The sequence below is a fragment of the Solanum dulcamara genome, chromosome 11, assembly GCF_947179165.1.
Source record: "Solanum dulcamara chromosome 11, daSolDulc1.2, whole genome shotgun sequence".
Classification (NCBI taxonomy): Eukaryota; Viridiplantae; Streptophyta; class Magnoliopsida; order Solanales; family Solanaceae; genus Solanum; species Solanum dulcamara.
Genome location: NC_077247.1, coordinates 38,673,393 through 38,817,571, shown reverse-complemented (window position 1 = coordinate 38,817,571; position 144,179 = coordinate 38,673,393). Strand labels below are relative to the sequence as shown.

Genomic DNA, 144,179 nt, shown 5'->3' with positions numbered 1-144,179 from the left:
GAAATGTTAGAAGTCATGCCACTAAGTCAATCAAACACAGAAGGCTTCTTGTTGAACATCATCGGTTCTTCCACAAGGGTAATATAGTTGATGTTCATCCTTTCTATAGAGATTCGGACTGGTGATGGTTGTTTGTAACTCAAGCCTTCGCATGATTTCTTGACATCATACCCTCTCTCTATCATCATCCTTTGAGTTGGATTTAGGCCATGATTTGCCCTTTCAATAACTTCATTTGGAAGCTTCCCTATTTTAGCAGCTTCATTGGGATTGTATTCCGCTTTCACCAACAACTTATATGCATTCGGATCAAAACCCTCATTTGTATGCTTTTTAGGAAGTGATTCATGTGAATCATGATTCGATGGTCTAACAAATCCTTGTATCATTTTTGAAGGTGATTTGATTGCATCAATTTTCTTGATAGGGAATGTCAACTTGCTACTCTGCAACTCAGAGGGTAGGATCTTGACTTTGTTTGTGTTTGGGACATAGTGAGAAATAAGAATCATTCTCTTACTTGAAGATGCCTCACTTATCTTAAGTACTTTACTCATGTCTGAAAGTGTTTTACTCTTTTCAATTATGACCCTCACATTATCAGGTGCTACATCAACCTTTTTTGTAATGTCAGCAGGTATCGCATTATCAACTTTGACTTCTTTTGAAGCATGATTCTTTAAGTAGAATTTTGCATCAGCAAAGTGTGCTTTTGTCTCGGTGAAAGGTTCATCATCAGCAACTACCTTCTTTTGAACCCCATATTCAAATTATTTGAAACATTGATGGTAGGTGGACGGTACCACTTTGTTCTCACGTATCCATGGCCTTCGTAACAAGATATTATACGAGGTCTTTGAGTCAATAACATGCATCCATACACTCGAACGCATATCTCCCATCGTTATATCTAATTTGACAGCACCAATGGTTCTCTGCCCCCTTTGGTAAATCCTTGAATCATTAGATGACTTTCAGATAGTTCATTTATTGGGATTCCAAGTTCTTTCACAGTATGAATAGGGAGAATATTGACCCTAGATCCATCATCCTCCATGATCCTATTTACTTTATGTCCACGCACAAAACCTACCATATATAAAGGACGATTATGAAACACTTCACCCAATAAAAAATCATCATTAGTGAATGTAAACTTCACATCACAAGTGTCCACTTCTTCAAAGCGAGGCTTTATAGGGCCTTCATGTGATAGAGGTAATGATGGTGATGAGCTTTCTCCCATTGTCTCTTCTCTATCAATGTTACAACACGAGGCCTTGGTGTCACGATGATAAATATTTTCACGAAACCAACTTGGCAAGAATTCCTCTAATGTCACTAGAGGACGTTGCTTTTGATTGTAATTTCCCCCAACTCTTGACTTCTTCACATTCTTCTTTACCCTTTAAGTTTTAGGTAGTTTCTTCATCTTTGCTCTAGTCACTTGTTTACTTGGTTCTCTTTGCAAGCTCGTTTAACAACGTCTTCGTCGTGTCACTAAAATCCATCCTTCATCATCAGTATAAGCACCACAAGATTGGTTTTCCTCTAGAGGTTTATCTTCCCTTATTACTTCATTTATCAAAGGAACAAGCGATGATGCGTTAACATCTATTGGTTTGAAGTCACCAAATTTAATCATCTTTGGTGGTGATGTGGCTAGGTCATTACCACTATCATGTATTTCGATAAAGTTGCAAATAACTATGGGGTCGAGTGAACCAAAAGTGACAGAGACTTGATTTGAACTCTCCTTCTCATCTTCAAGCAATATCTTTCCTTCACGAGCTAAGTCCATGATCATTTCCTTAAAGATAAAACACTTTTCGATAGGATAGCCCATTAAACAGTGATATTTGTAGTAATTTTGATCATTAGTCCTCCCAGCCTCATCTGGACGCTTTATTTCACATAGCTCAAAGAGTTTTAACGCCAGAAGCTCTTCAAAAATTGATGGAACATCTGAGTCCAAGAAAGGATACTCTTTTGCCTGCATTTCCTTCAAAGTCAGCTTTCTACCAACGTTATTCTGAAAAGTCGTGGTCTTTACCCTTTGATTCTTACTTAGATTTGTAGCCACTTTCAAAGGTACGACATTAACATTCATCGACTCCTTATTTCCAAACTTAGGTACCGATTTTCCTCTTTTCTTTACCTCCATTTTGCTTTTTCCCTTGCAAAGCCCATAAATAAGTGGTCCTTCAATTCCTCTTGCAGACATGCTCAAATCCATATCATGAGCATGTGTGGCTAGTTTCTCAAATGATTTGGGTTTAATACCCTGTAGGATATAATGAAGTCCCCAACGCATTCCTTGAATACACATTTCTATTTCAGAAGTTTCACTAAGCCTATTCTTACAATTGAGGCTTGTATTTCTCCATCGATTGATGAACTCAATGACGGGTTCATCTTCCCATTGACGTGTATTTGTGAGTTCAACCATGATCACAGTACGCCTTGTGCTATAGAAACGATTGAGAAATTCATGCTCAAGTTGTTCCCAACTATCAATAGAGTCTGCCTCGAGATCCGTATACCAGTCAAAGGCATTTCCTTGTAAGGAGCACACAAATTGCTTGACCAGATAATCTCCATATGTTCCAGCATTATTGCAAGTTTCAACAAAATGGGCAATATGTTGCTTTGGATTTCCCTTTCCGTTAAATTATTGAAATTTTGGAGGTTGATAACCTGCAGGCATCTTTAAAACATCGATTCTTGAAGTGTATGGCTTTGCATACGTAAATGATGAATTTAAAGACACGTCATACTTATCTTTGATTGTTCCCATAATGAAGTCCTTCAGATGATGAATGGGAATTCCTCTTTCAGCAGATACTTGCAGCTCATCACCCACATTTATTTGCTTTGTAACTAAATCTCCCTTTTCTTGTATCATCAGACGTTTTCCAGGTGCATGACTTGAGTCCCCCTCCATAACGTTCTCAACTCTGTCCGTCAACTTGACAATTCAATTATCTTGATCTTGCACATATTTTTTTAGACCTTTAATTGCCTTTGTCAAACTTGTCAATTGTTCTTCAACAGTTGAGGTATTAGTCATCATTGCTTGGATGGCCGTTATGGATGATGGAGCAAAGCATGGACTTTCCCTCAAATTGAAATTTGTCTGAAACAAGTTACGTGGAGTGACTGGGCAGATCTAGTGATCAGGATATCATCTTCATCTTGAATAGTGCAATTCCTTGTGTTAAAAGGACTAAGTCGAGCCAAGATTCTTTCCGAATGAATTAGAAGAAGGAGAGAATATAGCTGATATTATTGAAAGGACTAAGTCGAGACAATGTCCTTTCAACAATATCAGCTCTATTCGCTCCTTCTTCTAATTCATTCGGAAAGAATCTTGCCTCCTTTGAAGATGAAGGATTAAAAATAGGAACCGATGCAGACGACACTTGGAGTGCTTGTTGTCCTAGCAAGTTTGCTCTGTTCCTAGTGATGGGTCCCAAACTTTCCATAGTCGCATCCAGTATGTTCTCCACTTCAGAGGAGAACTTGGAATCAGTAGCCTTAGCAATAATAGCCCTGGAGTCAAACTTCTTAGATGCCATTTTAAGTATTCTTGAAGTTTGATGATCGATGTAAAGAGATGAGAGGTAGAGATTGTCCCACTGGGCGTGCCAAAATTTGTAAACAATAAATTTTTGAGCCGAGAAATATAAATAATCAAGACCGGAAAATTAGAATAAGAAAGTGTAATATTTGATTTAAAAAATGTAGTGCATGTTGCAATCTCTATGATAATCCTCTGATTCTTTAAATAATATGAAACACGTTGAATTTGAATTTGATTTAGAGTCAAGGGCTTGAATAGCTTGACCTTGAATCTTCGTCTTCAAATTTGGATTTGAATTATTCGTTACGAACACTTGTATGGTTATGACGAACATTAAATATGAACAAGTAACTTGATCTTGAACTTCTTGATATTCTTCTTCGTTCTTGATCTTGAACTTGAACTTGAACTTGAATTTGATTACTTGAAATTTATAGCTTTATAGAGAATTTGCGGTCTTTGATCCACGAGCTCTCTTATTGTTTCTTGTTCTTGAAAAAAAAAACTTTCAGAATAATGAGGACCTCTATTTATAGTTGTAGGGAGTGGTATGAGGGTGTAATTTGATTGGTTGGTTTGAACTGACCAATCAGATTTTTTTGGTGAAGAGTTTTAATTTGATTGGTCAGAACATGTCACATATACACATGGCATTATTCTAGTGGGTCATTTAATTTGACTTAGATTGCCATATAACTTCGACACGTGGCATGGTTTTAGTGGCTTATTTAATTTGACTTAGATTGTCACATAATTTCGACACGTGGCATGATTTTAGTGGCTTATTTAATTTGACTTAGATTGCCACATAACTTCAACACGTGGCATGATTCTAATGACTCATTTAATTTGACTTGGATTGCCATATAAATTTGACACGCGGTGTGATTTTAGTGGCTCATTTAATTTGACTTGGATTGCCACATCATTTGGACTATTTTCTTGAATTTATATAGTCTAAATTAATTTATGGATTTAAATCCAATATAATTCTAATGTTTATAGATGAAATAAAAGAGGACGAAGGTCAAACGATAAAAGAATTTTTTACCTTGTGTTGAACAGCCGACTAAGGAACTTTTCGCCAAGAATTTCACTTCAAACTCCTTTCCGAACTTGAATTCAAAGCAAAAAATAAAAGACAAAGTGATTTTTGAAGTTTCAAATGGATTCTTAGATGTCGATTTTTTCTCTGGGATCTGTGTGTTCTCCCCTTTTGAGGTGAAAACTTTGTTATTTATAGACAAATCCGGACTTGAAAATCCGGATTTGAACAAAAAATCAAAACCTTTTTTGAGGCAAAACAGGGAGGAGGTGGGGGAAATTTTTCACTAATCTCACCTTTTCTTGATTTGAGCCGAAAGTTTGTGAAAATTTCAGCGGATTTTCTGAAAATTGAATAAAGAAGAAAGAGGTGGGGAAGGGGAGATCTTCATCTTTTCTGAGAAAAGGGGCAATGGGATAGGAGAAGAGGAGGGAGCATGGGGTCTGGGAGATGAAGAATGGAGCGTGTACGTGTGGGAAAAAGAAAGAAAAAGGAGCGTAGTTAAGAGAAAAAAAATAAAATAAATTATAATATATATATATATATATATATATATATATATATATATAAAGGCTAAAGTAATAGTTAAAAAGGCTAAATTATGAGGATCATTAGATCAAATTGAAGGGATGAGATTAAACTGAATAAACACATAATTCATGTGCATCCTACTTGGCATACAAGGATTGTCTAATTTTAGGAGACTTGGATTGCCAAGTTTTTTGCTTAAATTAGATTATTTAAATTATAAACCACTTCTTTATTAAATAATCAAAATTAACTAAATATTTTGCAAGACTAACTTATTTGACCAAATCGGTCCTTCTTAAAAAAATAATAATAGAATTGGTTTGAATTAATAACTAATTAATTAATTAATTAAGATTCCTAATTTTGAATAATATACGAAAAATATTTATTTAACAATATAAAAAAGTATTTAATAATAATAAAAAAATGATTTACCCTAAAGAATGATATTTACTTGGTATAAGTTTTCTCAAAATGATGAAACAGGTAGTAAATATTTTCATATTTATTATTATTATTTTTTATATAAGAAATAATATTTATGAAATATATTTGCCGAATGAAATGAGAAAGTTTAAAAAATATTTTCATATTTTATAAAAGCTTTATTATTATTTATTATTATTATTATATGAAATCAAAATTGAGTGTCAACAACTAACACCTCTATTTATAAGTGAGCTGTATAACAAACTTTCTAACAATCCTTAACAAACTTACTATGCTAACTTAACAGATTAACTAACTAACTGATCCAGCCGTCACATTAACAGTCCACTAACTAACTAACTTTCTCAATATTGGTGTGTAATGGATCGCCTCAATAGTTAAAGTGTATAATTGACTTTTCGATACAATTTTTAAAATATTTATGTCTTTTCCCTTTAAAATAAGGGAATACTTGCACTAATAATTCATAGGAAAAGGAAGTAGACAAGAAATCACACCGATATTTCCAGACCGAACTTATGTGAAGACAAAAATAAATGAAAACCTTGGCCACCGTATATAACTTTCTAAGGCTATGGCTTCATTGCCTCCAAGAACCAATATATTTCCTAGTTCATAAGCCAAAAAACTATAGAGAAAAATGGACTACGTTAACATTTTGCTAGGACTGTTATTCGTTTGGATTTTGGTCCGTGGAGTTGTCCTTTCACTTAGAAGAACCAAAAGAGTTGCACCAGGTCCATTCCCTTTGCCTATTATCGGAAATCTTCACTTGCTTGGTGATAAACCCCACATATCACTTACCCAACTCGCAAAAAAACATGGTCCAATTATGAATCTGAAATTGGGGCAAATAAACACAATCGTCATTTCCTCGTCCGTCTTGGCAAAAGAAGTGATGCAAAAGCAAGATTTAGCCTTTTCCAATAGGTTCGTTCTTGACTTTATCCATGCCTGCAATCACAATGATTTCTCAGTTATATGGCTACCTGTCAACAGCTCTCAGTGGAGAACGCTTCGCAAGATTTTGAGCTCTCACATCTTCTCAGGTAACAAATAACTTGCAGTTGAGTTAAATTTGAGTCCTAACCCAATTTGTTTAAATTTAAGGCTTCCGATTCATTTTTGTCTTTGGACCATTAATATGCTTGAGCCGCTCTAGTTGAGCATATGCTAAAACAAAAAATAGATTGATTTCATCTCCTCTATTATATTAATTCTCAGGAAACAAGCTAGACGCTAATGAACATCTGAGGACGAAAAAGATTCAGGAACTAATTGATTATTGTCACATGAGTTCCAAAGTTGGTGAAGCAGTAGATGTTGGCCGAGCAGCTTTTAGAACTACCTTAAATTTGTTGTCCAACACCATTTTCTCTAAAGATTTGACTGACCCATTCTCTGATTCTGCAAAGGAATTTAAGGAATTGGTATGGAACATCATGGTTGAGGGTGGTAAACCCAATTTGGTGGACTATTTCCCCTTTCTTAAAAAGATTGATCCACAAGGTATAAGGCGACGCTCGACTGATTATTTTAATAAGATTCTTCTCCTTATGAGTGATTTGATCGATGAGAGGCTAAAGGAAAGGGAAATGGGAAATCGTGAAAATGTTGACGTCTTAGATGCCCTTCTCAACATTAGTCCTGATGAAATTGACAGGAATCAAATCGAGCAACTGTGTCTGGTTAGTTTTTATATTCTCTACTCCAATTGAAAGAAATATTCTCTTCATTTCTTTTATTTTATTTGTTTCTCTGCAAATGTGTAGGAGGTTGCCATAAATTGAACGATGCCACCACCTTATCTAAAAAGAATAAATAAAATTAAAGTATAAGTTATGAATTTTTCTATGAAAAAAAGAGGTTTATCTAAGAATTTATTTTCAAGAAATAGGCTGAATTAAATGTAGAAAACATAAGATTACAAAGTAAGAGGCAAATTTATCCATTTAAAGTTAAAATATAGTTATGTTATGTTATAAGTGGAAGAAGAAAGATTTGTCATATTTAAAATCATCAGAAAAACATGTGTTATAAAGTTAAACCGAAACTATCGCCATTTATTAAGTACTAATTTCTAGTGAATATAAATTGAGCAATTGTGTCTGGTTTATTCTCACCCCTCTTTCTCCAATCCTCTGCAAATGGTTGCCATAAATTGCTGACGACTTTTTTTGAAAGTTGTTAGGGTAGAGGGAACATTTTATCAAATATTTTCTCGATTTTAATTTGGTTATCTTATTTTTCTTTTTAGTTTATATAAAAAAATGGTTTTTATTCTTGTTTAATTATAAATTTCCGCCTAACATTTTTAGGATTTAAAAAAGGATGGGAGTATTTAATTGTTTGTTTCAACAAGTTGTTTGTTAGGTAGCTTGGTTAAATGCTTGTGGCAATAATGCCACGCCTTATCAACAGTGTTCGGTCCCCTTTCTTCCGTGACAACATTTCAGTTTGACTAACATGTTTTGGAATCTTTCACTTGATTTTACATATATGGCATCTACTTCATAGCATCTTAAATTAGTAAGTTTTGCAGGACTTGTTTGCAGCAGGAACAGATACTACATCAAATACATTGGAGTGGGCTATGGCTGAACTACTCAAGAATCCACATACTTTGGAGAAAGCAAAGGAAGAACTTGCACAAGTGATTGGCAGAGGCAAACAAATAGATGAAGCTGATGTTGCTAAATTACCTTACTTGAGGTGCATCGTGAAAGAAACCTTTCGAATACACCCACAAGTTCCTTTCTTAATTCCGCGCAAAGTTGTGAAAGATGTTGAGCTTTATGGCTATACTATTCCAAAAGACTCACAAGTTCTTGTGAACGTATGGGCTATAGGGAGGGACTCTAGCATATGGGAAGACCCTTTGGAATTTAAGCCGGAGAGGTTTTGGGAGTCGGATATAGATGTTAGAGGTCAGGATTTTGAGCTGATTCCATTTGGCGCTGGTCGAAGAATTTGCCCTGGATTGCCTTTGTCTATCAGGATGGTTCCAGTCGCGCTAGGTTCATTGCTAAATACATTTAATTGGAAGCTACATGGTGGAATTGCACCTAAAGATTTGGACATGGAGGAAAAATTTGGTATTACCCTTGCAAAAGCTCAACCTCTGCTGGCTATCCCTTTTCCGCTGTAAATGTAAAGAAACTAGAATGAATTATATATATATATATATTGCATAAAAATATTCTAGTGTATAATATGTTTATAATGAGCAAGAAGCATTGGATGCTGAAGGAAGGTAAAAAGAATACTTTCAGTGCTGCTTTGATGGAAGAACACATCAGTCATTTGTGAAAGGTATTGTCTCGGTTGCGGCCTTGTGGAAGTACCAACTCCATGTGAAAATGGAGAGGCACTTGGTGAGTCAGAATCAAGTGCCGATGGGTTCAAAGAAAGCTGCTGATTTTGATAGACCGTGTGAAGTGGTCCAGGCTGCTACTTTGACAGCTGTTAATTTACTTCATATTGTGAACTCAGCTTTGTAATTATTCTGTCCACTCTCTTTGGTCATTTTAGTTGAACAAGCCGAAAAGGATTCATTAGTCCAAGTGAATATTCACAAAGCCCAAAATTGACATGACCCAACACTTACAATTTGACCTTCTGGTCCCTATTACTCCTTCCATTTCTATTTACTTATCAAATATTTTCTAATTTGATTTTTTTTTAACTGGTTAATTTTGACAAATCAAGAAAGGATAATTTTTTTCTTCCTATTATACCCTCATTTTTTTAACATTGAGTTAATGTCTTTGAAAAATGTAGTGAATAAATATGTTTAAAACTCTATCAATTAATATGAGTAAAATGATAAACTTACTATACCAATAATTATTTTCTTAATAGGTGTGTCAAATCAAAATTTGATAAGTAAAAAAGAATGGAGGGAGTATATATTTTGGGATTGTTTGCATAATTGCCCACTGAAAGCATACGAATTACCCATGCATGCTCCTTTACTTTGATATCCACTAAACTAATTAATCCAAAATGTCCATTCCTTACGTGTTTGAAGATTTTGCACAATTTGCTCATATTTTGAGTGGTCTTTAATTTTTGTCTAAAAGAATTGTGGGTCAAAATGTACTTATTTATAACCTAATTTTGCAAGACATAAGTTTAGAGAACTTTTGTCTTATGTAAGAATAAGTTATGTCCCTTACAATATAATTTTGTGAGTTTTGAAAATGAACGTATGCCTCTATCAGCATAAGTTCTATAGGAACTAATTTATGTCTGGTACGAAATTATTTGTGGGTTCTAAACTGAATTTATGCCCTGAACGATATAAATTTTGTAGAATTAAGAGGCATTACTTTGTAAACTTTAGCTACCAAGGATTACACCATGGATTTAGAGGTGGAAACTTGGGCTCAATTAAGAGAAAGATCAGCTTAGAGAGAAGAACGAATCCAATCCATTTCATCAGAAAAACTAATTGTACAACAATCAGCTATAACTCTTTATATAGATGCTAAATCTGTTACTGCTACTCTAGCTAACTGACTACTGCTAATTCCTAACTAACTAATTATAAGTTAGTTATAACCTCCTAACTAACAACCACGTCACTAGGCTCAATACTCCCCCTCAAGCTGAGTGGTAAGAATACATTCTTCATTCCAAGCTTGATAAGCAAATGATAATGTTGTGCTTTTCCCAATCCTTTGGTAAACAAATCAGCAGGTTGTTCCTTTGTTCCTATATGATGAGTCTTGATCAATCCTTGTTGTAGTTTCTCCCTCACAAAGTGATAGTCAATGTCTATGTATTTAGTGCGTTTATGAAATATTGAATTTGATGCTATTTGGATGGAAGCTTTGCTATCACAATATAGATCAATAGGTTGTGCAACTGAAATTCCTAATAAGCATGTCAACAAGATAATTCTGCTACTGTTAATGCCATGCTCCTGAATTCAACTTATGTTGAACTTCTTGATATTGTCTCCTGTTTTTTTGACTTCCATGAGATCAATGAAGATCCAAACTTAACCATGTATTTTGTGACTGATTTTTTGGTATGTGGACAAGTGGCCCAGTTTGAGTCACAATAGGCAAATAGCAGATGAGATGTAGTTGAGGACATGAGAAGGCCAAGACCTGGAGCACTCTTGTTATACCTAATGACCCTGCTAGCAGCAAGCATGTGAGACTCTTTTGGTTTGTGCATGAACCGACTCAGAACTTGAACTGTATAAGCAATGTTAGGTCTGGTCATGGTGAGATATAGTACTCCCTATTAACCTTTGATAGCCTCATAGATCTGGCAATAACTTGTCATCAGTAATGCTTCTTGTAGCTACATAAACTCGTGGGATGAGAGTCTTTGATTGAAATCAAAAGGTGTAGAAGCAGGTTTAGCTCCCCCTTGCCCTGAATCAACAATCAATTCAAGGGCATATTTCCTCTGATTCATCAAGATCCGAGAAGCACCTCTGAAAAATTCAATGCCAAGAAAGAACCTTAAATCACCAAGATCTTTCATCTTAAATCTATGCTGAAGATTAAGTCTGGTAGACTGAATGAGAGCATGGTTGGAACCATAACCAAAAGATCATCAACATACACCAAAATTATGATCACATCAGATTCAGAAGTAAAGGTAAAAAGAGAATAATCAAAATGTCTCTGAACAAATCCCAAATCTTGGAGAGCAGCAGTGAGCTTCAAATTCCATTGCCTAAAGGCTTGCTTCAAGCCGTATAAGGACTTTTTAAGCTTGCATACCTTGCTGGCAGATCCCTTGTGAAAACCAAATGGAATCTGCATATAAACTTCCTCTACTAAATCACCTTGAAGGAATGCATTGTATACATCCATTTGATAGATACACCAGTGCTTAAAGGCAGCAGCAGCAAGAACAGACCTTACAGTCACTATCTTGGCAACTGGTGAAAAGGTTTCTTTGTAATCCAGACCCTCATTTTGACTAAAATATTTGGCAACCAATAGCTTTAAATCGTCCAACCTGACCATCAACTTTATATTTGATATTAAACATCCATTTACATCCTATGTCATGTTTACCAGGATATAGATCAACTATGTCCCAAGTACCATTCTCTTCAAAAGCAACTATATCTTGTTGCATAGCAAGAATCCATCTGTCATCTTTGATGGCTTCATGATAATTATGAGGCTCAATATCAGATGTGGCAGCAGCTAGGCATTTGGCATAAGCAGGGAATAAAGAATCATAACTCAAATAGTTAGACATAGGATAAGCACAATAGTTGACCATATAGTTAGTGAATCATTTTGGAAAGGCTCTAGGTCAATAAGATCGTCTCAATGGAGCTGTTAGTGGTTGTGAGTCTGGAACTATTAGAGGAATCTCAGCTATGGGGGCAGGAGCTTGAGTGAGATCTGAAGGAGGTGTGGAAACATGAGGAGTAAAGTCCATAGATTCAATGGGGAGGTCATCAGTGACATCCATGACAGGAAACATAGGGTCTGTACTAGAGGACATCTATTTGAAAGGATAAACACACTCATGAAAAATGACATCTCTACTAAAGAAAAATCTTTTAGAATGAAGGTCATATAGGTTGTATCTCTTCTTGGTGGCTGAGTAGCCTATGAATACAGCTGGCAATGCTCTAGTTGCAAATCTATCCCTTCTTTGGACATTAACTGCAAATGCTAAACAACTAAACACTTTAAGATGGTCAAGTGAAAGTGGCTGGTGAGAGATTATCTCAAAGGGTGATTTATTCCCTAGTACTGAAGAAGGGATCCTATTAATGATGTGCACAACTGTGAGAACATATTCACCCTAAAAAGAGATAAGTATAGCTGCTTCAAACCTTAGGGCCTTAATTATTTCTATATGTATTTGTGTCTCCTTTCCACAACTCTATTTTGTTGAGGTATGTAAACACATGTAGTTTGATAAATTGTCCCTTGTGCAGAAAGAAAATCATGAACAGAAGAATTAACGAACTCTGAGCTATTATCAGTTCTAAGAACCTTAATAGGAAAACTATATTGAGTTTGAATCATGGAAAAAATATTTTGAGTATCCAACAAGTTTTGTCTTTAGAATTCATTAGAAACAACGAAGTCAATCTGGAGAAGTCATCTACAATAGTCAGAAAGAATCTTTTCTTATCAATAGTTGGCATTCTATATGACCCCATACATCAGCATGTAACAAATCAAAAATAGCATTGGAATGAATAGTACTAACAGGAAATAGTAGCTTGGTTTGTCTAGCTAAGGGACACAGGACATAGACCACAAGACATATCTACTCTATGATGAAGGAACTTGTCCATCTTCAGTATAGCTGCAATAGGCTTGTGTCCAAGTCTTCTATGTCATGTACTGAGAGTAGTATTGTCTTTAACAACATATGAAGTTGAAGGAAAAGGTTTTATTAACTAAGCTACATCACCAAACAGATAAAGTCCACCTAATTCTTTACCGATCGCCAATACCTTGCCACTACAAAGGTCCTAAAATACACATTTCCTTAGTGAGTTTGGAGATAGACAACAAGTTAAACTTGAAGTTAGGAATATAAAGAACATAACTAAGTTGATGTGTTTTCAATATATTTACAGATCCTTTGCGTGTGATATCTGAGTTCTCACCATTTGGCATATGCACTTGTCCAACTTTACATAGTTGTTAAGAATCATTCAGTAAATCTAATTTTGATACCATATGATTATTTGCTCCTGTATCTACCACCCACTGAACTTGTTCCAATTTAGACAATAGAGACAGAATAGTACCTGGACTTGAGTCAGTAGTAGTAGAGGAACCAACAAGATTGGTTGTGGCTACATTAGCCTTAGGTGTGACATCTAACTCATGTCCTCTGTTAATCATCTGTGTTGGTGTTTCCTCAGCCACATAGTTTACAACAGGCTTTTGATAATACTGGTTCTTCATCCTTAATGTGTTATCATGTGAAGCTCTATCATCTCTATCATGTTGATAATTTCTATTGTTCTGAAAATTCCTATCATTTGATTGACCAAGCAATTTCCTTTATACTTCTTTAGTGTAACCTAGCCTTTTGCAGTAATCACAATATAAGTCAGTTGTTTTAGATCTGTAATTTGATACTGGTTTATTTGCCATTGATGCAGTGGTTTCATTAATCTCCAAATCTGGCATTGCAGTAGTGAGTGATCTCTGACTTTCTTCTTACATGATTAGTTCATGGATTTGATTCAAGCTAGACAAGGCCTGCACCCTGAGAATCTGAATTTTTGCTCTGGAATAGGAGGCATTCAATTATGTGTGGAACCGAAATATTCTGTGTTTCTGAATGTTCTCAGTGAATGTTTTGAAGTCTCACAATTACACATTGAAGGGGGGATCAAGGCATCAAATTCATCCCAAATATCAGTAAGTCTGGAGAAGTAAACAGATAACTATTCGAGAATCTGGCACATACGCTATTTCTGTCATCAACTCCTTCGAGACTACATTCATAATCCAGAAAAATACGATGGCATTTCATCTCTCCCAACGTTTCAGTAATGCTCCAGTGTATGAAGATTTCAGACAACTTCCATCAACAAACCCTAATTTGTGTTGGGTTTAATTGATAGGTTGAATGGGAAATTGAGGGAAAAAGAAGTGGAGAGGAAATGATATGTTCTCTCTTGCTTTATTAAATAAGCTTTGGTCCCATATAGGTGGTGGAAATGAAAAGTCCTACTTAAAAGTAGAAGCACTCCTTCATGTTGCTAAAGGGTCAAGAAGAGGGTCTCTCCTCACGCCGTTGTCGTCGTCGCTCGCTCGGCTTCGGCTTTGGATTTGGTCATTTGATTGATAATCTTTTTGGACCAAATTTTCTTTAAATTTTTTAATTAATTAATATTATTTATTTATTTAATTAATTAAGTGAAAAAATCCTGACCCGCGACCCATTTCTTTCCTGGATTAATTTAAATTTCCCTCCGTTTTTCCAACGGATTTTTGAAAGGTTGCAACCTGTCCGAAAAGTTGCAAACCTTTTCTCAACAGGCAAACCTTTTCCCAACAGGTGCCTTTTCTTAAAAGGTGAAAACAGTCTATATATATCTGTTAATCCTCAGAATGTTTCATACGAAAATTCTGAAATAACATCTTCTTCTTCTTCTTTCTGCACTTTCTAAAATCGTGTGATATACATCCTTCAAGTGGTTCACAGTCATCAAAGATTTGCAGTACCTCTACTTTGGTGAGTAAATCGTTTTATCCTGGGAGGAAAGATTCCAAAACCTCGGGTACTTTGAGGAGAATAATTTCCTTAAGGACACACTGTGCATTCAGTGGGCTCGATTTTATTTCTGCATTAATTTTCAGATTCTGTGTTTTATGACCTTTAGTTGTTGTTACTGTTTTTACTATTTTCTAATACAGTTTACTAACAATTTGTTCTTACCAAGTAGTGCAATCTTCATGTATCTGCTCCATAATGCATAATTTTCAGTTCCAGTTAACTGAATTGCAATCAAGGTTACTCCTGGTGTATCCGTAGGCTGTAAGAACAATGGATCATTGTGATCTATAGTTGGTTCACTCTGATTAGCTGGTGGTTCACTCATCGTAGATTACTGCACACAAATTGGAGACGAAACAGAGAGAATATGCGAAAGTAAATGCTAGATCATATGCTCTGATACCATGTAAACTTCAGCTATCACACCATGGATTTAGAGCTGGAAACTTGGACTCAATTAAGAGAAAGATCAGCTTAGAGAGAAGAAGGAAACCAATCCATTTCATCAGAAAAACTAATTGTACAACAATCAACTACCACTCTTTATATAGATGCTAAATCTGTTACTGCTACTCTAACTACTGACTACTGTTAATTCCTAACTAACTAATTATAAGTTAGTTATAACCTCCTAACTAACACCCACGTCACTAGGCTCAATAAACTTGTTATACTTTGAAAACATAACTTGTATGGGGCGGGGCGGGCAGGTTTAAACCAACATGGGGTGGGGTGGATTTCAATCAATACAGGTGTGAGGCGGGTTGAATCAGTTTTTTAAAAGTTTGGCGGGGGTGGGTGAGGGTGAAATTGCTGCTTATACCTTTGTTTCTATACTTCCTTTTCAATTCACTTTTTATTTTTGGTACAATTTCTTCCATTTTCAATGTTATTTGTAACTCTGTTTCTTTACCATTTTGCTTTTTAAGTTTACAGTTAATTACATTTAACTGTTTTTGGTCATTTATTGAAGAACATTGAGTTGGTACTTTCTGCACTAAGAAAAAAGCCTCATTACGAGAAATGTGTTTTTTCTAAAGATATCTTCTTCTTTTTTATGTATCTTCAAATAAAAATTATTTGATTATTTATTTAAGTTGATAACTGAGTTAGTTGATTGAATTTTGTACATTTTTCTTATAAGTAGCTTTCTTACTCTTTTAAGGGAGAGTTCTTGGAATGGTCAGGTTACTAAGACCCGATATGCGATATTCACATTAAAACTCGATTAAATTCAAATTCATATTGAAAAGCCTCAGAAGAGTAGTATAAAGTCTTCCTTTATAAAAGTAATGAAATTGAATATGTGTTAGCAAAGTAAAAAAATGAAGAAAAACTTTAAGTGGGGCCGGGCAGGATGGGTCTATGCAGATGTGGAGCGGGGCGGATAAAAATAGAAAAAATTACTAAGTGGAGCGGGGCGGGGCGGATTGAATATTTTGCGAGTTGAGTTTCAACTCGCCCCACTCCGCTCCACCCCGTCATCTTTAATAACAATTGTCTCGGTTGAAAAAAATAATCTTAAATAAACATGGATAAAATCTTACATAAGATCAACCACATCACAAGAGAAATTGAATGAATTAGGTATATTATTAATTGAAATGCAATTATAGGAAGAAATCAATCATAAAACAAATTTATTCGTAACTTTGCATCTGAAAAAAATATAAAAATATATTTAAAAATCTTTTTTCTTGAAAACAAAAATTAAAGCCTCATTTTGAAATTTTAATTTGGACCACCAATTATATCTGAGAATCACACTGATGTTTCTAGACCTTTCTTTTGAACTTATTTAAAGACAAAAAGTAAATATAAAATATACATGTATTTTTATTATTAAATAAAATCTAATAAAGAAGAAAAATAATTTTGTTCAGTATCTTTATTTACATACTAGACACAGAAATTAGTGTCAACATGTGCCAAATATATGTAATTTTTTGTATCTCAATTTATATAACATAGATAATTTTTTGAGAGACAGTAATTTTTTTTATTGTAATTTATTTTTCTTTTTTTAAAAATTATTAATTATTGTGATTTATAATACTTTTTACGTAATTTGTAAATATATAAATTATTGAAAATATATTTACCCCTCTATCCCAATTTATGTGACACATTTGAAATATGGAGAGTCAATCAAATTTTCTTTAATTATAATATTGCTATATACTTTTTAAAAATATTTTAAGTTGTTAATTCTTGTGATTTATATAAAAATTTTAAATTCTTTTTAAAATATCAACGTTTCAATAAAGATCAGAGCAATTTATTTTATCAACTGCAAACATATTTAATTGATTTGATCACAAAATTACAATTAGTCATGTTACCCTCTCTGGCCCATGAGAATTTGATAACTCTAGATTCATTAGTATCGGCTTTAGTGTAATGATCCTGAAGATCATTTTTGATTTTTTTTGTAAAATGATTATTTTATTTTTTCTTTAGTTGCCCCGAGTCGTTTCTAATTAGTACTAGGTGGTTGGTTTTAGAAAAACTTATGAAAAGTTGAGTCTTTGAAAATTTTGAGTTTTCATAAGCTTTAAGTGTTCAAAAGGGGTATTTGGGGTCAACCGGAGCTACGGACCTCGGAACGGAATTTCGTCAATTCCAACACCTCTAGAATGTGGAAATTGGTCATGGAGAGTTTACAGAATCAATTTTGGAGTTGCAACGAAGATTCGAGGTCTTGAGTTGGGAATTTGAGGAATTTTAGGTCAAGATTTGACTTTGGTCAACTTTCGGAGTTTCGATGCTCGAAATGGAATTCCAATGACTTTGTTGGATTCGGAGGAAGGTTTTTAGTCTAGACAAATTGTCGTTTGAATTTTTAGAGGTCCCGATCCCGTTTTGGTATTTTGAAGGCCTAAGTTGGGTTAGTTGCGACTTTTCGAGTTTTGGGTCAAGGAGACCTCAAATTCAAATTCTGACAGTTCCATCAGCTCCGAAATGTCCAAATTAGGCTAGTAGCATTGTCAGAACGGGTATCGAGGCAATCAATACGAGTTTGGGATTATTTGACGATTTTGACTTTGAAAGTTAGCTCATCGTTAACTTTGGTTAATATTCTTGGAAAACGCGCTCAGATGAAAATTTTGATAGTGCGGTTAGTGCTAAAATTTTGAGTTTGGTCTTGAACGACCCTTCATTCGCTTTTCGAGGCTTTCGGTCTAATCCCGAGGCCCGCTGTGGAATTTGGCTTAAATGACATTTGGGTATGAGATCCACTTTTTGTTAAAATGACCTCGTATGAGAATTTTGAATGCGTTATTGAGTGCGGAACATCAAATTTGATGGGGTAGCATATATCGTCTACGCACACAGGTTTTGAACGAATCCCGAACACACCGTCGAAGATTTTGGACTGTGCCAAAAAGAGGGTGCAGCAGTGCACTGCTTGTGCAAGTTAAAAATCCGTTTTTGTGTATTTTCTCCAACTCAAAACCTCATAACTTGACTTATAGAGCTCCAAATTGGGTGATTCAAAAGGCAAACTTGTAATATTTTTCAAGGAGAACGTGTTGGAGAGATTGGAAACTAATTTGGGGAATTTGTTTGAGGTACAATCTTGATTTTAGATGTTGCACTGAGTTTTTTTGAAGTGAAATCTTTAAGAACTTTGGGAATTAATTTCTTGGTTTATATAAGCTCGATTTTGGCGATTCAAAGGTCTAACTTCAATATAATTTTGAGGGAAATGCATTGATGAGCTTGGGGAGTGCATTAGAAGTTTCGTTGGAGGTAAAATTTGATGTTTAAGCTGCTGTCTTTTAGTATTTTCAAGTTGGTATTTTGATGAATTTTGGGGGTTTGCTTCTTGAGCATTTTAGCTCCGTTTATAGTGTTTCTTGAGGCTAAATTCTGGGTTTTTCCGCAAAAAACGTCGTGGTGTAATTAGTTTCATCCGTTGAAGCATCGTTTGAGGAAATTTCATCCCTAAGGGACTGCCCTCCTTTTTGAATTATCATTTAATGGTGAAATTATGCATGAGCTGATTTTTGTACTTTTCAAGCGTCAAATTGTGCTATAAGTTGGAACACAAGTTCTCTAAGCTCAAATGTACCTTTTTATGGAGTCGAATTTGGAATTCCCATTGCGGGTCCCACAATCTCGTTTTAGACCCGATTTTGGGTCTGTCTCCAAAAAATGTAAATTGGTATCAAAATATCCGTATTGATGAGGTAATTACAATTTTGTTAGTGTGGCGGCGATTGGAGGTGATTCGGAGGTCGAGAGCACTATTTTGATGGATTCGGAGCATACGTGTTCGGCTTCGAGGTAGGCTACGATCTCCCTATTTTGATTGAACTCTAATAGATATCGTGTAGTATATTTTACATATAACTTAAAGGGTGTTTTTCGAGATTAGCATTCTCCTCATCCTAATCCGTTTTCTTGTTTTCGGGTGAGCTGTAAGCTAGATTAGTCTCGTAAAATTCTTAAATTAGGATTGTTATTGATGGACTTAGGCTAGGTTTGAGCCTTAGGTGCTTTATAAGGTGTTTATTTCCCTCTTAGATAGGCGTAGCTTTTGGCAGGGCTTATCATGGATATGATACCCTTTATGCTAGTGCTTGAGACCTCTAGGGCTCGTCGTAGCCGTAGGTTGGGCTTAGCTGTGCTCGTTGGGAGCTGAGGTGGCATATTTTGGGGTAAGGCATCTATCCTAGAGATATTTATCCCCCTATCTAGTTTTGAGCCATGTCTCGATTGTTTTGCTTTTGTTTAGTGGTAGGCTTATGATGCCATCTTACCTGTTATCTATTGTTGGGCCCGAAGCTGTATCAGAGGAGCGATTGGATCCCAGGTTTGTCCCTTGACTTGTTGGTGTGCTAGGACTTGGTATTTTCTTTATGGCTGTGTGCATCTTGTTTGGATGTTGGTGATGGCACGCTTGCATTTGATTGAGCATATTCACTCGTTTTGTGGTATGATTATGATATTGACATTGGAATTTTCACTACTACTTTTGAGAAGGCTTTCTCATACTTTTACTACTTTTAAACTGGTTTTAATAGAAGTCGTACCACCTGGATTACTTGGTCACTAATTTTGAAACTTATGAGGCGTCAGGGACGTACTCCTTTTTCTACTTGATGCATTAGAGGCATCTGGGGTGTGCTCAGTTTTACTTGGTTATTCGGCGCATCGACGTCCTTTCTTGACTCATTGATGCCCTCGAGTTTACTCTTGCTAGTTGGGCCATGCCCCTAGGAGTTTATTGGCTGACTAGGTGGCCCCTTTCTAGGGTGTTCACGGTTTGAGGGTACTTGTTTACTAATATTCCGCGTGGCATCACCCTTTCTACATCGGCTTGGCTGCTCACTCTTTGGTACCACTATAGGGATACTATATATCTATGTAAGACCTGGTTCAGGCCTAGGTAGTGTATACGGGCTTCCCGCATCACCTATGGGCCCATTTGGCTTGTGCACCACGAAACTAGATGAGGGAGTTGCATGGGTTCCACCTGGCAGGCCGAGGATCAGTATGGATCTATACACTTATTGTTGTTATTGATCTCTGAGAGAAACAAATGATGTTACTAATTTTTACTACAAACTTGTATTCATTAGCATCGACTATCACCAATATACTTGTATGGTGTGCTCTCCAATTTTATGGGGGCTGGAGGTATATTTGTTATTGTTTTTACCTTCTAGGGGTATAGGCGTTCGGTCGGTTATTATCTGATTTTACCTATTCTTATCTCTTGTTGTACTTGTAGTTGGGTTGCAAGGTGTCTTAGTCTGGGTTGTTGTTGTTGGGGCTTCCTTGTTAGACTCAGTTGGTTTGGTTCTTAGTTGATATGTGATTAGCCGCGATAGACAATATTCCTTAATTGATTAGTTGGCTCCTTTATTGCTCCTTTCTGTAAATAGTTGTGGCTTGCGCGTGGAGGTGCGTTCTTTGATTCGGTCATCTATAGGTATATATATCCTCTCTCCTTACTCTCATTTCTTACTTTACCTTGTGTTAGATCTTATTTGTTTACTTGTATTATATTTGCATGTATACTTGTGATTTATACTTGGCTTATCTATGGAGCTCAGTCGGCCTATGCCTATTGAGTACCATTTATTTGGGACTCATACTACACTTCTGTCCCCTGCAGATCATAGTATGGGTTATCGCGGTTGATTTGGACTGGTGCGGAGCAGCTTGTGATTTGAAGATTTGGTGAGCTCCTGGCATTCGGAGTTGCGGATTTCCATCCATGCTGAATTAATACTAGTCTTTGCTTGTTGTCGAAGACTATCTGTACTCATATTGTATTTGTAAAAGCCTTGTATTCATATTTTGATTTAGATGCTCGATTACTGACTGATGTCAAGTCTTGGGGTGGTTTCATATGTTTGTTTCAATTGTTCTCGTTCTTCTCATTATTACTTATTTTTCTCTTTATTTATTCATCTTCCGCTTGATAGCCCGTTGCCTTTGATTTCGAGCTAAGGATTAAGGGTTAGGCTTACCTGCTGGTGGGTGTTAGCAGGTGCCATCACGGCCTGAGAAATTGGATCATGACATTTAGGGATCAAAATTAACTTAGAAATAAATTCAGTTAAATCTCCCTTCTCTGATGACTTACACATTTTCAATCAAATCATGTTCCATATTTCTAAATTTCGCATTGATCAGGTCAGACGTTCCAGCTGCCGATTCAAAGAGAGAAGAGGGGAGAATGTATGAGTGGTATGAAATCCATAAGTAGAGGCATGGATCTTTTCACGAAGATGCGAAGCCTAGAGATGAGTCTAATCCAAATTGACTGAAAAATTTGGGATAGGAAGCTTGATGATAGGTGATGAGGTGAGGAAAAGTAAAGTCAACCCTGACATATCATTTCTCTATCTATTTAGTACTCTTTTAATTTCAATTTATTTGTATTTTTCCTTTTTAACAACTATTTACTTCTAATTCTTTACATGACATGTTTAAAATCACAAATAAAAAGACATTTTGATATATTTAATTTATTTTTAATTTAAGACAATAATTTTTTTAAAAAAATTACTCTCTTAAATTTCGTATCAAATCAAAATGATAAAATAAAGAAAAACTTTCATAAATAGGTTAGATGTGAAACTTAATAGGGCTTCCTTAGCTAGAGTTTGCCTATTTATCAATTATAACTACATTTTTAATGGCTAAATTTTAATATTTTGTATATTACGTTTTTTATGTAATGATAATATACAAATCATTTTTTAAATTTAATTAACAGAACAGATTTCTTCTTCTTCAAGAAAACCGCATTATTCATTGGGTTTTTACAGAAAATTTTCAGAATAACAAGACGAGGTATTTGATTTAATCCTTGTTTGAAGATTTGAAGGTTAACAGCGAAATTAAGTTTGAGCGAGGTATTTCATAGAAAATAATTTTGTGGTTAACGTTTGTATTTGAATTGATTGATCTGTAATTCGTGTTTGAGTTCTCAAAATTCTTCGTGAATTTGATATTAAATTGGTCTAGATTTTATGCTATTTTCAGATAAGTATATTACGTAGGGTCAAAAATTTAATAGCACATGATGAATATGATTATACAGATGTTTTTACGAAAACATGTATTTGTTTAATTGTATATAATGTGAATATATAAATATGATATGAATTAACTAATGAAATATAAACAGTTGAACAAAATAGAAACGCTTATAATAAAGTACATATATGCAAGTATTATTTGTGAATCGAGTACATATACATTTTTTTGTTCTTAGGTTGAATTTGACTATTTAATGGTTTGTACATATATATTTAACAGTTGTATATTTGATGATACAAAGCGTGATTATCGAAATTTGGGATTGTATGTTAAACATATTTGTATAATGTATTGTATAGCTTGTTTGTATATAATTTAATTAATTTCTATTTGATTTTTTACAAATGAATAAGTTTGTCAATAATTTGTATAAGTATTTTATAAACGTGAAGTAGTTGTGTATTGATCGTATCAGATTTTTTTTGCATCAGTTAACTTTGTATATTTAATTGTTTGTATAATGTTTTGCCTATACACCTGTAAGCAAGAGTTGTATGTATACAATAGCAATATTGATTAACCTTTCTGTTGGATTTGTATATTATTATTCTTGAATAATGTATTGTATATCCTGATTATATATAATTAAATTTATTTCCGTTTGAAGTATATATAATTAAATATGCTTGTTAGTAATTTTTATAATAAATAATTTGTAAAAGTAAAGTAATTTTTTTGTTTTTAATTAAAACAACAATGTCCACGTTAGTAATTTTGGTGATGCACTCGGAAAAGTGGAATGATGATAATTGTTATGTGGAATACAATATGGAGGGGATTGTGTTTAAGGAGAACACATCTTATGAAGAATTGTATATTCTAATTGGAAATCAAGTTGGTGTTGATTTGAATGCCAAGGTAATGATAATGGAATACAAGGTTGAAGAAAACAAAAAACCAATAATGATACACAATGACATGGGAGTTAGAGTTTATGTGATGCTCAAGAAATCTATAAATGATTTTAACAAATATCCTATTTGTATTAGTGTTTGTGATAAGTTGAATGAAAACAAAGAAATTTGTGAAGGTTCAAGTCACGCGTTGGGGGTAGCTTTGGAGCTATTTGTATAGCTGGAGTTGAAGAGATTGATACAAGGCATCTTAAAATTGAAGAATTAATTGAACCACTTGAGGCATTTGATTGAGAAAACATCAACGGGGTTATTACAGATCCATGCCATAAGTACGTATATGAGGATCAGCTCTACAGGGACAAAGCTACCTTGAAGGTTGTGGTGGATAGATATGCTGTACTATTGTGGGATTACGCGATAAAAAAGATTCAAGCAGACGCAATTAGCGATAGTGAGTCCCCACATATAAAAATACTCAAACTAAGTATACATATACAACTAACAATCTATTAAAAAGAAAAAAGAGAAATACCTCCTTATCACCACAATCATGTTGCTCATTTGCAACATCATCATCTTCACCATTTGTTTTGGAGTCATCTTTACTAGAAGAGGTTTCCTTTGGTTTTTTTTTTGTTAGAAACCGTAAAGTCAGATTTAGAACCCTTTTTTTGCACTTCTCTTTTTTTGTTTGAGACTTCTAATTTCGATTTCTAGATGTTTTCTTCTATGATTTTGGGGTCATTACGAAATTTAAACCTAATCTCTTGTTTTGTTCTATTTTCAAACATTGCTTTGGATTTAGCAATAGAACCTGCAATCTCTCCAAAAACTTGAGTTAGACCCAATAAAAATGATGGATGCTCAATGGAATTTGGTAAATGCAAATGTATAGCTCTAGTAATCATTGTTCATCCATTTTTCTGAATGAAAAACCCTGAATTTACTGAGATATTGCAAATTGTAAGGTATAAAAAATAAGGCAAAGGAAAGAAATCGAAAAGAATATACATAATCCAAAAATAAAAGAGATTGATATTTAGCTGGAATGGATTCTTCAATATTAGGACGGAAAGAACGAAGAAAAAATTTGAATTTTTATCCTGATAAAATATTTACAGAGAAGATGGTCAGTTTTTTAGAGAAAAAAATAGTTTGAGGGGAGAGGAAAGGTGAAAGGTGAGAGGAAAAAGGAGTTTGAGGGGAGAGAGAAGGTGAAAAGATTAACATAAACAACAGAAATCTCTCTTTAGAAAATTCTAACTAAACCATGTCCCCTTTTTGAATCTTAGCTAAACCATGGCCGCCTTGGCCGCCGTCGGCCAAGCTTCACCGGCGGCTACGAACCTTCTACACTATCCTCCCCTCACTCACCCGGAACCAGTTCTCTCTTCCACTTCTTCTTCCCCAAATTATGCTCAGACCCTTGTGAATGAAACTTCTCCAAAAGTCAAATGCGACCCCATTCCAATCAAGAATGTATCGTACCTAGAGGGTACTCTGGTGGTACATTGGACAGCTGCTAAAGTGACTAGAATGGAGCAGATTGAAAATCTAGAAAATGCCATTGTGGGTAAGTTTTCATGTGGATGGCCGGAGCTGCAAGAGCTAAGAACTATTATCCCTCAACAGTGTGGAGTGAAGGGAAAGTGTGATATCGGTCTCTTGAGAGATAGACACTTATTGATAAGATTTTCCCTAATGGAGGATTTCATTAATTTGTCCTCGAAGGGTGCCTTTTGGTTGAAATTCTAAGGATGGTTCTACGTATCAAATGAGGCCATTAATTTATAATTCTACTTTTAAGGTTGAGGAAGAAAAATCTATAGCCATGGCTTGGATTTCTTTCCCAAATCTCCTTCCCACGTATTTTGTGACAGAATGTTTATTTACTTTGGCATCTGCAGTTGGGAAACCACTAGGATTGGACATGGCCACCATAAATAAAACTAGACCTAATTGCGCAAGGGTAAAGGTCCAAGTAGATTTGCTATTTGATCTACCTAAGTGTGTACTTATGGAAATTGTAGATGAGAAGACTGAGGAGATTATGGTGGAAAAGGTGCGCATACAATACGATCATGTCACGTCCCGGGAGGGTACCCTAGACGTGACCGACACTCAGAAACTATTTCTGGCTCCCAAGCGAACCACTTAGCCTGATCACACATCCGTTCATTCAATCCATCAGTGGAAGGTTTAAAATAGAGAAATAATTTAGTGGGCAATTCCAATCGACAATTTAACTCAAGAAAGAAAGGCCATGGGCCAACAAATCAAACTCAAATCTTTGTCATTAAAATAGTCTGACAAGAACAATTCATGAAAATAAAATACTCAATCGACCCATCACTGTCTAGTCTATGAAGCCTCTATCACTACTATTCAATTGGTGCCAATGACATATTCATGGCTACCTCAAATCAAAATGAAAAGGACTAACTCAATGCAAGAATAACATAAGTGGTGTCTTCCGAATGTAGGGGAGGACTCACCAATAAGCTGAGCGTGAATAGATCCTCAATGGTGCTCTTATTGACGATCTCTTAAACCTATCTCTGCATCATGAAATGATGCAGGTCCAAATGAACGTCAGTACATGGAATGTACGATTATGTAATATAGTAGAATGAAACATACCTCAAGGTAGAATAACATCGGTTCAAATATCTCAAATCAGAAAGATAAGAGAGACTCAATCAAAGTGTCATAAGTCTAAAGTAAGAACACAGTTTAGACAGAGACCAATCATAAACCATCCAATACAATCTAATCATGTGCGATACAATTCAATTAAATCATTCAATCCAATCCAATCATATATCATCCGATCCAATCCAATCATATACAATCCGATCCAATCCAATCATATACCATTCTATTCAATCCAATCACATATCATCTAATCCAATCCATCACACATCATTTAATCCAATCCATCACATATCACCTAATCCGATCCAATCATACACAATCCAATCACATATCATCCAATCCAATCATGTATATTCTGATTCAATCCAATCATATACCATCTAATCTAATCCAATCATATGTAATCAACTCAACAATAAAGTCAAAGGACTTAATTCAATAGATATGCAAATTAAATTATGCAATGCTTTATAATTCAACTCAATCATCTACAATCACAATCAAACCAATCATATCAAGCACAATCCATTCAATTGAGAGTTTCTCTAACCGACAACTACCAACATATGAGCAAGTGATAGTACAACAAACCGACGTTATTGCCACATCCATTCATACCTTGCTAGGGTAAGAACGAATCAACAATCATGGATCCATAACCAATCAAGTCCTATCATGTCAGGACAGTAATTTAGAAAATATCCGACTTTAACGGTCCAATCCTCTTCTACGTTTGGCGACGTAGTTCATGGTATTCGAGTATGGACTATACTCTTACCCAATTTGGTGCTCGATACTACTCCCAAGACTCAATATGCTCATATCTATCAAGTGAGTAATATACTCAAAATACTCATTTGGTCTCATTGTCAGACTCTCCTCTTTAAAATTGATACCATCTCAACTCAATGAATGTAGAAAATATTAGATGTCTTTAAAACATAATTTCAACTCCTCAACTCAACTCAAAAATAGACATTTTTATATAAAAATGCTCAACTCATTTATACTCAAAATACTCATGTTCAAAAATAATTAAAAGACTTCTCAAACTCAACTCATGCTTAAACTCTTTTTTTTAAATCAAAGATGAAAATAATCATTCTTTAAATCCAAAATAGTGTATAAATAGTTTATGCAAAAATGCTCACAATCCATTTACTTAAAACTCCTTCTCAAACCATAATTTATACTCATATGACTCCAATCAATTCAAATTATGCAAATCACATATCATGTAGTCACATTAGACTCCAATCTATTTCACCTCAAGCATCATCATCAACTTACCTCTTCATCAATCATTTTACTTATGTTAAAGATAACCATCACTCACATCATCATCAAACATCATCATTCACATCATTATTAAACATCTTGCTCCAAAGTTCTTATCTAATTCTATATTCCATTTATAGAAACAAAAGTGACACTCTAGCTTTACCAATGTTTTATTTCTTTTTATGCCATTCACATTTATAACTATTCCAATTCATTCCTTTCATTCCAATCAATACATATACACAAAAACCATCCATCTCAACCTCAAGATAATTTTTGACCAAAAAGAAAATCTCATCTTGGTTTTCATGTGGATGAAACATGAATCCATACTCTCAACAAACTCAACTTAAGAACATCATTAACACATATTAGTAATATTCTATAGTTTAGGAAATTTCAAGAAAACCTTCATAGAAGGTTCAAATCTTTCACAACTTCTATCCAATACATCTATGGACATATGGAAGAACTCAATCCATATTTTAGGTTAGCCTTATATACCTGGAAATGAAGAATATCTCACCGAAAGTCAAAGACATGACTTGAAGATCTTGAATCCTTGAGCTTTTGAGAGGATTTTGTTGGAGATGATTTGGAAGAGAAGAGTGGATGAAGTTTAGAGTTCCTTAGAGGTGAGAAGGCTGAAAAATGATCCCAAAATGTTTCAAGTTAGGGTATATATGTTTAGGGAAAAATGTCCAAGTTGACCCTCATCAAAATCAGGAAAGATGGGCTAAAACTCTGCGGGCGCTATAGTGGCACACCGCGCCACTACATCGCCACGCCTAAAATTTCTAAAATCTGGAAAATGGGCTTAAAAACCATGCAAGTGCTTTAGTGGTGCGTCTACCATGGGACAAACTACTGATGCTAGTTTCTGGCGCTATAGTGGCGCACCGCGCCATTGTAGCGCCAAGCCTAAAATCTCTGCAATTATAGTTTAGAGTAAAATGGTCATAATTTTTGACTCCGAACTCCAAAAAATGCAATCTTGGTGGAGTTGGAAAGAAGACTCAAAGACCTTTAATTTGATAGGTTATGGGCCACCCAATTCATGTGTTTTGAAGTTGACCCTTATACTAACTCATCCGAAAACTTAATCTATTGGAGTTCTTTGGACTCGACTTGGTGTTAGAGATCCCTTATGACCCCAAAACACATCCAATACACTTCAAATACTTAGGAATTAATACTAACTCATATAAAAAAATCACCAATCCTTCGGTTTGAGTCTACACACACTCAAAGAATATTTGAGTCTTTACGGAAAAAAATTGGGGTGTTACAGATTACTTGCCAAAGTATTGCACACAATGCATGTTGCAAGGCCATGCAATTGATGACTGTCAGTGCTCCAACCTAACCTGGGGGCAAACAGAAATGAGGATGCAAAGAAAGAGGAGAAGATGCATGAGAAGGAATATGTATCAAATATGCCTACAACATATACATTAGGAAAAATTAGAAGATAGCAGGGCAGGAGATATCCAGTACAAACATATGTTCCTAAAGTTCTATCAAGTGGGAAGGTTGTTACTTATCCTAGAATAATTAACAAAGAAAAAAACAAAACACTTATGCCTCTTCAAATTGGAAACAAAAGTTTTACAGTTTCTACTCATAATAATTTTGATGTGTTAGAAAAAATGATAGAAGGAGAAGTCGACAACAACACAGAGGACAAGGGAGAAGAAGACAAGTCCAAGGATGTAAAAAAGGAAATGAAGATGGATTCAATCGAAACAGGTCAGATAACAACAGAGATGCATGAAAGTGACAGTGATATGGTTGATGAAGGTCTCTTTGCTATTGATGAAATTGATGAAATTGAAGTAAATCCTGACAAGGTTTTAGAAGACACAAGTGCAACTTGTGGACATACAACTAATGAGGGTGTCAGTGCTACTGAGGAGGATATTATTTTTGAGTATGGACATCACTCAGGATCTAGCATGGAGCAGACAGGAAAGGCAGAAGGTGATAAGACAAATGAGCAAATGGAAAATGATAATAAAGTGCAGGGTATATAATCATGTGGTTTGAAATATAGATTAAAGCTGACAATTTGACAACACTCAAAAAAGAGCTGGAGGTTGCAGAATATCACACAAGCCAGTCAGCGAATCTTGGACCTCTAAATCACATCTAGGAATTAATTCCTAATAATACAATGAAGGAGAGAGATTTGAGAATTTCAATTAATGACAATGGGATTGGTTCATTTCCTCCTTAGAGGGAAGAGATCAAGGAGTTAGCAGTGGCACAAATGATAATGGACAGTTCTCAGCCATAATTTCATCAAAGAAAACAATCACTTTTGAAGGAACTCCATGATGTGATCTCTCATAATATTAATGAGAGAGTTGAGGTGCAAATTGAAAATGACAAGAACAACTCAATAAAAGTGAAGAAGAGGTTTCTGTGGAATAGGTTTTTAATAATGTGGTCAAAGAAGCTGACATGTCATGCCTCGAGAGGGTACCCTAGGCGTGGACGGCACTCAAAAACCATCTTTGGCCTTTGAGAGAACCACTTAGTTTCATCACTCATTAGTTCATAAGCGAAAGACTTAAGTAAAAATAAGAATACTTATATGGGCTCGCTATCAACATCAAAGAAAAGAAATAATCCTTAGAAAAAGTAGTTTCAAAGGAGAACTACTCCAATTACATCATCAAACTCTGTCTATTAAGCCTCTAACACTATCAGATGGTGTCAATGACATGTCCATGGCTACCTCAAAAGAAACATCACACTCAACAATAATAAAAGGATAAGGAGTTCCTCCGAATACGAGGACTCACCAATATAGCTGAAAAGAAATAATCTTCAACGATGCACCTGTTGAGGATCTCTAACACCTATTTCTGCATCATAAAATGATACAGGTCGAATGACGTCAGTACATAGAACGTACGAGTATGTAAAATGACAGGAAAGTAAGGACAAATATTAAGAAACTCCTCTCAAGAAAACTTAGCTCAGAACTCAACATTAATATGTAATGCAAATTTAAAAATAATAATAATAATAAGAAATGCTTACTTAGTTGGGAGTTTCTCTAAACGACAACCATCACTTATGAGCTAGTGATGATATAACGAAGCGATGTCGTTGCCACATCCATCCAATACCTTGCTAGGGTAAAGGACATCACCATCTTGGATCCAATCATCAAAGTCCTCTTTTTGGGACTTAAGAGGCATAGCCTCCATCCTACGCTGGCTACGTAGTTTTGGGATTTGAGTCAATTAAACTCTTACCCAACTTGGTGCTCAGTACTACTCCCAAAATATGTGCTCATATTAACCTCATTATTTAGTCTTATTGGACTTTAATTTAAATCATCAAACTCATCTCATTACCTCTTCATCAAACATTATACTTCAAAAATATCATTTACATCTCATCAAAATATCTTGCTCAAAACATCATTTAATCCATTGAATTAAATTCATTTAAACTCAGTTCTTTTGCTCTTTCAAAACTCAATAAAATACATATATAGTATTAATTCAAATCACTATTTTTGTCAATGAATATATTAATAGCCAACATCTTTACTCAAACACGCGTAAAAGTATTTATGAATATCTCAAATCAATTAGGGTTCATGAGGAAGTAACCACGAACAATAATTCCAATAATATGAGAGATAAAAAAAATAATCTCAATGTATAAATATATGTAATTCAATAGAATAAGGATTAACTCATTTAGAATTCAAGAATTAGGGTAAAACTCAACTATAACTTAATTACGATGAATTTAGATATTGGGCGCATGGAGGAACTCAATCCAATGTTATGAATAACCTTACATACCTTGAATCCGAAGCTTTACTCCAAATTGGAAAACTCTTGAACTCCTAGCCTTTTTTCCTCGCTGGAGTATTTTGTATACTATTTGGAGTATAAGAATCACCGAAATAGTATTTCTATACTACTAAAACTAAAACTATATTTGAGAATGAGTAAAGAAGTGTATAGAGAGAAGAGTTGCTTGAGAAAGCTTGATGAATAAAAATGAGAAAATAAGATGGATATTTATAGGTGTGGAGGAGGAACCTAAAAATAAATAAAAATAATTACAAAGGATGATCTTGAAAATTCAAAGGATGATCTTAAAAATTCAATGGAGAATTTTGATGTCATGGATGATGGCAAATGGTTCTAGATCTTTCCATGGTAGGTAAGATGAACTCTCTTTTAACGGAATACTCTTTTTCGGAGCTGCATTTGAACAAGATATATTCCTTATTAGGATTTGATATCTTCATAAGAATTGTAGCTATAAAAGTCTAGTTTCATACCATGAGATATGATTTTTCTTCTACAAACACTCTATTCCGTCACAGCACCATGTCTTGAAAGAATTAATTTATTTGACCTACCTACCCTCCAAATCTTGAGATATGGTACCATGAAAGTTGTAGGTAATATCGTTGTAGTTACTCAGAAATTTGAATAACCTAATTTGGACAATTCTATAAAAAGTTATGCCCAAATTACATTAGACATGAGAGAACATGATCAAAATACTTTAGTTATGAGAGAACATGATCAAAACCTTTTCATGCCTTCATATAAGGACTTTTGATAAATCAACAATTTAATGCATTTAAAAGCCAATATCAGTTAATATAAGATAGGTAATTAAACTTCAAATATTTAATAATCTATGCATTTGAAATCATGATATGAAAAACCCATAAAGTTTCATCCTTGAATTAAATAGAAAACTTTAATAATTTATTTGGACTTCATGAATGAAAAGATCCATGAATCAATAACATTTAGGGGGTGTTACAATATCTCCCCCTTGGAACCATTCGTCCTCAAATGAAGATGAAACTAGGAGACATCAAGAATGAGTATCATCAAGACGTCAATTTCTCAAAAACTCTGATGCTCAAATGGTCAATGACTCAAATTCAAGAATACACATCGACTCAAAGGTAGAAGTAAATAATATTACCTTGAACATCATCATCGAAAGGCACAAATAGATGAGGATATTTAGCCTTCATATCTTCTTCAGCTTCCCATGTAGCCTCTTCAACAAATTGATTTCGCCATAGGACTTTGACAGATGCCACTTCCTTAGTTCTTAATTTGCGAACCTGACGATCAAGAATCTGAACTGGAATCTCTTCATAACTCAAACTCTCTTTCACCCCAATGCTCTCAGTCGGGATAATAAGTGAAGGATCTCCCAAATACTTTTTAAGCATAGAGATGTGAAACACGGGATGAATAGCAGCTAATTCTGGGGGCAACTCCAATTCATAGGCTACGTTACCTACCCTCCTCATAATCTGATAAGGACCAATGTAGCGGAGACTAAGCTTTCCTTTATTTCCAAATCTCATCACACCCTTAATGAGTGAAACTTTCAAGTATACCCAATCATACACTTAGAACTCCAAATATCTCCTCTTAATATCAGTGTAGGATTTCTGGCGACTCTGAACAGTCCTCAACCTCTCTTGGATGGTTTTCACCTTCTCCATATCTTGGTGAACCATGTCTGGTCTAATCAACTCAGCTTCACCAACTTCGAACCAACCAATTGGTGATCTACATCTCCTCTCATACAAAGCTTCATAAGAAGTCATTTGAATACTCGAATGGAAGCTATTATTGTATGCAAACTCAATAAGAGGTAAATGATCATTCCAATAATTACCTTTGAAGTCAATGACACAGGCTCTTAACATATCTTCCAAAGTCTGTATCGTACGCTCTGCCTGGCCGTCTGTCTGCGGATGAAAAGTTGTACTAAGGTTCACTCTTGAACCTAAACCCTTCTGGAACGACTTCCAAAACTGAGCAGTGAATTGAGCTCCCCTATCTGATATGATAGACAAAGTAACTCCATGTAGTCTAACAATCTCTCTAAGATATAGTTTGGCATAATCCTCTGCAGTGTCTGTAGTGTTAACCGGCAAGAAATGGGCCGATTTGGTCATCCTATCCACAATCACCCAAATAGAGTCATGTTGTTTGCGGATTCGCGGTAAACCAGTAATGAAGTCCATATTGATCATTTTCCACTTCTATTTCAGGATCTCTATATTCTGAGCCACTCCACAAGGCCTTTGGTGCTCAATTTTAACTTGTTGGTAGTTCGGGCACTTGGACACAAACTCTGTTATATTCCTCATCATTCCACTCCACCAGTACACTTCTCTCAAGTTATGGTACATCTTTATTGAACCTGGATGGATGGAATACCTGGAATTATGGGCTTCTGCCATGATTCTCTCTCGAAAGCCATCAATACTTGGAACACATAATCTCCCTTGATATCTCAACACTCCATCTCCCCCTTTGGTAAAAGCCATTACCTTCTGCTTGTGAATTCATCTTTTAGTTGAAGGAGAATGGGATCCTGATCTTGCTTTCCTTTTACCTCTGCAATTAGAGATGATTTAGCTCCATTTCGGATTATTGTACCACCCTCACTAGAGTTAATAACTTGAACTCCCAAATGCGCAAGTCTATGCACTTCCTTTGCCAGCTCCTTCTTTTCCTTTTCTACATGGGTCGTACTCCCCATGGATAACCTTCTAAGAGCATCGGCAACTACGTTTGCTTTACCTGGGTGGTAGAGAATTCTCATTTCATAATCCTTGAGCAACTCTAGCCATCTCCTCTGTATCAAGTTCAGCTCCTTCTGGATGAATACATACTGCAAGCTCTTATGGTCTGTGAATACATCCATATGTACACCATAAAGATAGTTACGCAAGATCTTAAGAGCAAATACCACAACTGCCAACTTAAGGTCATGAGTGTGGTAGTTTCTCTCATAAGTCTTAAGCTGTACGGAGGTATAGGCAATGACCTTACCTTTCTACATCAACACACATCCCAACCCCACATCGAAAGCATCACAATAGATTATAAAACCATCCATTCCCTCGGGTAGGGACAGTATTGGAGCAGTAGTCAATCTAGCTTTCAACTCTTGAAAGCTTTTCTCAAAAGCATCAGACCATTGAAACTTAGCCTTTTTTTGAGTCAGCTTAGTCAATGGTGAGGATATGGACAAAAATCCCTCAACAAACCTCTTGTAGTAACCAGCCAAACCGAAGAAACTCCTTATGTTGGTTGGAAAGGTGGGTTTGGGCAGTTCTTAACTGCCTCAATCTTTTGAGTATCGACTCGAATTCCATCACTAGATATAATATGGCCTAGGAACGCTATAGAAGCAAGCTAAAACTCACACTTTGAAAACATAGCATACAACTCCCTCTCCTTAAGAGTTTGGAGGACAATCCTAAGGTGGTTAGCATGGTCACTCTTACTTCTAGAGTAGACCAAAATATCATCGATGAAAATAATCACAAACGTATCTAGGTATGGCTTGAATACCTGGTTCACGAGGTCCATAAAAGCTGCATGAGCATTTGTCAATCCAAATGACATAACAAGAAACTTAAAATGACCATAGTGGGTTCAGAAAGCCGTCTTTGGGATGTCACATTCTCTCACTTTCAACTAATAATAGCCTGATCTGAGGTCTATCTTAGAGAAGCATGTCGCACCCTGAAGTTGGTCAAATAAATCATTTATCCTGGGGAGAGGATACTTGTTCTTTATGGTGACCTTATTCAGTTATCGGTAATCAATACACATTATAAGGGACCCGTCTTTATTTCACACAAATAGGATAGGAGCGCCCCAAGGTGAGACACTTGGCCTAATAAATCCTTTATCTAGGAGGTCTTTCAACTGTTCTTTCAACTCTTTCAACTTAGTGGGGGCCATCCTATAAGGAGGAATGGAGATAGGTTGTATATCAAAAAGGACGTCAATACCAAAGTCTATCGCTCTATTAGGAGGGATTACGAGTAAATCCTTAGGAAAGACTTCAGGAAACTCATTTACAATAGGAACAGACTCAAAAGCTGGAGCCTGCTCATTAATATTTTTGACTCAGACTATATAATAAATGCATCCTTTAGAGATTAACTTTCTGGCCTTAAGGTAGGAAATAAATTTACCCCAGGCACTACAGAACTCTCCTTCCACTCTAAGATAGGCTTATTTGGAAATTGAAACTTTACAATTCGGGTCCTACAATCAACTGAGGCATAACAAGCATAAAGCCAGTCCATGCCGAAAATCACATCAAAATCACCCATGTCCAACTCAACTAAGTCAGCCATGGTATCCCTGTGATAGATTGACACAGTACAATCTCTATAGACCTTCTCAATTAAGATGAACTCACCAACAGGAGTAGATACGCTGAAAGGCTCAAGAAGACACTCGGGAAGGATTTCAAATTTACTAGCCAAGTAGGGAGTCACAAAACATAATGTAGCACCCGGATCAAGTAATGCATACACATTAAAAGAAAGGACTCGGAGCATACCAGTAATAACATCGAGTGTATTCTCTTGGTCCTGGTGACTACCCATAGCTTATAGACGATTTGTTCCCCTGCCTGCACTTGAAGTTGCTCCTCTCTGATTACCTCTATTCTATGGAGCTGCAGAAGAAAATTGAGCTCTACTTGAATATTTGAAGCTTATTTATCTATCTTAGCTTATAATGACTCTAAATTCATGAACTGGTTGATTTATCAAATGTCCTTAGATGAAAGCATGAAAAGGGTTCTAAAGTGAATTGGTGGGTTGTCTTAAGTTTGCTTTAATTGATGCATTAAATTACTCTCATGCATGCTAGCATTGATTTAAATGATTTGAAAGTTGATTGAATAGAACCCACCTAGTTTTACTATGTTTTAATAAAGTTTGAATTGAAAGATTTGCCTCCAAAATGAATGTTTATGAAAGTAAATGTCTATGATCAAAAGGATTATTAGGAAATGAAAGAATGATGAAATGATTATGAAATAATGTATTCCACTTGTTAAAGGACAATTCTCACTTGTGTGAATCAAAAAAGAGTTTTAATGAGCTATTCTACCTAATGATGCTTTGATGATTTAAAGCTATGTAAATGATTATGTTCTTATGTTATATTAAACTATTCGTTGGGATTGACTTACCACTAAATTGGGTGGGATTCGGTAAGGGAATCCTAGTAGCAACCCCTTGTCTTATTAAATATGTGCCAACATAGGAGCCCTTGTAGGCTTAGGCTAGTGGATCCACAAATAGCCCTAAAAGTTTAACGGAGCTCTACACGGCAAGTAGTCTTCCCATGTTAACATAGGGGGTTATGTTGGATTCTATGTAATAGCTCGCATGATCTTAAATATCGGTTACAGTCACCTTCCCATAAAATGAATGTTTCAAAGGTTATACACATGATTGATTATGTATGAATTGCACTATGTTCATACTAACTATTCATGCATGCCTACATACTTAGTACATTTGAATTACTAACGCATACTCTTTGCCTACATGATATCATTATGTAGGGATCGACGTTGCTCTACATTCACCTCCACGTGGCTAGTTGACTCATTGAAGGTTACCTATTTGGTGAGTTCCCATGTTTTGGGAATAATATTCCTTTCCTTTCAAGCTTATGTTTTGTAAAGACCCTTGTATACATTTCATGCTACTTATTTTTATTTCCTTGAAGGTGAGCGAGGGACATGTCTTAGCCCTCGCCAAGTCTAAAAATATAGAGGTATTGTTGGATAAACGGATGATGATTTGAGGTTGTTATTGACTCTTATTCTATGATGTTTACCTTAGTCCCTATACCCCTCCTTTATTTCTACTTATTATTGAATGTCATTACCTATGAAAATCTAAATAAATGCTAAGAGTCTTGGGTGAGGTACCTCTGAGGGTATCATTCGTCGTGTCTCATCTAGGCCTTAGGGTTGAGTTGTGACAAACTTGGTATCAGAGCTTAAGGTTTTGAATGGTTCTCAAAGTCCAATATACCACGTCGAATAGGGTCTTATTCATGGTTGTGAAGCATGCCACAAATATGAATAGCAGACTATGGGATGTTTAGGAAAGTTTTTCCCTTTTTTCATGATTCATGTCATACCCTAGAGTTAACCTAAGACTTCCTCTAACTAACAAATAATTTTAATATCTTCTAGATCAATCATTCAAGAAGAGTACCTCCACCTAGAGCAAGAGTTGATGATGAGGACCAAGCTCCTCCGATTCCCAAAGCTCCACATCATGAGGAATGAGTGACACATCAAGAGTTCCAAAACATCATGACTTTGTTGTCCCAAGCCATAGCCAAGATTCCAAAACATCATAACTTTGTTGTCCCAAGCCATAGCCAAGAAAACTAACCAAGGAATTGTTCCTCCTCATCCTCCTCAAGTGCCTACTCTGGCTTCTAGGATTTGGGACTTCAAGAGAATGAATCTGCCCAAGTTTGTTGGTTCTAAGGTAGATGAGGACCTATAGAGTTCATTAAGGAGGTTTATCAAATTATGGATATCACGGGAGTGCCTCCACATGAAAATGCCAAACTAGTGGCCTATCAAATCAAAGGCATAACCAGGGTTTGGTATGAGAAATGGATTGTTGAGAGGGGTGAAGATATGAAACCTAGAGAATGGGAAGACTTCAAGGGTGACTTCCTTGATCACTTCTTTCCTTTAGAGCTAAGGGGGGAAAAGATTCAAGAGTTTATCAATATTCACCAAGGGGGCATGAGTATGATGGAATATGCCTTCAAATTCACTAAATTGTCCAAGTATGCTTCTTTCATGGTCTCCGACTCAACGGAAAGGATAAGCAAATTTATATCTGGTGTCTCTAATTTAGTGTTCAAGGACTACAAGATGTCCATGTTGGTCAAAAAGATGGACATCTCCCGACTCATGACATATGTGGAACAAATTGAGAAAAAGAAGTTGAGGGAGAGGTCAAGAGGGTTCAACAAGGCTAGAATTGATAGTGGAGGGTTCAATCCTCAAAGGTTCGATTATGGTGGTAGTTGAAAGGGCCAAGATGGGCAACTATTCATGGGGAAAGGCTTCACCAATACTCCTTCTCCAAGGTTCAACAAGGAAAAGGGTGCTAACGCGATAGTTCCAAGAGAAATTATTGGTGCTCAATCTTTCCCTGCTAGCAAGAAGTGTGGAAGGACTCACAAAAGGGAATGCTTAGCCGACTCTAATGCATGCTTCAAGTGTGGTTAACTAGGTCACCAATCTAGAGATTGTAAAGGTGGTGGCAGTAGCCCTCAAGGCCAAATTGCTCATGGCAACAAGCTTAAAGAAGTGGCCAATGAACCAACTGCTTTTGTGCTTTACATGGGAGACGAGGTTGAGGAAACACCTAATATTGTTACCGGTATATTAAAGGTCTTTGCTTTTGATGTGTATGCTTATTAGATCTAGGTGCAAATTTGTCATTTTACTCCATTCTTGGCAATTAGGTTTGATGTGTAACTCAAAATGTTAATAGAGCCCTATTTGGTATCTACCCTCGTGGTTGAGTCTGTTATTGCTGGAAAGGTTTATAAAAATTATCCAGTGTCTATCTTTCACAAAGTTGTTCCTTGTGATCTCATAGAGCTTGACATGATAAATTTTGATGTTAATGTAAGACCCCGGAAATGTGTAATGTCCTAAGCTAAGGAACAAATGAGAAAAATCTTAGAAAGTTGTAGAAACTGGCACCAGGAGTTGACCATCGAAGCTATCATGGGTCGTGGAAAGCATCACGGACCGTGGTGAGCAACCGTGGTAGAGATTCAGAGACTCAAACATATAGGGAAGGGACCACGATGGAGGACCACAGATTATTGTGAGCACCACAGATCGTGAAGCGCTCCGTGGTGACCCCTCCCTAAGACCCTCAGGGAATTCCCCAAGGCAAGGGCCACGGATGACCACCATGTATCATGGAATACTCCATAGACCGTATTGTGTCCTCGTGGTGGTTAATCTATAGGCTTTTGTAGGACATGCACCACAACCACCTTTCACGGCCTGTCGTGCCCTTAGTTGATCGTGAAAGGGCTCTATGGAGAAACTTCAGAGACCTTCCCTGCAGGCTTTCCAAAATATTTTTCCAAGTCCTTTACTATGGGATCCCACCACTGGCCATGGTGAGCACCACGGACCGTGAAGAGTCCTCGTGAATCGAGTTCCAGTCAAATTTTAAGAGGGACATTTTGGTCTTTTCCTGCATTTTAAATCAAAATGAAGTAGTTTTGAGGGCTGAATTATCTCATCTAAAGACCCTAAACCCCCTAAAACCTTCATTCTTCACACTTAGACTCAAGACACTCAAATCCTCTCTTCTCAAGCCCTCCCAAGAGCTTCAAGCCAAGCTAGGGTTTCATATCAAGGCATCTTCAAGTGTCCATTCCTTCTGAAGTCTTCATTAGGGATTTTTTTCCCCCAAGGTATGTGGGTTTCACCCACAAGTTCTTCCATCCATGGATCCCGAATGTTTTCCTCGACTTGATATTTTAAATTCTAAATGATAAACTCTTATGGGCTTTTATATGATGACTTTAAATGCACATATTATTATATATTTGAGGTTTATTTACATATATTAATGTATATTGATTCTCAATTTCATGAAAATAAGGATTCATTAAGGTTCTTATATGAATTCTTGAAAGTGGTTTTAAAGTGTATATGGCGGGTTGTTTTAAGATGTTTAATTTGATGCATCACTCTCATGCATAGGAACGTTCTTTAAATGTATTTGAAGGTTATGAAATGAACCCACCTAGTTTTCTTATGTTAAAGTAAACTTAAATGAAAGCTTTGACTTCAAATGAAAGTTATGAAGCAAATGTTTATGTTTAAGGGAGTCATATGAAATTATTGAATGATGATGAAAAGGCTTCTTAGCCAAAGAAAGGATTCAATATGCAAGGACAATTCACACATTTTGAATCAAATGAAATATTTTAATGAGCTATTCCACCGAATGATGTGTTGATGTCTAAAGTTATATAATTACTTGTGTTAATATGATATCTAGATGTTATTCTGTAGGGTTGACCTAGCACCGAATGTAGCATGTAGATGGGAACTCGACCTAAGGGGTCCTTAAGTAAAGTCTCATGTTGCATTAACTATACGCCAACAGAGGAGCCCTTATAGGTTATTTAGGCTAATGAATCCCCTATCAACCATTAAAGTTAAAGTTAAAGAAATAATTAAAATTGATGGAGTCTCCCTATGCCAACGTAGAGGGTTATGTTGGATTCCATGTAATAATTTGCGTGGTCTTAAATGTCAGTTACGGTTACCTTCCCACAAAATAAATATTTTAAGCTTTTATATGATGATTTCTCATGCATGCGTTCACTTATGCATATTGCTTATAAATATGTTAATATTTTTCATTGTATATCATGCTCACATACTTAGTACATTCAAAGTACTAACGCATATTTTTGCCTACATAATATCACCATGTAGGAATCGGCGTTGCTCCACACTCTCCTCCCTGTGGCTAAGTTTGTCATTGAAGTCTACTACAAGTTGGTGAGTTCCTATGTTTCAAAAACAACATCCCTATCTTTCTAGCTTATGCTTTATATAGATTATTGAGTTACTTTTGGTACTTTTGACTTATATCATAAGGGTGAGCTAGGGACATATCTTAGCCTCCACCAAGTCTCTTAAGTAGAAGGTATGGTTGGATAAAATGTACAATCTTTGAATGAATTGGACTCTTATTTTATATGGAATCCCTTAGTCCCGTTATCCCTTACGTTTTCGCTTGTTTGATTATCATTACAAATGAAAAGCTTAATGAAATACTAAGAGGCTTTGATGATGTGCCTCTGAGTACTTCATTCGCTGTGTCACATCTAGGCGCTAGGCTTTGGTCGTGACTAACTTGGTATTAGAGCTTGAGGTTTTGAAATGATCCTTAGAGTCTAATGTACCGCGCCAAATAGGGTCTTGTTTATGGTTATGAATTGAGCCACAACTATGAATAAGAGCCTATTAGACGTCTAGGAAAGTTTTTACTCCTTTCAAATTCATGTCGTGCCCTAGAGTATCCTATGATTTCCTCTAACTAACGAACCATTTTATGTTCTCTATATAATGCCTCGAGGAAAAGCACCTCTAAGAGCAAGGGTTGATGATGGAGACCAAGCTCTTCCAGTTCCCAATTCCCCACATCATGAGAAAGGGATAACCCATGTGAAGCTTTGCAATATCATCACATTATTGGCACAAGCCGTATCCTACCAAGGAAATCAAGGTGTTCCTCCTCCTCAAGTGCAAAATTAGGCTTTTAGGATTTGGGATTTCGAAAGGATGAATTTGCCCAAACTCGATGGTTCTAAAATAGACGAGGACCCTATAGAGTTCATCGATGAGGTGTACCTGATTGTGGCTATCATGGGTGTACCTCCAAATGAGAAGGCTGAGCTAGTGTCCTATCAACTCAAAGGCATGGCACGAGTTTGGTACGAATAATGGGTTGTTGAGAAGGATGAAGAAATAAGGATGATAGGATGGGAAAGGTTCAAGGGTGCCATCCTAGACCGCTTCTTTCCATTGGAGCTAAGGGAGGACACAATCTAAGATTTCATCCACCTTCGTCAAGAGAGTAGGACTGTAGGGAGTATGCCCTCAAATTCACTAAGTTGTTGAAGTACACTCCCTTCATAGTTTGTAACCCCTTAGCAAGGATGAGCAAGTTCATCTTCGGTGTCTCAAGCTTGGTGTCCAAGGAGTGCAAGATGACCATGTTGGTCAAATAGATGGACATCTCCTGACTAATGACCTATGCGGAGCAAATTGAAGAAGAGAGGTTGAGGGAGAGGTCTAGAGAGTTCAAGAAGGCTAGAGTGGATGGTGGAGGGTTCAACTCTCAAAGGTTGGGTTATGGTCACAGTGGCAAGGACCAAGGTGGACAATGGTTTGTGGGACAAGGTTCTACTAATACTCCTCCTACGAAATTCAACAAGGACAAGGATACTAATAAAATGGCCCCAAGATAGAATGTTGGTACTCAAGCTTTCCCTGTATGTAAGAAGTGTGGGAGGACTCATAGAGGAGAGTGCTTGGATATCTCCAATTCTTGCTTCAAATGTGGCAAGTCGGGTCATCATGCTTGGGATTTTAGAGGTGGTGGTGGTGGTAGGCCTCAAAGGCAAATTTCTCATGTCCAACAAGCTCAAGGAGGTGGCCAACACACCAACCATTTCTATGCTTTGCATGGGATGAAAGAGGTTGATGAAGCACCAAATGTTATTACCGATATGTTAAAGGTCTTTTCTTTTGATGAGTCGATTATTGCTAGAAAGGTCTATAAGGGTCGTCCCGTATCTATCTTGCATAAAGTGGTCCCTTGTGACCTCATTGAGCTTGACATGGTAGATTTTTATGTTATACTTGGGATGGATTGGTTACACACATCTTATGCTTCCATAGATTGTAGGACTCGTCGAGTTAAGTTCTAATTCCCAAATGATTCTATTCTCTAATAGAAGGGTCATGATTCGATAGTGAAGGGTAAGTTCATCTCTTTTCTTAAGGCCCAGAAGTTGATTACTAATGGTTGCATTTACCACATTGTGAGGGTTAGGGATGTTTATTCTGAAAGTCCTCCTCTTGAGTCAGTCCTCATAGTCAATGAGTTTCCCAATAACCTTCTCGGTACCTCTCTCGAAAGGGAAGTTGATTTTGGTAGTGATCTCCTCCCCGATACCCAACCTATCTTTATTCCTTATTACTGAATAACCGCAGTGGAATTGAAGGAGTTGAAGGAATAATTAAAGGACTTGTTAGAAAAGGGGTTCATAAGGCCAAGTATTTCAACATGTGATGATCCCGTGCTATTTATAAGGAAGAAGGATGGGTCACTTCGAATGTGCATAGACTACCATTAATTGAACAAAGTGACCATTAAGAACAAGTACCCAATCCCTAGAATTGATGATTTGTTTGATTAATTACAAGGTTAGAGTCACTTCTCTAAGATCAACGACTATCTCCAACTAAGGGTGAGGGAGTGTGACATTCTTAACACGGCATTCCGAACAAGGTATGGTCATTTCTAGTTTATAGTGATGAGTTTTGGATTGACGAATACACCGGCAGTATTTATGTACCTAATGAATAGGGTGTTCAAACCCTACCTAGTACTTTTCTTATGGTCTTCATTGACGACGTTTTGATTTACTCTCGAGGTGAGGATGAACATAAGTATCACTTGAGGGTTGTGCTCAAAACGGTGAGGGATAGGAAATTATTTGCAAAATTTAGCAAGTGCGAATTTTGGTTGAGAGAGGTGGCATTTCTTGGTTACATCAGTTCTGGTGATGGGATCAAGGTTGATCCTAAGAAAATAGAGTCGGTCAAGAATTAGCCTAGACCATTGTCTCCTTCGGACATTAGGAACTTCTTGGGTCTAGCCGATTACTATAGAAGGTTCGTTAAAAGGTTTTCTTCCATCTCATCCCTGATGACAAAATTAACCCGAAAGAAAGAAAAATTCATATAGACAGATGAGTGTGAAAGGAGTTTTCTAACTTTGAAAAATAGACTTACCTCCACTCCTATTTTGACTCTACCGGAAGGATTGAAAGGGTTTGTGGTTTATTGTGATGCTTCAAAGATCGGTTTGGGTGTGTCCTGATGTAAAATAGCAAAGTTATAGCTTATGCTTCTAGACAATTTAAGGTGCATGAATGTAATTACCCTACCCATGATCTTGAGTTGGCGGTAGTTATTTTTGCTATAAAGATTTGGTGGCACTACCTCTATGGGGTACACGTGGATGTGTATATTAATCATAAAAGTCTTCAATATGTGTTCAACCAAAGGGATCTCAACCTAAGGCAAAAAAGGTGAACTTCTCAAGAACTACAATATGAGTGTGCATTATCATATGGGTAAAGCCAATGTGGTTTTCGATGCACTTAGTAGAGTGTGTATGGAAAGTGTGGCTTAGGTAGTTGAAGGCAAGAGTGAGTTGGTGAAAGATGTTCATTGGTTGGCTAGGTTTGGGGTGAAGTTGAGTGATACTGATGGTGGTGGTATAGTTGTTCAAAATGGGTCCAAATCCTCCTTGGTGGTAGGTGTCAAGTCAAAGAAAGACCTCGATCCGACATTAGTAAAGTTAAAGAAGTTGGTGAAGGAGAAGAAGGTAGAGGTATTTTCATTAGAGGGAGATGGGGTGTTATACTACTAGGGTCGGTTATGTGTTATGGATGTGGATAGACTAAGGAGTTTAATCTTGAAGGAGGCTCGAAATTCTTTATACTCTATTCATCCTGGTTCTTTGAAAATATACCGAGACTTAAAAGAGTTCTATTGGTGGGGTGACATAAAAAAGGATATAGCAAGGTTCATGTCCTAATTTCCGAATTATCAACAAGTGAAGGACGAACATCAAAGGTCGGGTGGAATAGCACAAGATATTAAAATCCCTACTTAGAAATAGGAAAATGTGAATATGGATTTTGTAGTGGGTTTGCCTCATACTCGGAAACGTCATGATTCGATTTGGGTAATTGTTGATAGAATGACTAAGTCGGTTCACTTCCTACCAAAAAAGACTTCATATAGTGCCAAAGATTATGCCAAGTTGTATATCCAAGAGTTGGTGAGGTTGCATGGCATGCCGTTGTCTATTATTTTGGATCATGGTATCCAATTCACTTCTCACTTTTGAAGGTCTTTTCAAAGGTGCCTCGGTACTATGGTAAAGTTAAGCACTGCATTTCATCCTCAAATCGATGGGCAAGCCAAAAGAACAATTCAAAATCTAGAGGATATGTTAAGGTCTTGTGTATTAGAATTCAAAGGGAGTTGGGATGATCATCTACCGCTCATTGAGTTTGCCTATAATAATAACTATCATTCCAGCATCGAGATGGCGTCGTTTAAGGCTTTGTATGAGAGACGATGTAGGTCTCTGGTTGGTTGGTTCGAGTTAGGTGAGATGACCTTCTTGGGCCCCAAATTGGTACTAGATGCTTTAGACAAGGTGAGAATTATTAGACAAAGGTTGAAGATTGCCCAAAGTCATCAAAAGTCCTATTCCGATACTAGGAGAAGAGATCTTGAATTTAATGTGGACGATAGGTGTATTTGAAGGTTTCACCCATGAAAGCCATGGTTCAGTTTGGTAAGAAAGGGAAATTGAGCCCTAGGTATGTAGGGCCTTATAGAATCTTGAGGCGTATTGGCAAAGTCACATATAAGTTGGAATTTCCTTCGAAAATGGCCATGGTTCATCCGGTGTTCCATGTGTCTATGTTGAGGAAATGTGTGGGAGATCCTAGTTCCATTGTGCCTTTGGAGATAGTGAATGTTGAAGAAAATTTTATCTATGAAGAGGTTCCGATTGAAATTTTGGATCGACAAGTTAAGAGATTGAGGAACAAGGAAGTCCTTTAAACGGATCAACAAGTTGAAAGTTCTACATGGGAAGCAAAAGAGGATATGATGAAACGTTACCCTCATCTCTTTCATTCTACTCAAGACTAAGGTACTAAGTTATTCATGCTCAAGTATTTAAGACTCTTATGCTTCAGTTTTCCTAAGTCTTCATATGCATGCATATTCATGAAGTTGAATTTTAAAGTTAAGATTTATGCTGAAGTTTAAAGATCTCATGTTGATGCATTTCAAGTGTCATTGTATTTATGTTGGGTTGCTAGTCACTGTGCCAAGTCCTTTCCTATGCTAATTATTCCTATACGAGGATGAATGTTTCCAAGAGGGAGATATTGAAAGACCCCGAAAATGTAGAAGATCCTAAACAAAGGAAAAAAATGACAAAAATCTCAGAAAGTTGTAGAAACTAGCACCAGGAGTGACCATAGAAGCCATCACGGACTGTAGTGAGAACCCGTGGTAGAGATTTAGAGACTCATACTTGCAAGGAAGGGACAACGATGGAGGACCACTGACCATGGTGAGCACCATAGACATTGAAGCCCTCTATGGTGACCCCTCCCAAGACCCTCAGGAAATTCCCCAAGGCAAGGGCAATGGATGACCACCAATGATCATGGAACACTCCACAGACCGTGGTGTGTCCCCATGGTGGTCACTCTACAGGCCTCCTGTAGGACCTGCACCATGCCATCTTTCACAACTCGTTGTGCCCTTCACAAACCATGAAAGGGGCTCCATGGAAAAACTTCAGTGAATTGCCCTGCAAGCTTTCAAAAATATTTTTCCAAGTCCTTTACCCTACCACGGGCCGTGGTGAGCACCACGGACCGTAAAGAGTCCCTGTGAAGATAGTTTCGATCAAATTTTAAGAGGGACAGTTTGGCCTTTTCCTACGTTTTAAATCAAAATAGAGTCATTTTGAGGGCTTAATTCTCTCATCTAAAGAACCTAAACCTTATAAAACCCTCATTCTTCATACTTAGACTCAAGACACTCAAATCCTCTCTTCTCAAGCTCTCCCAAGAACTTCAAGCCAAGCTAGGGTTTCATCTCAAAGCATCTTCAAGTCTCCATTCCTCCTCAAGTCTTCATTAGAGATTTTTGTTCCCCAAGGTATGTGGGTTTGATCCATGGTTTCTTTCACCCATGGAGCACAAATGTTTTCCTCAACTTCATCTTTCAAATTCTAAATGATAAACTCTTATGGGTTTTTACATGGTGACTCTAAATGCATATATTATGATATATTTGAGGTTTATTTATATATATTGATGTATATTCACTCTCAATTTCATGAAAAGAAGGATTTGTTAAGGTTCTTATATGAAGGCTTGAAAGTGGTTTTAAAGTGTATATGGTGGATTGTTTTAAGATATTTAATTTGATGCATCTCCATAACTCCCATGCTTACAAACATTCTTTAAATGTATTTGAAGGTTATGAAATGAACCCACCTAGTTTCCTTATGTTAAAGTAAAGTTGAAATGAAAGCTATTAAGCAAATGTTTTTGTTGAGTCATATGAAATAATTGAATGATGAGGAAGAGGCTTCTTAGCCAAAGAAAGAATTCAATGTGAAAGGAATATTCTCACATTTCGGATCAAATGAAAGGTTTTAATAAACTATTCCACCGAATGATGTTTTGATGTCTAAAGTTATATAATTGCTTGTGTTAATATGATATCTAGATGTTATTCTGTGGGATTGACCTAGCACTGATTGTAGCATGTAGATGGGGACTCGATCTAAGGGGTCCTTAAGTAAAGTCTTATGTTGCATTAACTATGCGCCAACGTAGGAGCCCTTGTAGGCTATTTTGTCTAGTGGATCCACGATTAGCCATTAAAGTTAAAGTTAAAAAAATAATTAAAGTTGACGGAGTTCTACCCGGCAAGTAGTCTACCCTTGCCAATGTAGGGGGTTATGTTGGATTCCCTGTAATAGCTCGCATAGTCTTAAATGTCGGTTACGATCACCTTCCCACAAAATGAATGTTTTAAGCTTACATATGATGATTTCTCATGCATGCATTCACTTATGCATATTACTTATAAATATCTTAATATTTTTTATTGTATATCAGGCTCACATACTTAGTACATTCAAAGTACTAACACATACTTTTGCCTACATGATATCACCATGTAGGAATCGACATTGCTCCACACTTTCATCCTAGTGACTAAGTTTGTCATTGAAGGCTACTACTAGTTGGGGAATTCCCATATTTCCGGAACAACATCCCTATCTTTCTAGCTTATGCTTTGTATAGACTATTGAGTTGCTTTTGGTAGTTTTGACTTATATATTGAGGTTGAGCTATGGACATGTCTTAGCCCCCACCAAGTCTCTAAAGTAGAAGGTATGATTGGACAAAATGTATGATCTTCTAATGACTTGGACTCTTATTTTATATGGAATTCCTTAGTCTTGTTATCCCTTACGTTTCCACTTTTTTGATTATCATTACCGATGAAAAGTTTAATGAAATGCTAAGAGGCTTGGATGTGGTGCCTATAAGTACTTCATTCGCCGTGTCACGTGTAGGTCCTAGGCTTGGATATTGACAGTTATACTTGGGATTGATTGGTTGCATGCATCTTATGTTTCTATAGATTGTAGAACTCGTAGAGGTAAGTTTGAATTCCCAAATGAGTTTATTCTTGAATGGATGGGTCATGATTCAATAGTGAAGGGTAAGTTCATTTCTTGCCTTAACGCCTGAAAGTTGATTGCTAAGGGTTGCATCTACCACATAGTGAGGGTTAGGGATGTCGACTCTGAAATTCCTCCTCTTAAGTCAATTCTCGTAATTAATAAGTTTTCTAATGTCTCCCTCGATGACCTTCCCGGTGTCCCTCCCAAAAGGAAAGTTGATTTTGGTATCGATCTTTTCCACGATACCCAACCTATCTTTATTCCTCTCTACCGAATAGCCCCAGCAAAATTAAAGGAGTTGAAGGAACAATTGAAGGACCTGTTGGAGAAAGGGTTCATAAGACCAAGTATTTTACCATGGCGTGCTCCCATGTTTATTATAAGGAAGAAAGATGGGTCACTCTGAATGTGCATAGACTATCGACAATTGAACAAGGTGACCATTAAGAACAAGTACCCAATCCCTAGGATAAATGATTTGTTTGACCAATTGCAAGGGGCAAGTCGTTTCTCTAAGATTGATGTCCGATCCAGCTATCATTAAACAAGGCTAAGGGAGTCTGACACTCCTGAAGAGATAAGGATAGGCTAAGTGTGTCTAGTGCAAGACGAAATTTCGAATACAGTATGGTCTTTGAGTTTTTGGTTATATCATTTGGATTGACAAAAGCACCAACGGTGTTTATGGATCTAATGAATAGGGTGTTCAAGCCCTACCTTGATACATTTGTGGTAGTCTTCATTGATGACATCTTGATTTACACTCAGGGTTGATGTGAGGCCAAAAATATAAATTTTTAATCATTAATAGCCTCATATTTAGTATTTTTATTTGTCCTTTTTGAGCATAAATTTTATGAATTATACTAAATTGTGTATTTTATTTATAGGATTACTTTGATCCAAAATGAAGAAATTTGGAGTGAAAACGAATTAAAAATGAAAGATTACAAAAGGAAAATCAAGCAGACAGCTTAATAGATTAAATTGAATATTATATTCATATTTATATACATGTTTGTCAAACAAAATTGGAGAAGAGAATGACTTATAGCAATCTTCCGCATGGCAGCAGCAAAGCAGAAAGAAAATTGCAATGTTAAAGTCGGCGCCGCACGTGGAAACTAAATTCAACTAGATTTATCGTTTCCTAATTAGTTTTGGACTCAATTATTTTATTTAGATTTTTCTATATTTATAAATGGTCCATAAAAATAATTATTCTGGGAAACTAACACACAACTCATGCATAAGTTTTAATGTAGGACTTAGATTTTTTAGCTTGAGAATTTTGGAAGAGCCATCGTGAAGGCCGAAAAATTGGTTTATTCTTTTCTTCTCTATCTTTGTTAAAATTTCTTCAAGAACTCAAAATTTTGAATTTATTCTATTCAATTTGTAAGTTCATAATTAAGATTGTCTATAATTTCTAAATTGTGATTTTCAAATTATGAGCAGCTAAATTGCATAATGAGGTTTGTGGGAACCTTGATGAATTATCACAGTAAGCTAATTTAAAAAGTGACCTTGAATGGTTTTTATGCATTCATTATTTTTCCTTTCGCTTTGGTTGCTTTTTAACGGTTGCAAACGTTAGAACTTGCCATATTCTTACTTGCCGAATCAAGGAAGTAACGAATGGGAAAAGGGATTAAACAACGAGATTTCGGGTTAATCATCCTCATCTAATAAGCTTGAACGGATCAAGGGATAGCTAAATCTGGATTACTGGTAAGGGTTAGTAAAGCATACACTCGTAGACAAATCAAGTTGCGTAGTGAACTTCACTTATTTGCTGGATCAAGGACTTAGGTGAACTTAACTTACCGATCTTGCATGCTAACAACTAAAATCAAATATTAATACAATATTCTTGCTGAGTTATGAAATCATGGGGAACACATTCCTAGCTTGTTACTTCTAATAATCTAAATACAAATAAATATTTAGTCCAAGCTATTGTTGTTCTTTTTATTTTTGTTTCAATTTAAAACCCCCCTTTTCAAATAGCGACTATCAAGTTAAATTTTTCTATTGACAATATTCTTCTATATTCTCCATGGGATCGACCCCGACTCATAGTTGTGTAAATATATTACAAACGATCATTTATATTTCTTTTCGAGAAGTGTATTTGGACGTTTTTAGGGGTGAGGAAGAGCATAAGGATCACTTGAGATTTGTGCTTCAAACCTTGATAGAGAGGCAATTTTTTGCAAAATTTAGTTAGTGTGAATTTTGGTTGAAAGAGGTGTCGTTTCTTGGTCACATAGTATCCGGTGATGGGATAAAGGTTGATCCTAAGAAAATGGAGGCGGTAAAGAATTGGCCTAGACCATTGTCTCCTTCAGACATTAGGGGCTTTTTGGGTCTGGCCATGTAGTATAGAAGGTTCGTTGAAGGGTTCTCTTCCATCTCATCTCCTATGACGAAATTGACTCAAAAGAAGGCAAAGCTCCTATGGATGGATAAGTGTGAGAGGAGTTTCCAAATTTTTAAGGATCGACTAACCTCCGCTCCTATCTTGACTCTACCGGAAGGCTTAGAAGGGTTCGTGGTGTATTGTGATACTTCAAGGGTTGGTTTGGGTTGTTTCTTGATGCAAAATGGAAAGGTGATAGCCTATGCTTCTAGGCAATTGAAGGTACATGAACGTAACTACCCTACCCATGATCTTGAGTTGGTGGCCGTTGTATTTGCTCTAAATATTTGGTGGAATTACCTCTATGGGATACATATGGATGTGTTTATCGACCACAAAAGTCTCCAATATGTGTTCACTCAAAAGGACCTCAATCTAAGGCAAAAAAGGTGGCTTGAACTCCTCAAAGACTATAACATGAGTGTGCATTATCATTCGGATAAAGCCAATGTTGTTGTCGATGAACTTAGTAGAGTGTGTATGGAGAGTGTGGCTCATGTTGATGAAGGGAAGAGGGAGTTGGTGAAGGATCTTCACTGGTTGGGTAGATTAGGGGTGAAGTTGAGTAGTTCTGATGATGGTGGTATGTTTGTTCATAACGGGTCCGAATCATCTTTGACGCTGGATGTTACATTAAAACAAGACTTTGATCTGACATTTGTGGAGTTAAAAAAGTTGGTGAAGAAAAGAAAGTAAAGGTCTCTTCATAAGGGGGAGAAGGGATACTATACTACCAAGGTCGATTATGTGTTTCGGATTTGGATGGCCTAAGGGGTATGATCTTGAAGGAGGCTCATAATTCTTTATACTTTATTCATCCCGGTTCGATTAAAATGTACCGAGACTTAAATGAGATTTATTGGTGGGGTGGCATGAAAAGGACATAGCAAGGTTCGTGGCTGAATGCCTAAATTGCCAACAAGTTAAGGCAAAACACCAAAGTCTGAGTGGCCTAGCACAAGACATTGAAATTCCTACTTAGAAGTGGGAAGATGTGAACATGAATTGTGTAATGGGTTTACCTCGTACTAGAAAACATCAAGACTCGATTTGGGTGATTGTTGATACAATGACGAAGTCGGCTCACTTTCTACCGGTTAAGACATCTTATAGTGCCGAAGATTATACAAAGTTGTATATTCGGGAATTGGTTAGGTTACATAGTGTGCCTTTGTCGATCATCTCGATTTGTGGTACCCAATTCATTTCTCATTTCTGAAGATCGTTTCAAAGGGGTCTTGGTACCAAGGTGAAGCTAAGTATCGCATTCCATCCTCAAACCTATGGGCAAGCTAAACGGACAATTCAAACACTAGAGGATATGCTAAGGGCTTGTGTGTTGGAGTTCAAAGGGAGTTGGGATGACCATCTACCGGTTATTGAGTTCGCCTACAATAATAGCTACCACTCAAGTATTGAGATGATTCCATTTGAAGCTTTGTATGGGAGACGATGTAGGTCTCCTTTTGGTTGGTTTGAAGTGGGTGAGATGACCTTGTTGGATCCCGATTTGGTGCTTGATGCTTTGGAGAAGGTGAAAGTCATTAGAGAAAGTTTGAAAATGGCTCAAAGTTGCCAAAACTCGTATTCCGGTACTAGGAGAAGGGATCTTGAGTATAATGTGGATGATTGGGTATACTTGAAGCACTACAACAAATTGGACTTTTAGCGACCATTTTTTGACGAAGGGAAATGAATTCCGTCATTATAAGTTACATATAACGACCAATAATTTTCCGATCGCAATTTTATATGAACAATAGCAGAGTAATTATATTGCATCAATAAAAGATGCAATATCCCTTCGTTACATATTAACCCAAGAAAACATAATACAAGAGCATTTCACCCCAAAACAGTTCTCCTTCCCCAAAAGACCTTGCGATGAGCATCAAATCCAAACTTAGACAACACACCCATCTCTCTCTATCTATCTATCTATGTGAGGGAATAAAACTAAATTTATTTTCTCTACCTCTTTTTACTGCATCAACTTTTTCGTGATGAATCGCCCATCAAGACAGTGAAGATCGAGACAATTTACTTCCTTGCCTCCATGGACATGATTGAATCGGTGGAGACCATGCTCAAGGAGAAGTAGATGGTAATTATCAGATGTTTTAGCTTGCCCAATTTTTTCCACCAGTGGGTACTCTTGCTACTTCTCTACTTCTCACTTTGCTAAGTTGCAAACTTGCTATTAAACTTCTTCATCTATCAAAAATCTTTTAGTTTCGGTTTATTTTTGTTGGTTGTTAGTCAAAATAGGATTATTTTTTTTGGTGACTAGGGTTATTCAAATTCAGTCTCAAATAGACGAGCCTCGAGCAGAAGTCACAAATTTCTTGGAAATGTCTGCGGGATGTCAAGATTGATCATTTATGGCTGTTCAGGTGAGCTTTGGTTCCCATTCAAAAGTGGGGCAATTGACATGTAGTTAGCGTGTTAGCTTAACTATAGGAAAAGTAAGAAAAATAGTTTTGGGTTTGCTTGAGAGAGGATCAATCTATTGCATTGGCTCACTTCTTTTCTACCTACCAGTATCTTTTACAATAAGAATTCTATGCAGAAAAAATAACCTATTACTCCTTATTTTGAGAGGATATCGGATTCATTCAGATTCAACATTAGCCATCTGCATCTATCAAGATGCCTTATTTCCTTTTTTTGTCTGTCATTGAGAGCTACAGTACTTGAAATATTTCATCATTGTATGTTAAAGGGGGATCCTAGACTTCAATGTATTGAAATGGGGAATCTTGTCATAGTAATGTTAATTCTATTTTAATTTTTTCTTAGTGATAGCACACTCTTGTACGTTAACTACCAGACATTAAAAAGATGGAAAAAAAAGAAAATGGAAAGGGACTGAGAAATAGAGAATTGGTTAATAGTTCTATGTATCAGATCAACTATCAATTACTTTGTTGATGTTGATATCTATAGAAGGTGTGGTAATATGAGGCATGAAAAATCTCTTCTTTTTTTTTCCTAATTGAAGAAACTTTTAAAAATTGCCTAGCGTTAATGTCAGATGTCTAGATTTATTGCGCATACCTAGATTAATTGCATGGCAATCCAATAATATGGAAACTTACCTTATTTAATGTGTCTAAATTAAAAGAAAAGAGTCCATTTCAACCATGGTAACTGTTGGAGTCCCACATTGTTGGGTCAAAGTTTACTGGGTCTCTTTATATGATCTTGGGCAATCCTCACATCTTGAGCTTAGCTTTTGAGGTTGAATTACGCTCAAGGTCCATTTCTCTAACATGGTATAAAAGTCAGGCTTATCACAATTCATTGTTTCCAATGTTGGGTCCCCCGTCTTATATTGTCCACATTCTAGATGTCCAGTCTTGGGCGTGTGGGGTGTATTGAGTCCTACATCGATGGTTCAAGGGTTATTTGATCTTTTATATGGTCTTGGGTAATCCATAATTCTTGATCTAGCTTTTGAGGTTGAGTTAGACTTAAGGTCCATTTCTTTAATGGTAAATAACAAATATAACTAGATTTAGCACCATCTTTTTTTGATTCAACTTAGAAACTGTTCCCTGGTTGAAAACATTGACAAAGATATCGTAGAATTTTGTTGAGTATGGTATATGAAAGAAGAAGTTGGAAAAATAAAGGTTGAGGCATAACTATGAGTTTTCATCTGAAAATATGTGCAAGTAGTTTTACAAGGTGCACATTTTCTCTGTTTGGCTAATTTGTCATTTTCTATAAGAATGACATGGGCACCTTCCTTTAAAAATATTCTATTCTAATTCAGTAATTTTACCATAATATATTGTGTCAATTTGTCTTCCTTGTGACTCACTCCATTAATTAGTTCGATCTTAGTATTATTTTTCCTTTATACTTGTTATGACGAGAATTTCTTCTCTTTGAGCTTTCTCTTTAAATTTGTTTGTAAAGTTATTTCTGTCATTTTTAGTTATCTCATGGCTCTTACCTGTCTATGGTGATTGTCTAGAGAGGACTTATACGGCACTAACAAAGTGGATGAGGGGCAAAGGGCGTGTGACAATCCAACTTTGCTGTTGTTACAACTATGCACCAATAAGCATTTTACAATCTTATCTTTCATCCCTCTTTCTCCACACATAACTGAGTGCCTTAAAATTTATATTATGTGTTATTAGGTGAACAATAATCTGTAACAAAAGACCCCCCCCCCCCCCCAGCTGAGTTGACAACCTTCTTCTATGATTGGGATGTGGCATATGGGTTAATCACAGGTGGCCTGATGACTGAATTTCTTTATGCCAGGATAAGAGTGGCAATCCCCAGGGATCCTCAAAAGTGGAATTGTTGATCCATTGCCTGATCTTTTGAAGGTCATGATTAGATGGCTTGTAAGGTGGCATGTGATGCCTTCGACTTGTGTTCCAGACAAATGTATTATCAACATTTATGAAGAGGGCGATTGCATACCACCACATATTAACAATCATGATTTTGTGTGCCCGTTTTGTACTGTTTCATTCCTTAGCGAGTGCAACATTGTGTTCGAATCCAACTTGAAAATAGTGGGTCCTGGTGAATTTGTTGGTGCAATTTTAATATCGTTACCAGTGGAGCCAGTAAGCGTCTTCTTCTTATCATAACTTGTGAAAATAGGAAGATTGATCATTAATGACATTACGTTACTCTCACATTCGTACTTGTCTTGAATGAAATGTAGCTGATGTAGCTAAACACTATGTGCCAGTTGTACCTACTAAGGGTACACACTGATTGTTCAGATCTCTCTAGTCATAGTTAAATCTTCTGCTCCAATGTGTATTACGCTAACATCTTGTTAATCATTATCTCACATAGGATTTCCATCACATTTTTAGAAGAATGGTTGAATATTAAAAAAAATTGGATATACTTCTGAGCATGATTTACAAGGCTTGCAACCCTTGTCATATGAAGCGGACACATAAAAGAAATCAAGCTCCTCCAGGCCAAGATTTTCCACAAAAAAACAGTCAGTGAGATAAGAAGAGAGCATGGAAAGAGTAAAGACTGGAGTAATGTATATTATGTTAGGATCTGTGGATGAGCTCTACTTATATGGTATGCAGTTTTAGAAAATGGTTTGAGGTCTGTCAAACTTAAGACTTTTTTCCTTAATTAATGTAAATATTCCATCCTAACTTGTTTGGAATTTAGGCATAGTTATAGTAAATGTACTAATCTTTTCTATATTTGACTTGACCTGAAAAATGGTGAAGCTGTCTAGAGAATTGACCTATTATGCTATCAATATTGGATACTAATATATTAGATTGATGTTTTGGATTAAGTTTACTAGGTACATTGGATGTTCTTTTTGGGTTGGTTATCTATTGTTGGAGGAGAGGAATAAGGGGGCATAGTCAGCAGAGGAAGACCAAAAATTGAAATCTTATATATTATGAGATTTGGCATTTGGAACTGGAGCCATATGCCTAAATTTGCTGGTTTGTTTTCATTTCAAATATGTTCGATCTACTGATATTATACACATGTAATATTAGAATCGATTTATCAGATGATCACTCAACTAATAGTTATATCTCATAAAGTTACCTTTAATTTTTTCTTAATCCCAATTTTCTTGAACAAATTAAAGAAAGTGAACTTCTAAGATAATAACTATTATCTTGCAGGACTTTCAAGAAAGAGGAAAATTTGTAGACTTCGATGGATGAACTATCTTTGCCCTGTGTTAAGAGAGGACCCTTTACCATAGAAGAAGTCAAAATTGTCATCAAAATTTATCAGGAACTTGGGAATAGGTGTGACAAATAAATTTCTAGCTTTTAATTATGTTTTAAATCTTTTTTGGAATGATTTGAAAAGAGATTATCTACACTTTATGTATATATTATGTACAGATGGTCAGCTATTGCAGGAAGATTATCTGCAAGAACAGATAACCAAATAAAAAATTTGTTCCACACTCACTTAAAGAAGCATTTGGGAGTGAAAACTGATGCCTTGATGAAGAGGAGAAAAAGGATATTTGTGAAGAAAGCCAAAGAAAATGAGATGAAAAATAATATTGATGCTGACAAACCATCGCCTGATGTTTGTAATTCATCAGAGAAGAGTAACATGACTATTGTTACATGGGAAGAAAAACAAACGAGGGATATTGTTTCTATTAATGCAGTTGTGGATGAAGCAGCAGACATGGAAGTTAGGAGGCCAGTTACATTGGAAGGCTACCCAGAAATTGAAACAAATAACCTTGGTTGTCATCTTTACCAGTTTGAGTACCCTCAGCCGTGTACTATTTCTGATTTTGATTTCTTCCATCAGTTTGATGTACTTTTTTGAGATACTGAACATCTTAGTATTTTTTGAGAAGAACCCTACTATCTTTCTCGAAGGAAGGAGGAGTATAAAAGTATGTGTGCAGCGCAACTGATCCATACCATGTTGCTCCTTCAATTATATATGATCATTGTATTCCTCAAACTGTTGCATTCTATTTACCCCATAAGTTGTAGAATATGATGTTTCTGATGCACTTTTTTGTTTACCAATGTTTTACACTGGCCTTGTGATGTATGATGTGCATGTATATGTTTGTCAGAAACTTGAGCGTTCCTCATTTTCTTTTAATAGGTCAAGAGCTAAAAGTATGTTTTGATTAATATTTAATTTTTATAAACATTTTTTGTAGTTGTTGTAAGTTAACAGACAATGAACCAGGTAAAATTTTGTTATAGATAATTATAACAACCAGATTTATAGTCGTAACTAAAGGTTTTTAACGACGGAAATAACAATCAACGTAGGGAAATTTGGTCGTTAAAAGAAGGTATCACGATCGGATTTTTTGTCGTCACTAAAGAGTTTTAACGACCAGAATTGAAATCCGGTCATAAACTTTTAACGATGGAGCTTTTAACGACCGGCGGCGACCGGATTATTTTTTGTTGTTATTGACGAATAACGACTGGATCAAGACTTTTAGCGACCAAATTTCCCTTTGCTAAAAGTTATTTTTCTTGTAGTGAAGATTTCACCCATGAAGGGTGTAGTTCGGTTTGGTAAGAAGATGAAATTGAGCCCCATGTATGTAGGGCCTTATAAAATCTTGAGACGTATTGGCAAGGTTGCTTATGAGTTGGAGTTGCCTTTGGAAATGACCACTATTCATCCGGTGTTCCATGTGTCTATGTTGAGGAAATGCGTGGGTGATCCGAGTTCCATTGTGCCTTTGGAAGTAGTGAATGTCGATGAAAACTTGACCTATGAAGATGTCCCGATTGAAATTTTGAACCGGAAAGTTAAGAGATTGAGGAACAAGGAAGTTGCATCCGTCAAAGTCCTTTGGAGGAATAAACAAGTTGAAAGTGCTACATGGGAAGCGGAAGCAGATAAGATGAAGCAATACCCTCATCTCTTTCATTCTACTCAAGCCTAAGGTACTAAACTATTTACGCTCAAATTGTTAAAGACTCCTACGTTTCAGTTTTTCCTAAGTCTTCATGCGCATGCATGTTCATAAAGTTGATTTTAAAGTCATTTTTATGCTAAGTTTAAAGATCTCATGTTCTATGCATTTCAAAATGTCATTGTATTCATGTTGGGTTGCTAGTCCTCATTCCATGTCCTTTCTATGCTAGTTGAATCTCATTCAAGAACAAATGTTCCCAAGGGGAGATATTGTAAGACCCCATAATTTGAAAAGTCAAAACGAAGCAAAATTCTGGAAAGTGGACTGGAATTGGGTTCTATGACTCGATCTATGAGTCGTAGGAGTGGCTTGTATGACTGAGGTTGAGGTTGTCAATTTGTCTAAGGGAAGGAGTGGGTTATGGGTCCATGTTACGACTCGTAGAAGTTTAGACGAGTCGCAGAAATGACTCGTCAAGAAACCATAAAGGCATGGATTTGTAGGTCGTCCAAACTCTGTAGGATGAATCGAGTCTAAGACTCGTTGTCAAGACTATGACTCAAAGAAATAATTCGTAGAGAAACTTCTGAGGGTCATTCCTCAGGGTCTTTCTCAGACCTTGCAGGACTAGTCCTATATACGACTCGTAGAAAGTCCTACGAGTCGTAAGGACCATCCGTAGGGTCTATCCTGCCCAGAAGGAAATCTACGGTGGCACATAGTTTAAGAGACACGAGGTTGCTACTAGGACTTTTGGTAGAGTCCCCACCTCAAGTCCACTCGGTGCTAAGTCAAATCTCACGGAATACATACATAGCATAGAAATCATAATTACATATATCATAGGTTTGAAATCATAGAGTAGCTCATTTTCATAACATAAGTGCAATGCGGGCATTGTCTTTCCACATTACAAATCATACATACATAGACATAATTCATACTTGGAAATTCATGATCCTAGCTTATACTTGAAATTAGGGTAAGACATGAATGCATGATCAATTGACTTGAAAATCATGAAATTGACTTGAAAACATGCATGATCATATACTTTATATCAGCTCATACATAATTCATATAAATAATACCATTAGGAAGTATATTTGAAAATACTTATATTTTACATCATGAACCCTAGAAATCAAAATAGGAGAATTCATGAAAAACTTTTCAATTCAATGCAATAACCATCAATTTATATCAAAATAGACTCACTCATGCAATAGGAATAAAGATCATAAAATCCATAAAATACCATACTTTAATTTGATAGAAAACCTCGAGAAATTGATTGAGCTTCATGGATGAAAGGATCCATGAATCAATACCCACATACCTTAAGTGAGAACATCAAATAATTTGGAAGAACTTGAGAGTTTTGCTGGAGAGCTTGACTGAATTTACTTGAAGTCTTCAATAGAGCACTTGAGAGTCTTTTGTAAAGAGAGAAATATTTGAGTAGGTGAATTGTAGAAGAATGAATAGAAGTAGAGGTTTAGGTTAATTTATAGAGCTGAACTAGTTGCTAAAAATGTCTAGGTTCATTAACTAAAAATTTGGGAAAAAGTTTAAAGTGCCCTTACTAAAAACTAAATTCGGCCAAAAACACATTGCCAGGTCCGCCACGCGGAGGCGATCCAGTGCGCGAAGCGGACTTGCCGCACACCTTACTGTTTTGCGCAATTTCCTTGAAAATCTATCTTTCGATATACGGGTCCTAAAAATCCACCGAGACTATTTTCCCGCAGGTTTTGACCCCCTAATCGATATTCCAAACTCGAATTTGCCAAAAAGATTAATGATATTACATTACATGAGAGGCCTATTCCCAAGGCATTCTTAAGGCACTTGTGAGCATTTTGAGGGATGTTACACATTCATGAGTTCTTCCACCCATGGAGCCCAAGTATTTTTCTAACCTAGCAACTTAAATTTTGAATGGTGAATTTTATGGGTTTTCACTTTATGATTTCAAATGTATAGATTCTTGAATATTTGAAGTTTATTTATCTATCTTAGCTTATATTGACTCTAAATTCATGAAATGGTTGATTTATCAAATGTACTTATATGAAAGCATGAAAAGGGTTTTAAAGTGAATTGGTAAAGCATGAAAAGGGTTTTAAAGTGAATTGGTGGGTTGTCTCAAGCTTGTTTTAATTGATGCATTACACTACCCATGTGCATGCTAGAATTGATTTAAATGATTTGAAAGTTGATTGAATAGAACCCACCTAGTTTCACTATGTTTCAATGAAGTTTGAATGAAAGTTTTGACTCCAAAATGAATGTTTATGAAAGCAAATGTCTATGATCAAAAGGAGTCTTATGAAATAAAAGAATGATGAAATGATTATGAAATGATGTATTCCACTTGTGAAAGGCCAATTCTCACTGGTGAATCAAAGAAGAGTTCTAATGAGCTATTATATCTAATGATGCTTTGATGATTTAAAGCTATGTAAATGATTTTGGTCTTATGTTATATTAAACTATTCCGTGGGATTGAATTAGCACCGAAAGGGGCATTGAGGTGGGATTCGGTAAGGGGATCCTAGTAGCAACCCCTTGTCTCATTAACTATGTGCCAACATTAGAACCCTTGTAAGCTTAGGCTAGTGGATCCACAAATAGCTCAAAATGTTAAAGAAATGAATGAAGTTTGACGGAGCTTTACACGACAAGTAGACTCCCTGTATGAGGTTATGTTAGATTCCATATAATAGCTCGCAATTGTCTTAAATGTCAGTTGTAGTCATCTTCCCAAAAAATGAACGTTTCAAGTATTATTCATATCAATTGCTTATGCATGCAGGTACTTATGTACTTTGTCATATGATGTTTTACCATTTTCATTGAATTGCTTGCCTACATGCTTAGTACTGTTATGCCCCGTTCTTTTGTACATCAGAACACTTTCTTAAGCTTCTTAAAAGTTGCCACGTGACCTCTATCTACCACACTATCAAATAACTCTAAAGAAATGAGAATGAGATACACCATAATAAGGAAGATTGGAAATAGGGTTATAAGAATCCGGAAGGAGTTGGAGGCCAAAGTAATGAGTCGTAGGACCCGATCTACTTGCGTAAGTTACCAACTTGGATGTCCTACGTAATTAAGCTACTTGAGTACACGTCGAGCTTAAGTAGCAAGGAATATATAGGCTTTTAAAGTAAGAAGAGATTACGAACCCACGGAAATGAAGCAAGCAGGTGACAAGTAGGTGACACACCTACTTGGGCTAAGTAGGTGACACACCTACTTGGGCTAAGTAGGTGACTCACCTACTTTAGGTGGCCCCCACACTGCCACGTGGTAGCATATGAGTGAACGCATGGGTGAGGTGGCACCCTAGGGGGGATACCACATGTCACCCCTAGGGGCTGCCACGTGTCATTCTTAAAAGGTGATATATAAATGTCTAACTATGACTAAGGAGTCATTTTTAGCACTTAAACTTAGCCAAAAATGGAGAGAAAAAAATGTGAGAGACTAGAGAGAGAGCGCTACGGATTTGGTCCAAGGAAGGTAAGGCTCCGACTTTTGCTCCGTGAATTAATTATTTAAGGTATCCCTCGATTATATAAGGGTGTTTAATAACGAAAAATCTCATTTTGGGGCAGCAAGGAAGAGATACAAACAGTCCGCTAATTTTAAGCATGTTAAGAGAACTTCCGAGACAAGTTTTAGCAAGGTATGGCTTGGTTATCTTCTCCCACGTTTTGGTAAGGTTTTGACATATTATTAGGGTTTTAATAATGTAAATTTAAGGTTTGGACCAGCACCAAGCAGACAACAAACAGCCACGATGTTTCAGCCGCGCTAGAAGAACTTCCAAGGCAAGTTTTGGCAAGCTTTGGCCAATTACGGGTAAGGTAAGGGTTTTCTTTCAATTTGGAGTTTATGGTATGGTTATAGATGTGTAAATATGAGTTGGAGATGTGAAAATATGTACGTTACGGCTGAAAGATGTGGCAGGCCGTATAGGGGCTGTTTCGATGATATTCTAACGGGTTAAAGTTTGGCTAGTGTCGTTGTTATTGTGGTGTTGTATTGGGAGTAATTTTGTGGTGTTGCAGGGCTGTAAACAAGTCTAAATATAGGTATAAGTTCTTCTGGTTGCAGCCACATGACACCCCATTTCGTGTGGTTAAGATTTTACGAAATAAAGATTGAAAACCGTATTTTGGAGTCGTAGTTTTGAGCGCGACTTTCCACCAAGGCTGCCAGGGGCGGACCTACATGCAGCCTAGGGGGTCCATTTCAGTTGGAAAATGCAGTCAGATGTTTGGGGCAGTGTAAGTGATCAAGGGGTAGTAACTCATATCACGGGAGGAAACTTTGCGCAGAGTTCTATTACTATTAATGGGTGGCTCCGCGATTGATCTTTTGTGTATAATCCTGCATAATCTCGAATGTTATCAGTTCCGGTACGTAGAATGAGGATTCAATATTTCGTGATAGTTATCATGGATTGAAAAGGGACGGGCCAATAGCAACGCAGAAGTTTCATACAAAGGTGCCTTGAACAGGCGGGGAACTATGGACCTAGCTGAACCGGAGAGCCCCGAAGTCCCACGGTATCATAGAATTAGGTACCATATGAATAGGCCCGAGAAAACCCCTGTATAGCTTCTTCAATTTCTCAATAAAGAGCAATATGCCCAACGGTGGTTCGAATGTATATAAAAAGGATTTTTCGATCAACCAATATTTATCGAATTTGAAAAAGAGTCAGAAGAAATGGTCTTGCAGGAAGGTTGGCTAGAGATTTCTTGTAAAAACACTAGCCCTGCTGAGTTCATAATTAGAATATTTTCATCGTTGAATCTTTTTTGATTCTATGTATTATTCTCATTATGCACATAAGGGAGGAGCCGTATGAGGTGAAAATCTTCTTTTGTTGAAATAAGGACAAATGGTACACGCCTTCATCGACGTTGTTTTTTGACTGGAAGGCCGAGTTCAATTTATCTCTTTCAACTTGGATACCATGAGGCGGACCTTGGAAAGTTTTAACAGTATTTATATCATTCGTGGGTGCGGCTAACTCCCCATGAGGTAATTGTATGATTTTCCAAGGTAAAAGAGCTCCTGACCAATTAGAAACAAAAATAAATAAAAACATAGTGCCAATAAAAGGAACCCAGGGTCCATATTCTTCTCCAATTTGAGTTTTACTCACATCTCGAATAAATTCATCTTTACTGAATGTGACATTGGGTCTATACGTCTTCGCGGTGGACTTGATTTTACCAAAGATGATGAGAACGTGAACTCACAACCATTTATGCGTTGGAGAGATCGAAAAATTGATCTTGTTGAGAAATCGATGTCTTACTCCATAACTTTGAGGGAACCATAGCCTGACAAAGGGTTCGGTCCAATTTGTCCGCCCATTTTTAGGTATAGGAAGAAGCCCTATCAAATAGAGATTTTTTCTTTCGACCATATTTCGATTGTTAATACGATATATAAGGACCGCTACTGGATAAGCGGACTCGAACCGCTGACATCCGCCGCAGGGTAAACCACCGCCTCTCAGGTCCCCCGACTGATTCTACCATAGAGGCCAACGATAGGATTGATCAAATTCTATTGAGTCTGACTCATAGTGATCATCCGAACCCACTTCGTCAAAAAATTACATCGTATGTATAGAATCAATTTGTTGATGTATGAGTATATATTTAATAATGAACCCTCTGAACACAAGCCAAAGACTTGGTCCAGTGGTAAAGGGGTTCACGAAATTGTAAATTCTGGAGCTAAGTCTGCGGGTTCGAGCCCGGGTAGCAACATTTGTTTTTTCATATTTTAGTTTCAGCCAATTTTATTTTTTATTTGCTTAATAAATGAAACGTCCAACCCTAATATTGTAATATTAAACTATATTATATGTGTTTAATTATTTTACATTAATATTTTAGAGCACAACATAAAATGAATTACACTTTACAATAAAAAATTTTCTATTTTTATAAAATTAAGTAAAAGTTATAACTTTTTTTTGAGTTTTCATATTTAAAATTTTAAAAAAAATTCTCTCATACTCATTTTAAGTCAAACATTTAATTTTTATTTGATTAAGGAATAATATGATTATAAGTAAGATTAAATAAATATGATTGGATTTTGGAAGTATTCTCTTATCCTTCTACTATAGATTAGTGACCACAACTTAAGAAAAAATATGCCTTTAACGTACAAATCAAGAATTAAGAAAATCCTCATTATTAAACTTTCATTTAATTATTTCTCTTATTTTAATATATTTTTTTTGGATAGTATAATCTTTTGTGTTCCTTATTTAGTTTCAAAAATTGAATAATGTATTTATACAACAATGACGGCGACAGAACCCATAATTAAAATTTTAAAAATACATTTTCTCATATTGATTTTAATATTATGTCAAACGCGTACTTTCTCTATTTTATTGTTAGTGTTGAGCTAAAGTTGAATTTTATCTAGTTGCTTATATTTGATCCGACCCGTTCATATATGACCCGATCCGATCTGCTTATTTGTGGATACTATTAGCGTGTTTACTTATTTTTTTGAACCCCCTCGATGAAAATCCTGGTTCCGCCACTGAAGGCTGCTAATACCTTAGGATCCTGCAGTTAAATTTACGCATTATATTGAGTCTCAGATCAATTTGTTGCTTGTCATTACAGTACCTTTTATCTTTTTCTGGAAACTAACAAATGCAAAAGAATATTACAACTGAGCAAAAGATGCTCAGTGCTCCAATCTGAAGGTTTTTAGCTTTTCAATCTTACAACTTGAGACAGGAATTTTTCATCGACGAAGTGGCATTCATAAAGTTGAATGCTGGTTTTACAGACTTCAGAGGAAAAAGATAGGCTCCAAAACACTAGTTGAAACAGTACCACTATCAAAAATATGGACCAAAGGATGATACATCACAATGATCCTTCCTGTATCACCTCTATAATTTAATATAAGCATTTTTTTCTGGATAAGAAACCAATTTATTCAAAAATAATAATCAGATGACAGTGATGAAACTTCGTTGATGAAATTATTAAGATCCTTCAATTAAAAATCCCACTAAGCCATGATGACACCTAACCCAACTCGTCAGGCGAATCAATCGTTAATTAACCACAATACAAAGGCAATATGACATGATAAGATGTAATAGAGTAACACACTTGCTACAATCAGCAATTAAATTATTCTCTGAATGCTTGACGTTTTTTATATGAACATCTGGAAGACAAAGTAAGACATAGTTTAACCCGTTCTAGACAAGGTACCATACCTTTACATAAATAGGCATATAAACCCCTGGAAATAATGGTCTGTGAGGAAGTGGCAGAGCTAGAACCTGCACCAAGAAAACACATCATTAAAAAGAATTAAAAAATACAGGCGCGCACTTCATGTATTTTTAGCATGATAAATCACAAAGCCCTTAATTGCAGTCTCACTGATATATCTTATCCAAAGGTAACCAAACAAGAAGGCAAGAAATGGGTAAGCACCTTTAAATCTTCAAACAGATAGAATGATGAGAGAATAAGAAGCCTACAAGAAACGGTATTTTCATTGCATTAGTATTTTTCTTTTTCTAGGGAAGATTGTTAAGTACCACTTATACATGAATCTTGCATTATCTCAACTAGCAAAATTTGGAATACAGAAATGAACCAAAAGACTGGATGGTAGATAACACCTTCTCTTTTTCAAAAGTGTTCTCTCACCCTGCTCTTTCCTCTTTCTGGTAAAAAAGGGCAGCCCGTTGCACTTAAGCTCCCGCTATGCGCAGGGTCCGGGGAAGGGCCCGACCACAAGGGTCTGTTGTACGCAGCCTTACCTTGCATTTCTGCTAGAGGCTGTTTCCAAGGCTTGAACCCGTGACCTCCTGGTCACATGGCAGCAACTTTACCAGTTTAAAATTCCGATGGGAGTTAGAGACTAATGTGGAAAAATAAGGACTAATGTGGAAAAATAAAATCGCTAGTAATCCAAGATTTCAGATGAGGCAGCAAGAAGAACCTGTGGTTAATATTAATGATGATGATGGATGAATATGGTGAAATGATTACTCCCTCAAAAACTCAAAAGATGTCTTCTAGTGGAAGTGCATCGGGGCGGAACGTGACGAAAGGTGCTCTCAATTTCTATTTTTCACAAAAATCACAACAAAAGGGGGCTTTGAAAAGGGAGTAGGATTTGATGAACCCAAGAAAATTCTAAGGGAGCGTGCGGTAAGTGCTTTTGCATAATGGATCTATGACACGGGCTCCCTTTTAATTGTGTTAATTACAAATCATTTGACAAACTCATTGAGGCAATAGGACAACATGGCCCCGGAATGAAACCTTCTACCTTCCATTAAGTTAGAGTTACTCACCTAAAAAGGAAGTGAGGAAAGTGGACATATGGCCCCGGAATGAAACCTTCTACCTTCCATTATGTCACAACTACCCAATGCAAACATAACACTAACACTCATTTTACTCTGTCATCATGTGAGCTTGTGCACCAAAAAAGATGTAAAATGAGTGTTAGTGTTATGTTTGCATTGGATAGTTGTGGCATATTTTAAACATTGTTATTCAAATTTGTACATATAAATGCAAGCATGACCACATATGATGAAATTTCAATTCTTTGTGGTTGGCATTAACCAAGAATTGGAATTAAATTCATATTAAAATAATTTACTTTGGTTACAACACTACGTCAAGATTAGGGAAATAGAAAGGGATGGTTGGTTAATAAGTTAACTTAGCTTTTAAAATAAAAAAAGGTGGATCACAAAGATCATATTTTCTAGTTTATTCGTATACTCATTATTCTTTAGTAAAGGGCCTTCCCTACCTTGAATTGTCCTCATATCATGTTATGAAGGTCTTCAACATTTTGTTTTCAAAGAACAACATTTTGTTTTCAAAGAATTTCAAAGAAGGTTGGCAACTTGTTTCCCCAAAGTTTCCTTTGCAAATCTACTTGAAGTCCATTCAGTTGAGAGGATTATTAAATGTTTATCATGATAATTTATATAGAGATCATGCCTATAGAAATATTTTGAGCATATTATGTCATAGAAATCATGTATATATGATTTAATATTTTAACATCTTAATAAATATAGAAACCATGCATACAAAATGTAAATAAGTTTTCATTCTGTTATTTTTATCATACCTATAGAACTTTAGTAAATTAATTATTTATGGATCATGCCTATATTACTCGCCACAATTTCAGCTTGTTACTAATTAGAAACCATATTCATAGGATTTTATTAAAGTCTTTAGTTAATAATTAAAGTTGTCAAGAATGTGTTTCTTTTATCATAATTAAACTAGTAAGTGAAATTACCTTTGCATGTCTAATAATAGAATTAAGCTCCCACATCCCTTAAGGTTCGTGTTATGCTTTGTGTGTTTGATTGTCACACACAACCTATTATGACCTCTACGATTTGTTTCTGTTTTCAAGCATGCTAATAATTAATTTAAAGGCATATTTGAGACATTTATGTGTTAAATGTCGTCCTATTTGTTTTGTTTGACAATGTGTCTAATTAGGAGCCTATATTTTCTTTTAGTCTAAAACCTATCCTAATAGTATGTCCAATGCCTCTTGAACATTATGTTGGGACGCTAGACATCTTTTAGGACGTTAGTTTTATTATTTCTTTTATATTGCTTTAGAATTATAAATATAAATGAACCTAGGAGGAGTAGGGGTAAGTAGACCCCTCATAAATGATGAAAGGTGATTCGGGGATACTTTATGTATTTTGTCTTACGCTGATCCGAGTAGGATTAATTTACTTTAGTTTGCTAATCTTTTAATTATTTTTTTTAATATTTAATATTTTTGTTTGTATTTATTTGGGGTAGTTTAAATAATAAAAAATGATTATTTTCCTTCTATATCTAATTGTGCAAATTTCTATCTTCTCGCTTGTCTATTCTATTTTATTAATAATTAATGTTATTTGTTTTCTTTATATTTTCTTTATCACCTTAGCTTTCATTAGTTAATAAATAAGAGACCTTTATTTGATATTTCTTTCATTAGTTAATAAATAAGAGACCTTATTTGATATTTTTTAACCCCCACATAATTTATAAGATTCGGCCAAGACCCACATTTGTGGACCTCGAAATGTGCCTAACACATTCCTTTTGAGATGATTCGAACCCTTACCCGAACTCTGGTTGCAATTAACCCTTTAAGATTAATATAGAATAGAATGGTGCCCTAACACGCCTTTAATTTGTTAGGTGGCGACTCTTCGCTTTTTAAATCCTAAAAGGAGTTGTCACATCGTTGCAAATCCGTTTTGAGAAACATGGGGCGCGACAGTCAACACCATTGAACAGATTGCAGTCAATACAACAACGGAAGACTACCCAGTTTGGGAGCCAGATAAAACTGGAATGTTCACATGCATATCGGCTTGGCACATAGTGAGGAAGAAGAAAGGAGGCAGCCTCACCAGTGAGAAGATTTGGCATAAGAGCATCCCCTTTAAAATCTCTTTCTTTATGTACATACCTATTAGGAATAAGATAACTACTGATGTGGTCCTTAAATAACCTGGCATTGTGATTGCTTCCATGTGTTCTTGCTGCTCAACTTACAAGGAGGAAACAAATGAGCATCTTTTTGCTTATCGATGTCTCTGACTAATATCGTGGTGGAATCTGATTCACTATTGATTGTAAATATGATCAACATGAGAATGAAGGCGCACTGGCAAATAAAAAGTATAATAGAGCAAATTTGGGAGACTGCTAAGAGTAACCTTTCATTTTATGCATATTTATAGAGAAGGCAATGCTGTCGCTGATTACCTCGCTAACCACGGAGTAACTACTATGAAATGCAATATCTTCAACGAAGTTGTTTCCTTACCAAGACAAGTTAAAACTTCTTTGAAGTTGGATCAAGATAGGGTGGAAAATTTCAGATTTAGACCAAAGAAGAAATCCTTCGTTGTTCATGGTGGTACCTGAGAACATTTTCTATTATTCCATTGCGACATATTTGTATGTAATAGTTCCTAACCACACTGTTAACATTGCTACAGCCAAAGATGTGATTTATGTTCCCTGGCCTGGTTATATCAATCATGTTGCCCCTAGATTGGTTTCAATCAATCTACACTATGTATCGGAGGCTAAGGTCTATATCCTCCTCCGTGTAATTACTATTTTTGGAATGAGCAGGTTGGAGTCATGCCTAACTCCTCCATCGCAAAGATGGAACTTTGATTAAAAAAAAGTAGGTGGAAGATAAAACTCATTTACTTCTTTAAGGAAAGAGACCTCACTCCTCAAGGGTTACAAAATTGACAAGACGAGACACGGCAATATCCCTCCCAACTTTGTCCTAATCAACTGATGGTAGAACATCACCTATGTTGAAAGGGAAGACAGGTAAAAAGTTTGTACTAATTTTCAAACAAGAAGTGAGACCTTGGGAAGTAGAATGTGAATTATTTTTTGGGGTTTGGCTACTCTCAACTGTTCTATCAATGCCAATTTAACAAATTAATCGATGAAATCATCAGTGTCAATACTTTTCATTTGTAGCAGAATTTAATCGTCGATACTGTACTATGCAAGTTACAATTAAAATAGAAAAGGAAAGAGAGCAAGACAAATTGCAGTGTCCAAAAAAGACTACACACATCAATACTAGCAATGCTTGCACACTGGTCGCTGATTAGACAGCTAACAAAAATAGAACTGCGTACGTCAACAAAATCTGAAATAAGGTTTCTTTTGTGTTCTCTGGTTCTTCCCTTCTTTTGTATATTGGCCTGTAAGATCCAAGAAAAATAAATCCCTATTCAAGAAACTTTAACAGTAGGTGGAGTCTAGTAAATCAGAGACTTCCGTCAAATCTTATCTTCATTCTTGGCAAAAGGTATAATCCATCTCCTTGAGATTTATGAATTATGTGATACAATGGTGTGAAATAAAATAATCAAAGTTGCTTGTTGTGACAAGGGGGCAAAACAAAACATCTCGGGGGCATAAGGACTGGAATGAATGAGATGGCGAACTCGACCTACAACTGGACAATTTGTCACCAAAAAGCAACTTAATATTCTATACTCTAGCTGTCAAAATGCCAAATCATATATTTGTTTGTAGTCATCCACAAAGTGTACATCAAGGCCTTCCTTGACATTAGGAGCCAGCTCGTCAAAATCTCTTCGATTAGCTGAAGGGAATATTATAGTTTTCACATCACTTCGTCGTGCTGCTATGGCTTTCTCCTTGACCTAGTATTGAACCAAAAGGGTAAAGAATTTGTAAATTCAACGCACTTCATAAGATGAACCCAACAAGGCAGGGTCACAATCATTTTCCAAATGCTGCTACACACTACTACAGTTTTGAAACTTTCATTATCCTTTTAATGATGGCCAAAATGAAAAGACCACTCTTATTGTGCTTACACACATGCATGTAAACACATAGGGAAACGGGAAAATAATCAAAGCATAAAGACCATAAAAGACAAAAATCAACGAATAATAGAAAGAATAAGATTTGTAAACATACCCCCCCAATAGGAAGAATTTTTCCAGTTAGCGTGACTTCCCCGGTCATTGCCAGGTAAGGTTTAATAGGCTTTTTCATGGCAAGAGACAACAAGGATGTTATCATAGTACAACCAGCACTAGGGCCATCCTTAGGGGTAGCACCCGCAGGAACATGAAGATGAAGCTTACTATTCGCAAAGAAGTGGTTATCAGGCTCCTTCTCCTGCAAAATGATCCTGGCAACCGTATGGGCAATTTGGGCACTTTCTTTCATAATGTCGCCTAGCTGTCCTGTTACATTGAGAGCCCCTTTTCCTTCTCCTTGCTCCACCAGAGACGTTTCTACATAGAGTGTTGAGCCACCCATTGAAGTCCAAGCAAGACCCATCACAACTCCAACTGGGGTCTGATCATATATGCGCTCAGCATGGAAAATAGGTTTACCAACATAATCAGCTAGGTTTGGTGAGTCCACGACCACTTTTTCTATTGTTTTACTTGCTTCACTTTCTGTAGCTTCATTAACTTCCTGAGTATCCAGTTAAGATCACAACCACCATAACCAAAATTCAGTTGGACAAATACAATGATCATTAAATAAACATAGATTATGTAAACCCAAGTATAAATCATGCAACATAAGAAAAAATGAAGGATGTTATTCACTAGCAGCTTAATTTGCAGAATTCTAATTTTTTCTCTCAGTACAGACAAATATGAGGGGAAATATAACATCAAACATATCAAAGTATGTGTGTGCGCGACCTGTTTTATGTTGAAACAGGCGAGTTTAAGCAAGACATCCAAACTTTTTGGCCTGACTTACTAAAATGAATTAGACTATCAAGTATAATTAGTCAGACTGAAGAAACCTCTCCATCCCCAAAGAATTTGGCTTTTAAATCATTAATCTGATTAGAGTGTATGATAATGCAAATCGCATAGATACCTTCTTAAGATACAAGTCAGAAGTAGTCGTACAAATGAACACCAAATGCTTTCCTTGCTGGTTTGGTGTTATATAATTGTCAGATAAGTAACTTCTTACATTGCATCTATTAACCAACATTTAATCAACATGACATAATAAGACAAGGTATAAAAGACACATCTTCTGTGCATACAAAACTAACATATTTATATCTAAAGCATAGATGAAAGCACTCAAATACATTGTAGCATGCATAATTGCAACTGGCAAGAATCACCTGAAGTACAACAATTAGCCTTATATAATGCCTTTTAATTTTTTCCATTTACCTGTAAATGAGTATCTTCATCAGTAGACATCTGCATTTGGTTTACTGGGGCTTCCAGAGCTTCAGCATCATTTTCAGAGGGCTTGTCATCATTGCTACCCTCTACAGACTTAGCTCCAGCCTGAGTTTCTTCCTTAGACTTGATTTCATCTGATATATGGACAGATTCTGCTTTTACCTCATTTACCCCGGCATTCTGGGGCTCAATCTTGCCATCTTTCCTAACAAGCTTTAGAGCTATCTGGAAAACAAGAATAGAATGTGAGGACTGAGAAGTATCAGAGCATGAAAATGATTTCCAAGTGTTTGTGTTGCATTACATTAAAGGGAAAAGGGCATGATATACCCCTCAACTTTGCTATTTAGAGTTGATATGCCCCTCGTTATGAAAGTTGCCCATATACACCCTATAGTTATACCAATGGCTCACATATATATACCCTTTTTCTCTAATGGAAGTGAAATTTTTTATTTTGAATCAATTTTTTTTAAAATAATAATTATATATGGGGGTATATTTGATCCTTCTCACATTTTTAACTTTTTTGTTACAACGACTAATTTGAATTTATTATTTTGATGGGCAAATTTATTTATGTTTCACTAATTTTCTTGTAAAATTTATTGTAGATGCCGCAATGTTTTTGCAGATACAAAAACGAAAATACAATATAGCGCTAAAAAGTTTTTAATTACAATATAGCCGCAAAAAAATTAGTTTTAAAGTTTTTTCTTACTTTTTTCTCTTAATCATTCACACTTCTTTATTTTTATTATTCTTATTTTTACAGTAGAAAATGAAAGAAAAAAATGAAATAAGAATAAGAAACTCAAATAATGATAGTCAAATAAGTCAAAAAACAATTTATGTGTGAAAAAGATTAAAATATACCCTGAATTTTTTCTAGAAGGATCATATATACGCCTACATGGATTTTTTAAAAATTTTAAAAAAAAACTTGAACTAATTTTTCCACTTCCAGTAAATGAAGGGTATATGTGAGCCACTTTTGTATCAGTAAGGGTATGTGTGAGCCACTTTTGTAATGGTAAGAATATATATGAGCCACTTTTGTAACGAGAGGTATATCAGCTTAAATGACAATGTTGATTGGTATATCAGACCCTTTTACCCTACATTAAATAATCATCACTTTTCTTCAAAAGTTCACTAGGCATCAAATTCAGACAATGCAACTAAGATGTTTTAAACAAAAGAGGACAGATCACAGAACCTTGCGATAAATTTTTTCAATTTGCTTCTGCAGATTGCGAACACCAGCTTCTCTGCAATAATTTTCTATTAAAGCGAGAAGAGCTGCATCAGTCACTTCAACCTGAAATAAGGAATTCATGAAACCAATATCATTAGCTTATTTGCAAGCAATACTTTAGTGTAACTTGTGTACATGAAAACCAATATCAAGGCATCAACCGGAAGTACTAAAATCACATCCACTAACTGTCACGATAATTGTACATGTTGAAAGATTTAAACCAAACATCAACAATTCATCCCTTCAAATTTTGCAATCAATTATGTTTGCACACTTAATTCTCCAACTTGAGTTCAAATGCTCTACATCTGAGAGACTGCCAGTTAGCACATGAAAAGCCTGAGAGAGAGAGAGAGAGAGAGAGAGGTGGCATATACACGAACTCAAACTCTGCATCTTTTCCACTTGATACCATATCAACTAGAACAATTTACAGGAGTATCCGGAAGTTGGCATTTCCAGCAAAATGGTACCCACAGTCATTACCTAATCCTGCTGTGTTTTCCATTAGATAAGCATAAAGCTACTACCACTACAACAACAAACCGAGTGAAATCCACAGGTGGGGTCTGGGGAAGCACAAAGCTACTACTATGTCATGAAAAAAGTACCAGCAGCCTACAAGATGCTGCTTTAAAATTTGAACTCCTTTTATCCGCTCTAGAAGGCCACAACCAACAAAAGGTATCCATAAGCCCTCCCAGATATCAATTGATTAACTTCTGACGCCTATATTTAACGTGGAAAATATGTTCCGTTTTCTCTTAACCAGAGAATCATATGGCATTTACCTCAACTTCTTTTCACCAGAGATTCATATGGCATTTACCTCAACTAAAACAAAAATTTTAAAACCTAAATATAAGGTTCCCCGAATTACATCAATCTCATCTTTAAGACCATGGGAGAACATATCTACTGCAGTCATCATATAATAGAGATTGCACTACCACAAGGGCACTAACTTCAATTGCTTTTTTCCCCGGGATAATAATGGTGTCTAGGCCAACTTGCACGCACCTCGATTATTCCAATTGATACTTGCATCCCCCTTCAATTACCTTATTAATCAATTAAAACCCACCCAGCAACCATTCAAGCACGATAAAATAGTTTTACGTCCACAGTCAAAGTAGTCTAAAGCAAAAACCAAAGAAAAAGCTGGTTGGGGCTCTAAGGCCTATGCCTTAACAAAGAGAAGTACTAATGAAAACAATAACATGCAAAAGCTTAAGCCTTAGGTCCTTAAAAATGCTCAGAGGCACGTTTTCAAAGAATAACTTTTCCTAGGTTATTCTTACCAAGTACCATCTTTTCCAGGAATGCTAGCCAGCAACATGGCTGGGACTTAATTTGGTTTTTGTGATAATTGTTAACAACTTTTAATTTAGATGGAAGACGACATCATATATTTCACAGTAAGTTTCAAATCATATGATATCTCCAGAAGGGCCGGAAGAGCTGAGTGATTCGTATGGACGGAAAGAGAGCAATTTTTTATCAGGAGAACACCCGTCAGCAAGAAGATAGAATATGATGAGATGGAACATCCTTCAGCAAGAAGATAGAGTATGATGAGATGGCTTTGTGAGTCGATGAAGGAGGCCTCGAAGGTCAAAGGTAACTATGTGAAAAGATGGAAGTTCCAGGATCGTTTGGCTGAGTACTTTTGCACAAGAAATTACAACAAATAAGACAGTTATATAACAATTATCAGTACACAAGGAAGGAAGAGATCAGTTATTATCATCCCTGAATTTAATACAGGGTGGTTGGACATTGCATTAAAGATAGGAAGGTTCATTAATCACAGTCACAACATCCCTATTACAAAAAAATAGACAATATGGGGGAGGACAACTGTACTCAGATACAGTCAAAATATCGAAGGGCTGTCCCAAGAAAATGAATGCAACAATGGTTCTTGAAGAAAGGGGAATGATACGTGTCAAAGGAAAGCATAATCTCAACACATAATGACTCACTAAGCAAGAGTTTGGTGGGCAGTCTACCAGAAGAAATTTCAGACAGTCCCGCTCTGTCTGAGATTCATCATGGTTGGATGAGCAATAGTTGGAAGCAGTAAGGGTGGGCGTTGGATTTTTCGGTTCGGTTCGGTTCTTGGGTTTTCGATTATGGCAGTGTACCGAACACCAAGCAATAGTTGAAAGCAGTAGGGGTGGGTGTTCGATTTTTGGTTTGATTCTTTAGTTTGTGGTTATGGCAAAGGGTGTACCGAACACCAAACTGAATTATTTTGGCTCAGTTCGGGTTTTTCAAGTTCGGTTGGTTTTTTTGGGTATGGGCCTGATTAATGGGCTATTTTTCAGCTTGTAAAATGGGCTACTTTTAAATTTAAAATGGACTATTCTCAGCTGGGCTTTGCTTCAAGAGAAAATCAATAGTAAATAATATTATATTAATCTCCAACATTGACCTGATGACCTCTCATTATTAGAATTAATGTGTATTTTTGTCAGGGTTTTAGCTTGTAGGGTCAGTTCTGATAGTTATGGAAAATTGGAAATGCAGTTATATGAAAGGCAGAACGCAGAAGCACTAAAGCAGCAAAGCAACATTATTGTTTATGCCACTAAATAATGAGAAAGTAAAAGAGAACATTAAAACTGCATTGCGTTAATTTTCTTTATCGAGTAGTTGTAGAAGAATAGTGTATAACTGACCAAGCCTAAAAAGTAAAAACAAAACATCTTGTCCTGCTTGGCTTTGTCAATTCAGGGGTTAGGAGCATATAATTCAGTTCTTCGGTTAAACCAGAGAACTGGGACCCTATAACCGAAAACCAAACCGAACACCGAATTTTTAGAAAAATTAAACCGAAACTGAAACCGAAGAACCAAATTAATTCAGTTCGGTCCGGGTTTTGGTGTTAATGCCCACCCCCTAGGGAGCAGACTCACAGAATCAATATTTATGAAATGGGGCACAACCGATTACTCTTTGAATTCCCATTGAAGCTGACTGCTGAACAAGTTATGAAAGGATGGTGGAGCTGGAAAAGACACAAGTTGATCCTTCAAGTGTGGTCTCCGACTGTGGGTTCAATTCCAAGGCACTCAAGGGTGGACCAGATCTGGATTAGACTGGTTGGCCTTCCTCATCTATGGTCCCAGTAAATCTTCAAGGGAAATGGAGATTATTGAGGTGAGTGGATACAGACGAAACAAGAGGAACTGAAGAATCACCTAAAATAGGCGTGAGTTAAGAGGAATTTTTTTTTGTGTGGGGGGGGGGGGGGGGTTGGGGGGGGGAGGAGGAGGGGTCAAGTGGAGTGTGACGGAATCATCTCGGAGGTCCTTGTGTGGTGTGAAGGCCAGTGAGAACTTCCACCGGAGTTATTGCTAGGGAAAAGATGAAGGACCTCTAGTAATTAGAGGGTGCCGAAGGTACAAGGAGGTGGGCTCAAGGTGATATAAACAGGCGAGAGCATGTGGGTTGTTCCAACGTAGTGATGGCAATTGGGGCAGGCAAAGCTCTTAATGGGGCAAGGTAAGGCAAGAGTTAAATGGGGCATGGCAGGGTGGGGCAGGGCAATATTAAATTTGCTAGATGTTTAAATGGGGCAAGTGATGTGTTTTATAGAAAAATGGCCCATGCCCCAAAAGTTAGCTATTTTTGCACCAATTCCTCTACATTTGATTCTTTATTCTCTGTGTTTCTTCTAAAATAATACAGTAACATATTTTAGAAAATAATTACATGTCGTAATAATATTATAACTCCTCACCAAGAGAAAATTAGAAATTAAGTAATACACAAATAACTGGAAAACAATGATTATCATGATTGTGTATTTATATATATGTCAGTTTAAAATGTGCAATTAACTGTACAATCATTAGCATCTTTCCCATTATTATGGGTATGTCTGAGACTTCACTTCAAATCAATATTCACTTTACTAAGAAATTCACTACTCTATGTAAACTATAAAATTAAAATTATGAAATTCAAAAGATGTTGAAATTCTTCATGTATTAGATATACACACAATAAATAATCATGGGTTCTTTTTTTTGTTTATTTTTTTCACCATTTACATTTATGAATAAATAAATAAATAAAGAATTTATTAATGTTGAAAGATTTGGTTGAGAAATAATAATTCAGGAGCCCAAGCAAAAGCATTAACATCAGGTATCAAATCAGAGAGAACAGAGAAGACTACAAAGCTGGAATTCTTAAAGACAGATTAAAGTGTGATTGTCAAAGACATTAAAAAAATAAATTGAAAGAAGTATTTATTTTGAAACAAAAATATAGAACATGTAAATGGGAGGTTAAACGGGGCAGGGCAGGACTAGAGCTAAATAGGGCGGTGACTTAAACAGAGCAGGGCAGGAGAACACTTTACCTGCCCTGCCCATTGCCATCCCTATTCAAACAAGACAGTTTCCTAGGCTGTTACTGTCACATAAGATTGCACGTGGTAGTGATTTTACCTAAATAACCCTGTAAAAAGGAATCTCTCTTTTACAATATTGAGCCCATACCTATTGGCCCAATGTATATTGATTCAAGTGAATTAAATCCCAGCTACTTGGAAATCAGAACTGACCCATTTACAGAGGAATTAAAGCCAGCATATGCTCGAGAAAAGAGGAAACACATGTAACTGGTTCAACAATGAAAATTGTCGAGGAAAGAATAAAGAAGCAGATATCAATTATCAACAATCAAGAGAGAATGAATCTTCACTGCATATGATCAATAATAATGATGAACAGACAAGCGATACTCGGGGGCAGAAAAATAGACATGCATGCACAGGACATGGACAAAGCAGTAGGTTGGCCAATTGAAGATCCCACTCCTTTAAATTCCTCAATTCTAGAGGATGAAAAGGATATTTGAATTTGAAATATCTATATAGGTATACCAGAATATTTTCAGGCTTGGTAGAGAATTTTGGGGTGATGTTTCAAGGGTGTGAACGAGAAGGTTTTGAATTCTACATGAATATTGATGGTAAACGTCATAGCAATGTGGGTCCCTCAGTGATACAAGCAGTGAAAACTCCAAAGACAGAGGGTCTTAAGAATGAAGAGATTGGAGAATGGAAGTGACTTTAAGAGCAATGGTAATAGAAGCAAGGGAGATTTAGCATCACAAATATCCAATGACCGTGAACATTGTAACTTGGAATGTTAGGATTGAATTGTCGCGAGAAAAGGCTGCTGATCAGGAATATGGTATACAAATGGAAGGATGATGTGTTGTGCTTTCAAGAATCTAAAATTGAAGGGGAAATCACTGGCATTGTAAGAGAGGTGGGATAACAGATGAGTTAAAAACTTGGAACTATTGGCCAGTAGAACAAGAGTGGGAATCCTAATCTTATGGGACAGTAGGATTTGGGATGGAGAAGTTAGCAGTTTGGCGGCTTATTCTATCACCTGTAAGTTCACTGGAAAGACTCAAAAATTTGCTTGGCATCTTTCCCGTGTTAATGCCCCGAATGATAGAAGAGAGAGGGAAGACGTATGGTGGGAACGTGCTAGTGTTAGAGGCCTTTTCTCTGGTCCATGGGGCGTTAAATAAGTTAAGATTCCCTTTAGAAAAGAACTGTAAAGGAATTACCAGAGCAATGAAGGATTTTTTAGAGTTTGTTGAAGACAGAGAATTGGTAGATTGACAACTATCAGAGGACAAATATACTCGGAGACAGGGTGACAGATGGGAAAGTGCAGCTAGACTCGATAGGTTTCTCGCCTCTATGGACTGAAATGAGTGTGTCAGGAACATTAAACAGTTAACTCTCCACAGAGTTACTTATATTAAAATGTGGTGGCTGGGAGCAAGTCAAGTCCTATTTCAAATTTGAGAATTGGTGGCTCAAAATTTCACTGATACCATGTGAGAAAAATATTATTGAATTGTGTTTCTACATTATTACTTAGACCCTACTTATAGACACTACAATACAATCCTTTACCAAGTAGGATATTACTCCCTTTGTCCCAATTTATACGACTTACTTTCCTTTTTAGTCAGTCCTAAAAAGAAAACATTTCTAAAAAAAAATTGACAATGGTAATTGTTTCTATTTCTGTAAAACAGTACATAGGTTGTACTGAAAACCATATTTACATAAGGAAACTCTAATACAACTGACCTATCCCTATAATGAGTCTAAGACATCAATGATAGAGACAGTATCATTAGAGTAAATTTGATTAAACCAAAAACACAGATTCAAAATGCAATTCAGTTTGACTTGTTGCATACTACTCTCTCTATTCTCAAAAACTCTAAGGTTCCTCTCTTTCCATATTGTCCACCATATAGTGACAGGAACAATTCTGCAATTACTTATGTTTTTTGCTTGTGACCCTGCTTCTTCCCAGCTATATAGAGCCTCTGAAATTCTCCTAGGCATGGACCAGGAGATGTTTCAAGTCTCAGGAACAGATTCCACAACTGGCCAGTGACTTTGCATTGGATGAACAAATGATTGACTGTTTTTGCAGTTTTCCCACAGAAAAAACATCTAGAGCAAAGTGTAATTCCCCTCTTCATTAAATTCTCCTGTGTCAACACTGCATCTTTACCCAGTAACCACACAAAGCAAGCCACCTTTGGCTTTCCATATATGTCTCTAAGGCCATTTAAGTAACTGCAAATTTTGATGGTTCAGCTTTCTGTATGCTGCACCTACTTTAAACATCCCTTTACTGTTTCCCAACCACTGCAATCTATCCAGTCCTGTTTCCAGACCACTAAACTGATCAATGCTTCTAAAAAATTCTGTTGCTCTTGGAATTTCCCAGTCATTGAGGTGCCTTCTAAATATAAAATTCCATCCTTGAGGAGTCCATAAGTCAGATATAGTACTTTGTTGCTGCAGAACTAAACTGTAGATGTCAGGGAAGAGGGTCTCCAGATTTCCTTCTGCATGCCAATCATCCTTCCAGAATCTAGTTCTTAAGCCATCTAACACTTTGATCTTGGTGTTTGGTTTGAATTCATTCCGAAGTACTCTAATGGATTTCCACAAGCTAACCCCATAAGGGGTGGTAACCTCCTTTGTCATCCAACTATCACTCTCTTCATATTTTGCCTTTATGACTGAGCCCCACAGATTCTGGTTATCATTTGAGTACTTCCAAAGCCACTTCATCCTTAAAGCTTTCATTTCTAAATTTAGTAACAATTTAATTTTAAATATTCATTTTACTCTTAATGAAATGATTTCTAACCAAACAAATATCTATGACTCATTTTAGACCACAAGTTTCAAAAGTTTTTCTTTCTTTCTTAAACTCCGTGCCAAGTCAAACTAACTCATATAAATTGGGACAAAAGGATTATATACTATTCATATTCCTATTCCTATTCTATGTAGGATTGTATATACCTATTCCTATTCTAATACAACAAAAAATAACTATAAACACAAACAATTATTTGGAGAGAGAATAAAATTACAACAATTTAGTGAAATATAAGAAGATTAAACCATAGCAATCAAGTTTAGAGATCATTTTACGTTTCTGATTAAGTTTAACAGACGTAGTTTTATGTTTCCTGGAGCTAATTTTTTTATACCAAACTTTTAGTCACTTGTTCATAATCATAAAAATTCATCTGCAACGTTTTTTATTTTAACAATTAATATATTGGGTTACCAACTATATTTGATGTTTGGTACTGTTCTCTTAAAGAAAGAGCATGTGGGGGACTGAGCACATGTCTTAGCACTGACAGACCTATGTCTGCTCAGAGATTTCAAAAATTGGAACCGAAAAATATGCACAAAACTCAACTGATAAATGACTCGGGAATAAATGAGATGCAACTAGGGACGTTTCACTGAGACATACCTGTTCGGGCTTGATCCCACATGTTTCACGGGTACTTTTTTCCAAATAATCCCTGGCTATGTGCCGTTTCTCATCAGTAATGTAACCAGCGATTGCAATTACCTCCATTCTATCCAAAAGAGGATTAGGTATCATTTCCAAGACATTGGCTGTGCAGACAAACAAAACCTGCAGTTACAAAAAGGAAAAATCAGTATCAACATTAGATTTCACATTCAAAAAAGTCCATGCAGATTGTTGTTCCTGTTTAAAGTTTAATAATATAGGTAACTGTATTAAACAAAGATGATAGCAAACAAGGCTAGAAGGAACACCAAAGCTCCGATTTGTTTTCCATTTTTGGCATGAAAAGGGATTTTATAATCATAATTATCCTTTGGTTGAATTTTATAAGTTCCTTCAGGTTCATATATAACTCAACATCTATAATTCAAGGTTTTGATCTTGCCTCCCTCCCCATAACCAAGTCAAATCTACAACAACAACAACATACCCAATGAAATCCCACTAAGTGGGGCCTGGGGAGGGTAGAGTGTACGCAGACCTTACCACTACCTTGTGGAGGTAGAAAGGTTGTTTTTGAAAGACCTTTGGCTCAAGTACGTCAAACCCAAGTAAAAAAAGAAGGAAAAAATGAGGAAAGCATGACAGTTAATAAGAAAAGCAGTGTAAAGTCTACAATAAAGACCAATTACAGCAGTAAAATAGTGTGGGAATCGAAACATAATAAACAACATATGGCCATAACTACACGGGTATGACTAGTACTACGACAAGCACTAACAAGACTAAATGTTCCAAGGCAAGACAATCTACTAACCTTCTACCTTAATACGCAACCTCCACTCCTTCCTATCTAGATAATGTCATCAGTAATATGAAGTTGAGTCATGTCATGTCTAATCACCTCTCCCCAATATTACCAAAATATAGAAAGATGCTTTTCTTTTAACTATGCCATTTGGAAATATAACACAAATATTTACCATCGCGAGAAGATATAGTAGCAGTAAATTATCACAGTCAATGATAACTACAAATGAAATGGTACGCAAATATACCCATCCACTTCTCTCTCTAGTCATGTCGCTGATGTGCTGATGTTTGTTAAGATAAAATGAAACATTGCTGCTAAGAATAAAGTTGTCATTTTTAAATTAAGGGACAAATCTTTAATCAATAGGTAAACAACAACATACCCAGTGTAATCCACAAGGGGGTCCTGGGCAGGGTGGTGTGTACACAGCCTTATGTTTTCAATAACCCTCGGCTCAAGTAAAGCATATTAAAATCAGTAAGAAAGGAAATACAATAGTAAAAAGGTCATGTAGAAAATAATGGAGAAAAGGACAATAGCAATAACAAATAATACGACAAACGACGCAAAGGAAGTAACAGGTAATTAAAAAAATATTCAAGAATTAAATAGTATTAGAGTAATAATAATATTACTGGTAAGGAAAACTAGACAACGCTCTACTACCTATTAATCTTCTACCCTAATCCTCAACTTATCCATACCCACCTATGTCCTCAAAAATCTACAGGCGTATCATGTCTTGTCCAATCACCTCTCGAATACATCTTCAGCCTGCTCTCCTCAAACCTACCATAACCAACCCCTCAAACCTCGTCATTGGGGCATCTCTGCATCTTCTCTTCACATACCCGAACAACCTCAAGTTTGTCTTCCTCATCTTGTCCACCACGGAGGTCACTCACAGCTAATCCAAAATATCTTCACTCCTAATCTCATCTCTCCAAGTGTGCCCACACATCCATCTCAATATCCTCATTTCTGCTACTTTCATATTCTAGATGTGTGAGTTTTTTATTGGCCAACACTATGTAAACTACAATTAGTTTAATCAATAGTTAATGTCATGGGCCAATATTTTCTTTGCATAAGAGACGCACAAATAGCATGTGCGGAGCCCGTAGTCCCTCCTACTACCGGCCAACCAAGGCTTCTCGATATGATTCGGTGCATATGGCGAGGCTTAACTTAGAGGCTTGCCTCAATTTTGCCGCCCATTTGGTGGCTGATGTCATAACCCTGACATGCTATCAACTCTTGTGGCACATCTTCATATGTTGGATCTTGTCTATGCGCCCTCCCGGGGTTGGCTATGGACATACTAGCCCTTGCCTAGAATTAAGCAATGCTCTCGCATGCACAGTTCTATCCTCAAGCTTGACACTTACCTTGTGCATGCACACGTAGCTTATGCTTAGCCCGATAGTGCAACATCCAATCCTTGGCCTTGGTCATGTGCGTCTTCCATACCATACCATTGGATGTCTCATGGCATTGCCAAGAATAGCCCATGCAACATACATTCATCTCACATGTTGCAGCGTCGCCCCACAACTGTACATCTAGGCCAACGGACCCTTGCTTGCCTTGAACCCAGCCAAACTCACAAGTCAGGTCATAAGGCTCTAGAGAGTCTCCCTCGACCACTCAATCGTCATGGCGGTCTTCTTCCATCAAAAGGGCTACGCGCAGGGCCTAATCGTTCCAAATATCAAGCCTCTTGCACTCGTTGGGCGCCCAACACTGGCCCTAAGCGACGCGCCATCCATAGAGTACCCAAACTCATATAGATAGCTTAGACATTCCTCAGAGATGCCCACGTAGACTCTTGCAATTCCCCTCAACGAAGCACACTTGGGGTGGTCACTGTCAACACATCTGCGAGGGATGGTTGGTTGTCACCATGCTTCTACTCATATAATCTTTAAAGAAATAAACTCGAGTATCAGGAGTAGACATGTTTCTGCTCAACAATTATAATGGTCCTTTTTTATCCCATCGAACTCCAAATCAGATGTCGTTTGTCACTAACAACTCCTCTTGACTTCCTTCCCACCTCCATGAAGTTCATCCTATTGCCACACTCATGGAACGAGTTATTGCCTACAAAAGCTTCAGCTAATTACGACAATGTCGCTGCTCCTTGGCTAAGTTAAGACCATAGGTAAGCTAACTTTAAATGACACCAAACTTGGTAAGCATATATAAGAGCATTCTACGAACAAGGCTTTCAACTGGAATCCCTAGATTCCAACTTTAGCAGGAGAACATGTGGCACTGACATTTGCCTCTTGCCATGCCCTTTCGCCCAATACTCCTACTTCATCCCCTCGTCAGCACATGCCACCTAAACAACTAACAGTTGTGCAGCCTATTGGGGTGCACTGCAATGCTGGTGTTTAGCACCCAAAGCGAAAGAGCATAATGATATTAGATATTTGCAAGATTTTACTATTACATTAGCCATTCATCAAATGGTTTTAGAGGCATTTCACAAGGGCCAATCAACAGACACAATAATCTGATAAATGGACCTGGAAACAACTAACCTTTGATAAATCAATAGGGACATCAAGATAATGATCCAAGAAATTTGCATTCTGTTCTGGATCGAGAAGCTCCAACATAGCACTTGCTGGATCACCAGCATGTCCCCTTCCCAGCTGCCATAGAAGCAAAAATACAGGGCAATTACTAAAATTAATCTATAATTATTGCAGAAGAAATCCAATCAACACACAATAAGCTCCTGCTCAAAAATGCTTCCTTGTAATCATCAGAAAAAAAGAGATTAAATGGTGAAAAAGAACATAGAAGTCTATCATAGTCAAAGACATACAACTGAAGTAGTAACTCTGCAAACCATAAAATACCTTATCAATTTCATCTATCAAAACAAGAGGATTAGCTGTTCCCACACTTTTTAAACATTGTACCATCTTCCCCGGCATGGCACCAATATAAGTCCGTCGATGTCCCTTGATGTGTATTCCAAAGTTAGTCATGAAAATTCAAGATTCTGTGCACCACAAAAAAGCGAGCTGGTCAGATCTTTCCATACCTTTATTTCAGCAACATCAGACAACCCTCCAACAGAAAATCGGTAGAACTTGCGGTTCAATGCACGTGCAATTGAACGACCTATACTGGTTTTGCCCACTCCGGGAGGGCCAGAGAGGCATATGATTTTCCCTGTTCAAACAAAACAGAGCAATGAGTCTGTTTCAAGTACCTGACTCACATTCATAAATTAAACTGAGATAAAACAGGTGCAGTACACGTGAAAGATAGTATCAGCATATGGGATTAATATCATCACTTAAATCTGATATTGTCCTAGCTACGGTGGAAGGGCATTTTTCTAGAGGCCAATTTACCCTTCGTCTTAGGATCATATTGTTAATACCCATACAAGTATCTGTTTTTTCTCCACAATTCATAGTTCTCAAAGACTGTCCTCTAAAATAACCATATCTCAAGTTCAATGTTACACAATGTTTTTGAACCTTTTGTGGACATTGTCCATCTTGTGAAAAATTTTGAGTTCGTATCCCCTTGTTCAACCATAGCACCGTGGATCCTTGTCTCCAAGCAATTTCCTCAAATCTGGCTATCTCCTCAAATTCCATAGATAGATTTGACACTGGAAATCCATCATCAGAGAGACTTCTCAACTCTTGTATTATGTCAAGATTGGTCACTAGTATCCCAAAGAATAACAAGATAATAAAAGCATGATGAACAAAAATGATGTGTTCCAAGTTTCCTGCGTTACTTTATGATTATGTTTCATGCCCTTCTTTCATGAGCTTTATTGTTTGTCACACATTATTTCTATCTGCCTTATCACAAGAGTGCTATTTCATGGTACTCACATCCCTTTTGTCGGCGGCGCTCCATTTCACGATGCAGGTTCTGATGCTCAAGTTGGCAGACATCCTCGCTAGGCTTCTACATTACACATCAGCTGCTTTGGGATGAAAAATCTAGAACATTAAACAATTTATTTTACCTAGATTAGTGTCGGACTGTAGACCTAGAGGCCATTTGGATTGGCTTATAAGCTGTTTTCAGCTTTTTTTGAGTGTTTGACTGACCAACTTAAAGTCATTTTGTGCTTAAAATAAGCCCCAATAAATAGTTGGGTTTATTTGGATGAACTTATTTTAAGCAGCTTATAAGTTAAAAAAAAAAGTAGGTTAAGTCAATCTAAACAGGCTACTATTCAACTTCAAGTTGTACATAGGTGTTTTGGGTATGTTGGGGCCCAGTCCTGAACCGTTTCCAGTGATGAAATGTCCAAATGTCCAATATGCTTATGTTTTGTTTCCATACTATGTCTTGTGATCCATGCCGTGCTGGTCTGCTCAGTCAATTTAAAGGCACTGGGTGCTAGTCCGCCCCACCAAGGTTTGGGGCATGACACCCATCATCCCTCATCCTCACTTTGAGACCATCTTCCCACCACTAGTTCATAAATTTGAAGTAAAATCCTTCGGCAATCAAGTCTGCACATTGAAATTGAATAGGTCTACGGTCTGACACCAATCTAGGAAAAATAAATTGTTTGACGTTCTAGATTTTTCATCCCACTCTACAAAGAACGGAAATCTATCAATCCTAGAAGCAATTCTTGTGGTTTTTCCCGTCATCCATGCGAAGATTCCGCAAATAAAGGGGGATCAATTAGCTCGAGGTTATTAATGATCTTTTTGAGAAATCAGACATGGCGTTAGAATAAGTACTATGCTCCTTTAATCAAAATACTTAGTAGTATTGAAAACACCACATCCCATCCATGAGACAAACTTTTGTGCCCTATAAGTTCCTACCAAAGCTCCATTCGTTTTTTTTACAGGTTGAAGCATGCACCCCAATAAGAAACCAGGTTAAGTTTTGAGCTAGGACTATCATCTAGCATGAATTGACTGTTGACCACGTAGTCTGTCGCCAAGCCCGCCTCTCTCTCCGTTCTTGCAGGCCATTATTCTACAGAACCAGCATAGCTCGCAGACGAGCACACTAATGAGGCCTTGAGCCGGATAGATGAAGATGGGAAGGCCAGACTTCTACTGTCTCGAAGTCTTTGATAGAAAGAATGATTGATTGCTTGAATGCCGGGCCATCTACTCCCGAAATCACCCCGGTCCGAACCCTCTCCTAAAGAAGTGAATTATTGATCGATCAACGGAGCGGAAGTCATAAAGGAAATCCAACTCCCAGTCTCATTTACTGCAGCAAATAGAAAAGAAGGGCAACCGGAAAGCGAACCCGCCCCAGCAGACCCAATTTCCAAAAGATGCATACTAGCTCCCATCCTTCACTCTCTTGTCCTATGTTATCAATATGCCCCCTCTAGTTTCACTTGCTTCTTGATAAAAATAATTGACCAACTAGATCACTATAATTGTGGTACTATGCTGCCCACATAACCATCAAATTTAGTATTTTGTAGTACTACTACTTCTGCCTTCCATCTAATTATCAGTGCTTTCACAACAAGCCTTAAGACATTTGTGTCACTATAAATCAAGAGATTTTCACACTGTATAATAGTTAGGGAAAAACAATTACCCACTTTAGACCATATTTGAGTTTATTATCCGATTTTAGCTATCACCAGCTTCATCAAGAACAATTACTAGGTGGGTTCACAATGAGAATGTCAAGTTTTAACCAGCTGCTTTGAAGAGAGTTCTGGTGCAGGTTAATGGACTCGGTGAAAAAATACTGATTTAATGTTTGCACAAAAGACAATTTGGCAATAGCACTTTGAAAATAGAACTCAAGCATGTTCCAACCTCCGGTAATTTGCTGCACTTTATGGTTTTCCAGGATAGCTTTGGCTTTGGGTAGTAGCATTGACAATCATTGTTTGTTAGTACGTATTAAATGTGATTATGATTTTTATCTTTAGATACTTAGAAACTGATTGAGAGTGATACCCATATTCATCATTACAAATTTAAATATTGTTGGGTGAATTAAAGTGAAAAATTTAAAACTCCATTGTTGTAGTTCTTAAAAGCTTAAAATTCACAAATGGGTTTTGGATTTGTTGAAATTTTTAACAAATTGATTATTGTGCTTCGTTGGTGCATTTTGAAGACTTGAATGTTAAATTACTATAATACCCCAACTTAAAACACCTAATTTAGAATATTTTCTATATTTTATATTTTATATATTTAAATATATTATAATATATTAAAAGCAAACACTTTTTCACACAGAGGATTGTGACTTTTCTGAAGAGTTGTGACCTTATCGAAGGGTTGTGACTTTCTGATAAGGCACAATAAGCACATGTTCATACTACCCTTTGTTGGCTATAAATAGAGGGGTTTCCTCACATTTTTAAACTACGAATTTTATTATAAGTTTTCAGTTCTTCTTCTTCTTCTTGAAACACCCAATTTAGTATATCTTCTATATTTTAAATTTTATTTATTTATATTATATTATATCATATTATTAAAAGTGGGCACATTTTCGCATTGAAGGATTGTGTCTTCTTCGAAGGGTTGTAACTTTTCAATGAGTTGTGACCTTTCCAATAGGTTGTGACCTTTCTGAAGAATAGTGACTTTTCTGAAGAGTTATTACTTTTCTGATAAGGCACAAAAAGCACTTCTCCATATTATCCATGGTTGGCTATAAATGGAGGAGTTTTCTCATATTTTTAAACTATGAATTTTCTATGTTTTCTATTCTTCTCTTCTTAAAAACTCAAGTGTGATTTGTCACCGTTGAGTGAGTTCGAAATTCAGTGGAATTTGAACACCCCCTAACTTGAATGTTAAATTATTATAATACCCCAACTAAAAACACTCAATTCAATATACCTTCTATATTTTGTATTTTTATTTATTTATTTATATTATTATTTATATTATGCAAGAAGGAAAGCTTGAAATAACTGGTAAAGTTGCTGTCATGTGACCAGGAGGTCACGGATTCAAGCCTTTAAAACAGCCTCTGGCAGAAATGCAAGGTAAGGCTGCGTACAATAGACCCTTGTGGTCAGGCCCTTCCCCGGACCCTGCGCATAGCGGGAGCTTAGTGCACCGGGCTGCCCTTTTTTTTTATTATTTATATTATGCAAGAACTCCAACAATACAATAATAACTAAGCAATGAATTATAGGGGAGGGAGGAGAAGGTATATTTGAGAGACCAACAAAGAGATTTTAAGAGTGACTTTTTTAATTTTTACATATCATAATTAATTTTAAAATGAGAAAAAAGATAAATGTAATTGAAGGTCATAGAGAGGTGTCACATCACCTTATCTATATCTGACTTCAAATTATAAATAGGCATAGATGTTTTTGAATATTGATTTCACAACTTTCAGTATGCACACAGTTAATAATCATGAGAAAGTTCACATCCATGATGAATAGGAACTTATACTTTATTATTTCATTTATAATCATTTACTTAAATTCTTGATTTAATAATATTGACATTATTATAAAAATAGTGTGCTATATGATTTGCCATTCACGTGCAACGCATGTGCATCAAAACTAGTTCTTGTATAAGTTTGTAGGAGACCAAACCCAACTTATTGTACAAGTTTGAATAATTTTATATAACATTGTAAAAATATGTATAAACACCTCTTATACACCTTGAAACAAAGTTGACACATTACCTACAGTAAATGTATAAACTTGTGTAATGTTGTATACCATGTGTTTAGACATTGTTGTGAAAAAAAGTTGGACTCATAAACTAAAATTATGGCTACGTGAGTGTGTGTTTGTGTTGGACGGTATATTATTGGGAAAAAAATAATTCATTAAGGATAAAATAAAATGAGAATTTTGAAGTTAAATCCTTTACAACATACCCAGTAATCCTACAAGTGGGGTCTGGAGAGGGTGAGGTGTACACATACCTTACCTTGATTTGTGGGTAGAAAGGTTGTTTCTCGATTCAAGAAAAACGTTTTCCAGAACATGATGTGAAAGAAATGCAAGAGTAAAAGCTATCATGAAAATATTGAAGAAAGAAAAGTATTGACAGTAAAAATATCAAAGACAACCAAAGTAGAAAAACAATAGTGATAAAATCGAAATATAAGATAACATGATAACAATAATACTAGAACCTTGCTCTACCACTTGGAAGAGAGAAAACGCTCAACTATCTACTAACCGTTTATCCTAATCCTACACCGTCATGCTCTCCTATATGGGGTAATATACTCGGTGAGCCGAAAATGTGTCGTGTCTTATCTAATCACCTCTCCCCAATTTTTCCTCAATCTAGATCTACCAATCCTCAAACCTATCACCGCCAACCTCTCACACCTCCTCTTGGGGCATTTGTGTTCCTTCTCTTCACACGCCCAAACCATCTCTCTCTCATTTCTCGCATCTTGTCCACCACGGATATGCACACACATCCATCTAAGCATCCTCATTTCTGCTACTTTCATCTTATAGACATGCGAGTTCTTGACTGACCAACTCTCCACCTCGTACAACATGGCAAGTTTAACAACCACTCTATAGACCTCGGCTTTAAGTTTCGGTGACACATTCTTTATCACACTGGACATCATACGCGAACCTTCATCTCAAAAAATTTAGAAATATAAAAAGGTGGCATTCTTTACCAGAAAGATTAATCACATTAATTGGGACAAAAGGAATATATGATTATGGCTTAATCTTGAGGGTTATTATTTTCAAAAAAAATAAAAAATAAGATGGCATTTACCAACCTTGTGAGGTTCCTCTGAGTTTTCCCACTGCTATAAATTCCAAGATCCTTTCCTTAACATCAGTTAACCCATAGTGGTCTTCATCAAGAATTTTTTCTGCCCGTAGTACATCAAAGTTCTCATCACTGCATTTTGGATCACATAAGAAGAAAAATTTTAGGAACCTGCTAACAACCATGGCAAAGAACAAAACTATAAAGCCAGGTCCAGCACCATCCACAAACATGGACTATGACAAATCAAGCTCCAAACTTATGCTACATAAGGAGCCCATCATCTTACAATCCAAATCTTGCTCTCATGAGTGTGATTCTTTCTAGTGATAGACCCTAGAATCCGTATAAACTCATAAATTGGGATGCCAAGGAAGCATCATCAAAGTAAGAAGCATGGCATGTGAGAACCCAAATAAGGAACAGAAGGAGAAAGAAAAGCTGGAGGACGATTCAATATAGGCAAGTCAAATCACTAGGCAATAAGGTTAACTTGGAAGCCTAACAAATTTCAAAGAATAGTATTTTTACTTCTTACTAAACGATGATTGTCTTTAATAACATTGTACGTGATGTCATGCCTACCTATACAATGTCTTTATTGCTAATCCCTGCAAGTGTTGTGAAGAGATTGGATGCACTTAGAAGGAACTTTCTTTGGCAAGGAAATAGAGACAAAAAAAAAGATCCATCTGGTGAGATGGAGCACAGCTGCGCAGTTACAGCTAGTAACTGAAAGGGGTCTTTAAGATCGGGAACTTGAGAGTCCAGAATCAAAGCCTGATGAAGAAATGGTTATGAGAGGTTTTCTAACGAAGAATTCTTTGTGGAATGATGTTATCAAGATAAAATATGGGATGGATGGAAAATGGACAACTAAAGTCGTGAACAACCCCTTATGGGGTCAGTTTATGGAAATCCATCAGAAGCTTATGGCCTAACTCATAAGCAAATCCAGCTTCAAAGTAGGAAATGAATGAAGACATCCTTTTGGAAAGACAACTCGCTAGGCCAAAGATCACTGAAGCTGCTCTTACCTGATATTTATCTTGAATTAGCAGCAGGGAACAACTGCGGGAGGGATCTGGTTAAACTCATGATCGAATCATAATTTCAAAAGACCGTTAAATGACAGGGAGATTGGCACGCTGACAAAGTTTACTACACCCAAGATACATTCAAAGAGATTTCTGCCACTGAAGATGGTAATTTTGGCTTGGGAATAGACAAGGTGAATTTTCGGCTACGTCAACTTAATAAGGAACTTAACCTTCCAAATAATTAGATTGGTTGTTGGCCTTGGAAATTGATATGGAAAGTGAAAATTCTATACAAGTTGCTTGTTTCACTTGGCTTTTGCCCCCCCCCCCCAAAAAAAAGAAATAAAATCTTGATTCTGGATGATCTCTTTTTGCACTGTAGAATGACAGATTAATTACGGAAGAGTTCGGTGGGTCATGCCAAGAAGAAAATTCATAAAGTCCTAGCATGTTGGAATAGAGATGGCAGCCTATCCAGTTAGAAAGAGAGATGGAGGATTGTCCCAGATAGCATTTGGTGGACAATTTGGAAGGAGAGATACCAAAGATTATTGAGGACAGCAACAGTTCTATACAGAAGCTGAAGATAAATTGTCTATTCTTTTACTATTTTTGGAGTAAACAAGCGTATTTAGAAGATGTGGAGTCTATTTTTGATGTATTAGACTACTTGTGAGAAGACAAAAGTGCTAGGAACTCTAGTTGCACTTCACTCTTTAATTATGGAAGATTACACTGCTTTGTGTAGTCCAGTTTATATATATACAAATATGTTACCTTCTCAAAAAAAATAATCACACTTCCCATTTTGTTATTCTGTTAAGTCAGCTTCTCTCGAACAGATTCCACTATTACAGCTAATCAAGAATACAGATAACATCAGTTGAACTGAACCAAGACAATATAAGGTATAATAGACAGTCAAGATAGGCAACAAACCTGTAACTACCCCATGGCAAAGCAGTCAACCAATCAAGATAATTACGTGTCACATTGAATTCACTTGAACTAGCTTCCAGTAGTTGCAGTTTTGTAAGTTCTTCTTCAATAACTTGCATAACATGAGCCGGTATTTTTTCTTTGTTAGGCTCCAGCCTTTCCCTAAATTTTGCTGCAGTAATAAACAAAGGTAGTGTCACACCATTAGATGTAATAAAAAGGAAACAACAAACTGTATGTCCAACCCCTTAAAGCAAGCCTAGTGATAAGGTAATTTCTTCTCTCAACTTCAAAACCAAAACCAGGTCCATCCAAAATGTTGCAAAGTGCGGCTTGACTATATCTTTGTGTAAATTATTGACAAATGAAAGAATGAAAACCACATTTTAGAGTACGTGTATAGTTCATTATCACAAAAAAAGTGGAAGAAGCCTGTTTAAAACCCAAATTATAAAGGAATTCCCACAAGGACCTGAGCCTTTCATTTGTGATATGAACTGCTGGGAAAAAAATACAGGAAACTACACACTCCTCAACTGATCAGAATCTAATTGAGGAAGCAAAGGAGGGAAGACTCATTCAGCAACTTTATAAAAATGGGACCCGACAAAAAGGTGCATGCAGAAGTAACACCACAGATTTCGGAAGAATTGAACGAAGAAGAAATCAAATTACAGGGGCAGAATAGTTCGAAACAAATCACGATTCTGGGGGACCCAACCTTTTTCAATGCGATGCTTCGGAATGCTGTAAGGAAGTCAAAGGCAAGGCAAACGAATGGGTACAGAATAATATGTTGAGGCTGAGCAAGGAATTTGGAGTAGCTTTCGAGGGGTGCACAGAGGAAGCTTTCAATCTGCTACTTAAAATTGATCAGAGGCGGCTCAAAGAATTAACAACAATAGAAACCATTTCGGTGATTGGCGATAAGCAGATGGTACCCAAAGAAGTAAGAAATCTTATCTTTGATGTTAACTACAAAGATAAGGATTCTAGGAGTGAACCAAGGAGTAGAGGGAGAAATGCAGCCTCTCATTTATCATGAAGCTATAGATTTTTTCATGGAATGTGAGGGGGCTCAACATGGATACTAAAGAGGAATTTAGGAAGGAGTAGTAGAATACAACAAGAGGAGGGTGGACATAATAGTGTTGATAGAGACAACTTAGTGGAGACGTAGGTGACTATCTACAGCAATTGGGGGGTGGGGGTTGTAGTGGAGGGGGGGCAACAGATGGATAGGAGGAATTTGGGTAGAATCTTTAGGTAGTAAGGGGGACATACTGATAATGTGGGACAAGAGAAATTAGGAAGGGGAACGAGTAGAAAACGAGTAGAAAGTGGCAATCAGAGCACTACTTGCAAGATCAGTGGTTTAAATCATGAACTCATCTGGTTTATAACTGCAGTGTATGCATCTTGTGATAGGATTGAGAGAAAGGAACTGTGGGAGGAGCAGGGAGCAATGAGGAGTTTCTGTGCGGAACCTTGGGTGGTATGTGGGGATTTTAACACCACAAGGTTCCCCTCAGAAAAGACTAATTGTAGCAGAATCTCAGGGGCTATGTATGACTTCTCCGGTTGCATAGTTGCATTAATGAACTGGAACTTGTGGATCCTCCTTTATTTGGGGGATCCTACACATGGAGAGGAGGGGCAAATCAGAGAAATGCCTCGGAGATTGACAGATTCTTGTACTCTTTTCCTTATTGAGAAAGATTCTTGCACTCTTTTCCTTGGGATGAGATTTTCACCCAAATTAGAAAAAGTGCGCTGCCTACCTTGGGTTCTGATCATAACCCCATAGTACTGACTTGTGGGAATGAGCTTCCAAAAAATCTTACTTCAAGTTTGAGAAGTGGTGGATAAATGTGGAGGGTTTTAGGGATAGAGTTAAGGAGTGGTGGGGATCCTTCAATGTGACAGGCAGTCTTGACTTCATACTAGCCTCAAAACTGAGTCTTCTAAAAAAGAAACTCAAGGAGTGGAGCAAAGAGCATAGAGGCAACTGGAGGGTCAGAAAGGAACACATACTAGAACAAATTAGCAGTTTTGAAGACACTCAGGTGCACAGAGCACTAACAGATGATGAGCAGCTTGTGAAAGCTCATCTAGCAATGGAGTATGAGGAAGTTGCTAGAAATGAGGAAATTCACTGGAGACAGAGATCCAGAATTGAGTGGATAAAGAATGGGGACAAGAACACCATGTTCTTTCACAGAATGGCCACAGCCCACAAAAGAAAAAACACTATAGAATCCTTAATGATCAACGGAGAACTGTCTTCAGACCCTGTGTAATTAGAACTGCAATAGTGGATTTTTATCAAATTTTGTACAAAGAGACAGAAAGCTGGAGACCTTCCTTGAAAATACTGGATGTTACTGAATGTTCAAAACAATCACAGAAAGAGGAACAAATATGGCTGTCCAGGCACTTCAAAGAGGAGGAAGTTATGGAAAGAATAAAACAATGTGCGGTTGATAAAGCACCTGGACCAGATGGCTATACAATGCCCTTCTTCATTGCTTTCTAGGAAACTATCAAAGATGATGTGATGCAGACTTTCCAACACTTCCATGCCCATCAAAAGTTTGAGAAGAGCTTTAATGTCACATTTGTAGCCTTAATTCCTAAAAGGGAAAAGAACATTTATACCCCAAAAAGGGAAAATATTTACCCTTAAATGCCTCATTACTTTCATACCCCCTTTTTATTTTAAAATGGCATAGATTTATTTTAAAATTCGCGCGCTAACGTCCCACCCTATATGATACCGATAGGGTATCAATATACCGACGGAGTATCACAAATGATTAAGCTCAATCTTATATGATACTGATATGGTATCAATATACCAATGGAGCATCACAAAGAATATATTTTCTACTAATTTAGAGTTTAATAAAAAAGATTGTGACTTTAATAATTTTCTCTTAATTGTTTCGTTTTTATTTCTCAAAAAAAGACTCCAATCATATATGATGCCGATAAGGTATAAGTATACCGACGGAGTATCACAGAGATTTAAGCTCAGACCTATATGATACCGATATGGTATCAATACACTAATGGAGTATCACAAAGGATTAATTCATAACAGTGATGTTGACATCATGTGCAAAATAAGAAAGGAGAAAGTGAGGTAAGAGGGTAAATAGTTTTGTTCATGGGTCCATTAAGGGTAAATAGTTTGGGTTGAGTCCAATTTGGGTACATAGTTTCACAATTGGGTCTATTTATGTAAATTTCCCTTCCTAAAAAGGTGGGGGCAAATGAGCTAAAGGTTAGGCCTATTAGCCTAATCACAGAGGTATACAAGATTATAGCTAAGGTGCAGGCAGAGGGGTTAAAGAAGGTGACCAGTAAGCTAGTAAATAAGCACTAGATGGCCTTCATCAAAGGAAGGTAAATTATGGATGTTGCACTCATAGCTAGTGAGTGCATTGACACTAGATTTAAAGGAGGAACCCTGGGCTAATGTGCAAGCTAGATATTGAGAAGGTATATGACCATTTGAACTGGGAGTTTCTAATCAACATCTTAAGGCGGATGGGGTTTGGGTGGAGATGGCTCAAGTGGATGAATTTTTTGCATTAAACCCACTAGGTTCTCCATTCTTGTAAATGGAGAACCAGCTGGGTTTTTTTATGCTACCAGCAGAAAGAGGCCTGAGACAAGGGGACCCTGCATCCCCTTTTCTCTTTATCTTAGTCATGGAAGGTCTAGACAGTTTGATGAGAGTTGCTTCTTAGAATAGCTGGATAAAGGGTTTTCCCATAAAGAACAGGGCAAATGATACAATGGAACTGACACATCTATTGTATGTAGATGACACAGTGGTATTCTGTGAAGCTGAGCAGGAACAAATTTGCTATTTAAGAGTGATCTTGGTGGTTTTTGAAGCATGCTCAGGACTCGGAGTAAATTGGAGAAAGAGTAGTATCTTTCCAATAAAGGATGTGCAACATATTGAGGCTCTTGCAAGTATTCTGAAGTGTAAGGTAGAGGAGCTGCCAACAGTTTACTTAGGAATGCCTTTGGGCTCCAAGCACAAAGCAGAAAAAAATTGGTATGGCATTATTGAGAAAACAGAGAAGGAATTGTCTATATGGAAATCCCAATACCTATCTCCAGGAGGTGGAGTTACACTTATTAATTTAGTGTTGGACTCTTTACCCACTTATGTGATGTCCCTCTTTCCTACTCCTAGTAGAGTAGTGAAGATTCTGGATGCACTTATAAGAAATTTTCTTTGGCAAGGGAACAAGATAGAAAAGGGCTTCAACCTGATTAAATGGCCTATAGTTCAACAAAGCAAGAAAAATTGGAATTGGGAGTGAGGAATTTAAAGGTTCATAACAAGGGGAGAGGAATTTAAAGGTTCATAACAAGAGCCTTCTTTCAAAAATGGTTGTGGAGATATAATCAGGAAGAGCAGGCCCTGTGGAAAGAGATAATACATCATACATTTGGGCAACAGGATTTCTGGTGCACTAGTGAAGTCACTGAAACTTATAGGGTTGGAGTGTGGAGGACCATCAGAAATTTTTGGATGAGTCTCAAGAACAATTCAAAGATAGTGGCAGGCAGAGGGGACAAAACAAAGTTCTGGTCAGATAATTGAAGTGGAAATGAGATTCTAAGGGACCTGTTTACTGGTATTTTTTCAATATGCACAAACTCAGATAGCACGATAGAGGAGATGTGGTCTCCACAGGGCTGAAATATAGTATTTAGAAGGTTGCTCAATGACTGGGAGATTAATAGAGTGGTGGAGCTCTTGAATTTGGTTGGTGGATTCCCTGATAATACTTTCGAGCCAGACAGATTAGCATGGGGACATCCCAAAGATGGGATATTTTCTGTGAACAGACTTTACAACTGGGGGCTCAGAGGAAGTGGAGGTCCACTGGACCTTGGGGCACAATATGGAAAAGTGTGGCACCTACCAAAGTGAAATGCTTCACTTGGTTGGTTGCTAGGGAGAGTTGTCTGACTCATGAAGCAATGCAGAAGAGGGGCATCAATATAGCATCCAGATGCCTCCTCTGTAAAGAGACTCCAAAGACTAACAAGCATCTACTCATGCATTGTAAGGTAACTACACAAGTGTGGTCCCTGTTTACTAGCATAGCCAATGAGTATTGGACTATGCCAGAACACATTTCTAACCTCTTAAGTTGTTGGATCAAAAGGGGAGGCAGCAAGAGTCAGAAAAGCTGGTGGAGAACAATTCCAGCATGTATCTGGTGGACTATATGGAAAAAAAGGAATCAAAGAATTTTTGAGGGAACGGAATGTACACTACAGAAGATCAAATGGAAAGTAAATACTACTATAGGTTTTTCGTGTAAAGAACAGGATATAGAAGAGGAGATCCAATTAGTGGACTTCAAAGGCTCCTTGTAAGTAATTTTTATCCTTGTTCTCCTTTCTTGTAACATCTTTTGGAGGTGGCCAGTATAGCCTTTAATGCTGAGGAATAGAATAAGTTACCAGTTTCCATAAAAAAAAAGTGGAAGAAGCACCTCCATAAGTATTACATTTCCCAACAGAAGCAAAGGAAGAAGAAAAACAAAAAGGAAGTGCATTATAAAGGGAAACAGGAAGGAATTCAAGAGAAACAGAAAAGGTTGAAGGAAAAGGATAAATCCGAATCATAAGCAGTCCATAACTTGATTAAACGACACTGTTGTGCTTACGGAAAATGTGGCCTTACATTAGGGTGTTTGGATAAGCTTTTTTTAAGTGACTTAAAAGCCAAAAGTCAAAAATAGGTAGCTATCTACTTTTGTTTTTTGGCTTTTTTTGTACTTCACTTTGTGTCTTTGCCAAACACCTCTAAAAATTAAGAAGTGCTTAATAGCCAAAAGCACCTAAAAATAAGCCTATCCAAACACCCTATAAGTCCATGTTGAAGTAATTTTGTGCAACATTACCAAATATGCTAGAAAGTAACCTTTCGGATTCTAAGTTAAATGATTCCAAATATTGTCTTATCAAGTTCTTTAGTGAGAAAACCAAAATAATCCCTTATACATACTATGTATTTTAATCCGTCAAATCTTTGGAATGTCTTAAAATAATTTAAGAAGCCGTGTCAATAAAGTTGGTTGGACTGTGTACAACGAAAAAGTCAACCTTCAACTTTCTATCGTAGAAGCCAATAGTAGCCTGAACGATATTCATGCTTCTTGTGGAGAGTCAATTGTAAAAGTAAAAACAACATATAACTCTTACAACAGAAACAACAAAATTGTAAATGGGCTTTTTATGCTACTGCTACAAGGAATTTTACTAGAGCAGTATAATATGTCTCATTGGCCTAACGGGAAAACGTGTCTGGCCGCAATAAATTCAAAAAAAAAGAACATTATCCATTTCAGTAATAATTAAGAGAAAACTAACCAGAAAGAGCTGTCTTGTCATCTGTCTCCAAACCTAGTTCCTGCAATAAGGCAATCAAAATCACAGTCATTGAAAATGCCTGTTTGAGGACTGAAAATCAACTCTTTCATTCATAACAATGAATCAGAACCTCAACATATATAGGAATAAGCATATGTAAGTTTAACTATTAGAAAACTGCACATAATCCACATGCCTTCTTTATGGCCTTTAATTGTTCATTCAACAAATAACGGCGTTGCTCTCCACTTATTTTTTCTTCAATCGCTTTTGCTATTGATTCCTGCAGAAAACAAAGAAGAAGTAAATTTCTAAATGCATGTATAACTACTCATAGTTCTGGTATGCATCTTGACGTGCATTTACCTGAATCTTACTGATCTCCATTTCTTTCTTCACTATCTCCAGAGTAAGTTGCAGTCGTTTATACACCTGATGCAGGTATTATGAGGTTAACTATGAAACAACATACAAGAGACATTCACTTAGTCTTATGTATGCACTATATTTCGATAGCTCAGCGGACAAAAGGAGATCCTTCTGCCAGTGAAGATTGCTTCCAATAATCAGGAAATCAAAAATACAAAAAAACATTGTTATATTTACAACACTCCGAATTGGCGGAAGGATCTATGTCCATTGCTTCCAATGATCAGGAAATCAAAAATACACAAAACATTGTTACATTTTCAACACGGGTGAAGATTGCTTCCTATGATTAGGAAATCAAAATACAAAAGAAACATTGTTATGTTTTCAACACTCTGGATAGGTGGAAGGATCTATGTCCATCCCCACCTTCCTGACCCACCACTTGGTATCCATCTATCAATCTATGTATTGACACAAACTCACATACAGAAACGGTATCTATCGAACTTCTTGAACCACAGGAACTTACGTCTAGCTCTTCAAGCACTTGCTGGCATTGCAGCTGGTTGGCTCCAGATATTGCTGCTCCAAAATCTGCTAACCTTGCATAATTGAAATCACCAATATGCTGCAGCTTCAAGAAGTTAGAATATTGAATGGTGATAAACATAGAAATGCTCATGCAATATATAAAGAAGACCGAGAACTATATGAGTCATTATATAGGCAATAATAATAAAAGAACTTCTATTTTTATCTCCCCTCTAGATGCAAGAATAGCAACATGAACTAAATGCCCTGTCCAAGCAAAGGAACTTTTGAACCAGGAAACGCTAGAAATTACAAGAAATCCTTTTGAGTACTTTCTGTTTCTCCAAGGAGTAGAGAGGATAGGGTAGGGAAAAATTGCAAATATCTAACTCTGTTGAGACCCTATGGTGGAACAACAAGACTATTGATTCCAAAGTTAGTTGTAACAGATTTAAGGCATAGCAAGAAGATCTTCTTAAAATAACACACTTAATGAATTGAGATCTGAACCATTCAGATTCAGACCTTCATGACTTGCAAACAAATGAGGCCTTAGTCTCCTCTTTCAGTAGGGCACCAAATATAAGGCAGAGAATCTAGTCATGGCTTTGAGTACCACCAAGACGAACAACGATCTTCCAAAAAGAACAACATGAAATGCCAAACATAGGGTATGAAGTTAAGCAGAATCCACCATCATTGTGGAGCTTCACACAATAGTGTCGCTCAGACTATCAAAAGGCAAGCATTTAGAGAGGGTAAGAACGTAGAGTAGATTAGCAAATAAAAAAAAATCAGAGTTCTCACCAAATAAAACAATTAGGGTCTAACGTTTAGGAAGAAATGACTCACACCTGGATATAAGTTTGAACATGATCTTTCCAAAGAGAACTTGTCTTCAAAACATCTCGTAGGGTTGATAAAACTTCAAAAGATGTTGCCTTTATAACATCGTCGTCTTTGTTGTACGGCTGCTCCTGCAACATAATTAAGGAAGCAAAACTTGAAATAACTTCAAAACTGAACATCAAGCTTTATGAGTTCATCATTGTTTGGTAGAAAGAAAGCCAAAAAATCGAGGCATGCCTTGAGATGATCAACTTTCACTGTAAGAGGTTCCTCGCTGACCTGCAAATGAATGTCACTGTTTCAATCCTCAAAGTGATACTCTTGTACATTTCACAATATGGTTTATTGAGATCAATATTGAAATAATTTCAGAGGTAACAGTGAACATTCAACAGTGTATCAAATCTAACTGCATAGTCTTCAAATTGTTTCACTAGTACATTGAAGATATTATTTACTGAAATAAAAGAAATAAATACAGAAGGAAATCTGACTGCAAACATAAAACAGTATGTATAATATAAAAGGAGACTTATTATTGAGAGAGCTGAGGGATTGAGACTTAAGTCCAATAAATGAGGATAAGAGGTCCTCAACCACATAATATAAGGAAAAATAAGGAGACCTTTACACCTAAAACCAAGAAGACGACTCTGTACCAAATTAGAGAGCCAATATTTAGGAATCTATTCGAACTTCTAATTGTTTTACTATAACTTTAAGCGCCGATTGCAGTTATTTATTTTCTACATTCAAATCTGTCAAGAACAAATTTCTGGTACGCCCAGCGGGACCAATTATTCAATTTCATCTCTTTCTGACACAATTCAGATTTGCAGACTCCAGAGCCAACTGCTATGGCCTCAAGGAAGGGCTTTGGTCTAGTGGTAAGAGCACAGCATGATATGTGGGTTAAGCGTACGTCATGGATTCGAACCTTGCTGCAGTCAAAAGCTTGGTATTTAGGTGGAGAAGGATAGAGGGGCGGGCCCATTATCCCCGAGTATTGAACGGTACACCACTTGCCCTCGGGGATTTCATTCAAAAATATTGATATTGGAAAAGTCTAGAATTGCATTCAGACCAAATGCATCGACAGTCAAAGACATCAAAGAATTAACTCAATTGCTTTTCTCTTCTACAAATCCGAAGTTAAATAAGAAATACAATCGTATGACTTTACAGGAAACCAGTTGTCCAAAAATTACTACAATATCAGTGTTACTTCCTCTAGCGAAAAGCAACCAAGAATAAATGTGTGTCATTCTATTGGAAACACATTATACACAACAGCAGAAAAACAACTCATTTGGCCTCAAAATGGAAGAGACCTCTATCGCTTAACAGTCCACAGCTTCTCAGTTATATAAAGCCAAAGGAAAAGGACTGTGTATTCAAACACAAAAGGTAGGAAAGAAAGAAAAGTATACAAGTAAATGAACCCAAAATGTCAAATCTACAGTCTTCACAATCAGGAGATTAAGGAAAATATGGTTAAACCAAAAGCATAAGAGGACAAAAAAGAAAATATGGAGCTGCTTATAACAGCAAAACATAAAGCACACTTACCACCTCTGTCATGCGTATCCGCCTGTGACCAATAAGAATAACCTGGTCTCCTTGAATACTTGTTATCTAGCTCATCATAAGTTGCATCAACCTTGATCAGAAACTTCTTCAATTACTAAAACAAAGCACCAGAATACATAAGGAACAACAAAATGTACCTGAGCAAGTGTACCAACTACATGAAGACGGCTAAACAAGTCTTTTCCTTTGAGCTCATAGATGTTTTTTTCTGTATCTGATGCAGACACAACATTAGGATCAGTCCCTTGCTCATCTTTCAAAAGGAAAGCACCAGCATAAGGTGCTTGCCTTTTTCGACTTTCCACCAAGGCTGCTAATACCTTAGGATCCTGCAGTTAAATTTACGCATTATATGGAGTCTCAGATCAATTTGTTGCATGTCATTACAGTACCTTTTATCTTTTTCTGGAAACTAACAAATGCAAAAGAATATTACAACTGAGCAAAAGATGCTCAGTGCTCCAATCTGAAGGTTTTTAGCTTTTCAATCTTACAACTTGAGACAGGAATTTTTCATCGACGAAGTGGCATTCATAAAGTTGAATGCTGGTTTTACAGACTTCAGAGGAAAAAGATAGGCTCCAAAACACTAGTTGAAACAGTACCACTATCAAAAATATGGACCAAAGGATGATACATCACAATGATCCTTCCTGTATCACCTCTATAATTTAATATAAGCATTTTTTTCTGGATAAGAAACCAATTTATTCAAAAATAATAATCAGATGACAGTGATGAAACTTCGTTGATGAAATTATTAAGATCCTTCAATTAAAAATCCCACTAAGCCATGATGACACCTAACCCAACTCGTCAGGCGAATCAATTGTTAATTAACCACAATACAAAGGCAATATGACATGATAAGATGTAATAGAGTAACACACTTGCTACAATCAGCAATTAAATTATTCTCTGAATGCTTGACGTTTTTTATATGAACATCTGGAAGACAAAGTAAGACATAGTTTAACCCGTTCTAGACAAGGTACCATACCTTTACATAAATAGGCATATAAACCCCTGGAAATAATGGTCTGTGAGGAAGTGGCAGAGCTAGAACCTGCACCAAGAAAACACATCATTAAAAAGAATTAAAAAATACAGGCGCGCACTTCATGTATTTTTAGCATGATAAATCACAAAGCCCTTAATTGCAGTCTCACTGATATATCTTATCCAAAGGTAACCAAACAAGAAGGCAAGAAATGGGTAAGCACCTTTAAATCTTCAAACAGATAGAATGATGAGAGAATAAGAAGCCTACAAGAAACGGTATTTTCATTGCATTAGTATTTTTCTTTTTCTAGGGAAGGTTGTTAAGTACCACTTATACATGAATCTTGCATTATCTCAACTAGCAAAATTTGGAATACAGAAATGAACCAAAAGACTGGATGGTAGATAACACCTTCTCTTTTTCAAAAGTGTTCTCTCACCCTGCTCTTTCCTCTTTCTGGTAAAAATCCAAAAATTCATCTTTGATCCCTTCTTTATCTCTATACTAGATATAAGATTATGTTACTTTCTCTATTCAATTTATGTGGCACAAATGTAATTTAGAGTCAATCAAATTTTCATATGTTTTTAGAAATATTTTAAACTGTTAATTATTGTGATTTATAGTACTTTTTACGTATTTTTTACATAATATGTTACTTCTTTTGTCCAAATTTATGTGGGACAAATGAAATTTCGAGAGGCAACCAAATTATATATATTTTAGATATTTTAAGTTGTTAATGGTTATTATAGTATTTTTTACATAATATATGTTACTTCCTTTGTCTGAATTTATTTGGCACAAATAGAATTTTGAGAGTCAATCCTTTTTTTAGATATATTACGTTGTTAATTATTGTAATTTATATCCTCTTTTATATAATTTTCAAATATACAACGGACTTAAAAGAAAAATATGACAAATAAATTAAAATGGGGAGATTGCCCAAAAAAATTCTAATTCTTCTATCTTTATTTTTGCCCTGCTCAATTTAGTTTTATACTAGTTAATATAGTATTTATTTGCCCATAAATAGTGATTTCAATGACATCTGATGCTAGCAAAACGGACATTGGATGAAATTATGGTATGCCAGAACCAACAAAATATTCAGTTATATATGTTTTGTAAAGTTACTTATAATGGTGGTATTACTCGACACAAGCAACATTTGATAGATGGAAACAAAAATGTAAAACAATGTCCAAATTGTCCGACGGGAGTTAGAGAAGAAATAAGGACTAATGTGGAAAAATAAAGTCGCCAGTAATCCAAGATTTCAGATGAGGCAGCAAGAAGAACATGTGGTTAATATTAATGATGATGATGGATGAATATGGTGAAATGATTACTCCCTCAAAAACTCAAAAGATGTCTTCTAGTGGAAGTGCATCGGGGCGGAACGTGACGAAAGGTGCTCTCAATTTCTATTTTTCACAAAAATCACAACAAAAGGGGGCTTTGAAAAGGGAGTAGGATTTGATGAACCCAAGAAAATTCTAAGGGAGCGTGAGGTAAGTGCTTTTGCATTATGGATGTATGACACGGGCTCCCTTTTAATTGTGTTAATTACAAATCATTTGACAAACTCATTGAGGCAATAGGACAACATGGCCCCGGAATGAAACCTTCTACCTTCCATTAAGTTAGAGTTACTCACCTAAAAAGGAAGTGAAGAAAGTGGAAAAAAATTTAAATGAGCATAAAGTGCAATAGACAAAGTTTGGATGTTCCATTATGATGGACAAATGGACGGCACAAAATGGTAAAATGATCATCAATATTTTGGTGAATTCTCCACTCGGTAGTGTATTTCTTGGTTCTGTTGATGCTAGCAATGAATATACCGATACTACCAAAATATACAACTTGTTCGAGAACACTATTAAAAGAAACGGATCGGAAAATATTGTACAAGTTGTCGCCAATAACGCTAGTGAGAATCTTAAAGCAGGAAGCATGATCATCTGCGTACCCACGCATTTATTAGACTCCATGTGCTGCTCGTTCCATCAATTTGATGTTTGGTGAAATATTCAAGATTAACCCATAGGCTTCACGTAATATCACTCTCCTATCCTCTTTCTTTATAGTTAATATTTAATACTTATTAGCTACTAATTACTATAATATTACTTTAACTGGTTTTAATTAGTCCATCAAGATCCATTCTAACATTAGTGAAAGGTCGTTGTTGTTGAACTTGATGAGAAAATTCACCAATGAAAAAAATTTGGTGAAACCGGCCAAGACAAGATTTGCAACGGCCAACTTGACTTTGAAAGCTATGTACAAACAAAAGAAAAACTTGAGAATTTTAATCCTCTCAACTGAATGGACTTCAAGTACATTTGCAAAGGAAACTTTGGGGAAACAAGTTGCCAACCTTCTTTGAAATTCTTTGAAAACAAAATGTTGTTCTTTGAAAACAAAATGTTGAAGACCTTCATAACATGATATGAGGACAATTCAAGGTAGGGAAGGCCATTTACTAAAGAATAATGAGTATACGAATAAACTAGAAAATATGATCTTTGTGATCCACCTTTTTTTATTTTAAAAGCTAAGTTAACTTATTAACCAACCATCCCTTTCTATTTCCCTAATCTTGACGTAGTGTTGTAACCAAAGTAAATTATTTTAATATGAATTTAATTCCAATTCTTGGTTAGTGCCAACCACAAAGAATTGAAATTTCATCATATGTGGTCATGCTTGCATCTATATGTACAAATTTGAATAACAATGTTTAAAATATGCCACAACTATCCAATGCAAACATAACACTAACACTCATTTTACATCTTTTTTGGTGCACAAGCTCACATGATGACAGAGTCTTTAGGTTGGGAAATCAAATTACCAGCCACCAAATATTCTCTTGTGTATTTGTAAATGATGAACCAGGAAAATACTTAACACACTGGTGTTAGCACCAAACATGTTAGTTTATGGGGGTCAAGTGTAAATTGAAGTAAGAAGTGCAAAGACACATGTAAATCTAATTGGTTCGTTGCCAAGACCTAGTGCAAAGTAAGTATTACTTTTTTTCTGCTGGAAATGTAGACTAACCGTTAGGCAATCTTCAGGCCTAAATACAGTGGGAACAATAGCTGCGGAAGCCTTCGAATCAGCATCTCCACCTTCCCTTTCGCCCTCGAGCTGCTTGGCCTCGGAATTTGGTTCGGACTCATCAGTAGAATCCGAACAAAAGAATCGCCGATACAAATAGGGGCCTCTACGGTTTGAACTTCTTAGGGAACCTAAAACCTGAAGCAACGGCGTATTCGACTCAGAGCCACGCCGAACTTGAGTGACGGCGGGGAAACGATTTTGCAGACATGAGGATGTCAGAACCTTCAACATGGCGGTAATAATGGAAAAAAACGAGTATGAATTGGGGATGTTGATGGGAAAATGGGGGTTGACTATTCGCATCCTAGTTTCGGCTAGTTCAAGTAGGGACTGAAAATCGCCATTGATGAACCCTACGGCGGCGAACCATTTCACGGCGTCGCTATTTCACGGCGTCGGCTGAGTTATAAGGTACCAAGGACTCAGCTAAAACCCTCTATAAACCCTCCAAGCTAAACAAATTACCGATTTTGTCCTTCAGTTTTTTTAAAGTCTATAGACTACTAAATTCGCTATGAATAGTCCCAAATAAATAGGTCGTAGATTATTTGGTTTTGTTTGAAATAAAAGGACCATGGTCCATTTTGATTTTTTTAAAAAAAATAAACATATTTGGGACTATTGATATTGAATTTAGTAGTCTATAGACTTTAAAAAAATTGAAGGACAAAATCGGTAATTTGTTTAGCTTGGAGGGTTTATAGAGGGTTTTAGTTGTGAGTTACAAAACGACTTCCTCCACTAAGCTCGTCAATGGTGGTTTTCAGTCCCTACTTGAACTAGCCGAAACTAGGATGTGAATAGTCAACCCCCATTTTCCCATCAACATCCCCAATTCATACTAGTTTTTTTCCATTATTACCGCCCATGTTGAAGGTTCTGACATCCTCATGTCTGCAAAATCGTTTCCCCGCCGTCACTCAAGTTCGGCGTGGCTCTGAGTCGAATACGCCGTTGCTTCAGGTTTTAGGTTCCCTAAGAAGTTCAAACCGTAGAGGCCCCTATTTGTATCGGCGATTCTTTTGTTCGGATTCTACTGATGAGTCCGAACCAAATTCCGAGGCCAAGCAGCTTGAGGGCGAAAGGGAAGGTGGAGATGCTGATTCGAAGGCTTCCGCAGCTATTGTTCCCACTGTATTTAGGCCTGAAGATTGCCTAACGGTTAGTCTACATTTCCAGCAGAAAAAAAGTAATACTTACTTTGCACTAGGTCTTGGCAACGAACCAATTAGATTTACATGTGTCTTTGCACTTCTTACTTCAATTTACACTTGACCCCCATAAACTAACATGTTTGGTGCTAACACCAGTGTGTTAAGTATTTTCCTGGTTCATCATTTACAAATACACAAGAGAATATTTGGTGGCTGGTAATTTGATTTCCCAACCTAAAGACTCTGTCATCACGTGAGCTTGTGCACCAAAAAAGATGTAAAATGAGTGTTACTGTTATGTTTGCATTGGGTAGTTGTGGCATAATTTAAACATTGTTATTCAAATTTGTACATATAGATGCAAGCATGACCACATATGATGAAATTTCAATTCTTTGTGGTTGGCATTAACCAAGAATTGGAATTAATTTCATATTAAAATAATTTACTTTGGTTACAACACTATGTCAAGATTAGGGCAATAGAAAGGGATGGTTGGTTAATAAGTTAACTTAGCTTTTAAAATAAAAAAGGTGGATCACAAAGATCATATTTTCTAGTTTACTCGTATACTCATTATTCTTTAGTAAATGGCCTTCCCTACCATGAATTGTCCTCATATCATGTTATGAAGGTCTTCAACATTTTGTTTTCAAAGAACAACATTTTTTTTTCAAAGAATTTCAAAGAAGGTTGGCAACTTGTTTCCCCAAAGTTTCCTTTGCAAATCTACTTGAAGTCCATTCAGTTGAGAGGATTATTAAATGTTTATCATGATAATTTATATAGAGATCATGCCTATAGGAATATTTTGAGGTTATTATGTCATAGAAATCATGTATATATGATTTAATATATTAACATCTTAATAAATATAGAAACCATGCATATAAAATTTAAATAAGTTTTCATTCTGTTATTTTTATCATACCTATAGAACTTTAGTAAATTAATTATTTATGGATCATGCCTATATTACTCGCCACAATTTCAGCTTGTTACTAATTAGAAACCATATTCATAGGATTTTATTAAAGTCTTTAGTTAATAATTAAAGTTGTCAAGAATGTGTTTCTTTTATCATAATTAAACTAGTAAGTGAAATTACCTTTGCATGTCTAATAATAGAATTAAGCTCCCACATCCCTTAAGGTTCGTGTTATGCTTTGTGTGTTTGATTGTCACACACAACCTATTATGACCTCTACGATTTGTTTCTGTTTTCAAGCATGCTAATAATTAATTTAAAGGCATATTTGAGACATTTATGTGTTAAATGTCGTCCTATTTGTTTTGTTTGACAATGTGTCTAATTAGGAGCCTATATTTTCTTTTAGTCTAAAACCTATCCTAATAGTATGTCCAATGCCTCTTGAACATTATGTTGGGACGCTAGACATCTTTTAGGACGTTAGTTTTATTATTTCTTTTATATTGCTTTAGAATTATAAATATAAATGAACCTAGGAGGAGTAGGGGTAAGTAGACCCCTCATAAATGATGAAAGGTGATTCGGGGATACTTTATGTATTTTGTCTTACGCTGATCCGAGTAGGATTAATTTACTTTAGTTTGCTAATCTTTTAATTATTTTTTTTAATATTTAATATTTTTGTTTGTATTTATTTGGGGTAGTTTAAATAATAAAAAATGATTATTTTCCTTCTATATCTAATTGTGCAAATTTCTATCTTCTCGCTTGTCTATTCTATTTTATTAATAATTAATGTTATTTGTTTTCTTTATATTTTCTTTATCACCTTAGCTTTCATTAGTTAATAAATAAGAGACCTTTATTTGATATTTCTTTCATTAGTTAATAAATAAGAGACCTTATTTGATATTTTTTAACCCCCACATAATTTATAAGATTCGGCCAAGACCCACATTTGTGGACCTCGAAATGTGCCTAACACATTCCTTTTGAGATGATTCGAACCCTTACCCGAACTCTGGTTGCAATTAACCCTTTAAGATTAATATAGAATAGAATGGTGCCCTAACACGCCTTTAATTTGTTAGGTGGCGACTCTTCGCTTTTTAAATCCTAAAAGGAGTTGTCACATCGTTGCAAATCCGTTTTGAGAAACATGGGGCGCGACAGTCAACACCATTGAACAGATTGCAGTCAATACAACAACGGAAGACTACCCAGTTTGGGAGCCAGATAAAACTGGAATGTTCACATGCATATCGGCTTGGCACATAGTGAGGAAGAAGAAAGGAGGCAGCCTCACCAGTGAGAAGATTTGGCATAAGAGCATCCCCTTTAAAATCTCTTTCTTTATGTACATACCTATTAGGAATAAGATAACTACTGATGTGGTCCTTAAATAACCTGGCATTGTGATTGCTTCCATGTGTTCTTGCTGCTCAACTTACAAGGAGGAAACAAATGAGCATCTTTTTGCTTATCGATGTCTCTGACTAATATCGTGGTGGAATCTGATTCACTATTGATTGTAAATATGATCAACATGAGAATGAAGGCGCACTGGCAAATAAAAAGTATAATAGAGCAAATTTGGGAGACTGCTAAGAGTAACCTTTCATTTTATGCATATTTATAGAGAAGGCAATGCTGTCGCTGATTACCTCGCTAACCACGGAGTAACTACTATGAAATGCAATATCTTCAACGAAGTTGTTTCCTTACCAAGACAAGTTAAAACTTCTTTGAAGTTGGATCAAGATAGGGTGGAAAATTTCAGATTTAGACCAAAGAAGAAATCCTTCGTTGTTCATGGTGGTACCTGAGAACATTTTCTATTATTCCATTGCGACATATTTGTATGTAATAGTTCCTAACCACACTGTTAACATTGCTACAGCCAAAGATGTGATTTATGTTCCCTGGCCTGGTTATATCAATCATGTTGCCCCTAGATTGGTTTCAATCAATCTACACTATGTATCGGAGGCTAAGGTCTATATCCTCCTCCGTGTAATTACTATTTTTGGAATGAGCAGGTTGGAGTCATGCCTAACTCCTCCATCGCAAAGATGGAACTTTGATTAAAAAAAAGTAGGTGGAAGATAAAACTCATTTACTTCTTTAAGGAAAGAGACCTCACTCCTCAAGGGTTACAAAATTGACAAGACGAGACACGGCAATATCCCTCCCAACTTTGTCCTAATCAACTGATGGTAGAACATCACCTATGTTGAAAGGGAAGACAGGTAAAAAGTTTGTACTAATTTTCAAACAAGAAGTGAGACCTTGGGAAGTAGAATGTGAATTATTTTTTGGGGTTTGGCTACTCTCAACTGTTCTATCAATGCCAATTTAACAAATTAATCGATGAAATCATCAGTGTCAATACTTTTCATTTGTAGCAGAATTTAATCGTCGATACTGTACTATGCAAGTTACAATTAAAATAGAAAAGGAAAGAGAGCAAGACAAATTGCAGTGTCCAAAAAAGACTACACACATCAATACTAGCAATGCTTGCACACTGGTCGCTGATTAGACAGCTAACAAAAATAGAACTGCGTACGTCAACAAAATCTGAAATAAGGTTTCTTTTGTGTTCTCTGGTTCTTCCCTTCTTTTGTATATTGGCCTGTAAGATCCAAGAAAAATAAATCCCTATTCAAGAAACTTTAACAGTAGGTGGAGTCTAGTAAATCAGAGACTTCCGTCAAATCTTATCTTCATTCTTGGCAAAAGGTATAATCCATCTCCTTGAGATTTATGAATTATGTGATACAATGGTGTGAAATAAAATAATCAAAGTTGCTTGTTGTGACAAGGGGGCAAAACAAAACATCTCGGGGGCATAAGGACTGGAATGAATGAGATGGCGAACTCGACCTACAACTGGACAATTTGTCACCAAAAAGCAACTTAATATTCTATACTCTAGCTGTCAAAATGCCAAATCATATATTTGTTTGTAGTCATCCACAAAGTGTACATCAAGGCCTTCCTTGACATTAGGAGCCAGCTCGTCAAAATCTCTTCGATTAGCTGAAGGGAATATTATAGTTTTCACATCACTTCGTCGTGCTGCTATGGCTTTCTCCTTGACCTAGTATTGAACCAAAAGGGTAAAGAATTTGTAAATTCAACGCACTTCATAAGATGAACCCAACAAGGCAGGGTCACAATCATTTTCCAAATGCTGCTACACACTACTACAGTTTTGAAACTTTCATTATCCTTTTAATGATGGCCAAAATGAAAAGACCACTCTTATTGTGCTTACACACATGCATGTAAACACATAGGGAAACGGGAAAATAATCAAAGCATAAAGACCATAAAAGACAAAAATCAACGAATAATAGAAAGAATAAGATTTGTAAACATACCCCCCCAATAGGAAGAATTTTTCCAGTTAGCGTGACTTCCCCGGTCATTGCCAGGTAAGGTTTAATAGGCTTTTTCATGGCAAGAGACAACAAGGATGTTATCATAGTACAACCAGCACTAGGGCCATCCTTAGGGGTAGCACCCGCAGGAACATGAAGATGAAGCTTACTATTCGCAAAGAAGTGGTTATCAGGCTCCTTCTCCTGCAAAATGATCCTGGCAACCGTATGGGCAATTTGGGCACTTTCTTTCATAATGTCGCCTAGCTGTCCTGTTACATTGAGAGCCCCTTTTCCTTCTCCTTGCTCCACCAGAGACGTTTCTACATAGAGTGTTGAGCCACCCATTGAAGTCCAAGCAAGACCCATCACAACTCCAACTGGGGTCTGATCATATATGCGCTCAGCATGGAAAATAGGTTTACCAACATAATCAGCTAGGTTTGGTGAGTCCACGACCACTTTTTCTATTGTTTTACTTGCTTCACTTTCTGTAGCTTCATTAACTTCCTGAGTATCCAGTTAAGATCACAACCACCATAACCAAAATTCAGTTGGACAAATACAATGATCATTAAATAAACATAGATTATGTAAACCCAAGTATAAATCATGCAACATAAGAAAAAATGAAGGATGTTATTCACTAGCAGCTTAATTTGCAGAATTCTAATTTTTTCTCTCAGTACAGACAAATATGAGGGGAAATATAACATCAAACATATCAAAGTATGTGTGTGCGCGACCTGTTTTATGTTGAAACAGGCGAGTTTAAGCAAGACATCCAAACTTTTTGGCCTGACTTACTAAAATGAATTAGACTATCAAGTATAATTAGTCAGACTGAAGAAACCTCTCCATCCCCAAAGAATTTGGCTTTTAAATCATTAATCTGATTAGAGTGTATGATAATGCAAATCGCATAGATACCTTCTTAAGATACAAGTCAGAAGTAGTCGTACAAATGAACACCAAATGCTTTCCTTGCTGGTTTGGTGTTATATAATTGTCAGATAAGTAACTTCTTACATTGCATCTATTAACCAACATTTAATCAACATGACATAATAAGACAAGGTATAAAAGACACATCTTCTGTGCATACAAAACTAACATATTTATATCTAAAGCATAGATGAAAGCACTCAAATACATTGTAGCATGCATAATTGCAACTGGCAAGAATCACCTGAAGTACAACAATTAGCCTTATATAATGCCTTTTAATTTTTTCCATTTACCTGTAAATGAGTATCTTCATCAGTAGACATCTGCATTTGGTTTACTGGGGCTTCCAGAGCTTCAGCATCATTTTCAGAGGGCTTGTCATCATTGCTACCCTCTACAGACTTAGCTCCAGCCTGAGTTTCTTCCTTAGACTTGATTTCATCTGATATATGGACAGATTCTGCTTTTACCTCATTTACCCCGGCATTCTGGGGCTCAATCTTGCCATCTTTCCTAACAAGCTTTAGAGCTATCTGGAAAACAAGAATAGAATGTGAGGACAGAGAAGTATCAGAGCATGAAAATGATTTCCAAGTGTTTGTGTTGCATTACATTAAAGGGAAAAGGGCATGATATACCCCTCAACTTTGCTATTTAGAGTTGATATGCCCCTCGTTATGAAAGTTGCCCATATACACCCTATAGTTATACCAATGGCTCACATATATATACCCTTTTTCTCTAATGGAAGTGAAATTTTTTATTTTGAATCAATTTTTTTTAAAATAATAATTATATATGGGGGTATATTTGATCCTTCTCACATTTTTAACTTTTTTGTTACAACGACTAATTTGAATTTATTATTTTGATGGGCAAATTTATTTATGTTTCACTAATTTTCTTGTAAAATTTATTGTAGATGCCGCAATGTTTTTGCAGATACAAAAACGAAAATACAATATAGCGCTAAAAAGTTTTTAATTACAATATAGCCGCAAAAAAATTAGTTTTAAAGTTTTTTCTTACTTTTTTCTCTTAATCATTCACACTTCTTTATTTTTATTATTCTTATTTTTACAGTAGAAAATGAAAGAAAAAAATGAAATAAGAATAAGAAACTCAAATAATGATAGTCAAATAAGTCAAAAAACAATTTATGTGTGAAAAAGATTAAAATATACCCTGAATTTTTTCTAGAAGGATCATATATACGCCTACATGGATTTTTTAAAAATTTTAAAAAAAAACTTGAACTAATTTTTCCACTTCCAGTAAATGAAGGGTATATGTGAGCCACTTTTGTATCAGTAAGGGTATGTGTGAGCCACTTTTGTAATGGTAAGAATATATATGAGCCACTTTTGTAACGAGAGGTATATCAGCTTAAATGACAATGTTGATTGGTATATCAGACCCTTTTACCCTACATTAAATAATCATCACTTTTCTTCAAAAGTTCACTAGGCATCAAATTCAGACAATGCAACTAAGATGTTTTAAACAAAAGAGGACAGATCACAGAACCTTGCGATAAATTTTTTCAATTTGCTTCTGCAGATTGCGAACACCAGCTTCTCTGCAATAATTTTCTATTAAAGCGAGAAGAGCTGCATCAGTCACTTCAACCTGAAATAAGGAATTCATGAAACCAATATCATTAGCTTATTTGCAAGCAATACTTTAGTGTAACTTGTGTACATGAAAACCAATATCAAGGCATCAACCGGAAGTACTAAAATCACATCCACTAACTGTCACGATAATTGTACATGTTGAAAGATTTAAACCAAACATCAACAATTCATCCCTTCAAATTTTGCAATCAATTATGTTTGCACACTTAATTCTCCAACTTGAGTTCAAATGCTCTACATCTGAGAGACTGCCAGTTAGCACATGAAAAGCCTGAGAGAGAGAGAGAGAGAGAGAGAGAGAGAGGTGGCATATACACGAACTCAAACTCTGCATCTTTTCCACTTGATACCATATCAACTAGAACAATTTACAGGAGTATCCGGAAGTTGGCATTTCCAGCAAAATGGTACCCACAGTCATTACCTAATCCTGCTGTGTTTTCCATTAGATAAGCATAAAGCTACTACCACTACAACAACAAACCGAGTGAAATCCACAGGTGGGGTCTGGGGAAGCACAAAGCTACTACTATGTCATGAAAAAAGTACCAGCAGCCTACAAGATGCTGCTTTAAAATTTGAACTCCTTTTATCCGCTCTAGAAGGCCACAACCAACAAAAGGTATCCATAAGCCCTCCCAGATATCAATTGATTAACTTCTGACGCCTATATTTAACGTGGAAAATATGTTCCGTTTTCTCTTAACCAGAGAATCATATGGCATTTACCTCAACTTCTTTTCACCAGAGATTCATATGGCATTTACCTCAACTAAAACAAAAATTTTAAAACCTAAATATAAGGTTCCCCGAATTACATCAATCTCATCTTTAAGACCATGGGAGAACATATCTACTGCAGTCATCATATAATAGAGATTGCACTACCACAAGGGCACTAACTTCAATTGCTTTTTTCCCCGGGATAATAATGGTGTCTAGGCCAACTTGCACGCACCTCGATTATTCCAATTGATACTTGCATCCCCCTTCAATTACCTTATTAATCAATTAAAACCCACCCAGCAACCATTCAAGCACGATAAAATAGTTTTACGTCCACAGTCAAAGTAGTCTAAAGCAAAAACCAAAGAAAAAGCTGGTTGGGGCTCTAAGGCCTATGCCTTAACAAAGAGAAGTACTAATGAAAACAATAACATGCAAAAGCTTAAGCCTTAGGTCCTTAAAAATGCTCAGAGGCACGTTTTCAAAGAATAACTTTTCCTAGGTTATTCTTACCAAGTACCATCTTTTCCAGGAATGCTAGCCAGCAACATGGCTGGGACTTAATTTGGTTTTTGTGATAATTGTTAACAACTTTTAATTTAGATGGAAGACGACATCATATATTTCACAGTAAGTTTCAAATCATATGATATCTCCAGAAGGGCCGGAAGAGCTGAGTGATTCGTATGGACGGAAAGAGAGCAATTTTTTATCAGGAGAACACCCGTCAGCAAGAAGATAGAATATGATGAGATGGAACATCCTTCAGCAAGAAGATAGAGTATGATGAGATGGCTTTGTGAGTCGATGAAGGAGGCCTCGAAGGTCAAAGGTAACTATGTGAAAAGATGGAAGTTCCAGGATCGTTTGGCTGAGTACTTTTGCACAAGAAATTACAACAAATAAGACAGTTATATAACAATTATCAGTACACAAGGAAGGAAGAGATCAGTTATTATCATCCCTGAATTTAATACAGGGTGGTTGGACATTGCATTAAAGATAGGAAGGTTCATTAATCACAGTCACAACATCCCTATTACAAAAAAATAGACAATATGGGGGAGGACAACTGTACTCAGATACAGTCAAAATATCGAAGGGCTGTCCCAAGAAAATGAATGCAACAATGGTTCTTGAAGAAAGGGGAATGATACGTGTCAAAGGAAAGCATAATCTCAACACATAATGACTCACTAAGCAAGAGTTTGGTGGGCAGTCTACCAGAAGAAATTTCAGACAGTCCCGCTCTGTCTGAGATTCATCATGGTTGGATGAGCAATAGTTGGAAGCAGTAAGGGTGGGCGTTGGATTTTTCGGTTCGGTTCGGTTCTTGGGTTTTCGATTATGGCAGTGTACCGAACACCAAGCAATAGTTGAAAGCAGTAGGGGTGGGTGTTCGATTTTTGGTTTGATTCTTTAGTTTGTGGTTATGGCAAAGGGTGTACCGAACACCAAACTGAATTATTTTGGCTCAGTTCGGGTTTTTCAAGTTCGGTTGGTTTTTTTGGGTATGGGCCTGATTAATGGGCTATTTTTCAGCTTGTAAAATGGGCTACTTTTAAATTTAAAATGGACTATTCTCAGCTGGGCTTTGCTTCAAGAGAAAATCAATAGTAAATAATATTATATTAATCTCCAACATTGACCTGATGACCTCTCATTATTAGAATTAATGTGTATTTTTGTCAGGGTTTTAGCTTGTAGGGTCAGTTCTGATAGTTATGGAAAATTGGAAATGCAGTTATATGAAAGGCAGAACGCAGAAGCACTAAAGCAGCAAAGCAACATTATTGTTTATGCCACTAAATAATGAGAAAGTAAAAGAGAACATTAAAACTGCATTGCGTTAATTTTCTTTATCGAGTAGTTGTAGAAGAATAGTGTATAACTGACCAAGCCTAAAAAGTAAAAACAAAACATCTTGTCCTGCTTGGCTTTGTCAATTCAGGGGTTAGGAGCATATAATTCAGTTCTTCGGTTAAACCAGAGAACTGGGACCCTATAACCGAAAACCAAACCGAACACCGAATTTTTAGAAAAATTAAACCGAAACTGAAACCGAAGAACCAAATTAATTCAGTTCGGTCCGGGTTTTGGTGTTAATGCCCACCCCCTAGGGAGCAGACTCACAGAATCAATATTTATGAAATGGGGCACAACCGATTACTCTTTGAATTCCCATTGAAGCTGACTGCTGAACAAGTTATGAAAGGATGGTGGAGCTGGAAAAGACACAAGTTGATCCTTCAAGTGTGGTCTCCGACTGTGGGTTCAATTCCAAGGCACTCAAGGGTGGACCAGATCTGGATTAGACTGGTTGGCCTTCCTCATCTATGGTCCCAGTAAATCTTCAAGGGAAATGGAGATTATTGAGGTGAGTGGATACAGACGAAACAAGAGGAACTGAAGAATCACCTAAAATAGGCGTGAGTTAAGAGGAATTTTTTTTTGTGTGGGGGGGGGGGGGGTTGGGGGGGGGAGGAGGAGGGGTCAAGTGGAGTGTGACGGAATCATCTCGGAGGTCCTTGTGTGGTGTGAAGGCCAGTGAGAACTTCCACCGGAGTTATTGCTAGGGAAAAGATGAAGGACCTCTAGTAATTAGAGGGTGCCGAAGGTACAAGGAGGTGGGCTCAAGGTGATATAAACAGGCGAGAGCATGTGGGTTGTTCCAACGTAGTGATGGCAATTGGGGCAGGCAAAGCTCTTAATGGGGCAAGGTAAGGCAAGAGTTAAATGGGGCATGGCAGGGTGGGGCAGGGCAATATTAAATTTGCTAGATGTTTAAATGGGGCAAGTGATGTGTTTTATAGAAAAATGGCCCATGCCCCAAAAGTTAGCTATTTTTGCACCAATTCCTCTACATTTGATTCTTTATTCTCTGTGTTTCTTCTAAAATAATACAGTAACATATTTTAGAAAATAATTACATGTCGTAATAATATTATAACTCCTCACCAAGAGAAAATTAGAAATTAAGTAATACACAAATAACTGGAAAACAATGATTATCATGATTGTGTATTTATATATATGTCAGTTTAAAATGTGCAATTAACTGTACAATCATTAGCATCTTTCCCATTATTATGGGTATGTCTGAGACTTCACTTCAAATCAATATTCACTTTACTAAGAAATTCACTACTCTATGTAAACTATAAAATTAAAATTATGAAATTCAAAAGATGTTGAAATTCTTCATGTATTAGATATACACACAATAAATAATCATGGGTTCTTTTTTTTGTTTATTTTTTTCACCATTTACATTTATGAATAAATAAATAAATAAAGAATTTATTAATGTTGAAAGATTTGGTTGAGAAATAATAATTCAGGAGCCCAAGCAAAAGCATTAACATCAGGTATCAAATCAGAGAGAACAGAGAAGACTACAAAGCTGGAATTCTTAAAGACAGATTAAAGTGTGATTGTCAAAGACATTAAAAAAATAAATTGAAAGAAGTATTTATTTTGAAACAAAAATATAGAACATGTAAATGGGAGGTTAAACGGGGCAGGGCAGGACTAGAGCTAAATAGGGCGGTGACTTAAACAGAGCAGGGCAGGAGAACACTTTACCTGCCCTGCCCATTGCCATCCCTATTCAAACAAGACAGTTTCCTAGGCTGTTACTGTCACATAAGATTGCACGTGGTAGTGATTTTACCTAAATAACCCTGTAAAAAGGAATCTCTCTTTTACAATATTGAGCCCATACCTATTGGCCCAATGTATATTGATTCAAGTGAATTAAATCCCAGCTACTTGGAAATCAGAACTGACCCATTTACAGAGGAATTAAAGCCAGCATATGCTCGAGAAAAGAGGAAACACATGTAACTGGTTCAACAATGAAAATTGTCGAGGAAAGAATAAAGAAGCAGATATCAATTATCAACAATCAAGAGAGAATGAATCTTCACTGCATATGATCAATAATAATGATGAACAGACAAGCGATACTCGGGGGCAGAAAAATAGACATGCATGCACAGGACATGGACAAAGCAGTAGGTTGGCCAATTGAAGATCCCACTCCTTTAAATTCCTCAATTCTAGAGGATGAAAAGGATATTTGAATTTGAAATATCTATATAGGTATACCAGAATATTTTCAGGCTTGGTAGAGAATTTTGGGGTGATGTTTCAAGGGTGTGAACGAGAAGGTTTTGAATTCTACATGAATATTGATGGTAAACGTCATAGCAATGTGGGTCCCTCAGTGATACAAGCAGTGAAAACTCCAAAGACAGAGGGTCTTAAGAATGAAGAGATTGGAGAATGGAAGTGACTTTAAGAGCAATGGTAATAGAAGCAAGGGAGATTTAGCATCACAAATATCCAATGACCGTGAACATTGTAACTTGGAATGTTAGGATTGAATTGTCGCGAGAAAAGGCTGCTGATCAGGAATATGGTATACAAATGGAAGGATGATGTGTTGTGCTTTCAAGAATCTAAAATTGAAGGGGAAATCACTGGCATTGTAAGAGAGGTGGGATAACAGATGAGTTAAAAACTTGGAACTATTGGCCAGTAGAACAAGAGTGGGAATCCTAATCTTATGGGACAGTAGGATTTGGGATGGAGAAGTTAGCAGTTTGGCGGCTTATTCTATCACCTGTAAGTTCACTGGAAAGACTCAAAAATTTGCTTGGCATCTTTCCCGTGTTAATGCCCCGAATGATAGAAGAGAGAGGGAAGACGTATGGTGGGAACGTGCTAGTGTTAGAGGCCTTTTCTCTGGTCCATGGGGCGTTAAATAAGTTAAGATTCCCTTTAGAAAAGAACTGTAAAGGAATTACCAGAGCAATGAAGGATTTTTTAGAGTTTGTTGAAGACAGAGAATTGGTAGATTGACAACTATCAGAGGACAAATATACTCGGAGACAGGGTGACAGATGGGAAAGTGCAGCTAGACTCGATAGGTTTCTCGCCTCTATGGACTGAAATGAGTGTGTCAGGAACATTAAACAGTTAACTCTCCACAGAGTTACTTATATTAAAATGTGGTGGCTGGGAGCAAGTCAAGTCCTATTTCAAATTTGAGAATTGGTGGCTCAAAATTTCACTGATACCATGTGAGAAAAATATTATTGAATTGTGTTTCTACATTATTACTTAGACCCTACTTATAGACACTACAATACAATCCTTTACCAAGTAGGATATTACTCCCTTTGTCCCAATTTATACGACTTACTTTCCTTTTTAGTCAGTCCTAAAAAGAAAACATTTCTAAAAAAAAATTGACAATGGTAATTGTTTCTATTTCTGTAAAACAGTACATAGGTTGTACTGAAAACCATATTTACATAAGGAAACTCTAATACAACTGACCTATCCCTATAATGAGTCTAAGACATCAATGATAGAGACAGTATCATTAGAGTAAATTTGATTAAACCAAAAACACAGATTCAAAATGCAATTCAGTTTGACTTGTTGCATACTACTCTCTCTATTCTCAAAAACTCTAAGGTTCCTCTCTTTCCATATTGTCCACCATATAGTGACAGGAACAATTCTGCAATTACTTATGTTTTTTGCTTGTGACCCTGCTTCTTCCCAGCTATATAGAGCCTCTGAAATTCTCCTAGGCATGGACCAGGAGATGTTTCAAGTCTCAGGAACAGATTCCACAACTGGCCAGTGACTTTGCATTGGATGAACAAATGATTGACTGTTTTTGCAGTTTTCCCACAGAAAAAACATCTAGAGCAAAGTGTAATTCCCCTCTTCATTAAATTCTCCTGTGTCAACACTGCATCTTTACCCAGTAACCACACAAAGCAAGCCACCTTTGGCTTTCCATATATGTCTCTAAGGCCATTTAAGTAACTGCAAATTTTGATGGTTCAGCTTTCTGTATGCTGCACCTACTTTAAACATCCCTTTACTGTTTCCCAACCACTGCAATCTATCCAGTCCTGTTTCCAGACCACTAAACTGATCAATGCTTCTAAAAAATTCTGTTGCTCTTGGAATTTCCCAGTCATTGAGGTGCCTTCTAAATATAAAATTCCATCCTTGAGGAGTCCATAAGTCAGATATAGTACTTTGTTGCTGCAGAACTAAACTGTAGATGTCAGGGAAGAGGGTCTCCAGATTTCCTTCTGCATGCCAATCATCCTTCCAGAATCTAGTTCTTAAGCCATCTACCACTTTGATCTTGGTGTTTGGTTTGAATTCATTCCGAAGTACTCTAATGGATTTCCACAAGCTAACCCCATAAGGGGTGGTAACCTCCTTTGTCATCCAACTATCACTCTCTTCATATTTTGCCTTTATGACTGAGCCCCACAGATTCTGGTTATCATTTGAGTACTTCCAAAGCCACTTCATCCTTAAAGCTTTCATTTCTAAATTTAGTAACAATTTAATTTTAAATATTCATTTTACTCTTAATGAAATGATTTCTAACCAAACAAATATCTATGACTCATTTTAGACCACAAGTTTCAAAAGTTTTTCTTTCTTTCTTAAACTCCGTGCCAAGTCAAACTAACTCATATAAATTGGGACAAAAGGATTATATACTATTCATATTCCTATTCCTATTCTATGTAGGATTGTATATACCTATTCCTATTCTAATACAACAAAAAATAACTATAAACACAAACAATTATTTGGAGAGAGAATAAAATTACAACAATTTAGTGAAATATAAGAAGATTAAACCATAGCAATCAAGTTTAGAAATCATTTTACGTTTCTGATTAAGTTTAACAGACGTAGTTTTATGTTTCCTGGAGCTAATTTTTTTATACCAAACTTTTAGTCACTTGTTCATAATCATAAAAATTCATCTGCAACGTTTTTTATTTTAACAATTAATATATTGGGTTACCAACTATATTTGATGTTTGGTACTGTTCTCTTAAAGAAAGAGCATGTGGGGGACTGAGCACATGTCTTAGCACTGACAGACCTATGTCTGCTCAGAGATTTCAAAAATTGGAACCGAAAAATATGCACAAAACTCAACTGATAAATGACTCGGGAATAAATGAGATGCAACTAGGGACGTTTCATTGAGACATACCTGTTCGGGCTTGATCCCACATGTTTCACGGGTACTTTTTTCCAAATAATCCCTGGCTATGTGCCGTTTCTCATCAGTAATGTAACCAGCGATTGCAATTACCTCCATTCTATCCAAAAGAGGATTAGGTATCATTTCCAAGACATTGGCTGTGCAGACAAACAAAACCTGCAGTTACAAAAAGGAAAAATCAGTATCAACATTAGATTTCACATTCAAAAAAGTCCATGCAGATTGTTGTTCCTGTTTAAAGTTTAATAATATAGGTAACTGTATTAAACAAAGATGATAGCAAACAAGGCTAGAAGGAACACCAAAGCTCCGATTTGTTTTCCATTTTTGGCATGAAAAGGGATTTTATAATCATAATTATCCTTTGGTTGAATTTTATAAGTTCCTTCAGGTTCATATATAACTCAACATCTATAATTCAAGGTTTTGATCTTGCCTCCCTCCCCATAACCAAGTCAAATCTACAACAACAACAACATACCCAATGAAATCCCACTAAGTGGGGCCTGGGGAGGGTAGAGTGTACGCAGACCTTACCACTACCTTGTGGAGGTAGAAAGGTTGTTTTTGAAAGACCTTTGGCTCAAGTACGTCAAACCCAAGTAAAAAAAGAAGGAAAAAATGAGGAAAGCATGACAGTTAATAAGAAAAGCAGTGTAAAGTCTACAATAAAGACCAATTACAGCAGTAAAATAGTGTGGGAATCGAAACATAATAAACAACATATGGCCATAACTACACGGGTATGACTAGTACTACGACAAGCACTAACAAGACTAAATGTTCCAAGGCAAGACAATCTACTAACCTTCTACCTTAATACGCAACCTCCACTCCTTCCTATCTAGATAATGTCATCAGTAATATGAAGTTGAGTCATGTCATGTCTAATCACCTCTCCCCAATATTACCAAAATATAGAAAGATGCTTTTCTTTTAACTATGCCATTTGGAAATATAACACAAATATTTACCATCGCGAGAAGATATAGTAGCAGTAAATTATCACAGTCAATGATAACTACAAATGAAATGGTACGCAAATATACCCATCCACTTCTCTCTCTAGTCATGTCGCTGATGTGCTGATGTTTGTTAAGATAAAATGAAACATTGCTGCTAAGAATAAAGTTGTCATTTTTAAATTAAGGGACAAATCTTTAATCAATAGGTAAACAACAACATACCCAGTGTAATCCACAAGGGGGTCCTGGGCAGGGTGGTGTGTACACAGCCTTATGTTTTCAATAACCCTCGGCTCAAGTAAAGCATATTAAAATCAGTAAGAAAGGAAATACAATAGTAAAAAGGTCATGTAGAAAATAATGGAGAAAAGGACAATAGCAATAACAAATAATACGACAAACGACGCAAAGGAAGTAACAGGTAATTAAAAAAATATTCAAGAATTAAATAGTATTAGAGTAATAATAATATTACTGGTAAGGAAAACTAGACAACGCTCTACTACCTATTAATCTTCTACCCTAATCCTCAACTTATCCATACCCACCTATGTCCTCAAAAATCTACAGGCGTATCATGTCTTGTCCAATCACCTCTCGAATACATCTTCAGCCTGCTCTCCTCAAACCTACCATAACCAACCCCTCAAACCTCGTCATTGGGGCATCTCTGCATCTTCTCTTCACATACCCGAACAACCTCAAGTTTGTCTTCCTCATCTTGTCCACCACGGAGGTCACTCACAGCTAATCCAAAATATCTTCACTCCTAATCTCATCTCTCCAAGTGTGCCCACACATCCATCTCAATATCCTCATTTCTGCTACTTTCATATTCTAGATGTGTGAGTTTTTTATTGGCCAACACTATGTAAACTACAATTAGTTTAATCAATAGTTAATGTCATGGGCCAATATTTTCTTTGCATAAGAGACGCACAAATAGCATGTGCGGAGCCCGTAGTCCCTCCTACTACCGGCCAACCAAGGCTTCTCGATATGATTCGGTGCATATGGCGAGGCTTAACTTAGAGGCTTGCCTCAATTTTGCCGCCCATTTGGTGGCTGATGTCATAACCCTGACATGCTATCAACTCTTGTGGCACATCTTCATATGTTGGATCTTGTCTATGCGCCCTCCCGGGGTTGGCTATGGACATACTAGCCCTTGCCTAGAATTAAGCAATGCTCTCGCATGCACAGTTCTATCCTCAAGCTTGACACTTACCTTGTGCATGCACACGTAGCTTATGCTTAGCCCGATAGTGCAACATCCAATCCTTGGCCTTGGTCATGTGCGTCTTCCATACCATACCATTGGATGTCTCATGGCATTGCCAAGAATAGCCCATGCAACATACATTCATCTCACATGTTGCAGCGTCGCCCCACAACTGTACATCTAGGCCAACGGACCCTTGCTTGCCTTGAACCCAGCCAAACTCACAAGTCAGGTCATAAGGCTCTAGAGAGTCTCCCTCGACCACTCAATCGTCATGGCGGTCTTCTTCCATCAAAAGGGCTACGCGCAGGGCCTAATCGTTCCAAATATCAAGCCTCTTGCACTCGTTGGGCGCCCAACACTAGCCCTAAGCGACGCGCCATCCATAGAGTACCCAAACTCATATAGATAGCTTAGACATTCCTCAGAGATGCCCACGTAGACTCTTGCAATTCCCCTCAACGAAGCACACTTGGGGTGGTCACTGTCAACACATCTGCGAGGGATGGTTGGTTGTCACCATGCTTCTCCTCATATAATCTTTAAAGAAATAAACTCGAGTATCAGGAGTAGACATGTTTCTGCTCAACAATTATAATGGTCCTTTTTTATCCCATCGAACTCCAAATCAGATGTCGTTTGTCACTAACAACTCCTCTTGACTTCCTTCCCACCTCCATGAAGTTCATCCTATTGCCACACTCATGGAACGAGTTATTGCCTACAAAAGCTTCAGCTAATTACGACAATGTCGCTGCTCCTTGGCTAAGTTAAGACCATAGGTAAGCTAACTTTAAATGACACCAAACTTGGTAAGCATATATAAGAGCATTCTACGAACAAGGCTTTCAACTGGAATCCCTAGATTCCAACTTTAGCAGGAGAACATGTGGCACTGACATTTGCCTCTTGCCATGCCCTTTCGCCCAATACTCCTACTTCATCCCCTCGTCAGCACATGCCACCTAAACAACTAACAGTTGTGCAGCCTATTGGGGTGCACTGCAATGCTGGTGTTTAGCACCCAAAGCGAAAGAGCATAATGATATTAGATATTTGCAAGATTTTACTATTACATTAGCCATTCATCAAATGGTTTTAGAGGCATTTCACAAGGGCCAATCAACAGACACAATAATCTGATAAGTGGACCTGGAAACAACTAACCTTTGATAAATCAATAGGGACATCAAGATAATGATCCAAGAAATTTGCATTCTGTTCTGGATCGAGAAGCTCCAACATAGCACTTGCTGGATCACCAGCATGTCCCCTTCCCAGCTGCCATAGAAGCAAAAATACAGGGCAATTACTAAAATTAATCTATAATTATTGCAGAAGAAATCCAATCAACACACAATAAGCTCCTGCTCAAAAATGCTTCCTTGTAATCATCAGAAAAAAAGAGATTAAATGGTGAAAAAGAACATAGAAGTCTATCATAGTCAAAGACATACAACTGAAGTAGTAACTCTGCAAACCATAAAATACCTTATCAATTTCATCTATCAAAACAAGAGGATTAGCTGTTCCCACACTTTTTAAACATTGTACCATCTTCCCCGGCATGGCACCAATATAAGTCCGTCGATGTCCCTTGATGTGTATTCCAAAGTTAGTCATGAAAATTCAAGATTCTGTGCACCACAAAAAAGCGAGCTGGTCAGATCTTTCCATACCTTTATTTCAGCAACATCAGACAACCCTCCAACAGAAAATCGGTAGAACTTGCGGTTCAATGCACGTGCAATTGAACGACCTATACTGGTTTTGCCCACTCCGGGAGGGCCAGAGAGGCATATGATTTTCCCTGTTCAACAAAACAGAGCAATGAGTCTGTTTCAAGTACCTGACTCACATTCATAAATTAAACTGAGATAAAACAGGTGCAGTACACGTGAAAGATAGTATCAGCATATGGGATTAATATCATCACTTAAATCTGATATTGTCCTAGCTACGGTGGAAGGGCATTTTTCTAGAGGCCAATTTACCCTTCGTCTTAGGATCATATTGTTAATACCCATACAAGTATCTGTTTTTTCTCCACAATTCATAGTTCTCAAAGACTGTCCTCTAAAATAACCATATCTCAAGTTCAACGTTACACAATGTTTTTGAACCTTTTGTGGACATTGTCCATCTTGTGAAAAATTTTGAGTTCGTATCCCCTTGTTCAACCATAGCACCGTGGATCCTTGTCTCCAAGCAATTTCCTCAAATCTGGCTATCTCCTCAAATTCCATAGATAGATTTGACACTGGAAATCCATCATCAGAGAGACTTCTCAACTCTTGTATTATGTCAAGATTGGTCACTAGTATCCCAAAGAATAACAAGATAATAAAAGCATGATGAACAAAAATGATGTGTTCCAAGTTTCCTGCGTTACTTTATGATTATGTTTCATGCCCTTCTTTCATGAGCTTTATTGTTTGTCACACATTATTTCTATCTGCCTTATCACAAGAGTGCTATTTCATGGTACTCACATCCCTTTTGTCGGCGGCGCTCCATTTCACGATGCAGGTTCTGATGCTCAAGTTGGCAGACATCCTCGCTAGGCTTCTACATTACACATCAGCTGCTTTGGGATGAAAAATCTAGAACATTAAACAATTTATTTTACCTAGATTAGTGTCGGACTGTAGACCTAGAGGCCATTTGGATTGGCTTATAAGCTGTTTTCAGCTTTTTTTGAGTGTTTGACTGACCAACTTAAAGTCATTTTGTGCTTAAAATAAGCCCCAATAAATAGTTGGGTTTATTTGGATGAACTTATTTTAAGCAGCTTATAAGTTAAAAAAAAAAGTAGGTTAAGTCAATCTAAACAGGCTACTATTCAACTTCAAGTTGTACATAGGTGTTTTGGGTATGTTGGGGCCCAGTCCTGAACCGTTTCCAGTGATGAAATGTCCAAATGTCCAATATGCTTATGTTTTGTTTCCATACTATGTCTTGTGATCCATGCCGTGCTGGTCTGCTCAGTCAATTTAAAGGCACTGGGTGCTAGTCCGCCCCACCAAGGTTTGGGGCATGACACCCATCATCCCTCATCCTCACTTTGAGACCATCTTCCCACCACTAGTTCATAAATTTGAAGTAAAATCCTTCGGCAATCAAGTCTGCACATTGAAATTGAATAGGTCTACGGTCTGACACCAATCTAGGAAAAATAAATTGTTTGACGTTCTAGATTTTTCATCCCACTCTACAAAGAACGGAAATCTATCAATCCTAGAAGCAATTCTTGTGGTTTTTCCCGTCATCCATGCGAAGATTCCGCAAATAAAGGGGGATCAATTAGCTCGAGGTTATTAATGATCTTTTTGAGAAATCAGACATGGCGTTAGAATAAGTACTATGCTCCTTTAATCAAAATACTTAGTAGTATTGAAAACACCACATCCCATCCATGAGACAAACTTTTGTGCCCTATAAGTTCCTACCAAAGCTCCATTCGTTTTTTTTACAGGTTGAAGCATGCACCCCAATAAGAAACCAGGTTAAGTTTTGAGCTAGGACTATCATCTAGCATGAATTGACTGTTGACCACGTAGTCTGTCGCCAAGCCCGCCTCTCTCTCCGTTCTTGCAGGCCATTATTCTACAGAACCAGCATAGCTCGCAGACGAGCACACTAATGAGGCCTTGAGCCGGATAGATGAAGATGGGAAGGCCAGACTTCTACTGTCTCGAAGTCTTTGATAGAAAGAATGATTGATTGCTTGAATGCCGGGCCATCTACTCCCGAAATCACCCCGGTCCGAACCCTCTCCTAAAGAAGTGAATTATTGATCGATCAACGGAGCGGAAGTCATAAAGGAAATCCAACTCCCAGTCTCATTTACTGCAGCAAATAGAAAAGAAGGGCAACCGGAAAGCGAACCCGCCCCAGCAGACCCAATTTCCAAAAGATGCATACTAGCTCCCATCCTTCACTCTCTTGTCCTATGTTATCAATATGCCCCCTCTAGTTTCACTTGCTTCTTGATAAAAATAATTGACCAACTAGATCACTATAATTGTGGTACTATGCTGCCCACATAACCATCAAATTTAGTATTTTGTAGTACTACTACTTCTGCCTTCCATCTAATTATCAGTGCTTTCACAACAAGCCTTAAGACATTTGTGTCACTATAAATCAAGAGATTTTCACACTGTATAATAGTTAGGGAAAAACAATTACCCACTTTAGACCATATTTGAGTTTATTATCCGATTTTAGCTATCACCAGCTTCATCAAGAACAATTACTAGGTGGGTTCACAATGAGAATGTCAAGTTTTAACCAGCTGCTTTGAAGAGAGTTCTGGTGCAGGTTAATGGACTCGGTGAAAAAATACTGATTTAATGTTTGCACAAAAGACAATTTGGCAATAGCACTTTGAAAATAGAACTCAAGCATGTTCCAACCTCCGGTAATTTGCTGCACTTTATGGTTTTCCAGGATAGCTTTGGCTTTGGGTAGTAGCATTGACAATCATTGTTTGTTAGTACGTATTAAATGTGATTATGATTTTCATCTTTAGATACTTAGAAACTGATTGAGAGTGATACCCATATTCATCATTACAAATTTAAATATTGTTGGGTGAATTAAAGTGAAAAATTTAAAACTCCATTGTTGTAGTTCTTAAAAGCTTAAAATTCACAAATGGGTCTACCCATACAAAAGGCTCCACCTCAACTGGTGTCTACCATTTTGGCAACCTACATCAACTACCAACCTCTCCAGCAAGACCAACCCAGCTGGAAGCTCACTAGCTCTGGGGAGTTCAGTTGTTCTACTGCATGGGAGCTCATCAGAGATAAAAGGCCCAAGACTAAGCTCAACTCTTGTACATGGCATACTCTCATTCCCTTCAAATGCTCTTTCCTGGTCAGGAGAGCCCTTAGAGGGAAGCTGCCCACCAATGAGAAGCTGACCAGATTTGGTCAAACTCCCTCTCAGTGTTCTTGCTGCTATAGACCTGGCCAAGACACCATTGATCACATCTTTGTTGCAGGATCCTTTGCTAACAACATATGGAAAGGGTTTTCTGATTCTTTGGGTATCACTAAGGAGTACACACCACTCAGAACTCTGCTGATGAGGTGGTGGAACTCTAAATACAAGAATCAGGCTCACAAACTCATCCTTCAAGCTACCCCTATTTTCATTTGTTGGAACCTTTGGAAAAATAGATGTGCCTCTAAATATGGTGGGAAACATTCTAATCTAGCTAGAGTCAAGTTCTCTATCCAGAAAGATATCCACAACCTGTTCAGCACTGCTTTCCCCTATATCAGTTGGCCTACCAGATGGAAGGAACTGGTCCCTTTGATTGATCAGTGTTCCCATGCTATCCAAATCACTCCTGTGAACTGGATAAAACCATCTGGTCACATGGTGAAATTAAATACTGATGGCAGTGCCCTTGATAATCCTGGCAACATTGGTGGAGGAGGTATCCTTGGAAATTCTCATGGTGAACTCATATTTGCCTTTGCTGTCCCCTTAGGTGCAGGTACTAATAATCAAGCTGAGATTAAAGCAGCTATCTTTGGCCTCTCTTGGTGCCCTCATCTTGGTTACTATCAGGTAGAACTAGAGGTTGATTCTGAGCTTCTCATCAAGTGGATGCAACAACAAGCAAAACCACCTTGGTCCATCAAAGAACTGCTGGACAATTTGCACAACATCATCACTCAGTTCCAGGTCTTCAAATGCAACCACACATTTAGGGAGGCCAATTTCACTGCTGATGCATTGTCCAAGCACAGCCACAAATGCACTTCTCCTGAGCTCTACTTCATCAAACAAGATCTTCCCAAAGAAACTAAGGCTCATCTAGAACTTGACAAGCTAGGGATGGCTAGTTTCAGAAGAAGAAGACTCAAGAGAATCAAGAAGCCTCCTTGATCATTTTCCTGCTGTTCTAACTACTTCTTCAACTTGGGTATTACTATGTATAGTTATAACTACTTTGAAGATCCCATAGTTAGAACCATTGTAAAAGGGAGTCTCCCTTATTTATTGCTTCCCTAGAATAATCAACTTACCATTAGAGGTAAGGAATAGAGTAGATGTCTTCTATTTTCCCCCCTTTTCTGAATGTGCAGGTACATGCAAACTTGCAACACACCAGCCTACTAACTGCAGCTATCAAGAGCCTATTATAGAATGGTGCAACTCTGGAGCACATTGGCCCTTTATAATCCATTGCAGGTACACTGCAGTGCTGCATCACAACTTACAACAGATGGCACAACTGCAACAATGGAACTACTAGTGGAGGCCTCATAGCAGGACTGCAGCTTCACCTAAAGCTCTGCTATTGCAACATGTTTTCATGGGAGCAATCATTGATGTTCTAACTTTTTCCTCAACTTGGCTGTTTCTAGTTATAGTTATAGCTTCTTTGAAGATACTTAGTTAGGACCAATGTAAGGGGAGAGTCTCCCTCGTTTATTGCTTTCTATGAATGTTGCTTTCTGCTGAGCAGCTGCAGGACTCATCTACCACTCTTGGGCCAACTGTAGGTATCCCTCTTGTTCTCCCTTTTGTTTATTGCTTCCTTATGCAGGTACAGTAAAGAGTTGTAGCACTCTTTAGAGTTGCTACACTCTTCCAGTTAGAGCAGAGACCACGATGCAGTAGAGCATGCTGAGCAAGCTGATCCTCCAAGCTTAAGGACTGAGCTGATTGTTTGGGCCAACACATGGAATCCCCAGTTGATCATCCTGCAGCTGCTGTGCAAGACCAGCAAAGCTGCAGGGCTGAAGCCACCTGGTTTGCTTCATTGTGCAGGGTTAGAATAGCCCCCCAGTTGGTATTCTTGCAGGTGCTGAGCTCCTCAGAGCTGAAACAAAGTGCAGCCATGCACTTGCTCATCCCAGAACTGCAGCTCCACCAATGTTGGTGCAATGGAACCTCCAACAACTAACTTCAACATTCATCAACAGCTCCAAATCCCCCCCCCCTGCAATGCTGACCTGCAGCAGCAGTCACAAAAACCACCAACCCTCATCCCCCTGAGCTGATGTAACCTTTACATACTTGCATGATGCACTCTCACTTCTTGGACAAACTCGGTATGACAGGACTAAAAAGGACAAAAATGATAAGAATCTTCTTGACCCATGCGAAATAGAAGTTTCGTATACTTGCTCTTCTTCAATATAGCTATGTGCTACGTGGCTATTTGAATAGGACTAGTGTAGGTTACTTTTTGTACTCTCATGGAAGGGGAGAGTCTCCCTCATTTATGTTTTTTCTTAGTCACATTGTATCGAGAGGAGTCCTCTCATAGGTTTACTGCTTTCCTAGTTATTAGATAGCACCTATTTTTGTATCGGTGATGAGTTAGCCGACCTTAGTAGGTTAGCCGACTTATGAACCACCTTAGGAATGGAGGTAAAGTTTATGTCCCCCTCCTTGTATCTTTTTTGTTCATTTATATAAAGCTTGAGGGTGCTGCTCAACCCCTGACTGTACATGAGAGGTGGGAGCCTCGTGTAGGGTCTGTTCCCATAAAAAAAAATTAGAATATTTTCTATATTTTATATTTTATATATTTAAATATATTATAATATATTAAAAGCAAACACTTTTTCACACGGAGGATTGTGACTTTTCTGAAGAGTTGTGACTTTCCGATGAGTTGTGACCTTATCGAAGGGTTGTGACTTTCTGATAAGGCACAATAAGCACATGTTCATACTACCCTTTGTTAGCTATAAATAGAGGGGTTTCCTCACATTTTTAAACTATGAATTTTATTATAAGTTTTCAATTCTTCTTCTTCTTCTTGAAACACCCAATTTAGTATATCTTCTATATTTTAAATTTTATTTATTTATATTATATTATATCATATTATTAAAAGTAGGCACATTTTCGCATTGAAGGGTTGTGTCTTCTTCGAAGGGTTGTAACTTTTCAATGAGTTGTGACCTTTCTAATAGGTTGTGACCTTTCTGAAGGATAGTGACTTTTCTGAAGGGTTATTACTTTTCTGATAAGGCACAATAAACACTTCTCCATATTATCCATGGTTGGCTATAAATGGAGGAGTTTTCTCATATTTTTAAACTACGAATTTTCTATGTTTTCTATTCTTCTCTTCTTAAAAACTCAAGTGTGATTTGTCACCGTTGAGTGAGTTCGAAATTCAGTGGAATTTGAACACCCCCTAACTTGAATGTTAAATTATTATAATACCCCAACTAAAAACACTCAATTCAGTATACCTTTTATATTTTATATTTTTATTTATTTATTTATATTATGCAAGAACTCCAACAATACAATAATAACTAAGCAATGAATTATAGAGGAGGGAGGAGAAGGTATATTTGAGAGACCAACAAAGAGATTTTAAGAGTGACTTTTTTTATTTTTACATATCATAATTAATTTTAAAATGAGAAAAAAGATAAATATAATTGGAGGTCATAGAGAGGTGTCACATCACCTTATTTATATCTGACTTCAAATTATAAATAAGCATAGATGTTTTGAATATTGATTTCACAACTTTCAGTATGCACACAGTTAATAATCATGAGAAAGTTCACATCCATGATGAATAGGAACTTATACTTTATTATTTCATTTATAATCATTTAAATTCTTGATTTAATAATATTGACATTATTATAAAAATAGTGTGCTATATGATTTGCCATTCACGTGCAACGCATGTGCATCAAAACTAGTTCTTGTATAAGTTTGTAGGAGACCAAACCCAACTTATTGTACAAGTTTGAATAATTTTATATAACATTGTAAAAATATGTATAAACACCTCTTATACACCTTGAAACAACGTTGACACATTACCTACAGTAAATGTATAAAGTTGTGTAATGTTGTATACCATGTGTATAGACATTGTTGTGAAAGAAAGTTGGACTCATAAACTAAAATTATGACTACGTGAGTGTGTGTTTTTGTGTTGGACGGTATATTATTGGGAAAAAAATTAATTCATTAAGGATAAAATAAAATGAGAATTTTGAAGTTTAAATTTTTTACAACATACCCAGTAATCCTACAAGTGGGGTCTGGAGATGGTGAGGTGTACACATACCTTACCTTGATTTGTGGGTAGAAAGGTTGTTTCTCGATTCAAGAAAAAAGTTTTCCAGAACATGATGTGAAAGAAATACAAGAGTAAAAGCTATCATGAAAATATTGAAGAAAGAAAAGTATTGATAGTAAAAATATCAAAGACAACCAAAGTAGAAAAACAATAGTAATAAAATCGAAATATAAGATAACATGATAAAAATAATACTAGAACCTTGCTCTACCACTCGGAAGAGAGAAAACGCTCAACTATCTACTAACCGTTTATCCTAATCCTACACCGTCATGCTCTTCTATATGGGGTAATATGCTCGGTGAGCCGAAAATGTGTCATGTCTTATCTAATCACCTCTCCCCAATTCTTCCTCAATCTAGCTCTACCAATCCTCAAACCTATCACCGCCAAACTCTCACACCTCCTCTTGGGGCATTTGTGTTCCTTCTCTTCACACGCCCAAACCATCTCACTCTCATTTCTCGCATCTTGTTCACCACGGAGGCTACTCCAACCTTACCCCGTATATCTTCATCCCTAATCGTGTCTCTTCTAATATGCACACACATCCATCTAAGCATCCTCATTTCTGCTACTTTCATCTTATAGACATGCGAGTTCTTGACTGACCAACTCTCCACCTTGTACAACATGGCTAGTTTAACAACCACTCTATAGACCTCAGCTTTAAGTCTCGGTGACACATTCTTTATCACACTGGACATCATACGCGAACCTTCATCTCAAAAATTTAGAAATATAAAAAGGTGACATTCTTTACCGGAAAGATTAATCACATTAATTGGGACAAAAGGAATATATGATTATGGCTTAATCTTGAGGGTTATTATTTTTTAAAAAAATAAAAAATAAGCTGGCATTTACCAACCTTGTGAGGTTCCTCTGAGTTTTCCCACTGCTATAAATTCCAAGATCCTTTCCTTAACATCAGTTAACCCATAGTGGTCTTCATCAAGAATTTTTTCTGCCCGTAGTACATCAAAGTTCTCATCACTGCATTTTGGATCACATAAGAAGAAAAATTTTAGGAACCTGCTAACAACCATGGCAAAGAACAAAACTATAAAGCCAGGTCCAGCACCATCCACAAACATGGACTATGACAAATCAAGCTCCAAACTTATACTACATAAGGAGCCCATCATCTTACAATCCAAATCTTGCTCTCATGAGTGTGATTCTTTCTAGTGATAGACCCTAGAATCCGTATAAACTCATTAATTGGGATGCCAAGGAAGCATCATCAAAGTAAGAAGCATGGCATGTGAGAACCCAAATAAGGAACAGAAGGAGAAAGAAAAGCTGGAGGACGATTCAATATAGGCAAGTCAAATCACTAGGCAGCAAGGTTAACTTGGAAGCCTAACAAATTTCAAAGAATAGTATTTTTACTTCTCACTAAACGATGATTGTCTTTAATAACATTGTACGTGATGTCATGCCTACCTATACAATGTCTTTATTGCTAATCCCTGCAAGTGTTGTGAAGAGATTGGATGCACTTAGAAGGAACTTTCTTTGGCAAGGAAATAGAGACAAAGAAAAAGATCCATCTGGTGAGATGGAGCACAGCTGCGCAGTTACAGCTAGTAACTGAAAGGGGTCTTTAAGATCGGGAACTTGAGAGTCCAGAATCAAAGCCTGATGAAGAAATGGTTATGAGAGGTTTTCTAACGAAGAATTCTTTGTGGAATGATGTTATCAAGATAAAATATGGGATGGATGGAAAATGGACAACTAAAGTCGTGAACAACCCCTTATGGGGTCAGTTTATGGAAATCCATCAGAAGCTTATGGCCTAACTCATAAGCAAATCCAGCTTCAAAGTAGGAAATGAATGAAGACATCCTTTTGGAAAGACAACTCGCTAGGCCAAAGATCACTGAAGCAGCTCTTACCTGATATTTATCTTGAATTAGCAACAGGGAGCAACTGCGGGGGGGATCTGGTTAAACTCATGATCGAATCATAATTTCAAAAGACCGTTAAATGACAGGGAGTTTGGCACGCTGACAAAGTTTACTACACCCAAGAACAATTCAAAGAGATTTCTGCCACTGAAGATGGTAATTTTGGCTTGGGAATAGACAAGGTGAATTTTCGGCTACGTCAACTTAATAAGGAACTTAACCTTCCAAATAATTAGATTGGTTGCTGGCCTTGGAAATTGATATGGAAAGTGAAAATTCTATACAAGTTGCTCGTTTCACTTGGCTTTTGGCCCCCCCAAAAAAAGGAAATAAAATCTTGATTCTGGATGATCTCTTTTTGCACTGTAGAATGACAGATTAATTACGGAAGAGTTCGGCGGGTCATGCCAAGAAGAAAATTCATAAAGTCCTAGCATGTTGGAATAGAGATGGCAGCCTATCCAGTTAGAAAGAGAGATGGAGGATTGTCCCAGCTAGCATTTGGTGGACAATTTGGAAGGAGAGATACCAAAGATTATTGAGGACAGCAACAGTTCTATACAGAAGCTGAAGATAAATTGTCTATTCCTTTACTATTTTTGGAGTAAACAAGCGTATTTAGAAGATGTGGAGTCTATTTTTGATGTATTAGACTACTTGTGAGAAGACAAAAGTGCTAGGAACTCTAGTTGCACTTCACTCTTTAATTATGGAAGATTACACTGCTTTGTGTAGTCCAGTTTATATATATACAAATATGTTACCTTCTCAAAAAAATAATCACACTTCCCATTTTGTTATTCTGTTAAGTCAGCTTCTCTCGAACAGATTCCACTATTACAGCTAATCAAGAATACAGATAACATCAGTTGAACTGAACCAAGACAATATAAGGTATAATAGACAGTCAAGATAGGCAACAAACCTGTAACTACCCCATGGCAAAGCAGTCAACCAATCAAGATAATTACGTGTCACATTGAATTCACTTGAACTAGCTTCCAGTAGTTGCAGTTTTGTAAGTTCTTCTTCAATAACTTGCATAACATGAGCCGGTATTTTTTCTTTGTTAGGCTCCAGCCTTTCCCTAAATTTTGCTGCAGTAATAAACAAAGGTAGTGTCACACCATTAGATGTAATAAAAAGGAAACAACAAACTGTATGTCCAACCCCTTAAAGCAAGCCTAGTGATAAGGTAATTTCTTCTCTCAACTTCAAAACCAAAACCAGGTCCATCCAAAATGTTGCAAAGTGCGGCTTGACTTTATCTCTGTGTAAATTATTGACAAATGAAAGAATGAAAACCACATTTTAGAGTACGTGTATAGTTCATTATCACAAAAAAAGTGGAAGAAGCCTGTTTAAAGCCCAAATTATAAAGGAATTCCCACAAGGACCTGAGCCTTTCATTTGTGATATGAACTGCTGGGAAAAAAATACAGGAAACTACACACTCCTCAACTGATCAGAATCTAATTGAGGAAGCAAAGGGGGAAAGACTCATTCAGCAACTTTATAAAAATGGGACCCGACAAAAAGGTGCATGCAGAAGTAACACCACAGATTTCGGAAGAATTGAACGAAGAAGAAATGAAATTACAGGGGCAGAATAGTTCGAAACAAATCACGATTCTGGGGGACCCAACCTTTTTCAATGCGATGCTTCGGAATGCTGTAAGGAAGTCAAAGGCAAGGCAAACGAATGGGTACAGAATAATATGTTGAGGCTGAGCAAGGAATTTGGAGTAGCTTTCGAGGGGTGCACAGAGGAAGCTTTCAATCTGCTACTTAAAATTGATCAGAGGCGGCTCAAAGAATTAACAACAATAGAAACCATTTCGGTGATTGGCGATAAGCAGATGGTACCCAAAGAAGTAAGAAATCTTATCTTTGATGTTAACTACAAAGATAAGGATTCTAGGAGTGAACCAAGGAGTAGAGGGAGAAATGCAGCCTCTCATTTATCATGAAGCTATAGATTTTTTCATGGAATGTGAGGGGGCTCAACATGGATACTAAGAGGAATTTAGGAAGGAGGAGTAGAATACAACAAGAGGAGGGTGGACATAATAGTGTTGATAGAGACAACTTAGTGGAGACGTAGGTGACTATCTACAGCAATTGGGGGGGGGGGGGGGGCAACAGATGGATAGGAGGAATTTGGGTAGAATCTTTAGGTAGTAAGGGGGACATACTGATAATGTGGGACAAGAGAAATTAGGAAGGGGAACGAGTAGAAAACGAGTAGAAAGTGGCAATCAGAGCACTACTTGCAAGCTCAGTGGTTTAAATCATGAACTCATCTGGTTTATAACTGCAGTGTATGCATCTTGTGATAGGATTGAGAGAAAGGAACTGTGGGAGGAGCAGGGAGCAATGAGGAGTTTCTGTGCGGGACCTTGGGTGGTATGTGGGGATTTTAACACCACAAGGTTCCCCTCAGAAAAGACTAATTGTAGCAGAATCTCAGGGGCTATGTATGACTTCACCGGTTGCATAGTTGCATTAATGAACTGGAACTTGTGGATCCTCCTTTATTTGGGGGATCCTACACATGGAGAGGAGGGGCAAATCAGAGAAATGCCTCGGAGATTGACAGATTCTTGTACTCTTTTCCTTTTTGAGAAAGATTCTTGCACTCTTTTCCTTGGGATGAGATTTTCACCCAAATTAGAAAAAGTGCTCTGCCTACCTTGGGTTCTGATCATAACCCCATAGTACCGACTTGTGGGAATGAGCTTCCAAAAAATCTTACTTCAAGTTTGAGAAGTGGTGGATAAATGTGGAGGGTTTTAGGGATAGAGTTAAGGAGTGGTGGGGATCCTTCAATGTGACAGGCAGTCTTGACTTCATACTAGCCTCAAAACTGAGTCTTCTAAAAAAGAAACTCAAGGAGTGGAGTGGAGTGGAGCAAAGAGCAAAGACCAACCATCCTTTTCTATTGCCCTAATCTTGACATAGTGTTGTAACCAAAGTAAATTATTTTAAAATGAAATTAATTCCAATTCTTGGTTAATGCCAATCACAAAGAATTGAAATTTCATCATATGTGGTCATGCTTGCATCTATATGTACAAATTTGAACAACAATGTTTAAACTATGCCATAACTACCCAATGCAAACATAACACTAACACTCATTTTACATCTTTTTTGGTGCACAAGCTCACATGATGACAGAGTCTTTAGGTTGGGAAATCAAATTACCAGCCACCAAATATTCTCTTGTGTATTTGTAAATGATGAACCAGGAAAATACTTAACACACTGGTGTTAGCACCAAACATGTTAGTTTATGGGGGTCAAGTGTAAATTGAAGTAAGAAGTGCAAAGACACATGTATATCCAATTGGTTCGGAGCCAAGACCTAGTGCAAAGTAAGTATTGCTTTTTTTCCACTGGAAATGTAGACTAACCGTTAGGCAATCTTTAGGCCTAAATACAGTGGGAACAATAGCTGCGGAAGCCTTCGAATCAGCATCTCCACCTTCCCTTTCGCCCTCGAGCTGCTTGGCCTCGGAATTTGGTTCGGACTCATCAGTAGAATCCGAACAAAAGAATCGCCGATACAAATAGGGGCCTCTACGGTTTGAACTTCTTAGGGAACCTAAAACCTGAAGCAACGGCGTATTCGACTCAGAGCCACGCCGAACTTGAGTGACGGTGGGGAAACAATTTTGCAGACATGAGGATGTCAGAACCTTCAACATGGGCGGTAATAATGGAAAAAAAACTAGTATGAATTGGGGATGTTGATGGGAAAATGGGGGTTGACTATTCGCATCCTAGTTTCGGCTAGTTCAAGTAGGGACTGAAAACCACCATTGACGAGCTTAGTGGAGGAAGTCGTTTTGTAACTCACAACTAAAACCCTCTATAAACCCTCCAAGCTAAACAAATTACCGATTTTGTCCTTCAATTTTTTTAAAGTCTATAGACTACTAAATTCAATATCAATAGTCCCAAATATGTTTATTTTTTTTAAAAAAATCAAAATGGACCATGGTCCTTTTATTTCAAACAAAACCAAATAATCTACGACCTGAATCCACAAACTCAAGCCCAACATAAAAAGAAATTAAACAAAACAAAACCAAAAAAGAAGTGGAAACGGAGATCTCCATAGAATTGTCCAAAAGGCATTGCAACATCTTCTTTGACATCCTCATCACGATCCAATCTGCTGACTTGAGCTGAGCTGAAGATGACATCAATGCCACCACGGTGAGGTGGTATTCCTCCATTGTCAAGCGAAATGAGTAATATGAGCTGGAGCTTGATCGAATTTCACATCCACGCTTAAAATTCTCACAAGTGTTATGAAAAATCGAGTCCTTGAAGACTTCTTCAGCGCCAAATCAACACCCCTTTGCCATAGATAGGTATACTTTGCAAAACATTATTTATCAATACAGCCTTTTCTCCAAAAGATAGTAATTTGCCTTTCCAAGTCCGTAACTTACTCTGTATCTTTTTCGTTGGTTCTATGAAATGCATTTTCTTCTTCTTTGCATGTCTTACTGGACATCCAAAATAAGTCAATTAAAAATTTGCCTTTATAAAACCAGTAATTATTTCCACCTCCTGATATATGGTTTGAGCAATCTTGTTATGCATGTAAAAGAAACTCTTGTCCTTATTAATCATTTGTCGTGATTGTTGTTCATATATCCCCAAAGTCTCCATGACAAGCTGTAAATATTTTTCATCAGCAGTAACAAATATAATAGTATCATTAGTATAAGCAAGGTGATTTATGTTTTCACTTCATTTTGGCATTTCAAAGCTTTTAAACTATTGTTTAAGAATAACTATCTTATTGAATAAAAATAGTGATATTGTTTCTCCATTGATCAAGAATTTTGATTTATTCAAAGCTCTGGACAATATCTGTTACATTCTGTATTTTTGCATCTGGATTATTCGTAAGCTAACGGTTATAAATTCAAGAACTTTTAATTTTGAATTTTAAAAGGACATGATTTGTTATATATGCCAAGTTATTTGAATAATTTATGTGAAGTAAAATACATCTCAAGAAGGACCCTTGAGCCAAATCAAAGTAGAAGCCATCAAATGTTTTTTTTTCTTAAAGTCACGTTTCGGGTAAGCCAACTTTGGGAGGCCATAACCTCTTTAGAATTTGGGAATTTGGGAAAGATCTCAAAATGAAAGTTGTAGGTAATTGAAATATCTTTCCAACCATAGGTCGTGGGACGAAATGTGATATAGGAGTAATAAGATATAGACATTTTAAGTCTGACAGGCCAAACTAAATAGTGAATTCGGCCCAACCCAATTCTAATTCGGGTCAGACCCAATACCCACGAAATTAATCTAATTTTTATCTCTTCCTTCATACTTTAGACCAAGAAATATCTGGAAATTTCCAGAGAGAGTAAGAGAAGGGAAAGCTAGAGAGAAACACCAACATCTACCACAATTAAAGCCCCGAATCTCAAAGCTCTTAAAGAGAAAATTGTTGTACGTCGCATTGGCTTCAATTTGAGCTAGATATCATCCAATAAGGAGAAGATTTTATGTGGTACTACAAATTTAAGGTAATATTAAAGTCTCATTTTCATTGTTAACAAGTTTAGTTAGAGTTTTAACGGATTAGAACGGAGAAAATAGTGTTATAAACTAGTTTGGTGATTTGTTGAGATTTATGGGTTAAAGGGTTGTTTTAGGTAGCTTAAATGGATGGAATTAGCTTAGTGATGATGTATAATAATGGTTGATATTGTTTTGATGTTGTTGATGAGTTGTTGTTCTTGAATTTGGAGGAAAAAGGTGTATGAAGATTGTGAATGTTCAAACCCGTTTTTGGAATTGAGTAGCTGGTAGTAATTCTGGAATATCTCATTGTGTAGACCTTCGATTTTAGATATTAAACATGTTTTGGAAAGATAATACACGTACCTACAACTCTTATGTTTATGTTATAGTCTATATCGGTTGTTATTATATCGAAAAATGAGGATGAATCATAAGACAAATTCTGTCCAGATTCTGGATTGCAAAAATCCCTCATGTATACCTGTTAGTGTTTTGATGATATCTCTTTGTAGAAAATGAGTTTTGAGTGGATTTCTTTTGCATTGGAAACTTAAGACAGAGATATAAATGTTTCATGAAGGTCATAAAGTCCAATTTTGCTGTTTTCATTTTCAAAATTTAGATACAACGTGAGGTACTCGGCTTTCCAAATTTACTGCTTTAGTAACATGAGTCGGGTGGAAACATTCTAGGCTTATTGTCAATAATAAATCTTATTTTGTGTCAATATTTTGGATTGTTGATGTTTCTCGATGATTATATGGCTGGTTTGAAAGTGGGAAAAGTGAGCGGTATAGGAGAGGTGTTGTCCAAATCTTTTTAGAAATAACCTACTAACGATAGACTACGTTTTATTCTTGTCCATAGCTTAACCATAGTGCTTAACGTTTTAATATAGGTTCAGACAATATTGGACAGCATATACGTATAAACGCTAAAGGTATGTAAAGTTAACATTTTCTTCTTTTGGCATGATCCATATGAAACGAACGAATGACGTATGCTTAAATTTCAAAGAAACTCTTATTCGTAGATATACTCGGATAGCTACCGTTCTTGATTTTCAAAATTTATATTGTTATGTCTTGACTCATGTGTATGATTCCAGCCATCCTAGTTGGTATAACTCATGTTGTGGTATAATTCATATTTTAGTATAATCCATAATTGGTGTGATTCATAATGACTATTGTCTTGGTTTTCAAATGATGAACTGTTTTGCTTATTCTATTAAGTCTCCGATAATGATCAAATTTCACAAGGTTGCTAATGATACCTTATTCGTGCATATTGTTATGGTATTATTGACCGAGTCCTACGATAGGCCAGGTATGTTATCATGTATGGATTCCACTACATTATTCACTGAGTCCCTTACTAGAGGGCCGGGTACGTGATATGATAATATGATATTATGATGATATGACGATATGATTATGGCACCGAGTCCCATAATGGACCGGGTACGATAGCAGTGTACACTACTCTATTCACCGAGTCCCTTGCTAAAGGGCTGGGTATGGTATATATATATGACGATATATTAATATAATTGTGACACCGAGTCCCATAACGGGCCAGGTACGATATATGATGATGATATGCATGTCTTCATTTTATAAGACACAGGTACAGTGATTTATTGATTATGATACTTGACTCCTGAATCTTTATTTCAGATGTGATCTCCTTTACGATATTTTATGCTTTATATATACTCGGTACATATTTCGTACTGACCCCCTTCTTTGGGGGGCTGCGTTTTGTGCCCGTAGGTACAGATACTCATTTTGGAGAGCCGTCATCTTAGGATTCTACTCAACGGGTTTGAAGTGCTCCATTGTCTCGGAGCCTAAACTTTTGGTACTAATCCTTATAATGTATATATTTGTGTATTTAGGGGATACAGCGGGGCCCTGTCCCGTCATATGCTATTGTTAATCCTCTTAGAGGTCTGTAGACACATGAGTGGGTTGTATGTAGATGTTGTCTGGTGTACTAGTATGACTTATGTTTTTGGACGTTTACATTCAGAGTGAAAGCCTTGTCGGCTTACGTATTATGTTATCTTATTTTTGACAATTAAGACTCTCCAAGAAACAGGTGATTTTGGTATATATATATATATATAAGTGACAGTTTGAGACGACGTGCTGCCCATATAAATCCTATATCATATTTAACTGCCGATTGACTATAGGTAATAAGTGTGTATACGAGTGTCCAATTCGGACACTAGTCACGGCCCACGGGGCTAGGTCGTGACAATATCTTTGTAGATAATATAAATAAGGCGGAATGACCTCGGAGACCTTTGTACTTGGCTCCGTTTGTCACTTGAACCCTCTTACTTATCAATTTACCAACTGAACAGTTAAACCTATTAGAACACAACATTTTACACCCCTCTGACCATTGACCGACTTATGTGGCGCTGAGTTTGATAAATGCGTGAAAACATGCGTTTAAAAGCGAGTACATACATAATTTTATATTAAAAAAATTTAAATTTTTTTTTAAAAAACTAGCTTCTTCAACCACCCCACCCCACACCCAACTTTCTTCTTCTCCAACCCAGCCTCCTTCGCACCCCAATCCCCAAAATTCTTCTTCTCCAGACCTTCTCTTCTTTGAATTCACCCATCTTCCTCCTTATCTTCTTCTTCTTCCTCAACTCTTTTGCTATAAATCAGCATCTCATCCCTAGCCCCTTCGTTCTGCCCCACTCCCTTATTTCTCTAATTTTTAGTTTTTTAGATTCTAAAAATACTGATACCATTGTTTGTGTTAGTTAGCTTCAAAGAAGAGGTGTGTGTATGGATTAACATGAAGGGTAATGATGGTTATTGAAAAATTTAAAACTCCATGGATGAATTTAAGAAAGCTTAAAGAACAATAAATGGGTTTTGTAAATTTATGAAATTAATTTTAAAATATGATTGATGCTCGTTGAATTTGTGTTGGTGAACTTGTAGTTGAATTTTCAAGTCAAATGGGAAGAATTTCACCTATTTGGTATGAATTTGGTGTTCAATTTGTGAGTATATGAAGAACATGGCCATTTGAAATTTTTCAGAAATTGCAAAAGTGACCTATTCGATTTTTTTAAAATTTTTTTTTAAATATAATTTCTACGGATCCAAATACAGGGGTCTCTCAGTCATTCCGCCTATAAATAATGTTGAGGAAAGTGGATCTCCATGTTTAACACCCCTAGATGAATGAAAAAAACCCTGAAATT

The 144,179-nt window shown here is 36.7% G+C and overlaps 4 protein-coding genes and 1 long non-coding RNA gene across 21 annotated transcripts; 2 read left to right on the top strand and 3 right to left on the bottom strand.

Moving 5' to 3' along the window:
• Positions 1-6,100: 6,100 nt before the first annotated feature.
• LOC129874016 (geraniol 8-hydroxylase-like) lies at positions 6,101-9,177 on the top strand. The gene is made up of 3 exons (XM_055949232.1): positions 6,101-6,658; positions 6,834-7,297; positions 8,152-9,177. Exons 1-3 carry the CDS (start codon positions 6,250-6,252, stop codon positions 8,755-8,757), a joined length of 1,479 nt encoding a protein of 492 aa, XP_055805207.1. The 5' UTR covers positions 6,101-6,249; the 3' UTR covers positions 8,758-9,177.
• A 16,339-nt stretch (positions 9,178-25,516) lies between these two features.
• Positions 25,517-65,678, bottom strand: LOC129873142 (uncharacterized). 2 transcript variants are annotated; one of them, XR_008762665.1, is made up of 3 exons: positions 65,506-65,678; positions 65,283-65,348; positions 25,517-25,825 (listed from the first exon to the last, which is right to left on the bottom strand). It is a non-coding gene; the product is annotated as an uncharacterized LOC129873142 (long non-coding RNA). The 2 variants fall into 2 exon arrangements; XR_008762664.1 differs by lacking the exon at positions 25,517-25,825 and adding an exon at positions 64,589-64,611.
• On the top strand, positions 52,336-57,057 carry LOC129873140 (transcription factor MYB15-like). Of its 12 annotated transcripts, none has more exons than XR_008762662.1 (7): positions 52,337-52,740; positions 52,886-52,988; positions 54,874-55,187; positions 55,426-55,668; positions 55,899-56,054; positions 56,244-56,372; positions 56,489-57,057. XR_008762662.1 is itself a non-coding variant. In XM_055948170.1 (5 exons), exons 4-5 carry the CDS (start codon positions 56,278-56,280, stop codon positions 56,914-56,916), a joined length of 540 nt encoding a protein of 179 aa, XP_055804145.1. In that variant the 5' UTR covers positions 52,349-52,740; positions 52,886-52,988; positions 54,874-55,187; positions 56,244-56,277; the 3' UTR covers positions 56,917-57,057. The 12 variants fall into 12 exon arrangements, 4 of the variants coding, with proteins under 4 accessions (XP_055804145.1, XP_055804147.1, XP_055804146.1 ...); XR_008762660.1 differs by having other exon boundaries at positions 52,338-52,699; positions 56,472-57,057; XR_008762659.1 differs by having other exon boundaries at positions 52,338-52,740; positions 55,426-55,695; positions 56,472-57,057.
• Positions 65,679-69,882: 4,204 nt separating the features above from the next.
• LOC129872837 (lon protease homolog, mitochondrial-like) lies at positions 69,883-106,768 on the bottom strand. 2 transcript variants are annotated; one of them, XM_055947753.1, is made up of 21 exons: positions 103,614-103,694; positions 103,423-103,465; positions 103,200-103,265; positions 102,337-102,528; positions 102,179-102,244; positions 100,847-100,888; positions 100,615-100,737; positions 99,759-99,857; positions 99,224-99,289; positions 99,054-99,140; positions 98,858-98,897; positions 92,447-92,618; positions 90,475-90,599; positions 84,800-84,930; positions 84,612-84,716; positions 84,288-84,401; positions 80,922-81,089; positions 73,036-73,137; positions 71,802-72,041; positions 70,561-71,070; positions 69,883-70,277 (listed from the first exon to the last, which is right to left on the bottom strand). In XM_055947753.1, the coding sequence occupies exons 1-21, from the start codon at positions 103,679-103,681 to the stop codon at positions 70,116-70,118; spliced, it is 2,721 nt and encodes a 906-aa protein (XP_055803728.1). In that variant the 5' UTR covers positions 103,682-103,694; the 3' UTR covers positions 69,883-70,115. The 2 variants fall into 2 exon arrangements, with proteins under 2 accessions (XP_055803728.1, XP_055803727.1); XM_055947752.1 differs by lacking the exons at positions 103,423-103,465; positions 103,614-103,694 and adding an exon at positions 106,278-106,768.
• A 4,365-nt stretch (positions 106,769-111,133) lies between these two features.
• On the bottom strand, positions 111,134-138,271 carry LOC129872876 (lon protease homolog, mitochondrial-like). 4 transcript variants are annotated; one of them, XM_055947818.1, is made up of 11 exons: positions 138,072-138,271; positions 136,305-136,476; positions 134,338-134,462; positions 126,055-126,185; positions 125,867-125,971; positions 125,543-125,656; positions 122,177-122,344; positions 114,287-114,388; positions 113,053-113,292; positions 111,812-112,321; positions 111,134-111,528 (listed from the first exon to the last, which is right to left on the bottom strand). In XM_055947818.1, exons 1-11 carry the CDS (start codon positions 138,085-138,087, stop codon positions 111,367-111,369), a joined length of 1,845 nt encoding a protein of 614 aa, XP_055803793.1. In that variant the 5' UTR covers positions 138,088-138,271; the 3' UTR covers positions 111,134-111,366. The 4 variants fall into 4 exon arrangements, with proteins under 4 accessions (XP_055803793.1, XP_055803794.1, XP_055803795.1 ...); XM_055947819.1 differs by having other exon boundaries at positions 137,026-138,270; XM_055947820.1 differs by lacking the exon at positions 138,072-138,271 and adding an exon at positions 136,144-136,222 and having other exon boundaries at positions 136,315-136,405.
• Positions 138,272-144,179: the final 5,908 nt, after the last annotated feature.

Excerpts from the sequence above, each read along its gene's own strand:
- LOC129874016 (XM_055949232.1), top strand. The coding sequence starts at position 6,250 with ATGGACTACGTTAACATTTTGCTAGGACTGTTATTCGTTTGGATTTTG. Across the intron at positions 6,659-6,833 it reads GAGCTCTCACATCTTCTCAG|GAAACAAGCTAGACGCTAAT; the intron begins GTAACAAATAAC and ends ATTAATTCTCAG. Across the intron at positions 7,298-8,151 it reads AAATCGAGCAACTGTGTCTG|GACTTGTTTGCAGCAGGAAC; the intron begins GTTAGTTTTTAT and ends TAAGTTTTGCAG.
- LOC129873140 (XM_055948172.1), top strand. The coding sequence starts at position 56,278 with ATGGATGAACTATCTTTGCCCTGTGTTAAGAGAGGACCCTTTACCATA. Across the intron at positions 56,373-56,471 it reads TATCAGGAACTTGGGAATAG|ATGGTCAGCTATTGCAGGAA; the intron begins GTGTGACAAATA and ends TATTATGTACAG.
- LOC129872837 (XM_055947752.1), bottom strand. The coding sequence starts at position 106,643 with ATGCGAATAGTCAACCCCCATTTTCCCATCAACATCCCCAATTCATAC. Across the intron at positions 102,529-103,199 it reads ATATGCCTATTTATGTAAAG|GATCCTAAGGTATTAGCAGC; the intron begins GTATGGTACCTT and ends ATTTAACTGCAG. Across the intron at positions 99,141-99,223 it reads TGGAGATCAGTAAGATTCAG|GAATCAATAGCAAAAGCGAT; the intron begins GTAAATGCACGT and ends TGTTTTCTGCAG.
- LOC129872876 (XM_055947818.1), bottom strand. Across the intron at positions 125,657-125,866 it reads TGATAGATGAAATTGATAAG|CTGGGAAGGGGACATGCTGG; the intron begins GTATTTTATGGT and ends CTTCTATGGCAG. Across the intron at positions 112,322-113,052 it reads ATGAAGATACTCATTTACAG|GAAGTTAATGAAGCTACAGA; the intron begins GTAAATGGAAAA and ends CTGGATACTCAG.